General features: G+C 55.9%; 5 protein-coding genes, 1 long non-coding RNA gene and 1 pseudogene across 9 annotated transcripts; 4 read left to right on the top strand and 3 right to left on the bottom strand.

Moving 5' to 3' along the window:
- The first annotated feature begins 1,981 nt into the window (after positions 1–1,981).
- Positions 1,982–19,457, top strand: ABCA7 (ATP binding cassette subfamily A member 7). The gene is made up of 46 exons (XM_028159469.2): positions 1,982–2,047; positions 2,155–2,248; positions 2,425–2,566; positions 2,653–2,786; positions 2,906–2,985; positions 3,322–3,402; positions 3,626–3,830; positions 3,911–4,050; positions 4,257–4,373; positions 4,593–4,760; positions 4,924–5,165; positions 5,775–5,951; positions 6,297–6,519; positions 6,657–6,878; positions 6,959–7,160; positions 7,411–7,521; positions 7,735–7,906; positions 8,238–8,369; positions 8,469–8,608; positions 8,853–8,990; positions 10,184–10,368; positions 10,459–10,531; positions 10,866–11,068; positions 11,268–11,328; positions 11,493–11,597; positions 11,682–11,836; positions 12,026–12,150; positions 12,230–12,328; positions 12,465–12,752; positions 12,953–12,985; positions 13,115–13,292; positions 13,379–13,548; positions 13,830–14,007; positions 14,238–14,353; positions 14,651–14,795; positions 14,883–15,006; positions 15,387–15,516; positions 15,589–15,709; positions 15,784–15,846; positions 16,389–16,495; positions 16,684–16,825; positions 17,442–17,576; positions 17,661–17,764; positions 18,085–18,177; positions 18,831–19,071; positions 19,179–19,457. The coding sequence occupies exons 1-46, from the start codon at positions 1,982–1,984 to the stop codon at positions 19,332–19,334; spliced, it is 6,516 nt and encodes a 2,171-aa protein (XP_028015270.2). The 3' UTR covers positions 19,335–19,457.
- Positions 19,458–20,899: 1,442 nt separating this feature from the next.
- On the top strand, positions 20,900–33,316 carry ARHGAP45 (Rho GTPase activating protein 45). Its single transcript, XM_008150699.3, has 23 exons — positions 20,900–21,149; positions 21,992–22,322; positions 24,907–25,050; positions 25,271–25,355; positions 25,437–25,509; positions 25,618–25,684; positions 25,801–25,938; positions 26,039–26,103; positions 26,271–26,381; positions 26,456–26,536; positions 28,002–28,190; positions 28,399–28,536; positions 28,633–28,823; positions 28,935–29,053; positions 29,163–29,246; positions 29,388–29,492; positions 29,601–29,773; positions 29,945–30,133; positions 30,227–30,364; positions 30,622–30,848; positions 30,932–31,139; positions 32,294–32,402; positions 32,498–33,316. Exons 1-23 carry the CDS (start codon positions 21,060–21,062, stop codon positions 32,830–32,832), a joined length of 3,390 nt encoding a protein of 1,129 aa, XP_008148921.2. The 5' UTR covers positions 20,900–21,059; the 3' UTR covers positions 32,833–33,316.
- Positions 33,317–41,558: 8,242 nt separating this feature from the next.
- POLR2E (RNA polymerase II, I and III subunit E) lies at positions 41,559–47,536 on the bottom strand. Its single transcript, XM_008150698.3, has 8 exons — positions 47,303–47,536; positions 46,006–46,180; positions 44,034–44,149; positions 43,270–43,350; positions 42,890–42,948; positions 42,707–42,785; positions 42,391–42,475; positions 41,559–42,049 (listed from the first exon to the last, which is right to left on the bottom strand). Exons 1-7 carry the CDS (start codon positions 47,357–47,359, stop codon positions 42,410–42,412), a joined length of 633 nt encoding a protein of 210 aa, XP_008148920.1. The 5' UTR covers positions 47,360–47,536; the 3' UTR covers positions 41,559–42,049; positions 42,391–42,409.
- Positions 47,537–50,014: 2,478 nt separating this feature from the next.
- On the bottom strand, positions 50,015–54,957 carry LOC129149433 (uncharacterized). Its single transcript, XR_008556327.1, has 4 exons — positions 54,863–54,957; positions 54,063–54,112; positions 51,719–51,956; positions 50,015–50,401 (listed from the first exon to the last, which is right to left on the bottom strand). It is a non-coding gene; the product is annotated as an uncharacterized LOC129149433 (long non-coding RNA).
- A 595-nt stretch (positions 54,958–55,552) lies between these two features.
- On the top strand, positions 55,553–58,014 carry GPX4 (glutathione peroxidase 4). Of its 2 annotated transcripts, none has more exons than XM_008150697.3 (7): positions 55,553–55,706; positions 56,695–56,789; positions 56,864–57,008; positions 57,144–57,295; positions 57,418–57,442; positions 57,626–57,685; positions 57,760–58,014. In XM_008150697.3, the coding sequence occupies exons 1-7, from the start codon at positions 55,623–55,625 to the stop codon at positions 57,790–57,792; spliced, it is 594 nt and encodes a 197-aa protein (XP_008148919.2). In that variant the 5' UTR covers positions 55,553–55,622; the 3' UTR covers positions 57,793–58,014. The 2 variants fall into 2 exon arrangements, with proteins under 2 accessions (XP_008148919.2, XP_028015362.1); XM_028159561.2 differs by lacking the exon at positions 55,553–55,706 and adding an exon at positions 56,160–56,402.
- Positions 58,015–59,163: 1,149 nt separating this feature from the next.
- Positions 59,164–115,898, bottom strand: SBNO2 (strawberry notch homolog 2). 3 transcript variants are annotated; one of them, XM_028159471.2, is made up of 32 exons: positions 115,812–115,898; positions 102,121–102,312; positions 94,516–94,577; positions 93,805–93,901; positions 77,659–77,820; positions 72,938–73,021; positions 72,545–72,641; positions 71,979–72,133; positions 71,661–71,794; positions 71,489–71,579; positions 71,258–71,400; positions 68,837–68,955; positions 68,366–68,471; positions 67,763–67,916; positions 66,689–66,865; positions 66,075–66,172; positions 65,334–65,410; positions 64,757–64,948; positions 64,323–64,492; positions 63,823–63,954; positions 63,210–63,345; positions 62,978–63,090; positions 62,800–62,871; positions 62,612–62,720; positions 62,358–62,432; positions 62,134–62,277; positions 61,671–61,765; positions 61,502–61,594; positions 61,190–61,321; positions 60,848–60,924; positions 60,395–60,585; positions 59,164–60,300 (listed from the first exon to the last, which is right to left on the bottom strand). In XM_028159471.2, exons 2-32 carry the CDS (start codon positions 102,238–102,240, stop codon positions 59,831–59,833), a joined length of 4,077 nt encoding a protein of 1,358 aa, XP_028015272.2. In that variant the 5' UTR covers positions 102,241–102,312; positions 115,812–115,898; the 3' UTR covers positions 59,164–59,830. The 3 variants fall into 3 exon arrangements, 2 of the variants coding, with proteins under 2 accessions (XP_028015272.2, XP_028015279.2); XR_008556326.1 differs by lacking the exon at positions 60,848–60,924 and having other exon boundaries at positions 60,212–60,300; XM_028159478.2 differs by lacking the exons at positions 93,805–93,901; positions 94,516–94,577; positions 102,121–102,312; positions 115,812–115,898 and adding an exon at positions 81,661–81,802.
- LOC114227677 (small nucleolar RNA SNORA57) lies at positions 106,824–106,982 on the top strand (annotated as a pseudogene).
- Positions 115,899–117,619: the final 1,721 nt, after the last annotated feature.

Below are 117,619 nucleotides of genomic sequence, written 5' to 3'. Positions count from 1 at the left end.
ACACACACACACACACACAGTGAGAGCTGGGGCTCCACCCAGTGCTCCAGCATCCAACCTCCAGGCCTTTGCTTGTGAATTGACTCTACCTGGAGTTTTCTCCTTGACGACAAACTCCTATTCATCTGCAAAGCCCCAACAGCAAAACCACCTTCCTCCACAGAGCCTTTCCCCCCACACTGCTCACTCTTCCCAGCACCTTGTTTCATCTTGACGATCGTGTGAAACACACCCACTTTAACGGAGAAACAGTCGGGGTGACCGTTAGGACCCAGGACTCTAATCTTAGAATGTTGGGGGGCCCCCTTCCCTTTCTGCCATCACTTGTATCATTCCAGGGACCAACGATTGTGGGGTGAATGATGAATAAATAGAAGCCCATTTTTCCTGATGGACAAACACAGTCTCAGGGTAATAGGGCGAGTGTGGCGAGGGCCCGGATCCTCCAGTGGAGAGTGGGGGGAAAGGGGTCTCCTGCGCCCCGGAGCTGCGGTACTGCAGGCTGCAATGCAGCCCAGCCGGCCTGTGCGGAGGCGGCCCGGGTGAGGTGAGCCTGCAGCCGCCGCACCTCACAGTGACGCAGCAAGAGGCGAGGGGTCCTTTTTTAGAAAACCGGTCCTTTTAAGAAAACAGGCTCGGCGAGGCCCTGCGGTGACCCCACCTACTTCCTCGGAGCGCGGCGCTCCCGCTGGCCCAGGCTGTGAGTGGCGGTTCGGCAGCCAATAGCAGCGGGTGGAGACAGGGCCGGACTGCGGGGCGGGAGGTGGGGCGGGAAGGGCGCCCCAGGTGCTGGCACCAAAAGTTCAGGGCCCCGGCCCGCTAGGGGCCTTTTCTTTAAAGGGCCGTGCTTTCCTGGCTGCTGTTGGGTAGAGCAAAGGAGGCTAACGCTGGGGCCGGGACGGTGAGAGGGTCCCGGCGAGGAAAGCCCCAAGAGGTGCGGGTGTGGGGATGGTGTACGAAGGCAGGTTCCCTGGGAACTAGCGGGTGCGGGCGGAGTCCAGACTCTCACTCACCTTTGCTTCCTGCGGATGAGTATTGGGGGACGGCAGAGCTGGCCATTAATTTTTAAGGGGGAGTTTGGGCATGAGACTCACCTGAGAGGGGCTTGGCCAACGCACACCTGCAGCCCCTTTCCTCCTTAGAACCCCTCCAAGCCTGGCCCCGTTTTACCAAGGGAGAAACTGAGGCCGCTCCCCCAGATCCCACTTTATGTAAAGGAGAGTTCTAGAGTGGGGTCGGAGGTACACCTGCAGCCCCTTTGTATGTGAGCTGTGGCAACTCCCTGTCCCCCTGGCGACCTCAGTTTCCCCATCTGTACAGTAATGAAGTAGGCCAGAGCTGGACAATTCCAAGCAAGTGATGGGGTCAGGATCACTGGTTCCAGGAGCCTCCATCACTGTCCCTTACCCATTTTCTAGATCTTGGGGGTCTTCTGAGCGATAAATAACACATGATGGGTAGGTAGAGCTGGGGTCCGGCCTCCAGCTGGATGACTGCCTATCTCTGGGCTCCTGAATTGCCCCCTCTTCCAGCCAGGCGTGTAAAATGTTCACAGTAAATACTTTGCTATTATCATTGGGGAAGAGCGGGGGGGATCCTTCCCCTGGTCCAGGATAAGGTTGGAGGCCAGGATCTGGAGGCCCTCAAGTGGACTTACGGTAGACCCTGGTGATGAAAGAGTTACGATAAGGCCCCGCCCCCAATGATTAGTTGATAGCCTTTTCGACAGCAGCTACTACAGGGAGTGATAGCCCTGGCAACCAATCAGATGTAAGGATGACCTCAGGCAGGGCTCCCATTGGTTCCCTTCGGGGCGTAAACACTTTAAGTGTTTACTGTTTGCCTAGCTCTAGGCAGATGTCCAGAAATTCTGCACAATGGAATAGAGAAATGAAGTTCCGAGAGGGACAGGGAGTTGCCCGCAGCTGCACAGCACATCTTCAGTCTGACCCCTCGGTCCTGCCCCCTGTCTATTTCCACCATGGCCTTCTGGACACAGCTGATGCTGCTGCTTTGGAAGAATTTCGTGTATCGCAAGAGACAGCCGGTAACGCCCGGGCATTTAGGACAGGTTGGGCACGCCCCAAGCGCTCCCCACTGTTCCCCACTGTTCCCCACTGTTCCCCACTGTCCTGCTTGTTCTGTCTACCCCAGATCCAGCTCCTGGTGGAGTTGTTGTGGCCTCTCTTTCTCTTCTTAATCCTGGTGGCCGTCCGCTCTTCCCACCCCCCATTGGAGCAGCATGAATGTAAGCCCCCTCCAGGGTCCAGGTGCTTTGATAGTGGGGGAGGCAAGGGAGTCACCCTATGCACAGGGGCCCCAGTGAGCAAACGCCAGAGAGCACAGACCCAGCACCCAATAAATGGCTGAGTGGGATCATGGTGAGGACTCTGACAAGGCCCTTAACACCTGGCATTCCCGCAGGCCACTTCCCCAGCAAGCCGCTGCCCTCTGCAGGCGCCGTGCCCTGGCTCCAGGGTCTCATCTGCAACCTGAACAACACCTGCTTCCCGCGGCACATGCCCAGTGAGGAGCCAGGTGTCCTCAACAACTTTAATGACTCCCTGTGAGCAAGCGCTGTGGGTGCGGAGGCCACTGGTGGGTGCGGAGATGCCACTGAGCCCCTGCTTCCCGCCCTCTCTGTGTCCCCAGGGTCTCCCGGCTCCTGGCAGATGTCCGTGCTATCCTGGGGAGCCCCAGGGCCCACAGGATGCTGGCCAGCCTGGGGAAGCTGATGCCCAAGTTAAGGACTGCACTAGGAGCAAGTGGGAGGCCAGGGTCTTCTGGTAGGTGGTGCTGAGCTCGGAGCCTCCACCTGCCTGGCTATGAAATGGGCACAGGTGGAGGCGTGATGTTTCAGGCTAAACGTTGCCTAACCCTTGTGCTTCCTGTGTGCCTCCTACAGTCTGGCCTCAGTCAAGTGATCAGCTGCAGGAGACACCATCCCTGGCTACTGAGCTGCTGGGAACACTGCTGCTGCGAGGGGTGAGGTGGGGCTGGGTGCAATGTGGCCGACTCTGAGACACTGCTCTCAGGAAGTCCCGGCCCTGCCCCATTCTGGGCCAGGTGACTCCCTCCCGGGGCAGTGGATTCCAGCCTCCAGACTTTTGTCTGGGCTGTCCCTGCAGCCTGGACAGGCTGTGTCCGGCATGGCGGTGGACTCTGGGCTTTGAGACCTTGAGCAAGTCCAAGTGCCTCTTGGAGCCTCAGTTTCCCCATTTATAAAATGGGGTCTGTACCCATAGTATAAACTGCCTGGCAAAGTGCCCTCTAGTGAGACCTCAAACAAGGTCGTTGTCACCCTGTTATCTTTCTTCCCAGGAGTCCCTGAGGTCTCTGCTGGACCAAGCCCAAGAGTCCGTGGGCAGCTTTGTGGAAGCAGCAGCGGACCTGGCCCAGCAAGTAAGGGGCCCCTCATCCTCCACCCCGTGCAGGAAACTAGAGGGGCAGATGGGAGGTGACAGGGTAGTCCTGGGTACTCACCTCGGGTAAGATTTTGGGGGGAATTTGGGCAGAAAGAGGGGGAGAAGGTGCTCCTGGTGGGGTGCCCTGCCCTGGTGAAGGATTGGCAGTGGGACTGTGCAGGAGGGAGGACTGACAGCACCCTCTGGTGACCTCTCTCCAGATCCTGGTGCTGCCCAGCCTGGCAGAGCTTCAGGCACTATTGCGGAGACCTCGGCCGACAGGCGGCCCCCTGGAAGCAGCGTTAGAAGCCCTCTGTGGTGACAAGGGGCCTAGAGTCCCCAGGGAGCCCTCCCTCGACAGGTATGAGGCCGGTGATCTGAAGGAGTTGGTGATGCAGGAGCCAGCCCTACCCGACCACGGCCTGAGTGAGTGATGGACCTTGGTGTCCCAGTTTGGGAAGTGGAGGGTGGGTGTGGGAGCATGGCCTCATGGCACCTCTGACCAGGCCCTGCCTGTGCCGAGCTGATGGGGATCCTGGACATGCACCCACTGTCCCACCTGCTCTGGAGGCGCCTGAAGCCACTGGTCCTGGGGAAACTGCTGTTCGCACCTGACACACCCTTCACTCGGCAGCTCATGGCACAGGTTAGGGTGGGAGGGGTCCCTGGTCCCTCCCTCAGCTCAGGGGCGGAGGGCCAGACCTGAGAGAAGGCCCTGGGAGGCATGTGCCAGTGCTCAAAGGCACAGGATGGAGCAAAGCGGAGGAGAAAGAAGTAGGCGGGGGTCCTCTGTTAGAAGGTGGGTCGTGAGTGGGTGAGCATGGCATTGATCTGGGCTCCTGCCTCCCCCAGGTGAACCGGACCTTCCAGGAGCTGACTCTGTTGAAGGATGTCCAGGAGGTGTGGGGGGTGCTGGGACCCCAGCTCTTCAACTTCATGAATGACAGTGCAAATATAGCCATACTGCAGGTGGGCCCACAATGGAGGGTGGCAGATTTATCTACAGCCTCCCCAGTCTTATCACCCCCTGCTGAGAATTAGGGCAAAGGGCAGGTCAGGGCCTCCTGGGCAAGGGTGAGGAGGTGCAATGTGACCTCCGTGTTGAGGACAGACCCCACGGATGGGAAGAGGGATAACAAGACAAGGAGTGCCCCATGCAGACCGCCACGTTCCCCTGCCATTCCCCAGAGGCTCCTGCAAATTCAGAACAAAGGAAAGAGGCAGCCAGGACCCAGAGGCCTGCACCAGATGGAGGCTCTTCAAGCCTTTCTGGATCCCTATAGCGGTGGCTATAGCTGGCAGGAAGCTTATGCAGATGTGGATCATCTGGTGGGCATACTGGGCCGTGCTATGGAGGTGAGGGGCCATCCACTTGGGAAACTCTTTTGAGGGGAGAACTAGCCTGTCCTGTGGGGGATCTGCTGGAGGGGTGGGCCCTGCCTTGGGAGAAAGCTTGGCTCAGCCCCGAGGCCCGGACAGGACCAGGGTCCCTCTGACCCAGGCCTTGTATCCTCTCCAGTGCGTGACCCTGGACAAGCTGGAGGCAGCACCCTCGGAGGCGGCCCTGGTAGAGCGGGCTCTGGGGCTGCTTGCCGAGCACCGCTTCTGGGCAGGTGTTGTCTTCCTGGGCCCCAAGGATTCCCCGGACGTGGGCCCCAAGGATTCCCCAGACAAAGAGCAGCTCCCCGGCCCAGGCCACATACGCATCAAGATCCGCATGGACATTGACAATGTCGTCAAAACCAATAAGATCAGGGACAGGTGGGAGTGTGGCCACGTGTGAGGGTGGGACCAAGATCATGATGGATGAGGCCAGGGCATTCTTCCCATTGTCTATCCCCCATCCCCCATCCCCCATCCCCCATTAGAGACCAGGCAGGCAGAGTCTGACTGATGCCTTAGACCCGTGGTTGGCAAACTCATTAGTCAACAGAGCCAAATACCAACAGTACAACGATTGAAATTTCTTTTGAGAGCCAAATTTTTTAAACTTAAACTTCTTCTAACGCCACTTCTTCAAAATAGACTCGCCCAGGCCGTGGTCTTTTGTGGAAGAGCCACACTCAAGGGGCCAAAGAGCCGCATGTGGCTCACGAGCCACAGTTTGCCGACCACGGCCTTAGACCAATTGGGGTCCATGGTGGGCGGGGCCTAGGTTGTGTAAGGGGCCTGCTGAAGGGGTTGGTGGGGGGGCTCAATGCCTTGGCTTCTGTGGTAAATGGGAGTGGGTGTGGGACAGTTGGGTAGCAGGCCTGGCCAGGCCTGTAGCGGGGCCTGTGGGTGTGGACAGAACGGAATTTGTAAAATGGGCACGGGGTGGAGGTGTTTCCAGCCGGTCCCTGCAGCCAACTACTGTGCTCCTTGTTGCAGCTTTTGGGACCCTGGCCCGGCCGCTGACCCCCTGACAGACCTGCGCTATGTGTGGGGTGGCTTCGTGTACCTGCAGGACCTGCTGGAGCATGCAGCAGTGCGTGTGCTCAGTGGCAGTGCACCCCGTGCCAGCCTCTACCTGCAGCAGATGCCCTACCCGTGCTATGTGGACGATGGGTGAGTGCCCCCGCCCCACTCATTCCCCAGCTGCAGATACCAGGTCTCAGGTGGGAGCTGGTCTCCATTTGGAACATTCATGAAGTCAAGGCCGTGAATAGCTGGCTTAGGTGGACCACCCCCAGAGACCTGTAGAGGAAGAACAGGGACCTCTAAGGGCCTGGGGCCCCCGGCACAGAGAGGATGTGGCCTGTGCTGACAGCTCGGACCCTTAGGCTGAATGAAGGGTCCGAGGATAAGAGGACAAATGTCCATAGCTGCCTGTGCCTTAGGATCGTGGGGTGGGAACCGTAGTGTCAGATGGGGGCTGCACAGGGTCTCCAGCCTCCACCCCTGCCGCTCCAGGTTCCTGCGAGTGCTGAGCCGGTCGCTGCCACTCTTCCTGACGCTGGCCTGGATCTACTCAGTGTCACTGACAGTGAAGGCCCTGGTGCGGGAGAAGGAGACGCGGCTGCGCTATACCATGCACGCTATGGGACTCAGTGGTGCTGTGCTGTGGCTGGGCTGGTTCCTCAGCTGCCTTGGGCCCTTCCTTCTCAGCACTGCGCTGCTCGTGATGGTGCTCAAGGTGGGGGTGCCCTGTCTTCCTGGCTGCAGGGTGGGGGTGTGCGCGCAGAGGAGGGTTAACAGGCAGGAGGAGCCTTGTGCGGGTGCACACCCCTGGGCAAGTCTGGGTCTCCTCTGAGCCCCCTTTGTCTCCTGCAGCTCGGGGACATCCTCCCCTACAGCCACCCCGTCGTACTCTTCTTGTTCTTGGCGGCCTTCGCTGTGGCCACGGTGGTCCAGAGCTTCTTGCTGAGCGTCTTCTTCTCCCACGCCAACCTGGCAGCCGCCTGCGGGGGCCTCATGTACTTCGTGCTCTACCTGCCCTATGTGCTGTGCGTGGCCTGGAGGGACCAGCTGCCCGCGGGCGGCCGCGTGGCCATGGTGAGAGCTGGGCCGGGGTGAGGCGCAGGACGGTGGCTGCCTTCGCTCTCTGACCCACCTGCCTCTGCCCCCACCCGCAGAGCATTCTGTCACCCGTGGCCTTTGGCTTTGGCTGTGAGAGCCTGGCGCTGCTGGAGGAGCAAGGCGAGGGCGCACAGTGGCACAACATGGGCACTGGGCCTGCGGCTGACGTCTTCAGCCTGGCCCAGGTCTCGGGCCTTCTGCTGCTGGATGCCGTGCTCTATGGTCTCGCCACTTGGTACCTGGAGACGGTGTGCCCAGGTGGACTCTATGAGTAGGGACTCCTGACTGCACACCTGTACCAGGGAGGCTGGGCTGAGGGGCGGGTCTGCTCAGGATGGGACCTCCAAGGTGTGAGGGGGGGGCTTCCTGACACGTGCACACAGGTGGCTGCATTCGAGGACAGCCTGGGGAAGGAGGGTGGGGGTCTCCTAGTCACCTCCTTTCCTGAATGCCAGGAATGCTCCAGGGGAATGAGGCTCAAAGGATAACTGAGTACCGCTCCCCCCAGGCCAGTATGGGATCCCTGAACCATGGAACTTTCCCTTTCGGAGGAGCTACTGGTTTGGACCTAGACCCCTCAAGAGTTCTGACCTGCCCCCAACCTGGCAGAACCCACAGGGTGAGGAAACAAGCCTTAATAGCTGCTTCCCCAGCTGGACCCTAAGGCCCCTCCAAAACCCAATCAGATCCCAATCTCTGGACATCTTCAGCTCCCCACATCCCTGGGGGCTTCCCTGACTCCTATAAGCTGGAGCCTGACAGGTCCCTGACTACACAGACAGGTTCTAATGGCTGCCCAAGGCTCCCGCCGCTGACTGCCCTCTTTCCCCAGAGCTGGTAGAAGAGGCTCCGTCTGGCCTGATTCCAGGGGTCTCCATTCGGGGCCTGGAAAAGCGCTTTCCTGGCAACCCAACGCCGGCCCTCTGCGGGCTCAGCCTGGACTTCTACCAGAGCCACATCACCGCCTTCCTGGGCCACAACGGAGCTGGCAAGACAACCACGCTGTGAGTGGCCACACCCCCTTACCACCCCCCACCCCCCCCCCCCCGCCGCCGCCTGGGCCTGTTTGCATATCTGATTAATGTGAAAGGCATCTGGGGCCAGAAGGTTCCTATCTCTGCATTGGGGGTGTGACCCCCAGATCACCTTGGGTGCATGATTGGCAGGTAACAAGTATTTTCTTTGATCCTCAGTTTCCCTACGATAAAACAGAGATATAACTCCACCTTGGTCTGGGCATGCAATAGGTGCTCCATAAATGCTGGTGCCCCTTCTTTGGGGGCCTCAATTTCCACTTTGGAAGGAACAGATGCTCTGAGACCCCTGCACCCCCAGGTCCATCCTGAGTGGCCTCTTCCCACCCACTCGTGGCTCCGCCTATGTCCTGGGCCATAACGTTCAGACCAGCATGGCAGCCATCCGGCCCCACCTGGGCGTCTGCCCTCAGTACAATGTGCTGTTTGACCTGTGAGTCCTGAGAGGCCTGGGGTGTCACAGAGGGCGGGGCTGGGTGTTCGAGAAGACCCTGCCTGCTATGGCGGCCACTGTCCTTGCCCGTGGCTGCAGGCTGACTGTGGACGAGCACATCTGGTTCTACGGTCGGCTGAAGGGTCTGCGTGCGGCCGCCGTGGGCCCAGAGCAGGACCACCTGCTGCAGGACGTAGGGCTTGTCCCCAAGCGGCACGCACAGACACGCCACCTCTCGGGTGAGCCCAGCCTGGGGAGGAACCTCCAGGTCGGGTTGGTGGAGAGGAGGCTGGAGAGGGGGCTGGGACTTTATCCAAGGGTACTAGGGAGCCAGAGGAGATCTGGGGCACCCAGAATAAGCCAGGTGCTGAGGTCAAGGTGGGGGGCGGGGGAAGGGGCATGGAAAGGGGAGGCAGCCCTGTTCAAGACGGGGGCGGGGGGCGGGGGGGTCATGCTGAAATCCAGGCCCTTATCCCTGCCCAGGAGGGATGCAACGAAAGCTCTCCGTGGCCATTGCTTTTGTGGGTGGCTCCCAAGTCGTTATCCTGGACGAGCCTACAGCTGGTGTGGACCCTGCTTCCCGTCGCAGCATTTGGGAGCTGCTGCTGAAATACCGGGAAGGTAAAAGCTGGGGGCAGCACAGGGTTCCCCTGGATTCTGTTTGAGGGGCCAGAAAAAGGTTTCTGGTTTTTCCCTGTGGGTTGCTGCTTGAAGTGGTTTGTTTGTTTTGGTTTGGTTTTTTTGGTGTGTTTTTTTTTTAGTGGCATTTTTCTTCATTGTCTGCCCTAGCGACTAGTAAGGGTGCAAAGTGTTTTTGTTTGTTAATATATTTTTATTGACCCCAGAGAGGAAAGGAGAGGGAGAGAGAAACATCAATGATTAGAGAGTCACTGATCAGCTGCCTCCTGCACATCCCCCACTGGGGATTGAGCCTGCAACGTGGGCATGTGCCCTTGGCCAGAATCGAACGTAGGACCTTTCAGTCCGCAGGTCAACACTCTATCCACTGAGCCAAACCGGCCAGGGCCAGGGTGTGAAGTTTTAACCGGATCTCTTCAAAGGCTTTGCCGACTGGCAAACTAGCTTGACTGAAAAACAGGAGAGGAACATGTGAGTTCTTGTTCCCTGGCCAGCTCCCTGGCATATGTCCTCAGTTTGGCTCATATAAAGGCTTATAGAAATTCTCACAAAAGCCCTGGCTGCTTTGGCTCAGTGGATAGAACGTCGGCCTGAGGACTGAAGGGTCCCGGGTTCAATTCTAGTTAAGGGCACATGCCTGGGTTGTGGGCTTGATCCCCAGTAGGGGTGCACAGGCAGCCGATCAACGATTCTCATCATTGATGTTTCTATCTCTCTCTCCCTCTCCCTTCTTCTCTGAAATCAATAAAAATAAATATATATATTTTTAAAGGTTTCTGACAAGGAGAAAAGGCTTCTCAGGAGGAAGTGTTAGGGATGATTTTTTTTTTGTTTATTTGTTTTGTTTTTATTAATGCTTTTAAAGAGAGGAAGGGAGGGAGGGAGAGAGAGAAACATCAATGATGAGAGAGAATCGTTGATCGGCTGCCTTCTACATGCCCCACCCTGGGGATCGAGCCCACAACTCGGGCATGTACCCTGACGGGGAATTGAATTGTGATCTCCTGGTTCATAGGTCAACGCTCAACCACTGGGCCATGGTGGCGGGCAGGGATGGGGTTTTGAGAGATGAGTAGGAGTTTGCCACTTGGGGCAGGCAATTCTTGTCAGAGGCTACAACATAGGCAAAGACCGGATGACCTGATGATACATGTGTGTTGGGTTCCTACGCCCAGGTCGCACACTGATCCTTTCTACCCACCACCTGGATGAGGCGGAGCTATTGGGAGACCGGATAGCAGTGGTGGCCGGTGGCCGCTTACGCTGCTGTGGCTCCCCACTCTTCCTGCGCCGTCGCTTGGGATCTGGCTACTACCTGAGGCTGGCAAAGTGTCCCCAGCCCCTGGCCACCAGCACAAAGGTAAGGGCTGGGGCTGACCTTAGACCCCGAACCCCTGATGGCCCTATCCAGCCCCAAATGCCATGTTAGTTGGTGCCCCTCTGCCTGCAGGGTGACACTGACTTGAAGGACAGCGTGGATGCCAGGCCGGAGAGGGAACTGGGCAGCCGTGGCAGCAGGGCTGGTGAGGGCTCGGGTAGGAGAACCAGAGGGAGGGGCCAGTGGGTGGCAGTGGCTTGGTTCAGGGCAACAGGGCTTTATGACCCCGGACTGGACCCCTGACCCTGGGCTGAGCCCAGAAACCTACCTCTGACCTCTGACCTTGGGTGAACTCCAGCTCTGATCCCAGATCAAATCCTGCCCTCAGGTGCTTAACCCTGACCTCCTCTGTCCGCAGGCTCAGGCCCTTGTGAGTCACCCAAGTCCCTTCCCCAGGGAAGCTGGGATGAGAGGTGTGAGGCAGGAGCCAGGGCTGCCCACCCTGCCAGGGCCCCTGATACGCCCCCCTGCTCACCCAGGTACACCCCACCTGCTGGCAGTGGTGCAGCACCAGGTGCCCGGGGCACAGGTGGTCGAGGACCTGTCACATGAGCTGGTGTTGGTGCTGCCCTATGGGGGTGCCCTGGATGGCAGCTTCGCCAAACTCTTCCATGAGCTGGACCAGCGGCTGGGCGAGCTGGGGCTGGCTGGCTATGGGATCTCGGACACCAGCCTCGAGGAGGTGCGGTTGCTGGGGGTCGGCTGCCGGGAATGAGGAGGCGTCTGCTTATCTCCAGCAAGCACTCCAGGGAGGAGGCAGGGCGCTGGTGGATGCCTGGAGACTTGGAGTCCCTTGGAGAAACGGAGGATGGGAGGGTCTTGAGTCCCTGGCTCCCTCCCGTGGGTCTTCAGGCTTTGAGCCCCCTATTCTGTCTCCCCAGATCTTCCTGAAGGTGGTAGAAGACTGTGCTGTGGATACACACCCAGAGGGTGCGGCTGCAGGTCTCTGTCCTAGACCCCTAACACTGGTCCGGAGTTGGACCTCACTTTATACCAAGTCCCAATTCCTGGCTGAGTCTGGCCAAGGCATAACCCTGACCTCCACCCCTGACTCCTGAACCCCTTCATCTGTGCCCCCTTGACCTTGTTCCCTGGTGGTCCCACAGATGGTCGCCACAGACAACACCCCTGTGTAGGCATTACTCAGCCAAAGGTGACCCAGGGGCTCAGGATTCTGCCAGAGGAGTCAGCCCTGGAGGACAGGGACCTGGGTGAGTTGCCCCACCCTGACCCTGTGGCACCATGGCCTCTCCCAGTCCCCATGGCATGAACACTGACCCTCCCGTCCCCCACAGCTGGCTCTGCCCCAGAGACACAGGCCCTGCAGGTCTCTGGGCCAGACATCGTGGACCGGGTACAGGGCTGGACACTGACCCGCCAGCAGCTCCGAGCCCTGCTTCTCAAGCGCTTTCTGCTTTCCTACCGTAGCCGCCGTGGTCTGTTCTCACAGGTGAAGGGGGATGGACACTAGGGAGAACACTCTGCCTAATTCAACTGCCTAACCCCAGGCATATCCTCTACCCTGCACACTTTTATTGAAAGCACTGGGGAGCCACAGATGGTTGTAGAGTGGGAGCCGGAAAAGGTGTGGCGAGACTGGAGGGTAGGTGGGGAGGGCAGCTAATGGCTGGTCCTTCAGATCCTGCTGCCTGCCCTGTTTGTGGCCCTGGCTTTGATGTTCAGCCTCATCATGCCGCCTTTCCAGTACTACCCAGCTCTGCAGCTCAGTCCCAGCATGTACGGTGCCCAGGTATCCTTCTTCAGGTTGGTGCAGAGAAGAGGGTGCTGGTGGTGGGAGGACCAGGGACCCATGGACACAGCCCTGACCCCACACCCCCAACAGTGAGGATGCTCCAGGGGACTCCGCGGGTGCCCGCCTGCTGGAGGCACTGCTGGAGGAGGCAGGACTGGAGAACCCGTACTTGCATAACAGCTCCCACGGGTGAGTCCCTCGGCCTGGACCCAGCTCTCTTCTAGCCTTGGCTTCCCTCTCTGGGCTCTGGCCAGTGGGACCTGGGAGCCTGCACGTGCCGGCCCCCCCGGAAGCTGCATGCCCACAGTTCTGCCCCGTTCCGCAGGCCCCCCAAGTGTCTGCAGCCCGCCGTCTGCTGGTTCTCAGTGCCCAAGGTTCCCACAGAAGTGGCGGAGGTCTTGGCCAGTGGCAACTGGACCCCGGAGTTTCCATCCCCTGCCTGCCAGTGCAGCCAGCCTGGCACCCGCCGCCTGCTTCCCGACTGCCCGGCTGCAGCCGGTGGCCCCCCCCCACCCCAGGCGCTGACTGGCTCGGGCGAAATTGTGCAGAACCTGACGGGCCGGAACCTGTCGGACTTTCTGGTCAAGACCTACCCACGCCTAGTGCACCAGGGGTGAGCAGCAGCAGGGCTTGGTGTGCCTGGCTGTTGTGGGGGTCCTCAGGTCAAGGAGGTGCTCTGGTCCACAGGGAGGTCAGGGTGGATGCCTGGGCTTGAGTGCCCTCCATGCCCAACCCCCTTCTTGCTGTCTCGCCAGACCCTCCAGCATCTTGCACCGTCTCACTCACCTCTCTCCTTGTCTGTCTCTCTCTCAGGCTGAAGACGAAGAAGTGGGTGGATGAGGTCAGGTGAGGAGGGCCTCTGCCTTGGGTTCCCTTCCCACACCCTCTGTCGTTCCACTCGTGGGCTCTCCCGTCCCATTCTTCCTGGCCCTCAGCTGCCCCTCCCTGCCCCTCCCTGCCCCCACTGTCCCATAGGTATGGGGGCTTCTCTTTGGGGGCCCCAGATGTGGGCCTACCCTCAGGGCATGAGGTGGGGCGCTCACTGGAGGAGCTGCGTGCGCTGCTGAGCCCCCAACCTGGTGGGGCCCTCGACCGCATCCTGAACAACCTCATAGCATGGGCCCATGGCCTGGATGCTCAGGACAGCCTCAAGGTGGGAACTGGGGGTAGTGGACAGGTGGCTAGTGGGGGAAGGGCTGACTTTGTCACCCTTACCCCTTGGCCCTGACCCCATCTTAGATCTGGTTCAACAACAAGGGCTGGCATGCCATGGTGGCCTTTGTCAACCGAGCCAACAATGCAGTCCTACATGCCCGCCTGCCACCAGGCCCCACCCGCCATGCTCACAGTATCACCACACTCAACCACCCCCTGAACCTCACTAAGGAGCAGCTATCTAAGGCCACCCTGTGAGTCTGTCTGCCCTGCATATTCTCTCCCACCTCAGTTTCCCTATTATTTTGGGTGATGGGAGGGGTTCATGGGGTGGGGGGAGAGGCTCACGTCTCCCCCAGTGGCCCATGTGTACTCATCACATAAACCTTTATCTTACTGGATATTTGTAAAACCTCTCCCTGCCAAATGACCTAGCCATCCTCATCCCAAAATGGCTTGAACCAGCCCTGTGGATCTTGGTTCCATCAATGGAATGCAGCTCTGCCCTGAGCAGCTCATGTGCCCCTGCCCCCAGGATGGCCTCCTCAGTGGACGTGCTTGTCTCCATCTGCGTGGTCTTCGCCATGTCCTTCATCCCGGCCAGCTTCATCCTTGTCCTCATTGAGGAGCGTGTCACCCGAGCCAAACACCTGCAGTTCATGGGGGGCCTGTCCCCCACTCTTTACTGGCTTGGCAACTTTCTCTGGGACATGGTGCGGGGACTCCCCAGAGGGGTGGGGGCCCAGCTTTTTGCTACTCTCCATTGCCCCTCTGGCCCTTTCTGGGCAGGGACTTGTCCAGGATGGCTGGGGTGAAGTTTTGGGGATTGTGGGACCTCATGTCCTGATACCTAGAATGCAGAGAGGTTAGGGTGGGTTACAGGGCTAAGGATGGCAGCTCCCAACCTTGCACACTGATGGGGTAACTGCCATCTCCTATGCAGTGTAACTACTTGGTGCCAGCATGCATCGTGGTGCTCATATTTCTGGCCTTTCAGCGGAGGGCATATGTGGCCCCTGCCAACCTGCCTGCCCTCCTGTTGTTGCTACTACTATATGGGTGAGGCCCCCATACCCTCAGGGCCTGTTCTTACCACACCCCCTTCCCAAATACTGTTGAGGGAAATGGGACTCTGCAGTAGCTCCCAAGGAGAAGAAATAATATCGTGTTTGAGGTAACTCCAAGTGTGATCTAATTCAGTGGGGTGTCAGAGTGGCTTTAAAAGCTCATCTTGTCCCAACTCATATTAATATGGTTCTACAATGTAGACTATGGGAGGGAAGATATGTATTCCTCTCAGGGCTACTCAGCCCCCATCTGTGTGGTTACCAGGCAACTCCTGTTGCTCCCCTGCAGCTGGTCGATCACACCACTCATGTACCCAGCCTCCTTCTTCTTCTCCGTGCCCAGCACGGCCTACGTGGTGCTCACCTGCATCAACCTATTTATTGGCATCAATGGCAGCATGGCCACCTTTGTGCTTGAGCTCTTCTCTGATCAGGTGGGACTCTGCAAGGCTGGGCCTCAGGCTGGGGTGGGGCTGGGGCCTTGGCCCCTGACCTACCTCCTCCTTCCTGCCCCTGAGCAGAAACTGCAGAAAGTGAGCCGGATCCTGAAACAGGTTTTCCTTATCTTCCCCCACTTCTGCTTGGGTAGGGGGCTCATCGATATGGTGAGGAATCAGGCCATGGCTGATGCCTTTGAGCGCTTAGGTGAGAACTTTCCTCCAGGTGGGGTGTGCCAGCCAAGAATCAGTTATACAGGGTAGGGACAAACAGCAGACCCTAGGAAGAGAACCAGAGGGCTGAGGTGGCCCCAAGTTTGGCTCAAGTTAGAGATTCAGAAAAGCAGCCATAAAAGCTAATTGCATCTTGGGTTATATCACAGAAGTCTAAAGCCCTAAATAATGGAGGTGAAAAATAAATAAGTAAATAAGGGAGGTGGTGATATCATTGTTTTCTATAACAATTAGATCCCAGTTGAGTGGCCTAACCATTTTTTGATCCTTTAAGAACTTAAGGTGACTTAGATGAAAAGGGGCTCAGAAACCAAGCCCCTCCAAGGACCCAGTCTCTTCTTCCTCTTCCCACAGGAGACAGGCGATTCCAGTCACCCCTGCACTGGGAGGTGGTTGGCAAGAACCTCTTGGCCATGGTGATACAGGGGCCCCTCTTCCTCCTCTTTACACTTTTGCTGCAGCACCGCACCCGCCTCCTGCCACGGTCAGTGGGGACCAGGGAAGGGTGGCAGGGGCTGGGGTCCAGCTCTGGGCCCATCGATATCTCTGTTCCTAGACCCAAGCTGAGACCACTGCTTCCCCTGGGAAAGGAGGATGAGGATGTGGCTCATGAGCGGCAGCGGGTGGTTGAAGGGGCCACCCAGGGGGACATGTTGGTGCTGCGGGACCTAACCAAGGTGGGTGCAGAGTGCTAGGTGGGGGGGCTCCCATTGGCCCACTCACATTTCTCAGAGTCCTGCACTCCTCACAGGTGTATCCCTGGCAGAAGATACCGGCTGTCGACCGTCTATGCTTGGGGATCCCCCCTGGTGAGGTGAGTCCATAATAGAGGTCCTGGTGCAGGCACAGTGAGAGATTGCCCTACTGTGCACCCACTGCCATTTATTTATTTATTTATTTACTTATTTATTATTGATTTCAGAGAGGAAGAGAGAGAGAAACATCAGTGGTGAGAGAGAATCATTGATTGGCTGCCTCCTGCATGCCCCCTACTGAGGACAAGCATATTCATTAGTGGGTGTCCACACATGTGCCAGTAACCTTTATGAAGTAATTACTGTGTGCACCCAGCCTGAGTACTCCCCATATGGCAGGAAATATTTGGAAATCTCGGGCCCCTCTACGTATGGAGCAATTGCTGTAGGATACCTGCAGTGCGCCAGGATTGACTGAACACATCCCACGTGCCAACACCCATCGTTTGCTAAGCGAAAGCCTTCTGCCTCCCCGCACACCCAGGAGTTTCCCTTGCTCACAGCCCAACACACAGAAACTTAGAAATCCACCCGGAGTCAGAAGTGCTGGGACACAGGGAAATGAGGCCTTGTCGAACCCCCTCTGTGGGTGTCATTGCAGTGTTTTGGGCTGCTGGGCGTGAACGGAGCAGGAAAGACATCCACATTCCGCATGGTGACTGGGGACACACTGCCCAGCAGCGGCGAGGTCCTGCTGGCAGGCCACAGGTAAGGGGCTTCTGGGTAAGGGTGGGGCAGGCTGTGAGCCTCCACACCCCCAAACATGGACAGGGTGGGCCCGGAGACACCATCGTCCCTTAACAGAGTGGTCTTGGGTGGTGAATGAGACCCCTGTGTTTGCCCCAGCATGCCTGGGGCCTAGCCAGCTCCCTGAGCCCCTTGTCCTCTACCCTCAGCGTGACTCAGGAACCAGCCGCAGCGCTCTGTCGCACGGGCTACTGTCCTCAGTCGGATGCCATCTTTGAGCTGCTGACAGGCCGGGAGCACCTGGAGCTGTTTGCACGCCTGCGTGGTGTCCCCGAGGCCAAGATTGTCCAGGTGACCGCTGCCCCTTATTCTACTGGGACCTTTGGATCCCTGCTCACACTGGCTCCGCTTGGCCATCCCCTCCCCTCTAACCAACTGAGCTACCTGGCCAGGGCCCCGTCTACTCAGGCTTGTCCCCTGTTCTCTCTGCTCCCCCCACTCACTGTGATCCCTGCCACATTCACATGGGATCCCCCTGGCTCACACTGACCCACCACTCTGGCTCCCTCACCCATGTTAACGCTGGCCCCCCCTGCTCACTCTGGTCCTCTCCTTACATTGGTCCCCCACTCTCACTCTGGTTACCTTGCTCACGCTGATCCTCCTGTTAACTTTGGCCCCACCCTCATTCTGGCCCCCCTGTTCATTCTGCCCCCCCCCTCAAGTTCACTTTAGCCCTCCTGGCTCACTCTGGTCCCCCCATCTCACGTGGGTCCCCATACTTACTCTGGTCCCTCCACATTCACTCTGCCCCCCTTCTGACTCTGGTCCCCCACAATTACTCTGCCCCCGCCCCCATGCTAACTCTGGCCCTCTGTGCTAACTGCTCTTCCCTGCTTACTCTGGCCCCGCACCTTTAATTGGTCCTCCCACATTCACACCTTCCCCTCCCCCGGCCTGCCCACAGACAGTAAGCTCGAGCCTGGCAAACCTGGGGCTCCAGCATTATGCCGACCAGCCCGTGGGTACCTACAGCGGCGGCTACAAGCGGAAACTGGCAACAGCTGTGGCACTGGTGGGAGATCCGACAATGATCTTTCTGGTGTGTGTGTGCTGAGGCCTGGGTGAGGGTGGGGCCGGGCAGGGCAGAGCCAGTCTTACTGAGTCTTACCCCTGCCCCTCCCAGGATGAGCCAACCACCGGCATGGACCCCAGTGCAAGGCGCTTCCTCTGGAACAGCCTCCTGGCCATGGTGCGGAAGGGCCGCTCCGTGGTGCTCACCTCGCACAGGTGGGCCCTGCCTGAGTCAGGGCTGAGGGTCAAGGTGTCTCGTCACCCTAACCCCACCCCCCACAACTCCCCACCTTCACAACCCCCCACCCCCATCCAGGCTCTGGAGAGAGAGGCTGTCACTCAGAGCATAGGGATACACGGGATGGATGGTCCTGACCCGAGGGGAGGTTGCGAGGCCCCAGTGTGAGGACACAGGGCAAACCCGGGAACTGAGTGGTCTGGGCGCAGCCGCACATGTTGCGAGTAGAAGCGTGGTCCAGGCCTGGAGGGTAGATGGTCTGGGCCTGGCCGGAGCTCACAGCACTCGGTCCTGACAGCATGGAGGAGTGTGAGGCACTCTGTACGCGCCTGGCCATCATGGTGAATGGGCGGTTCCACTGCCTGGGGAGCCCGCAGCACCTCAAGGGCAGGTGAGCTGGGTCAGCCCTCAGGGCTGGTGTTGGGGCGGGAAGAGGCTAGGGAAGGCTGGGGCCAGAGAGAGCCTAAGCTTAGGGCTGGCCTGGCTCTAGCAGGTGAGGAGGTAAGGAGGTGAGCATCATGGACTGTCCAGGGGAGGTGTTGAGGGGGCATGGCAGGGCCTGGGTGGGCTGGAGTCTTAGGGTAAGGGTGGGCCCATGGGTGCAGGTTGAGGAGGGTGAGGTGAGGAGGGGAGTCAGGTGGAGGCGGGGCCTTGGGAGGGGAAGGGTTGGAGAAGGGATGAGCGTTTTAACCCTTTGTACACCACAAGCGTTTATAGACACAGCGGGGATGGTTTCCGTTTTGGACGCGTGGCAGTTAACTGGTTAAAGGACATGGAGGGGCAGGGGTGGGGTCACGTGTGCTGGGTAAGGGATCAAGAGGGGCCTAGCATTGAGGGTGAGGCCAGAAGAGAGGAGGAGGGTGGGATGGGTGGGTTGGGCTGTAGGTGTGTTCGTCGTCACCCTCCCCCAATCCCCACAACTCCCACCTTCACAACCCCCATCCCCCATGACCTCCCACAACCCCCCTTCACCACCAACCCCCTTAACCACCACCCCCCTCACCATACCACCCCCTTCACCACCCCCACCCCCTTCACCACCAGATTCGGTACTGGCCACATGCTGACCCTGCGCGTGCCCGTGGGGAAGTCTGAGCCGGTGGCGGCCTTCGTGGCAGCTGCGTTTCCAGGGGTTGAGCTGCGGGAGGCCCACGGAAGTCGCCTGCGCTTCCAGCTGCCACCGGGAGGGCCCTGCACCCTAGCGCGTGTCTTTGAAGAGCTGGCTGCACATGGGGCAGAGCACGGCGTGGAGGACTTCTCAGTGAGCCAGACCACCTTGGAGGAGGTGCCCGAAGTGCCCGGGGAGCGGGGGGCTGGAGGCAATGGTGGGGCCGGGGGCCGGGCTCTCACGCTGATTTCCCCTCTTGTTCCCTCCGGCTGCCCACCTGCTAGGTGTTCCTGTACTTCTCTGAGAACCAGGGGAAGGAGGAGCCCGAGGAGGATCACCAGGAAGCAGGACTGGGGGTGGAGCCTGGGTTAGGCCCCCAGGCCCCCAAACGCATCACCCAGTTCCTGGATGACCCCAGCATGACGGAGACAGTGCTATGAGCCTCCCTCCTCTGTGGGCTGGAGGGAGGCCCTGGGAGTGACAGAGGCGGGACAGAGGGCCTGGAGCTGGCTCCCAGAGGGCCTGTCCCCCCGGAGGAAATAAAAAGAAGCTATCCTGTGAAACTGTGCACGCATGTCTGTGTGCTGGGCTGCATGTGTGTCCACAGATGGCTCTGTGCACTCATCCGGATCCAGCTTGAGTGTGTGCATGCATTGGTTTGTGGACACATGCAACTCATAGGGCACAGTGAGAGCCAGCTCCAGCCGCCTGGACCCCCCGCTGGGAAGGCCTCTGGTGGGCCTGGGAAGTGGGTTTTATGTGGGCTTCATAGAACCTGGACACTAGTCCCAGGGTCCCTAGCGCCCACATGGGTCTGGCCATGAAGTGGGCATGAGGTCAGGGCGTGGGAATGTCCAGAGCAGCTTAGAGAAGTCCAGTGGGGGAGGGCGGGGGCGGGGACCTCGGGACCTCAGGCTTTCTGCCCAGGCCAGAAGCTCGCCAGCTGGCCAGTCTGCCCTTACCACCTGGGCTTGGCCCCCAGAGCAATGAGTGTTGGGCAGAAGGGACTTCTAGGCTGGGTGTGCAGATGCGCCTGGGCCTGGAGAGCTGGGTTTGGCATAAGGAGCTGCAGCCCACGTGCCCTGTGTCCGGGAGACCCACCCTTCCACCTGAGGTCAGTGAGGGTTGGTGTTGGGTAAAGGAGTAGGGGATGGGGGGGTGGGACTCTGGAAGTGTGGGGGAGAGGACCCAGGCTGGGGAGGCTCCAAGAGAACAGGTGGTCATGGGGGAGGGGAAGGAGGTCCAGGGAGGGTAGAGGGAGGGGGGCGGGGTTCTGGACACTTGGCTGACACCAGGATGTGAGGAGGTGCGGGGTGGCCTCAGGAGTGTTATCAGCCCTGCTCCCCAGCATGTCCTTGATCAGCCTCTCTGTCCCTGGAAGGAAGTGGGGCATGGGGGTAGGGAGATGAGCTGAGGCCAGTGCAGACGCCAGGCTGAGGGCGTGACCTGCTGTGCCCTGTGGAGCCGAGGCCCTGGGGTCTATGAGGGTGAGGGGTTGCCAGGGACATAGTGTGGGGCCCCCCATGAGAGGACAGGGGGACTGGAGGGAGGGTGTCTGTGTCCCAGGTCTGAGTGCAAAGCTCCAGGTCATCCATTTCGTCTGCAGAGCTTCATGGAGTCTGAGCATGCGTGTGCATTAGTGCCCCTGCATGTCATTGTGCCCGAGAGCGAGTCTTATTCCCATGTCATGTGCCCATGTGTCAGTGTCCCTGTGCCGTTCATGCCCGTGTCCGTGTACTCCTGCTTGCATCTGGGTGTGTCTGAGTAAGGGTCAGCGTCTGTACCGTCAGCCTGTGCTTCCTTGTGGCCGCCATGCCAACAGGGGGCGCCCAGTCCAATGCACATGCAGAGACTGGAGGCGGGGCCTGGGCTGGGGGCGGGGCGGGGGCGGGGCCTGGGACCCCTCCTTCAAGCCCACTCTGTGGAGGGACAGGCTGAGGCCCGGGAGGTTGGGGGGGTGGGTCTGCGTCACCACCTCCGGAGGCCTTTTCCTGTGGGGGGAGGGCCCGCCAATGAGGGCCGGGCCTGTCACGTGGGCCTGACAGCTGGGGAGGGGGTGGCTGGTGACTATGTGGTCCTGAGGGGTCAGCTCCTGGAGCTGCGGCGCTGAGACCCCCGGCCTGCTCTACCCGCGCCTGCTGCCCGGCTGCTCTGCTGGCCCCACCATGTTCTCCAGGAAGAAGCGCGAACTCATGAAAACCCCTTCTATCTCGAAAAAGAACCGGGCGGGAAGCCCCAGCCCGCAGCCCTCAGGAGTGAGTGAGCCTTTCTGGGGCGGAGGAGCGGGTGGGGACCTTGGAGCAACAGGGGGACAGGGTGCTCCCTCTACTTGGGCGGCAGGGCAGGGGCCCAGAAGTAACATGCTGGGCCTGCGATGGGGGGCTCACGCCAGCTACAGCCCCCACCAGGCAGGCCTGCAGGGGCCACGCAGGACCAGCCAGGACGCTGGCATTCGGCTCAGGGTAGGAGTCCTCTGGGTGGCCGTTGCCTCCCTCATCTGGCAGGGCTGGCTGTGGGACGCAGGGAGTGGGATGGCGGTGCCAGGTGGGGGCAACATTTGCTTGTGGGCTCTGTAGGATGGGGCTCAGAATTTGGGGGCTCTGGTGCTGTTGGATGTGAGAGCTATGGCACAGCGGAGTATCTAACAGGATCCCTGCGTGTAGGGCCTCCAGGGCCCAGGGGGTACACACGGTTTTGTAGTGTTTATGGGACTCGGGGGGTCTCCAGGAATTGACAGAGGTGTCTTTACCAGGGATTAGGTGCGTCTGCCACAGCCTGAGGTGGGCTACAGGGTCTGGAACCCTCTTCTGGCCCGCCCTCCCCCACCAGGAAGTGGGGTACCCGCACCCCCGCAGGCCCCGCCCCTGGCTGTGGTTTGGGTAGACGTTGTTTGTGAAAGCTCTGGGGAAGAGGATGTTGAGTAACAGGTGTGGGTGGGGCATAGCCCCAAATCTCAGCCCTCTGACCTCTGGCCTATGACCCTCATGGGGTCAGGTTGAAGACCCCCCAGAACCCCATTTCACTTTTGAAGAAACTGAGGTAGTACCTGGGTCAGAGCACCCGCCTTACCCCCCACACACCCACCCACCCCCTCCAGGAGCTGCCTAGGAAAGATGGGGCCGATGCTCTGTACCAGGGACCCAGCCTGGAGCCACTGAGTGTGACCTCCAACGCCAAGGCCACGGGCACACTCAAGAGGCCCACGAGCCTGAGCCGCCATGCCAGCGCTGCCGGCTTCCCTCTGCCCGGTGCCAGTTCCTGGACGCTAGGTCGGAGCCACCGAAGCCCACTGACGGCAGCCAGCCCCGCCGAACCACCCATTGAGGGGCCCTGGCCCGATGCCGTGGAGGACATCTCCCAGCTCCTGGTTGATGTGGCCCGCTTTGCCGAGGGCCTGGAGAAGCTCAAGGAGTATGTTCTACATGACGGTGAGAGCCAGCGGGGACACTGAGGCCTGGGTGGAAGACTGAGGTAGATACAGATATCCCAAACCCCGTGGGCTCCAGGCAAGGTAAAGAGAAGGACTTGGGGAGGCTCAGAAGGGGATCACAGGGAGGGCTTTATGGAAGAAACCGCTGCAGCTAAGGCTTCCAGGGATGCGTAGGAGTTTGGTGGGAACTAGGAGGGAAAGGTATTGAAGCAGAGGAGACGTCATGTGCACTGGCTCAGAAACATGACATGGAGTTGTATTTGGAGGAACATGATTTGCTGGTATGTGAAGTGTGTGAAGCGGAAGGTATTGAGGATGTCGGGGAGAAGGATCTTGGACATTATCCTGCGGGCAGTGGGGATCCACAGAAGGTGTTAGCGCAGAGGTCAGATTTGTGTGTTGGGCCGAGGTGGGCTAGAGGCATGCTGAGGGCTGATGGAGAGTCAGAAGGGACAGGGGCAGGACAGCATGTGAGCTGCAGGAGCGAGCGGCTTGTGGGATGGCAGTTCCGTTTTCTCCTCCACAAGACTGACAGCCCGGCTTCCTGCTGAGTTATTTTCATCTGTTTCCTGTTTGTCCCTGGCAGCCCTGGCAGGCACCTCAGACCAGGCAGGCACAGCACCTTGTGTGCTGCCTGCTCCTCCCGGAAACCACAGTGCCAAGACCACACCAAGTGCTCTGACCAGCTCGCGTTGCCCTAGGCACCCATTTTATAGATGGGAAAACTAAGGCCAGGAGTGGGGCACTGATCTCCGGCTCACCCAGCTAAGGAGGGGTCAGGGCCAGATCCAACCTCAGCCTGCAGTGGCCTCTGTGTCTTCAGGGCGCTAATGAGGGGCTCTGTGTAGAGGCCCAGCCCCTTGTGGGTGGGAGTGGGAACCCCTAAGGTTATCTGGTCACAGAGGCAGGGCCTGAGCTCTTTCCTGGGGAAACTCGCTAATCTCGGTTCCTTTCCTATTCTGGCACTTCCTTGGAGGCCTGGTCTGGGTGGGGCTGAGTCCTGGAGGCGGTTGGGATAGGGTTGGGGACACACTTCATTATGCCTCGGGCGTCCTGGGCCTGGGGAAGAGACTGGAGCAGAGGGGATGTGGGTTTGAATCCTGTCCTGCCCCTGCTTGCCCGGCTGTGAACTTGGACCAGCTGCCTCCCTCTCTAAGCCTCTGGTGTCTTATCTGTGAATCAGGGCAACTATATGCTCAGGGCTTATGGTTGCCCCGATTCACAGATAAGATACCCGAGGCTTAGAGAGACTGTTGCCAGGTGTTCTCAGCGTATTGTGTGTTGTCTTGGGCACCAATATGCTGCTGCATGGGACCCCGAGGTGAAGGGACAGAGCAGGGTGCGGGGTCCCCAGCCCTCTGGGAGCACGTGGCGCTTGGGGACGCAGCAGCTGCTGCACTTGGCTTGGCCATGCCAAGCTGAACATGTCCAGGCTTCGCTGGAGTCGGCTTCCCTGGCGTCAGCTTCCCGGTGGGGGTGCTGCAGGGACCCGGGTGGCTGAGGCCAGGCAGCCTGAGGGGCGAGGGGCCAGGTGTGTAGAAGGAATGTCCTGGGAAGGGGCATGGCCTGGCCTTTGCCCAGCATCTTCCCTGGGTTCCTGAAGCCCCTTTATGCCTCTGAGTTGGCGTCGGTATCAGGACCCCCTAGGTTTCAAGGCACGGGGGGGCCATCCAAAGGGGTCCCCCGTGCTGAAAAGGGTCGGGCCTCTTTTCAGGTTCCACTTATGTTCGGAGCAGGCCCACCAGGCACAGAGACAGAAGGTCATCCCAGCCAGCCCCCAGGCCTCCTGGGTCTTAGCACCTAGCTGTCCCTTCCCCTTACGTGCACTGCTACGGTTTTGATTTTATTGGTGTGTTTTGCACACACTGCTCTGCCTGCACATGCTGCTTTCCAGAATGTTTGAAGAGAGCGTTTACAACCACAGTTCTAAGATACAGAGCTAACCTTGACCCCCTTTGCTCCATCACCGTCTAGGGCTCCCCTTTGCCCTCGAGATAAAGCCAGGCAGGGTCCTTCTGTGTGGCGTTCTCACCCCTTCAAATATAGTGTAGGTGGAAGAGCTGTGTGATCCTTGAGAAATGACTTTCCCTCTCAGTGCTTCCGTTTCTTCATCTGCAGAATGGGAATGATGACAGTGCCTGTGTTAGGGGCGGCCGTTGGGAGAGTGTGAGCTAACAGGGTGCTTGAGGCCTGGTATCCAGGCAGGCAGGGAAGGGAGAGAGCTGGATAGAGCCTTGAGCAGCCCTGAAGGGTTGGGGCAGGGGAGGGGCCAGGTGGGCTGCATGGAGGAGGAGGTACAGGACTGCAACTTGAGGGACAGGCAGTTTACTTTCTGGAGGGATGAGGAAAGTGTTCTGAGCAGAAGGGACTGCCTAGGCCAAGGTCTGGCCTTTGTTGCCCTGGCCAGCAGCCAAGAGAGGGGCAGTGCCTACCTGACGTCCCATAGTAAGCCTCGGGCAGCTGCCCCCTCCCACCTCTGCCTCAGTTTTCCCACCTGGGGACAGGATCTTTGAGGAATACGTGGGCAGGTTTTCTCTGGGGCCACCCCCTCCCTCCCTGCTCATACCCGCTCTGCCCAGCAGATCTCCTGGAGGCCCGCCGGCCCCTGGCCCACGAGTGCCTGGGCGAGGCCTTACGAGTGATGCGCCAGGTCATCTGCAAGTACCCACTGCTGAACACTGTGGAAACGCTCACCGCTGCGGGCACCCTCATTGCCAAGGTCAAAGGTCAGCTGGCCAGGACAGAGCAGCAAGGGTTCTCTTCTCTGCCTGGAAGGGCTTCCTGGAAGAGGGGATGTTTGAAGGGGGTTTTGAAGGATAGCTAGGAGTCTGATGGGCACACTTGCTCCGATGATTTCCCTGGGCTCAGGGCCCCCTTCAGTTAGTTGTAGGGGTGGTCACATCCCAGAGTGAGCCAAGCCTCCTCGTCCTTGTCTCTGCCCGCCAGCCTTCCATTACGAGTGCAACAATGAGGCAGACAAGCAGGAGTTTGAGAAGGCCTTGGAGACCATTGCTGTCTCCTTCAGCAGCACGTGAGCGCGGCTCTGTGGGGCGGGAGCAGGGGTGTGTGGGGCCCTTGTACCTCTGGATACTGACAGCCCCCGACCCTGCAGTGTGTCCGAGTTCCTCATGGGTGAAGTGGACAGCAGCACCCTCCTGTCAGTGCCCCCTGGGGACCCGAGCCAGGTGAGCAGGGGTGGCCGCCTCTGTAGGGGGGCGGTGATGGTCTCGGGATGGGTGGACATCACCTGGACCCAGCACAAGGCTGGACTCACCTGGCCTCCCCCTGCACAGTCCATGGAGAACCTGTACGGACAGGGAAGTGAGGGCGCCCCCTCCAACGCCGAGGACTGTGATGCCGGTGAGTCTGAGCCACACACACTGGGCGGGCATTTGCTTGAATGGTGGATGGAGGGGCAGAGGACTGGGACTGAGGGTGCTGGAGGGTGGAGCCCGGGCTGAGAGGCCACTCTGCAGGCTGCCTGCTGCCCGAGGAGGTGGACATGCTGCTGCAACGCTGTGAGGGAGGCGTAGATGTGGCCCTGAACTACGCTAAGAACATGGCCAAGTACATGAAGGACCTCATTGGCTACCTGGAGAAGCGGACTGCACTGGGTGAGTGCTGGCCTGGGGTGAGATCTGCCAGGGGACCCCCTCCCCTCACGTGCCCCTTGCTCACTCCCCTCCCCCCTGCACTGACTCCTCTGCCCTGCAGAGATGGACTTTGCCAAAGGCCTGCAGAAGATTGTCCACAACTGCAGACAGAGCGTCATGCAGGAGGTGGGGCCACGTGCCTGGGTGTGAGTCCCTGCCACTGAGAAGGCCAAAAGGAAGGGGCTCCCTGTCTTTGCTATGGTGGTGGCTGAGGGGACCCGAGGGGACCAGGGAGGGCTTCCGGGAGGGCCTGGGTGCTGGCCCACCCCGCTAACTGCCGCCCTCTCCAAAAGCCCCACATGCCCCTCCTGTCCATCTACTCGCTGGCCCTGGAGCAGGACCTGGAGTTTGGCCACGGCATGGTGCAGGCGGTGGGCACGCTGCAGACCCAGACCTTCATGCAGGTGGGCTGCACCCCGGAGGTTGGGCTAGGAGGGGGGTTACCAAGGTCTCCTGCTCATGGCCCATCTCACCCCAGCCCCTGAACCTGCGGCGGCTTGAGCACGAGAAGCGCAGGAAGGAAATCAAGGAGTCCTGGCACCGCGCCCAGAGGAAGCTGGTACCTCGGGAGGCAGGCGGGCGGGTAGGGTGGGGCGGGCTGGCCTCTGAGCTGGTGCAGTGCCAGGCATGGGCCTACACCATACTGTGGTGCCTCTTGTACATTCTGTGACATCTTACTGAGCACCTGTTCTGGTCTCTTACACTCACCCCACACCCAGAGGTGTGCTCCACCTCAATCCACCCTCCTCCCTTTTTCCAGGCCCTTTACAGGTGCTTAGCCGCGGAGATCAGGTGACTTATTTCACTAAATCTCTATTGATGGCTATTTTAGTTGTTGCTGTTTCAAACACCACTGCTGTGATAAGCCTGTGCCCTCTTTTGAATGTGATCAAGCATTTATTTCAGATCTTTGCCTGAAAGGGCTGGTTTGGGATGTGAGTGTATGAGCTACCCCCTTGAACCAGAGCTGCACTTTCCCCCACTCTGTGAAGTTCGGTCCATATCCTTTGCTCAATTTGGATGGACTGTGGTCTGTTTCTTATTGATTTGCCAGAGCTCTTTACATATTAAAGAACTCAGCCTCTGATGGTGTGTGTTAAGATCCCTGCCTCGGCCTATTTTACAAGGTAGAAACCTGTGATTGCCAGCAGTAGTCTTTTCTTTTGTTAATCCTCACCCAAAGATATTTTTTCCATTGATTTTTACAGAGAATAGTAAGGGAGGGAGGGATGGAGAGAGAGGGTCAGGGAGAGAAACATCCATGTGAGAGAGATACACCAATTGGTTGCCTCTTGCACACGCCCCAACTGGGGACAGGTATCAAATCTGCAACTAAGATATGTGCCCTTGACTGGGAATCAAACCCAGGATCCTTTGGTGCATGGGCCGACGCTCTAAGCACTAAGCAACACCAGCCAGGGCAATAGTCTCTTCTTTTATGGTTTTTTGGGTTTTGTGTCTTGCATTAAAACTTTTTATTTAAAAAATTCCTTCATGGTTTCTCCTAGTACCTATACCAGTTCCTTACGTTTAAGCCTCTGAAGGTGCAGGCTGCAAGGTGTGGCCCCAGAAGGCCCATGGGTTTTGACTAACTGCCTTCCTGCCCACCCAGAGGGTGCTTGACTTCCTGCCTGGGCGGCTGCACTGTGCTCTGTGAGAGGGGAAGTGAAAGAGAGTGTGCGTCACCAGCCACTCTGACGGGGGCGGATAGAGGTGTCGGGGCTGATGCAGGCCGCGCCTCGTTCAGAGCTTAGCCATGCCTCCGCTTCCCGGGCTGTCAAATGGGCACACCAGATGCCAGTTCCTCCTGGAGTCCCGTTATAGGTGTCACCTCCTGTTCTTCTACTGTCAGTTCTTGGGCAGGTGCCGGTTTGCCCACTGGGCCATGGGATGGTACCATGGGGCATGGGTGGTGGTGGTGCCTGACTCGGTGTCTGGCTGCTGGGGTGGGAAGTGGGGAAAGCCAGGACACAGCTCAGTTGAAGGACAGTTTGGAAATGGTCTCTTTGCTCCCACGCCCACAGCAAGAGGCAGAGTCCAACCTTCGCAAGGCCAAACAGGGCTACGTGCAGCGCTGCGAGGACCACGACAAGGCCCGCCTGCTGGTGGCCAAGACAGAGGAGGAGCAGGCGGGCACTGGGCCTGGGGCGGGGGGCACAGTCTCCAAGGCCCTGGACAAGCGGCGGCGCCTGGAAGAGGAGGCCAAGAACAAGGTGGGTGTGAGTGGGAGGCGGCAGTGGAGGGTGAGACCCGGTGGGGCAGTTCCTGACGCACAGTGTGAAGTTTCCCACCTCCAGGCCTTTGCCTGGGCGGTGCGTCCTGCCGGGAAAGCCCTCCCACCCTGTTCCGCTGGCTGGATTTCTGTGTGGGTCTTGAATCCCAGGCTGACATCTCTCTGTGCACCCCTATGCCCCACCCCAGGCAGAGGAAGCCATGGCCACATACCGCACATGTGTGGCGGATGCCAAGACACAGAAGCAGGAGCTGGAGGACACCAAGGTGACAGCGCTTCGACAGATCCAGGAGGTCATCCGGCAGAGTGACCAGACCATCAAGTCGGTGGGTGCCAGGTGCTCCCACGCCCTGGCTGCTGGCAGGCTGCGCAGCCACCTGTGCAAACTGCTGACCTCACTGCCTGTGCCCCATCTCCGTCAGGCTACCATCTCCTACTACCAGATGATGCACATGCAGACGGCCCCGCTGCCTGTACACTTCCAGATGCTGTGTGAGAGCAGCAAGCTCTACGATCCGGGCCAGCAGTACGCCTCCCACGTGCGCCAGTTGCAGCGTGATGAGGAGCCTGATGTGCACTATGACTTTGAGCCCCATGTCCCCACCAGCAACTGGTATGGCTGTGCGTGTGCCCTGGGATCCGGCTTCGCACTGGAGATGGGGGTAAGCATGATGCCTCTCTGACCCCCATCATGGCTCCTTCTCCTGGCTTTTATTCCCACCAGGTCCCCCGTCATGCGCGGCCGGAAAGGCAGCTTCAATGTTGGTGACGCTGCGGAGGCTGCTGGCGGCCCTCCTGATGAAGGTGGAGCCAGCGATGGGCTGCTTGCCAAGGAGCGCAGGGGTGAGTGCCCAGCGGGGGTGGGTGCCTGGCAGGACTGTGGGGTGGGTGAGGCCTCCTTCCAGCCCTTCTCAGCCCCACCCAGCCCTTCACTAGATGCCCCATTCTGCAGGTGGGCGTGGACACCAGGTGCACAAGTCATGGCCAACCTCCATCCCAGACTCTGATGGCAGTCTGGACCCCAGCCCTGGCTCAGGTGAAGGACCTGCCCTGCTGGCTGGGGACTGAGCTCACCATGTGGCCAGGGTGATGGAGAGGGCCCTTGGGGGAGCAGCTGGCCAACCAGATGCCGCTCCCTCTGGGCTTGGGGTATCTGACACCCCTATTTCCTGCCCAGGGGACTTTAAGAAGTTTGAACGGATGTCGTCCAGCGGCACCATGTCATCCAGCGAGGAGCTGGTGGACCAGGAGGGCAGTGCAGGGGCGTCAGCCTTTGAGCAGGGTAAGGGGGCCTCTGACCCCGGCAGTAAGGGGAGAGGGGGTTTAGACTCTGCCTGTGGGCCTGGTCCTAACCTGCCTTGGCGACAATGACCACCTGTCCCACCCCCAGATGACCTCAACGGCATGACCCCTGAGCTTCCAGTGGCTGTGCCCAGTGGGCCCTTCCGCCACCTGGGACTTTCCAAGGCAGCCCGAACTCACAGGCTCCGAAAGCTCCGTTCACCAGCCAAGTGCCGGGAGTGCAACAGCTATGTCTACTTCCACGGCGCCGAGTGCGAGGAGGTGAGTGGGCCCCAGGGATGGCTGGAAGGTCCCGTGCAGAGCACAGGGGACTCTTGGAGTGGCCATCTGGACTGTGCTTTCAGAAACTGCCCTGGGGGGGAGTGGGTCATGAGGGCTTCCGAGAGGAGGGGAGGGGGACCCAGGCTCTCTGCTCACTGTGCACTGCCCCAGTGCTGCCTGGCCTGCCACAAGAAGTGTCTGGAGACCCTGGCCATCCAGTGTGGACACAAGAAGCTTCAGGGCCGCCTGCAGCTCTTTGGCCAGGACTTTGGCCAGGCAGCCCGTGGCACTCCCGATGGCGTGCCCTTCATCGTCAAGAAGTGTGTTTGTGAGATCGAGCGGCGGGCTCTGCGCACCAAGGTGACTACTGCGGGGACAGCAGCAGGGGCTTCATCCTAGAAGCACAGGGAGGGGAGGCAGGTGTGGGCCGAGGCTGACCGGGGACCCCCACAGGGCATATACCGGGTGAATGGGGTGAAGACGCGTGTGGAGAAGCTGTGCCAGGCCTTCGAAAACGGCAAGGAGCTGGTGGAGCTGTCGCAGGCCTCACCCCACGACATCAGCAATGTCCTTAAACTCTACCTGCGCCAGGTGAGCCCCATGGGGCAAGAGCAGATACCGGGCAGGACCCATGGCTGGCAGGACCTGTGCCTGGCAGGGGCAGGGCTTCTTGGGGTAGTGGGCTGCTAGGCCAGGGCAGGAGCAGATCTGGTTATGGGTTGGGGTGGGACCAGCACCTGGCAGGGGTCGGACTGATGCTAGGGGCATGGCCAGGGAAGGACAGGAGGGAACCGGGCCAGGATCATTGATGTCACCCGCCCCCCCTATCCCCACCTGTCGCTTGGCAGCTGCCTGAGCCACTCATCTCCTTCCGCCTCTACCACGAACTTGTGGGGCTGGCCAAGGACAGTCTGAAGGCAGAGGCTGAAGCGAAGGCAGTGTCCCGGAATTGTCCGGATATGGCCGAGAGCGAGGCCGTGGCCATGGCTATGGTGGGCCGGTTGCGGGAGCTCCTGCGTGACCTGCCATCCGAGAACAGGGCCTCACTGCAGTACCTGCTGCAGCACCTGCGCAGGTGAGGGTCAGCCAGGCAGGGGTCCAGGGTGGCTGGGTCCAGGGAGCCACTCTCACCTGCTTCTGCACCCCTCGACTCCTCAGGATTGTGGAGGTAGAACAGGACAACAAGATGACCCCCGGGAATCTAGGCATTGTGTTCGGGCCCACGCTGCTCCGGCCACGGCCCACAGAGGCCACCGTGTCCCTCTCCTCCCTGGTCGATTACCCCCACCAGGCCCGCATCGTGGAGACCCTCATCACCCACTATGAGCTGGTTTTTGAGGAGAAGCCTGAAGAGAATAGGGGACAGGTGAGGTGACAAGTGGATCAGGGGAAGGTGCAAGGGTCTGCTCATGGGGGGATGCAGATTGGGGAGGACCGGGAGGTGTCTGGTTTCCACAGGGGCAGCCTCCGGGGGGGCCTTTTAAGCAAAGTGTGGGCTCAAATCTGGGGAATACCCCACTCAGTGCAGAGGCTTTGGCTTGTCCTGTGCCTTCCAGCCAGCCCCTTGGCTGGGTCCAACTTGCTACTTTACCTGGCTGCTGGGTTTTAATTTTAAGCCAATAGTTTTTGTTTCTGCAGGTTTTGGTGTCCAAGCAGCCCCCTGCTCTAGTATATATATTTTTAAAGTCTTACCTGAGGATATGTTTATTTTTTATTTATTTCAGAGAGGAAGGGAGAGGGAGAGAGAAACATCAATAATGAGAATCATTCATCGGCTGCCTCCTGCATGCCCCCTAAGGGGAGATTGAGCCTGCGACTCTTTTCTTAGAGCAGTGGTCGGCAAACTCATTAGTCAACAGAGCCAAATATCAACAGTACAACGATTGAAATTTCTTTTGAGAGCCAAATTTTTTAAACTTAACTTCTTCTAACGCCACTTCTTCAAAATAGACTCGCCCAGGCTGTGGTATTTTGTGGAAGAGCCACACTCAAGAAGCCAAAGAGCCGCATGTGGCTCGCGAGCCGCAGTTTGCCGACCACGGTCTTAGAGAAACATCGATGTGAGAAACATCAATTGGTTGCCTCATACACACCCTGACTGGGAATTAAGTCCACAACTTTTTGATGTACAGGACAATGCTCCAACCAACCGAGTCACCTGGCCAGGGCCCTGCTCTAGTATTCATCCCCTTTGCCTTGAGTCTTTATCTGTCTTTAGGCATCTCTTGGGGTTTGGGCAGCAGGTCCCTAGTCTCTAGAGGCAAGATTGGGTGTGGCCTCAGGATCACAGCGTCCTTGCAGGCTGAGGGTGGGAGGAAGGAACCCAACCGCCAGGGCCTGCTGCCCTTGCTGGAAGAGCTGTCAATCATGACATGGGAACGGGGCCCTCATAGCCTCAGGTGCAGGGGGTGGTGACAACTGTTAGGGATTTTAAAAATGAAGCTAATTTACAAGACAGAAAATGGAGCTTGGATGGGCTGGATTCCAGGCCCCTCCCTGACCTCCCTGCCACCCCTGCAGCATGAGATGCCCACCCAGCGGGCTGAGGTGTTGCTCCAGGTACCCTACTCGGAAGCCAGTGAGGGGGCTGCCTTCCCCCTGCAGGAAGAGGCTGAGGACGGAGGCCCAGGTGAGTGGATCGGCCTAGGGAGCTCAATGGGCGATACCTCTCCCTGTCTCTCCCTCTCTCTCTCATGTCTCTACCTCTGTCTCTCCCTCTCACAGACCTACCAGAATCCCATGTTGCCTCCAATGACTCTGACTCAGAACTGGAGGAGGCCCCAGAGCTGCTGTCCCCAGCAGAGGGGGGAGCCTTGCACCACCTCAGCTTTTTGGAGAAGCAGAGCAGTGAGGCCAGCGTGGAGGAGGCTGGGGACAGCGGCAGTGAGGAGCAGCAGCTGGGACGCTCAGCTGGGGAGGATGGTGACTGGGAGGGGCTGTCCCAGTACAACACCAACCAGTGCAACAATGTAGCTGCGAGTCTGACACCCGCCATGAAGCACTGTGACAGGCATGTCATAGCAGGCACTGACCCGGAGAGCAGGCCAGAGTTTGTCTAGCTGGGACCTTGGGTGGCCTGTGCTGGGGCTGGGGGCCGAGCACCACCCCGTTCCTGGCTCCTGTCACTGTGGATGTCCCCAGGCCTGGCCACTCTGTGCCGAGGCTGCAATGGCCCACAGTGGTGAGGGCATCAACAGCCACCTTCTCCACAAGCTCCCAGGACCAAGTCCGTGGTCCATCCAGTGGCCCTTTGCATGACCTGCTTGGCTGAGCTGGGAACTCTGCTCTCAGGAGTCACCATGGAGCTTTGTGAAGAGGAACTGCCTGAGTGACCCCAAAGTTCTGCTCAGGGCTGGCCACTCCTTGGACCTGCCCTGACCTATAACTTTTGGTTGCTGGGCTGTGTAAGGCCACTCTGACAGCCAGACAAATGTCAGGGACCAGATGGCAGAATCTGGTTTGGACATCTGGGATTTAGGTACACAGATGGGGTCTCCCTTTGCACATGTATGTATTTTGCTTAAAATAAAGTTGTTGCCTGGCCGGTGTGGCTCAGTGGTTGTCGACCCATGAACCAGGAAGCCACATTTCAATTCCAGATCAGGGCACATGTCCAGATTGTGGGCTCAATTCCCAGTAGGCAGCATGCAGGAGGTAGGTGATACATGTTTACCTCTCATTGATGTTTCTATCTCTCTCTCCCTTCCTCTCTGAAATAAATAAAAATACATATTTTAGCCCTTGCTGGTTTGGCTCAATAGATAGAGCGTCGGCCTGCGGACTGAAGGGTCCCAGGTTCGATTCCGGCTAAGGGCACATGCCCAGGTTGCGGGCTCGATCTCCCAGTGGTGGTGGTGGTGGTGGGGGGGGTTTTGCAGGAGGCGGCCAATCAATGATTCTCTCTCATCATTGATGTTTCTATCTCCCTTCCTCTCTGAAATCAATAAAAAGTATATATTAAAACAAAACAAAAATACATATTTTAAAAAACATTTAAAATAAAGTTGTTAATCTGAGTGGCAACTTGGGGATGGGGACACTGGGGTTCCTTTGCTTCCTCACTGGGGAGGGTGTGAGGAAGGAAAGTCTACCCCAAATGGCCCAGTGAGGTGTGTGAGCCCAAGGAGCCTTTGAGGCAAGCTGTGCAAACATGCAGATGTTAGATAACTACCTCACATGAACGCTGCCTTGGCACTATCCAGTAGAATCTTCCAGAAGATGAAAAACACTCTTCATCTGTGCTGTTTGAGTACCAGCTGCATTTCCTTTTTTTAAAAATGTATTGAAAAAACTAAAAATGGAACTCCCATTTGACCCAGTGACCCCACTTCTAGGACTATATCCCAAGAAACTAGAAACACCAATCAGAAAGGACATATGCACCCCTGTGTTCACAGCAGCACAATTCACCATAGCTAAGACGGAGAAGCAGCCTACTAGTGAGTGCCCATCAGCAGATGAGTGGATTAAAAAACTGTGGTTACACCCACACAATGGAATACTACGCTGTGGCAAAAAAGAAGGCATTCTTACCATTTCCAACAGCATGGATGGAACTGGAGAGCATTATGCTAAGCAAAATAAGCCAGTCAGAGAAAGATAAATATCACATGATCATTTGTGGAATATAATGAACAACATAATCTGATAAACAAAAACATCCCAGAATCAGAGAAGCATCAATCAGACCGTCAAACCTCAGAGGGAAGGTAGGTGTAAGGGAGAGAGATCAACTAAACGACTTGTATGCATGCATATAAGCCTAACCAATGGACACAGACATCAGGGGGGTGAGTGTGTGTGTGGGGGGGGGCAATGAGGGGAAAAGGACATATATGTAATACCTTAATCAATAAAGAAAAAAAACAAAAAAAGTATTGATTTGAGCCCTGGCCGTTGGTGCTCAGTGGTTAGAATGACGGCCCATGGACTGAAGGGTCATGGGTTCCATTCTTAATGAGGAGCATTTACCTGGGTTAGTGGTTCACTCCCTGCCCCTGGGCACGAGCAGGAGGCAACCAATTGATCTCTCTCCCCCTCCCACTCTCTGAAAAATCAATGGAAAAAATATCCTCAGGTGAGGGTTAACAACAACCAACAAAATTTAAGAGATGGAGAGAAACATCAATTTGTTGTTCCACTTACTTATGCACTCATTGGATTCTTGTATGTGCCCTGACCAGGCATCAAACCTGCAACCTTGGCATATTGGGATGCTTTAACCAACTGAGCTACCCAGCCAGGGCTAGCTGCATTTCCCGTGGGTTCTCAGCACTTGAAATTAGGCCAGACTAACCTGAGGAACTCATTTACATTTCATTTAGTTTGTTTAGATTGAAGAGCCTCAGGAGGGTGGTGGCCACCATCTAGGACAGCACAGGGGGGACAGGTAAGGACTCCCCCAATGCATACTACCTCCCCACAGCCAGGTTTATACTGGAGGGCAGCCCAGCAGAGAAGAGCCCCAACTTGCTTTTTTTATATTAACAGATATATAAGCTTTATTTGAGTGCCTGCATAAATATGACTTGAGGTGAAACAAGAAGATTTTCCAAAGGGTTAAAATGTATTAAACAATAGAACTTGTCCTTCCCTTTAGTCTGTCTCTGATCAGTTGACTAGTCTGCCCTCTCTAACCATTTTCACCAGACACAAAATCTAAAACTCTTCGGGTGGCATTTCCCTTTTGTCTGGAAATCTCTTCAAGTGCTGCTCCCTACTCCACTGGAGGCAAAAACACATCCCTGGAATCTCCTGTTTAAATGTCAGTGGTTTGCAGTGTACAAATGAAGAACTTAATGTTAACACACAAAATGTACATGTATGCTGTTAACAGTAATTTGCTTTAAGCTTTTTTCATTAAATAATTATTTTTATTTTTATGATCTCTCCACAAAGAAGTTATGAAAATACCTGTCAATATATTGAAAAGTCACTTTAAAATCCTGGGATGAAAAATTCTAAATATGTTATATCTTCTGTGATTTACAAATAACAAAATTCTATAACTTAGAGCTTCTGAATGATTTTGACAGGCATTTACTAAGAAGAGTCAGAACATTCGATATTCAATTTCCACCCCAACCGAGTTTTTGAGAAGCTACATTTGTTGACAGTCACCACACACCGACTCCATAGCCCAATGGCCGGACATTGGTACCACTGGGCTATGGAGTCAGAGCGTGTGGAAGAGCCCCAACTTTTAATTCAGTGCAGAAGAATTAGGCAGAATCCACACCGTTGTAACAAAAGCAGCCAGGGAGCAAGGGCTTCCCCTCCTGATACGGAACAGCCCCCTAAAACCACATCACACCCCAGGCATAGCTAAGAAGTGGCCGTGACAAGTCAGTCAGCACACTGCAGCAGCAGGCCTCGTCTCTGCAGAAACTTCCTAAGAAAGCCAGAACAGGAGACCACGCGCCAGCAAACTGCAGCCCGGTACCGTTTTTGGCAAAGATAAGTTGGCACATAGCCACACACTCTTGTTGACAAACCACCCTGTGTGCCACTTGAGCCCTAGAGCTGGGTCATTGTCTAGCCCTTTACACAAAAGATGTGTATATTTTGATCTACATTTTTTAAAGGACAGAAGAATTAACAGCTAAAACTAATAGTCCAGAGTTCAGCTGGACAGCAGCTTTTCACTACTGATATTAGTCAGAAAGCAAACATCATGTAAAGCACCCCATTCTTGGATGCAAAAGCATCTCTGGAACCTGATAGGTCTGCAAACACTGGCCTCCAACTTGTTAGAGGCACCTTTACAGGGTAGGCCAATTTCATGTCCTGGTGGCGGGGAACTATGTAAGTGCCAGGTCTTGACCTCATCCCACCTGTCCCCCAGGAGTCCCACGGTGGGTGTCACAGAGCAGGGAGCCACCTTGAGCCAATCTCAGAACTTGGGACAGGCTGTGCTTGGTGGCATAGGCAGAATCAGGTCTCTAAGAAATAAAGGGGAGCCAGGTGCTGCAGGGAGGAGGGCACAGAGACCACAGTGTCCCCACAGGTGACAATAACGCCCATGCCCTCTGCAGCTGGAAACCTAACCAAGGGCGTCTGGGACCCTTCACAAAGGGACAACAGCAGGTTTTCACCAGCTTCAGAGACAGAGCAAACCAACCACAGCAAAGGACTTTCCACAGACACTCGTGAGCTGATTCTATTCATTCAAAGAGTAAATATTAAGGAATAACCAAGATGTTTTTTGTGTGGTAAAATATACATAAAATTTACCATATTAACCATTTTTAAGCACAGCTCAATGTCATTAGCACATTCACATGGTGTAGCCATCACCACCATCCATCTTAGAACTTTTTCATCTTCTCAAACTGGACCTCTGTTCACATTAAACACTAACTCTCTTTCCCTCTCCCCCAGCCCCTGGCTCCTACCATCTACTTCCTGTCTCTAAGTCTGACTCCTCTAGGGACTTCCTGTGAGTGGTATCACAGTGTTCTGTGCCTAGCTCATTTTGGAATGTGCATATTTGGAGGAAAAGAAGACTTGTTCTACCATTAGACATACTAAAAAGCACTACTTTTTAAAACCTAAATTGAGCATTGGGAGAATCTTGAAACAAACCGCCTGTGAGTCTACATGGAAGAGGCATCCAGGGAGACCATCAAAGGATCTGCCAGATGTTCCACAGTGCTGAGATCATTGTTTGGGGGGGGGGAGGGGGGCGGGGGTTGGAAATGACATCCTGGATCACAGGGTGCCCAAAAGCAAACCTCAGGATTTAAGGCCTATGCAAATATACCTAGAACTGGGAATTTAAGAAATAAACAAATTGAGGTAATTTTTGCAAATTGTGTATCTAGAATAAAGAACTCTTACACCTCAATAATAAAAACATAAACCCAACTAAACAAAAGGCAAAGACCTGAAACACATTTATCCAAAGATAATATGCAAAACGGCCATAAGCATGTGAAAGATACATCAGCCATTGGGGAAAATGACTCCTAACCACAGAAAGACTCTGCCTCACTCACCCCCACTGGGATGGACACACAGATGTGAAGATGGAATCTTTGTACGGGGCTCATGGAAATGCAAAACAGGGCAGCCAATTTGGAAAACAATCTGGCAGTTGCTGGAAAGATTATCCAGTGTTTCCATATAACCCTGCAATTCCCCTTGTAGGTGCACATCCAGGGTACTGAACACATGTCTGCACAAAACCTGTTCACAGCAGCATGGTCTAAAGGTGGACACTACCCAAGTGTCCAACAGTTAATGAACAGACAACGTGGTCAATCCACACCCTGGAATATTACTCACCCAGGAAAAGGAGAAGCACTGACACTCCCTACAACGTGAATGAACCTTGAAAACATGACGCTCAGTGAGAAGCCAGACACAAAAGGCTACACAGTGTGATTCCATTTATGTGAAATGTCCAGAGCAGGCAGATCCAGACAAAAAGTGGGTCCAACGTTGTCAGGGTCTGGGGAATGGGGGTGACTGCTGATGAGGATGGTTTTTTTGTTCCAAATCTTCTGCAATTTATCAATCAAGAATACATACGGGGCCGAAACCGGATTGGCTCAGTGGATAGAGCGTCGGCCTGCGGACTGAGGGGTCCCAGGTTCGATTCCGGTCAAGGGCATGTACCTTGGTTGTGGGCGCATCCCCAGTGGGGGGTGCGCAGGAGGCAGCTGATCGATGTTTCTCTCTCTATCCCTCTCCCTTCCTCTCTGGAAAAAGTCAATGGAATATATTTAAAAAAAAAAAAAAAAAAAGAATACATACGGGCATGTATCCTTGGCAAGTAAAATGAGTAGTGTAACTCAGCACTTACAGCAAGGTGGCAATATTAGCTCAATATTATTGAGCTATCCTACAAATTAAGAACTGACATATCAGCCCTGACCGGTTTGGCTCAGTGGATAGAGTGTCAGCCTGCGGACTGAAGGGTCCCGGGTTCGATTCCAGTCAAGGGCATGTACCTTGGTTGTGGGCACATTCCCAGTAGGGGGGTGTGCAGAAGGCAGCTGATCGATGTTTCTAACTCTCTATCCCTCTTTATTCCTCTCTGTAAAAAAAATCAATAAAATATATATATATTAAGAATTGACAAATCAAGGACATAATGAAATAGAAGGCTGCTACAAACCAACCGATTTTATTTTTTATTTTCAAATTGATTTTAGAGGGCACGGGAGAGAGAAAAAGAAACCATTAATTGTTTGCCTCCTGCAAGTGCCCCTACTGGGGATTGAACCCAAAATGTGGGTATGTACTGACTGGGATTCGAATGGGCAACCTCCTGGTGCACGGGACGACGCCCAACCAACTGAGCCACACTGGCCAGGGCCAAAATAACTGATTTTAGACATAAAGATTGAAAAAATTTAAGAGCAAAATAAATGAATAGTGCTAAGAAAAAAAATTATTCATTAAACCGCCCCCCCCAAAAAAACACACAAAAAAACCTGACAATGAAATCAAGAAAACACTAAGATTCAGTTAATAGATTCTGCACAAGATCTCAACTTGGATCCTTAAATTTAGACAAGCAAAATGCTACTTGATTAAATAAATACTCTGATATGCATTGAAACCATTTTTTAAATTGTATGATCGGTGTACAGGACAATGCTCTAATCAACTGAGCCACACCGGCCAGGGCAACACTGTACTTTCTTGTCCAAAAAACCCAAACGCAAAATAAGATGATTTGTAACATCATAGCCAATGGCTTATTGCATAGTTTCTGGCTTACTGTTATACTTCAAGTCCTAGTTTTCCAACCACTAAGAAATAAAAATTCCCAATTTGCTTCCTAGTTTTCAAAAATTACTAAAGGCCTTGGCCAGGTAGCTCAGTTGGTTAGTCATCCCAGTACCAAGGCTGTGGGTTAGATCTCTGGTCAGGGCACACACAAGAAGCAACCAATTAATGCACCAATTAGTGGAACAACAAATTGATGTTTCTCTCTCTCCCCTCCTTTCTCTAAAATCAATAAATAAAACAATTATCAATTAATTTCTTGGTATACTCAGTGCTACCATAGAGTAACTAGAAGACGAATTAAAGTGTACACACTAAGCCTGACCTCAGCTTCAATGAGCCTTTTCTTCAGAAGGAAACTGCACAAATGTATCTCAGAGCATGCTTTACTTTAAGCATAACGAGCGGTCACCAATGCAGCCAAACATGGTCCTTATGTAAAACTCAGGAACACACCTGTATTTTGCAAGAGAGCAGACTAGGCAAACAAATTGATTCAGGGAGAGCAGAGCTAAATGGCCCAATCCTATTTAATAAAATCCTAACATGCAAATCAACTGAACCCCTGGAATGACAGGGTGCTATGATGCACATTGACCACCAGGGGGCAGCTCCTGCATTGTCTGCCCCCCCCCCCCAGAGGGAGGCAACCTGCAGCAGCAATTGGGGGGGGGGGGGCAGCCAGCGGTCGTCAGCCAAGGCGGGTACCAGTGGGGTCCCCCCCATCGCCCCATCCAGTCACCCCATAGATTGCCCTGATTGCCAGCCAGGCCTAGGGACCCTACCCTATATATCGGGAACGGTCTCTTAGATTTAAAAATTAAAACCTGGCAAGGCTACTCCAACAATGAAAAAAACAGGATGATGCAGCAATGACATGCATGGACTCTGGCTTGCACATTTTATGGTCAGCTCCGATTCTGACACTTATTATGGTATGACAAAGCCAATTACTTAACTTCTCTCTGCTTCAGTTTTTCCACCCATAAAATGGAGAAAATGATATTACTGCCTCAGAAGAATCATGTTATATACTACTTTTTATAATCAGGGCAAAAAAATGTAGCTGCCCATGCCAAAGCAGGATGCCTTTCACCTGTATGAAAAGTATGGTCACTAGTACATGCAGTGTCCTGGATTGCAAGGGATGTCCAACTGCTGGTTTAGGCCCGACATCCCCAAAGGGGTCCCAGATTGAGAGGATGCAGACCAGGATGAGGGACTGCCCCAACCCCATGCACGAATTTCGTTCACCGGGCCTCTAGTCCTATATAACAAAAGCCTAATATGCAAATTGCTCGACCTGGGTTCGCCAGCTCACTATGACGTGCGCTGACCACCAGGGGGTGGTGCGGAACACGGTGGGTGTCAGCGATGTGGCACTGGCAGCGGGCAGCAGTGGAGACGCTGCTGGCCCCAATGGACTGAGTGGGACCACAGTGGGATAGTGGAGCAGGTGAGCGGGCGGCGCCAGGCCAAGGCGGGGTACCACTGTCATCCCAATAAATTCAATTAAAAAAAAAAAGGCAACCTATATAGCCAACCAAAGTGACAGCAGAAGTGAAGTGGGGAACAGGGGGTGGTTGTTGGAGTTGGGGTTGCTTTTGGGGGTGATGTAATGTTCCAGAACTGGTGGTGATGTGTGCACAGCTGGGAACACACTAAAAATCACTAAACTGGGTACTGTAAATGGGTGAATTGTATGGTGATTATGTATCAATAAAGCTATTAAAGTATATGCATGATTTCTTTTAACTTGGGGGGACTGTGTCTTCTGGAACCAGACACTCTAGTGGGGGAGAGGCTCGTTGGACCCCAAACTTCTGGGCAAGAAAAGCACAAGGGAGCATAGCTAGAAGTGAGCACTGAACATTAATCCTGCCTTTTGGGTGAAGGGAGCGGACAGATGCACCTTTGCATTGTGAACACTGGACAGACAGCCAGGTATGGCTGTGGCAGTTTGCAGGTGGGGAGCAGTGAGGGGTCATAGAGACCCTGTCTTGAAGCCACAACAAACCTGTCCTCCCATTTTTTAGACAAGTGAAACTGTTTACTCAAAATACCTTTAATTTAAAAACACCCAGCTTCAATATCAACCCAAATCCAGAGGTGTTTTAATCTCCCTGCCTGCTGTCCTCAAGAGTCCTCAATGGGTCAGGGACAGGGCCACTGTGAGAGGAGCACAGAGAAGGGAAGCTGGAAGTGGGGCTTACCCGGAGACTCGGACCCAGGACCCACTTGTGGGGAGCCAGCTTGGAGTGCCTGGGGGACAGGCAAGAACGTAGGACCATCTTGGTTGCTGGCTGGCTCACTGGCCTCCCCTCAGCATCCTGTCCTCTTGAGGAACCATTTACACAGGATCCCAGGTGGGGCTCAGTGTCCATGTGAGGCCACAAGGGCCCTCAGCCCGGGAAGGCAAGCACACAGCCTGCCTTGGGTTCCAGAGGAGCAGCAGGTAGGTTTCCAGGATTGAGCAGATCACAGCAGGACAGACCGCCTGGGTAAGGTGGTTACAGTCCATTTGTCTGTTTCCCGGGGCTGGGGGAGAGAAGAAAGGGCCATCACGTGATTAGTCTATCACATGGGTTGATACCCAGGGGCAGGTGCCACTCGCTCTGGGCCCCACAGGAGGTGGATAGTGACAGGCTGTGGTGGAACCTGGAAGGAGGTTAGGGCAACGAAGAGGAAAGCAGGTCTGGAAAGAAGGGGCTGAGCTCAGAGCTCTGGGTCAGAACATTAGTGGGGCAGGTAACAGGTGGGGCCCACTCAGGCAAAGACTTGGGTCCTTCCTGCACCACTAGTGTACACAGACCCCCCCACCCCTGCACAGACCCCCCTCCCCTGCACAGACCCCCCAGCTGGGGTGGCATCTGTCTTACCTGCTAGGTGGTAGGATGGCTACTGTACCAGCCGGTAGGTGATGTATCTGCCTGCGGTTTCACTGGGCCGGATGATCTTCACTACCTGCATCAGAATGAGAGCAGGGCTGGGCAGGGCCTCCCCAGGGACCCAGGTGTGTGGGGGGTTTGGTGGGGGCAGCAGCAGGGCAGGTGGCACCAGGACCCCGAACAGGAGAAGAGACTTGGGGATAGCCCCGATTCTTAAAAAAGCTGGGGGAGGGAGGGAGGTCCTGAGGCTCCTGCCCAGGAGGAAAAAGGCTGGGGGTAGGGCTCTCCTGCCAGGGTAGTCTCTCACCTGCCCTCTCTTTATCCCAAAGTAGCGTGCCACGGGGTCTCCAGCCTGGATCCTGGGCAGCTGGTTTTCTCGGAGTTTACTGGGAAGCTCGGTCAGGAAAAAAGCCACGCAGGGCTGCCTGGGAGGGAGGGAGGAAGGGAGGAAGCCCAGAGGATTGGGGAGGGGAGAGGATAGAAAGGATACTATCTGGCCAGCAGCTCCGTCACCTCCTCCTTGGTCATGACGACATGCTCTGGGACCAGCTGCCAAGAGAACAGAACCTGTGTCTCCAGAGGGCCAGGACCCCGCTGTGCCCCATACTCCCACACAGGGGAGGGGTACAGTGTCCTTCTCAGCTAGTCTACACCCCACCCATGACTGTCATGCAGAGGGGCCTTGGGACACAACCTGGGATCCCCATCCCCAGGTCAGCAGTGTGGGCTGGGAACCCATTCTCAGCAAGGCTCAGGTAACACTGCTGCTGCTCTGAACCCGGGGCCACACTTTTAAGAGCCTGGCTCTACTTCCTTTACCATCTCACCCCTCCCCTCCACCCAACGCCCCCCACCTTCCCTAGGCCCCACCTCGTGCTCCGTGATGTTGATGAGCAGCTCCTGCTGCAGAAACTGTTCCAGGATGTACTTGGGGGCCATGTCAACTAGGGACTGGAAAAGAGATCCTCAGACACGGCCATGCCCCAAACCCCCCAACACACACACACACACACACACACACACACACACACACACGACTGGAGACCTACACCTAGCTCTTGTTTCTTCCTCAGAGGACATGGCAAGTGGGAAAGCTGAATGTGTTCGATCTTGTACCTCAACAAGAAGCCAGGCATCATAAGCTAGGCATTCCCATTGCATGCATGGGGTTCTCCCCACTGCCCTGGCCCTTGGCACATCTTCAGACCTCAGCCTGGTGGTAGGTTAGGAAATGAGTTTCTATCAGTCAAATGAGTCCAGGAGGTTGGTCCCTGAGCTGGCATGAGGCCCCTTCCCAAGAGAGGACCAAGATGGCAAAGACTCTGGGCAAGGACCACAGGCATGGGGAAGAGGGTGCTCACTGCTTCTCCCATCCCACTTAAGCCTCTCCAACCACAGACAGGGGATGCTGGGCCTGTTCTGGGTATGCCCCATGCTGCCCACAAAGGACAGCAGCTCCTTCTCAGACCCTGAGCTCCCACATTAGAACGTAGGGCCAGAGGCAAGTGCTGCCGAGGGTGCAGTGGGTGCCCTGGATGAAGACAGCTGTGGGCCTCTTAGGTGCCATAGGAAAGTGAAGCTCGGGACAGAACAGGAAGGCAAGTGGTCAGGCTCTTTGCTGTGGGGGCACCCACCTGCTTGGCAGAGGGTGTCATGCCCTGCTGCACCACGATGAGGGCTCGGGTGATGTTTTCCTCCTGCATGCGTTGGCAGTACACCTTGATGGTTTTGATCCCCACCTTGGGCTCCTCTGTGGACAGAGTGCATGCTGGGCTACAATGCCAGGCGCCTTACCCACCCCTTCCCAGGCATGTGTGGCACCCCTCTGAGGCCTCAGTTTTCCTGTTTGTAGAACAGGGAGCTGGCTGCCTCTAGGTCACCAAGCAGCTGAAAGGTGCCTATGCCCCTGGACTTCAGAGGTCCCTGTCTGGAAGTGGGGTCTGGAATCTGGGTTTAGTTGGGTGCCTCACTGGTTCCAAGGTTTGAGAACCCCAAGCTAAGTGGCTTGTTTAGTCTGGGAGCCCACAAAGTGCATGGCTGGGTGTCCAGTCTGGGTGCCCACAAAGTGCATGGCTGAGATGAGGTTAGTTGATCTGCCATGGAGACAGACCACCCATCCCCAGGGGTAGAAGTCCTTACGTTTTCAGTAGCATTAGGGGCCTGGGGCTTTGTCACTAGAGAAACACTGGACCCTATGAGCTTAGCAGGTCAGCCACTGGGCTCTGGCCACCAGGATTCAGGTGAGACTCCTAGCTGGGCCTCTGTCTCCTGTAGTGCAAATCACTCCACCGATGAGCATATCCTGGGCTGAGCTGTGTCCTCCCAAATCCCCATGTTTGAGTCCTAATCCCCAGTACCTCAGAAGGCAACTAAAATACTGTGTTTGGAAAAGGAGCCTTCAAAGAGATAATTAAGGTAACATGAGGTCATGTGAACCCTGATCCAATCTGACTGGTGTGCTTCTAAGAGATTGAGACAGACATTAGGGACCCTGTGAGGACACAGGGAGGAGACGGCCACCATCTAACATGCTAAGGACAGAAGCATCAGGGGGAACCAACCCAGCCGACACCTTGATCTTGGACTTCCAGCCCCAAGCGCTGGAGACAACAGAAGTCAGTTGTTTTAGGACTCATCTGTAGTGTTTTGTTATGGTGGCCCCAACAAGCCAATACAGGCAGAAACTTCAGCCCTGTCCTGAAGCATGTCCCAGAGGAGCAGTGACACCTCCAGTGTCATCAAACACCAGGAAATGCAGGGAGAACTCCTACTCCAGGGAGAAGCTAATCCCTGACAGGTCTGGAGCTGGCTCTGTGGGAGGCCTGTAATTAAGCATTAAGGTCTCAAATAATTATATCTCATACACCGGGACATTTATCTTAAAAAGTGTCACCAGGTTCAGCTCTGCAAATGTTTTCTGCCCACCCCCTTCATTCTAGGCATGTAGTTGACACCAAGGTGCTGAACACAGCCTGGTCCCCCAACTTTTGCAGGCCTGAGAGCGAGGCTGCCTCAATGGGTTAGGTGCTAAAACAGAGGAATACAGGGATCCCAGGACACCCCTCAGTGGGCTCTTTGCGCAACCCAGGGCTCAGTGGGGATCCTGGAAGAGGAGGCACCTGAGTGTAGTCTTCAGGGACAATGACTGGACACTGAGGAGGCAGAGTGAGGAGGAAAGGGTGTGGTGAGGCGGGGGATAGGCAATATGAGGCAATAACTCTGCAACGGTGCAGGAAGGCGCTGCAGGGAACACAGGCGCTGAGAGTGGAAGCTGTGCTGGTGGTGGACTGAGGAGGAAACAGTGGGTCTGAGGTCAGGAGCTGGGGGATCGCCTGGAAGGCCTATGAAAATCGTGGTCAGAGAAAACAGCCAAGGAATAGAGAATGGGGAAGGGGACCGAGAAGGAAACTGGAAAAGGTATTCAGAAGGGTCAGAGATCAATGGCGTCACCCACAGCACATAAGGTGAGGGGCAACGCTCTCCTCTGGGTCAATGTTACAAGCTGGAATGTTCTAAGCAGGGGAATGTTACAAGCTGGATCCTAAGCAGGCCCTCAGATGGCTCTACCAGAACAATGACCCACTCAGGCACCAGCAAGACACTCACCTGGGAAAAAGACAAACATCTGGTCAGTGGGGTCATCATTGTGGGCCACCAGCACTGTGAGGTCCGTGCGCCGTGGCCGCCCTTCACTTGGCTTGTCCCCAAACTGGGCCTTGAACTCCTCTAGTGTCTGGTCCAGCTCATCCTGAGTCACCAGGTAGCCTCGGTCATGGCACAGCTGTGGACAGAAAGAGCCAGGTGACCCCAAGGGAGAGGAGGAATGGCAGCAAGAGCTTGGGCCGAACGAGGCCACTGTGAGGACAATACAGGGAGTTTGGGGCTCAGTGTGGCAGGTGTGTGTAGAACCCAGAAAAGAGGGATGAAGCAGGTAGAGACAAATGTGGGGCACACGCCAAGACAGCCATTGTGCCAATCCAGTTAATCAGCTGCCAAGGGTGCTGTCATTTTATCCTGAAAACTGAGGCCGTGAGAGGCTGTGATTAGGAAGCAGCTGCAGAGCTGGGACTTGGGTTGGGGCCCTGGGGTCTGGGGCAGAAAAAGACAGGCTGCCTGGACAGTTGAAAATCAGGCAAAAGCTTGAGGGCCAGGAGTTCTAGGACTCATCTCGGAAACGGGGGCTCTTTAGTGGGCTGACAGGAAGAAGATCCAAGTCTGGTTTGGCTCCGTGGATAGAGCGTCGGCCTGCGGACTAAAGGGTCCCAGGTTTGATTCCAGCCAAGGGCACATGCCCGGGTTGCTGGCTCAATCCTCCCCATAGGATACGGGAGTTGTTCAGGAGGCAGGCAATCAATGATTCCACCTCATCATTGATGTTTCTATCTCTCTCCCTTCCTCTCTGTAAAAAACAAACAAAAACAAAAAAACGTAAAGAAAGGGGAGGTGAGAGCTGCTACTCTGGCCTGCCTGAGGCCCCCCACACGCCCTTTCCTCTGTGAAGTCCCCACAGCCTGCTTTCTTCTCAGGACCCACAACACTGTCGGCCTGTAGCACAACTGTTTCAGTCCCTATCTTTGGGGGAGCTTTGCAAACGAGTGGAGAGGGAGAGAGGAAGAGCGAGCGCCGGACCGAGATCAAACCACAACCTGACCAGAACTAGAACCCGCAACCTTTTGGTGTACAGGACGACAATGCTCCATCCGGCCAGGGCTCTAATAAACTCTTTTAAAAGTCCTTTACAGGGTTCGGCATTCTTTACGTGGACAACACCGTGACACAGGAGGTAGCAAACATCCGGGGAGAGACCCCAGACTCCCGCTTCCGCCTCCCTGCGCCGCTCGGACTCACGACTGGGCCCCGAGGCCCGCGCTCACTGCGCTCGCCAAGCCCCGCGCGCTCTCACCTGCATAATGGTCTTGCGAATCTTCCACAGCCGGTAGGTCTCCTCCTCGTCATCCATGCCGACCTACCGCCGCTCGCACTCACTGCGCCGGTGCCCGCCGGGACGCACGCCGACTGTGCCTGCTGCGAAGCCCCGTTCAGGCCCCCTCAGCCGCTCCGTTTAGGGCTGTCGCCAGCGAACGCCTGAATACAACGACCTTTGGGAGAGGCAGTGCTAAGGGCAGCCCGAGCGGCTGTTGGCTGTGCCCGAGGAGTGCGAATGGCACCGCCCACTCGCGCTTTGGAAGCTCTCGCGTGGGTTTGGGAGCTCTCGCGTGGCTTTGGCTGCTTCTCTGGAGTTCCTGTTTCATCTCAACACCCGTCTCCGGGCGGCAGTTTAGAATCCCAACTAGCTGAGGCGAGGAAGCTGAGGCTGGGGGAACTGAGGCCCAGACCGAGCCAGAGGCCTGCTCTCCTCTCAGGACCCCTGGGGCTGCGTAGTAGTCACCCCATAAGTGTTTGTGCGTTCAACTGTAGGGGGTGCTTTCAGTTGGTTCTGGGCCATGTGCAACCTAATGGTCCCAGCCTCAGTTTTCCCATCTGTACAATGGATATAATAAACTGTCCCCATTTAAGAGCGTTAGCTGACCCTGGCTGGGTAGATCAGTTGGTTAGAGTGTCTTTCAGATAAGCCAAGATTGTGGGTTTGATCCTTGGTCAGGGCACATACAAGAATCAATCAATGAATACATAAATAAGTGGAACAATAAATCACTGCTTCTCTTCCTCCTTCCTCTCTAAAAAAATCATAAACTTAAAAAAAAGAGAGAGGGTTAGTTGAGAATCTAAAGGGACGAACATGTTTGGGAGGAGGTTGGCATAGGTCCTAGAGCTTATGACATTCTCCCACCTCTGTCCTCTCCCCGTCCTGTCTCCTGAGCTCCAGCCCTGTCTCTGCCTGGATCTCTCCCTGAGTTCATACAGGAGGCTCACCCAGCCCAGCCCCTGTCACTTTGGAGGCCATCGGTAACTTCTCATTCAGTAATACATTTATTCAATCAGATATTTACTGAACAACCACAGGGCAAGCACCCCCTTAGGTTCCAAGAAGAGACAGGATAGACATGGTGAACATATTAGACAATAATGTGAGAAGGTGACAATGCTTTGTAGGAAGAGCAGGCCGGCCATGGGAAATGGGAGGTTTGCAGTATCAGACAGGAGGTTAGGAAAGGGGGAGAAGTTCCAGCAAAGGCCCAGAGGAGGAGAGGGAGGGAGGTGTGGCTGTCTGGAGGAAGGCGTTATCAGGCAGAGGGTACAGTCTGTACCAAGACTCTGCAGTTGCATCTTGCCTGGTTGGCAGCAGGAGGCCTGTGGAGGCAGGGTAGGAGAGGAGGTCAGAGGGTGGAGTGGGTCAAATCTGGGAGGCCTTGTTGATTGAATTGAAACATTTGGGTTTTATATTCAGGGAGACCAGGGAAGGGGCTGGGGAGGATGTCCTAACCGGAGAGTGGGGAGCAGTGGTCCGGATCCAGGTGTCCTGAAGGAAGCACCCACAGGATTTGTAGGACAGGACGTGGAGATGAGGGCAAACAGAGCTGCCCTGACTGGGATGGAAAGACTCAGTGGGCAGATAGGGAAGGACTCTTCGATGTGCAGAGCTTAGGGGACTCTGGTGAGACCCCCAAGGGGAGACATTGATGAAATGGGGAGGATAGGAGTCTGGAATTCAAGGTGAGATTCAAGTGGAGACAGACATGTGGGCACTATGGGCACAGGGTGGAGATTGGAGCTGGGAGCCTGAATGAGTTCACTGAGCAGATCCAGACCAGAGGCCAGGAGGAGGAAAGGGAGCTGGAGAAGGCAGAAGTGTGCACAGACCCTGGACCAGCTGCATGGGCTCCAATCATGGCTATGTGACCCAAGGCACACATTATTCAACCTCTCTGTGCCTCATTGCCTCCCTCCCCCGTGCCACAAGCAGCACCACTTCCTAGGGTGACCTGGCTAATGACTGAGCACCTGACACTAATGTTATCTAAGCGCTGTTCCATAGAATAAGGGCAGTGGGAGGTTGCCAGGTGTTCTGGAACCAGGTGAAAAGGTGTCTGGAGGAGGAATAGGGAGCAGCCATCAAAGTCACCAGGCAATGAGTCTGACCAGGCCTGAGGATTGGGCAGAGGTTTAGCTAAGTGGGTGTTGTTCATGACCATGAGGAGAACAGATCCAAGGAACGGGTGAACGGAACGCCTAGATGGGGCAGGTTTGCAGGAGGAAAGGAATTGGAGATGTGGCTAGATGCAGAGAGGAACGGGGGGGGGGGGGGGGACAAAGTTGGAGAGTGAGAAGGTCAGGGTGGATTTTAATAGGAAAAAGGGCTCACAAGAGCAGGTAGGCCTCAGGACACCAGAGAGGCTGGCAGAGCCAGACCACAGTGCTGCTGACTCCAAGTCCTGCCACTGATCAAGTGGACTCAGCACCAGGACACAGAGGAGCAACCTGCTCCTTCACACCCCTCACCATGCTGTGCCACCTGGTAGAACCTGAGGCCCAGAGATCAGGCCCCCACCCACACACTCATGGGTGGGCATGTAAGATGGGGCAGCCACTGTGGAAAACAGTCTGGTAGCTGCTCAAACAGAGTTACCACGTGATCCAGCATTTTTACTGAAACCGGACATCCAATTGGTCTGAGCTGCCTGTCTCTATTTGAGCCAATTAAACAGAGGCAGGGTTGAACCATACATGAGCATTTATTCCAATAATGCCAGCAGTATGTGAGAGCAGCAGGTCAGCCACAAAAATCTGCTCGACTCCTTCCCATAAGCCAGCCACTTATATCGGGTAGGAGGACAAAGATTACATGGGAAAGTATAGGTATTACAGGCATGGAGAAGTAGGCCAGGTATAATGGTTACTAGGTTACAGGCAACGTGGGCTGGGGTCGAAAGGGCGGGCAAAGGGCAGGTGCCTCTTGGGCCAGACTGTTTCAGCAACAAGGTTGTTAATCTTCCCATGATGACAGGCAGTTCTTGGAAAAGGAGAATGGACCGACTGCATTCCTAGGTTAACTTTTATTTCCCGGGGCATATAGCTCTCAGCCAGGTCAGAATGTGCTTCTCTAATCAGAACAGAACAATCACGGTTAACAGAGCATGATTAATATTTCTTACAATTTATAATTATAGCTAGTCCCTGTTAGGTCTGATCAAATAACTGAATCGATACCCTCCCCCCTGGGAACCAACCTTTAGGCCATCTCGCTATGGACGTTCCCTTTTGCTGAGACCACACTTTACTTGCTGAGACCACATTCCATTATCTCTCCCCTCTGGACCTGCACAGAGAATTCTCCGCCTAGAAAAAGCCCGCCAAAAGTTCTTTAAAAACCGCTGATTCCTGTCACAGGGTGCTGGAGCCGTCTGGGGCTCAGCCACCTGGTGTGCGGATGATTGAATAAATTTGTAATCCCTCACCATTCTGGCCTCGTGTGTTCCTCCTTCGGCGACCTAACAGTCCCCACTATTCTATTTCTGCCCTTAACATTAGGAGAAATGAAAACATGCCCACACAAAAACTTCATAGCATTACAAAGCCAATAGATGAAAACAACTCAAATGTATATCAAGGGATGAATGGATAAAGAAAGTGGTCCATCCACACACTGCACTATTACTCAGCCATGAAAAGGAGTGAAGCACCAACACTCGCTACAACATGAATGAAATTTGAAAACATGATACTCAATGAGAGAAGCCAGATACAAGAGGCCACAGAGTGTGTGATTCCATTTATGTAAAGCTAGGGGCCCAGTGCACGAATTTGTGCACCTTGAAAGGAACTGTTGGCTGCGAGGCTGCGAGGCTGCGGTCAGCATAGGAGCGAGTCTCGGCCCATCCTCTGTGCCTCAGCCCAGCCCCTCCCGCCACAGCCACGACCAGGTCCCCTCTCTACTGGCAACTCCTGCTGTCTCCGCTCCCACGTACTATTGGGCGGTGCCAGCTCCACTTGCACCCACTGACAGCGAGGAGCCATTGGGGCCTGTGCCAGCAATGGGTATGAGTAGCGGCTGCTGCTCCAATCACCTCTCAGGAGCAGGGGGAGGTGGAGAAGCCTTCAGGGGCGATCAGGGACGGCAGCTGCTGCTCACACCCGCTGACTGGCACTGAGCGATTAGGACTGGTGCCAGGTACCGGCAGTGGGTGCGAGTGGGGCCGTCACCAGCAGCGGGTATGAGAGGCAGCTGCTGGCCCCAAATGCCCCTCAAAAGTAGGGGGAGGTGGAGAAGCCCTGAGGGGTGATTGGGACCGGCACTGGCAGCAGGTGCGAGCACAGGTGGGACCATGGAGCACGGGAGCAAAGAATTTTTAGTAACCACCAGAGGCTCGCCCCGATGACAGTGACCAGTGCCCCTCCTTGGTCTGGCGCCCCCACTCACCTGCTCCACCATCCTGCCGCAGCTGATGCTCGTCATGTGCCACGCACACCCCTTGGTGGTCATTGCACGTCATAGCAACCGGTTGTTCGGTTGTTCAGTTGTTCTGCTGTTCCGTCTATTTGCATATTAGGGTTTTATATATATAGATGTCCAGAACAGGTTGTTATGCAAAGTGTGATGTCCCAGAAAACCTCAGCATATTGTTCTTGGATTCCAAAGAAATAACCCAGAAGACTGGCTGTGAAAGACATAGGTTTATTAGGACTTCCGCACACACCAGTGGCTGCTACCGGTGAGGTTGAACCACAAAGCCCCACCCAGCCTGAGGACTGGCTGAACCTGGGTGGCCCTGGTGCTATTGTTTTGCGTGACACCCAGACTTTCCAAATACAAGGTTTTATAGAGGACAGAAAACAGAGAAAAACAGGACAGGCAGGAGGAGGGGAATGTGTAAAGGCTGTGTGAGATCAAAACAATGTTTTCTTGGCTGAGGAGCTAGCCAGGCTCACAAGTGTTACAGGGCAGTGAAAAGCTAGGAAAATTCCACGGCAAGAGGAATAGGGAAACTGAGACAAGAACGTTAAAACAAGGCCTAACAGTGTGGGCAATTTACAGCCAGCTTGTAAATAACAAGCCATTATCTTCCCTAGCCAAGGACACTAGAGAGCAAATGGTTAAAAGCCTCCCTAAGGAGAGAATGCAGGAAAGGGGGAGAGAAGGGGAAGTCTTTCTCACCCACTAAACAAAGAAATCAGCTGTTTTGAGGAAGGGAAAAGGAAAAAGGAAAAAGGGCAGTTTTTTGTTTTTGTTTTTTTACTCCCTAGGCAAAGAACACAGCAGTCTGAAGGCTTAACAAGATAAAATTGCCAGGTGCCTCTCATGATTGCTGGGAAGGCCACAACAAAGTAAAAAGGGACCTTGAGAATTAATCTGTACCAAAATACTCAGCAGGGGACTTTTTAAAAATGTTTTTGATTTTAGAGAGAGTGGAAGGGAGAGGGAGAGAGAGGAGAACATCAATGTGAGAGAAACATGAATCGGCTGCCTCCTGGATGCCCCCTACTAGGGATCAAGCCCACAACCTGGGTGACCTCCTACTGGGATTCAAACCACCTTTTGGTGCCTGGGACAGTGCTCAGCCAACTGAGCCACCCCAGCCAGGGCTCAGCAGAGGAGTTTTTAAACCTATAGGCAAGAGGGTATATAATGCCTCAAACCCCCAACCAGCTTGCTCTTCAGATTAGTTGAGAGCCCATTCGTGCGTGTTATGCCAGATGATAGATTTGCTTGCCTTGCTTCGTTAATAAATTTGATTACCTTAATAAATTGGTTTTATCACAACACAATCAGGGCCTCTCATTTAAATTCACTTATATGAGAAGACAAGAACCAGGGTGGGACAGCCCTCTCCTGTCTCAAGGTGCTGTTTGATAAGACCTCTCTGGTCTTCTGTGAGCGGTGCCTATAACACAAGGTCTCACAGTCCACTTGATAACCTTCACTTTATTTCCTACAAGGTGGGAGGGGGAGTTGGCGCTTGGGAAGGGGGCCCATGTTCTTCTTCTTCTTTTTTTTAAAATATATTTTTTATTGATTTTTTACAGAGAGGAAGGGAGAGGGATAGAGAGTCAGAAACATCGATGAGAGAAACATCGATCACCTGCCTCCTGCACACCTCCTACTGGGGATGTGCCCACAACCAAGGTACATGCCCTTGACCAGAATCGAACCTGGGACCCTTGAGTCCGCAGGCCAACGCTCTATCCACTGAGCCAAACCAGTCAGGGCCCATGTTCTCATTTACCATACTCAAGCAAATCCACAGACGGGAAGTGGGTTAATGATTGCTAATGATGATGGGGAATGACTGCTAATGGGGACAGGGTTTCTTTTTTATATAAAAAATTTTTTTTATTGATTTCAGAGAGGAAGGGAGAGGGGAGAGAGATAGAAACATCAACAATGAGAGAGAATCTTTGACTGGCTGCCTCCTGCATGCCCCACACTGGGGATCGAGTCCTTCCTGGAACTGGTTGCCAGTCTGGAAAGGCCTCTGGCCAGTGGGCAACTAACCTTCCTTACTGAGGGACTTCAGCCACCACAGGGGAGCCTCTCTGAAGCCTTGAGACTGCCCCAAGACCCCATGAATTCCATCTGTAAGATGGGGTCCCTTTGGCAAAAGCTGTGAAACCTCAAAGGCAAACCCCTCCCAGAGCCTGGGGTGCACTTTCCCCACAGGGCAGCTGGGGCCCCACAGACTTGTTGTCTCCCCCCCTGTTCTTATCTTCTATGTATCTGGGAGGAAGTCAGGCATGGGGTGAAGCCCTCACCCTCCATCTCTTACCCTTGGTGTACTTCATGGGGGGCTCACCCTGTGCTGTTTTTCTGGCAACTCTGAAATGGATAACAGCAAATAACAATGGATCACAACTTAACCCTTTGCACTCGCTTGCTTTTTTCTCGATTCCTTTATTCTAATCCTAACCGTGTCGAATCACACTCGACATCCAAGTGCAAATTAAACAAAAGTGGAAACAGCTGTTTTTTCTTCCTAAGGACCAGACTGTCTGGGATACCCAGTGCAGCCAAGGGGAGGAACTGAGGAGGAGGGTTTCCTGAGAGGTGAGGAGGCCCAGCTGAAATAATGCCCCCACCCCCAGGGGTGAGTCCCAGAACGCTGGAGGCCCCGCTGGAGGGAAGAAGCCATGATGAAGACCATTGTGCAAGAAGGGGCATGTAGCAACCGGGCAGGGGAACATTCTCCTTCTACTGCCTTTACCACCCAACTCCACCGGCAAGCTCCCTGCTCTGCCCTTTGACAGGCCTGGGTCAGGGGAAGAGGGAGGGGGCTCAATGGTTCTCCTAAATGAACCCAGCCCCAAGAGTCCTGCCCCCTGCCCTGGATTCTGCAGAAATGTTCATGGGAGGGTCCAACAAAGCGATAAGAAGTTGACAAAGCATAAAAATGCTGCAACCACTCTGCAGTTCCAGGGTCAAGCTCCAGTCATGGCTGGGGGATGGGGGCAGCCAGGCCTGCTGTGGAATTCCATGACTCAGGTCCTAAGAATGAGGTGGGTCCTTTTTCTGCCCTGGTGGCCAAGTGCCTGAGCCCAGAGGTGGGGCTCTCCCGTGCTGTGCACGCACCGACTGTAATGTAGAAGTGGAGACGTCGTTCTGGGGTTGCTTTCCTTGTAAGCACACACCTGGGCATCCCCACGTGTTCTCCCTGGGGGGCGGGATCCCACGGAGCCCATTTTAATGACTCCGCCTACGCCCCCCCCCCCCCGCCAGGGCTCAGGTGTGACATATAAGTGGCTAAAGGACCGTGACGCTCCCCCCTCGCCCCCCGCTGGCGGACACTGCAGCAGTGGGCGACTCTGGCCGGGGACACCCGCCTCTAGGTGACCCCAGGCCCTCCTGGGCGCCCGGATGGAGCCGAGGGGCCTCGCGCAGTCCCCAGTTTGGTTTTATTGACATTAAAAATAAAACCCCAGTTTTCAATGAGCTGGAGCGATTTTTCTGCAAGTTCAAGACCCCTCCCTTGGGGTTTCCAGTAGTTTCTCAAGTTGTGTGGCACCCCGCGGCGCTGTGGTCAACTACCCGGTAACTGTCAACGGGCCACCAACGAGCCGCTTGCGTGGAGGCGGCCGCCCACCCGCCAGCGAGCATGCGCAGTCACAGACAACAACAAAACCGCAGCCCGCTCAGGCACCGCCCCCACACGCCCCTCACCCCAGCCTCCCAATGGCTGTCGCTGTCACGCGTCACAGCGCCCTAGCGGCTGACCAATGAGGGCGCTGGTGGGCGTGGCTGCAGGATGGGAGGCCAGGCGCACCGGCGCGCGTCCATTGGTCGGCTCGGCGAGGGGAGGAGCCGCTGCCTCCGGGCTGCCCCCGCCGCCGTGATGAGCTTCAGCCGCCTGTGCCGCCTGCTGAAGCCAGCGCTTCTGTGTGGTGCTCTTGCCGTGCCCGGCGTGGCCAGCACCATGGTGAGTGCGGTGCCGGCGGCCGGGCCGGCGGGCCGTTGGGGCGGGCGCGCGGCCTCCACCGTGGCGCGCAGGGCCACGGTGACCTTGGGTGGGAGCTCGCTGGCCGGGCGCAAGCGGGCGGCCGTCGGGACTGTGGGTAGCGCGCGGGCTGGGGTACAGGCAGCGTCAAGGCTGGGGTCTTGGCTAGATGTGAAGGGCTGAGCGGTCGGGACCCTCGGGCCGCACAGGGGCTGCTGCGTCGGGACAGCTGGAGGCCCCTAGGCCACTGGCCCCAGGCTGGGGCCCGGAGAGTGGGGGAGCCCCTTGGGCTGGTTAATCCGGGGTCACGCGCCTCGGGGCGTCACCGCCCCTCCCCCGCCCCGGGGTACTGCGCGGTGGCGTCACAGATGGGTGGCCGGAATCCTGGCTACCGGCCCTTTGTCCCCGGATGCCGCACTTGGTGGGCACAGGAGCATCCGAAGGGTTGGCATGGGCCGCGCAGCCGCCGGCTCCCCGGGTCGCTGCAGGCAGCGGCGCCGGTTGCCGGGCAGGCGGCGGCGGCGGCGGCGCCGCGCCCTCGGGCGGCGGAAGGCTCCAGCTTACTATCGCAGGAGGACGCGCGCCCGCCCCCGGCGGAAGGAGCCTGGTTCCGTGAGCCTGGGGCAGGCACTGCCCGCGGCCTGGAAGAGTGACTGTTGTGTCGAGTATCAGGATCCGGTGCGCGCGGGGCCCCCACACACGGTGGCGGTGTTCCCCGCCCTCTGGGGCACCTGATGGGATCCCCAACCCTCCCTGGGCCTTGGTGTCTGCAGTTAAATGCGCCCCGCGCGCAGGTTGCATGCACCTTTGAGGAGGAGCTCTTGCCTTTTTCTTGCCCCAGGGTCCTGTCTGTCTCAGCAGGGATCCACCTGGGATCTCCTGCGGTGGGGACCTGGTTGGACGAGTTGGCCGGGGTCTTTGGGCCTCGAGGTCCCCCAGCCGCTCAGCTGCTCCCGTGTCTGTCTTGCAGTGCGCCTCCCGTGATGACTGGCGCTGTGCTCAGTCAATGCACGAGTTCTCAGCCAAGGACATCGACGGGCGCATGGTTAACCTGGACAAGTACCGGTGGGTACCTACCTGCCTGGTGGGGGAGGCAGAGGGAAGGTCAGCAACTCTTGACCACCCCATCCCACCTCCAGGGGCTTCGTGTGCATCGTCACCAACGTGGCCTCGCAATGAGGCAAAACAGACGTAAACTACACTCAGCTTGTCGACCTGCACGCCCGATATGCTGAGTGCGGTTTACGGATCCTGGCTTTCCCTTGCAACCAGTTCGGGAGGCAGGTGCGTGGCCCCCGTGTCCCTGTTGTGCGGGCGTGGGGAGAAGGTCTGCCCGTGGAAGGGAGGACTGAAATGGGGTACACGCTCCCCCACACACACACACACACTGACCCCAGTACCTTTCTTTGCTTGCCACAGGAGCCAGGGACTAATGCAGAGATCAAAGAGTTCGCTGCCGGCTATAATGTCAAATTCGATATGTATAGCAAGATCTGTGTGAACGGAGATGATGCCCACCCTCTGTGGAAGTGGATGAAAGTCCAGCCCAAGGGGAGGGGCATCCTGGGAAAGTAAGTGGGGGGAGGAGAGGGCAGGGCAGGATGGTTCCCTAGGGGCTGAGGCGGGGGTGGGGGTAGGGGGGGGTGGCTACAGTTGCCATGGGGTTTTCTCATGACTTCTTGCTTTTTTTTAGTGCCATCAAATGGAACTTCACCAAGGTAAGGAAGGGTTTTGGGGGACAGAATAGGCCAGGACTGTGTCCAAGGCCAGCTTACTGCCCCCATCCCAAGAGGCCCTAGGCCTGGCCCTAATGGGGCAGCAGGTGGGGGCTGCTTGCTTGCCCCCAGCCCTCTTGCAGGGGCCCCACGGGGCCTCCTCTGCTAAACCCCCATGTCTCGCAGTTCCTCATTGACAAGAATGGTTGTGTGGTGAAGCGGTATGGTCCCATGGAAGAGCCCCAGGTAGGTGCCTTTCCAGGGAGCCTGCTGGGAGTGGTGCCTTGGGAAGAGATGTTCTGACCCTGCCTCTCCCACAGGTCATAGAGAAGGACCTGCCCTGCTACCTTTAGCTCCACAAGTGTGCACCCCCCACATCTGAGCCCACCGCCTGCGCCCCTCGGAGCCTTCCACCCGGCACTCATGACAGTCTGTCTAAAAACCAGCCCGCTGGTGGGGCAGACCCGAGAACCCGGCGTGCACCTCTGCCGGAGGAAGGCCCCTGGGCCTGGCCTGGCTCGCAGCTCTGCACCCCCACCCCTGGCTGCCTTGTGGGAATAAAACATACAAATTGGCTTGCTGGGTGCTTCTGCCTCCCTGGGAGGTCATGGGGGTGGAGTTCCCTTGAGGTTCAGATGACTGCATTCATCCTGCAGCCCTGCTTCTAATCTTGACAGCCCCACCCCTTAGGCAGTGGCAGAGCTGATTATTATTCTTAACTGGTGCTATTCCTGGCCCAGAGCCATGATCTGAGGCCTCCTTTGAGGCCTGCCCAGGGCAGTGGTCCTCCCAAGTGGGCCAAGGTGGGAGGGTGAGGGAGGCAGGCACCTGGAGCGCAGCATCCGCCAAGCTGTCCTGGCTCAGAGCCATGCTGGGCAGGGCCCGCTCGACAGACTGGCCTCATTGTATGGACCCTGAACCAGGGCACCCAAGCCTGCTCATGGTCCTCATTTGGTGTAATCAGGGAGTAGTCCACAGTCCTCCCTAAGAGGATGGGGGATAATTTGAGGCCAGCTGGTGGGGAGTGGTATTGCTGAAGAGTGATTGGGCCCCCATCTTCCAATAGCCTCAGGGAAAGCCTGCAGTAGGTGGGGACCTGCCGAAGGAGGTGCTTTCTGCCCCCTTGTCAGCTTCTTGGCTGGGGGCAGTCCCTTGCCCCTGCACCAGAGGCTTGATGTGCTCCCACAGCTCCAAGGAGGGGCCTGGTGTCCATTCCTGCCTTCAAGACCAGACCCAGCTCCGGAGCCCTCCTGTCTCTGGGCTGCCCCGCCTGCTGGAAGGAAACCCTGGGGGAAAACGGATAGGCCAAAGCCTGAGGAACTGGTCTCACCACTATGAGGGTCCCAGGTGGGCTTCATATCTGTAGTGGGCAGGAGGCAGTGTCTGGTCCAAGACATCACGAGCCTGGCTCAGCTGGTCCAGAGGCAGCTGACTTGCGCTGGTGCCAGGACCACAGTAGGCAGTGGCCCTAGTGGGTGGATGTATTTCTCCTGCCTGGCTTGTTATCCACAAGGCCAGTGAGTGGGATGAGCCCTTGTGACTGAAAGCAATGCCCTAGGGAGGGGTGTCTGGGCAAAGAGTGGTCCAGTTTCACTCACACTCCTATGCCTCGCAGATGGTAGCCATCCCCTGACCTCATTGCTCAAAGTGGGACCAGGCACCCTCCACCCCCACCTTCCCTCCTTCCCACCCTTGTGGGCCAGAGGAGCAGACAGCCTAGGAAGTAGTGAAAAGGCACATATATTTTAAAAAAGATATTTTTACATATATACACTGAATTATAAATACACATAAGAAACCAGGGGCTGCCCACCCCTCCCTCCAGCTCCCCAGAGAGATTCTGAGGTCTGGAAGAGGCAGCTGGGCAATAATTTAGAGAGCAGGGAGGGGGGAATTGCATATATTAATGGGGGTCTGCCTCTCACAACCTCCCAGAGACAAGGCCCTGAGAACTGGGGGTTTCCTGAGTTTCCAGCTCTTAGGGGCCACCCAGTTTTGTGTATTTCAGGGGTTCTGGCATTTCTAGGCCTGAAAAGGTGGGCTGGGGAGGGGAGCCCCACCCAGGCCTAGAGGGCAGGATAGGAGAGGCACATAGAGGGCAGCTCCACCCCCAGGCCCTGCCTGAGCCCTGAGTGGGACATACACACCTGCTGCCGCATTGGGCAGGGTGGCAGCATCTCGGATCTGCCCAGGCACCGACCAGGAAGGCACTACAGTGGAGGCCTTGTTTAGCTGGATGAGGGGCACCCTAGCCCCCCTTCCTTTCAGTAGTTGGCAGGGGGACCCGAGCCCTGCTCACCACCCACTTTGGTACTAGACCGTATCTGTGTAGATGTGTATTACAGATAAGCTTCATCCAGGAAGAACACCTGGCTGGGGCACAGCCCAGGCCTAGGAATTGGGAAAGGGGGGGCTGAACTGGATGACGCTCTGCCGCTCGGGGCCCCCCCCACCCCCTGGCACCCCTGCACCGCCACCCAGGGGGCCAGGGGGCTCTGGGGGCGGCACAGCATTGAGGGAACGCAGCATGTCCTCTAGCACCTCCTTGAAGTTGATGTCGCAGCCCTGGTGCACGAGGGTAGCAGGGTCAGCTGGAGCATCAGGGGTACCCAGGAGCAGAGTGGGCGCAGGGTCCTGGGGCAGTGGAAAGGCGAAGGGTGAGGGTGGTGGGAAGACCTGGGCTGGTGGGCTGTATGTGAGGTCCAGGACCTCTCCAGGACCACAGGGCAGCGCCAGTGGGCACAGGGCGGGTGATGGCACAGGGAAGCCCTGGCCATGCGCTTTCTTGCGCTTCACGTCTGCGTCCATGTGTTGCAGCTCCTGTAGCACACGGGGCACACAGCCCTCAGGGATCTTGATGCCTGCAGGGTGTATGGGGATGGCAGGTCAGGGCCTCTGGTGCAGAGCCCACCAATCCCCATAATCCCCTTTCCACTGGCATGCCCACCCACTCACCAACTTGCTTCTTCTTGTCCTTGGTCTTGAGGCGAACAATCTGCAGGTAGCTGCTGCTGGTGACATCAGCCATGACAGCAGCGATGCGGCCCCACACGCGCAACAGTGCCCCGCACAGCATGTAGTGGTGCCGCAGCCTCAGGCCCTGCACACAGTCCTTGCCTTCCTGCACCAGCCGGCATTGCCGGTTCCTGTGTGGCAGGCAGGCAGGGCAGCTCAGACACTCAGTGCCCTACACACCTACCCATGACAACCTGCAGGCTCCTCCCCCATTCTAGCTCATCTCATCTCTGTGCCACCTCTTGGGGGCCCTGGGATACCCCAGATGCCCAAAGGGCCCCTTACTCTGTGTGGTGTGTGGGACCATCCCTAGTAGAGCTGCCCAGAGAAAATGGGGCAGGACTGTCTAATGCAGTGTGCCCCGTATCCACTCAGCCCAATCCCGGTCCTCACCACGAAGTGTGGCTGCAGTGCTTCAGTGACAAGGTGTAGTTACTCTCCCAGAGCTCCCTGGCCTCCTCCGCCGTCACCTAGGGGGACAGTTATGTGAGACCCTGAACGAGACCCGTCCACACTTCTAGTACACAACTGGGGAAACTGAAGCCTGGAGTGCCCCAGGCTGGCTCATCTCCAATCTGGCAGCCCCCTCCTGGTGGCCAGCTGGGCTGGGCACAGAGCGCAGGCCTGTGGCTGCAGAAGCCCCAGCAGGGAAGGGTCACGGCGGGATACATAAGCCCAGGGACATGAGCATCCTGGGGCCTCCCTGCCTGCCTCCTCCTCCGTCCCCATCCCTACCCGGTGGAACTTCCGGCACAGGCTGTCGAAGGTCTCCAGCTGACTCTGCCGGCCGATGTTGGGCTTATACACGGTGAAAAGATTGCTGCGGTTCTGCTCAGCCAGGAGGCAGCTCGGTTTGTTGCCACGAGCCTGGGCAGGGGGTCTTGTGAGATTGGGGCAGACAGGGACACGTCCCAGGTGGGGGTTCCCATGGTGGGTGTGCTGGGGAGGGGATGAGGCTGGAAGCTGCCCCCCAACCCCCCGCCGTACCCCGCTTCCAGCACTGTCCCCATTTCCCCAAGCCTGGGGTCCTGCCCCAAGTCTGCCCACCTTATAGGAGAGATAGAAGCCATCATGGGGGCCTGTCAGCTCCAGTGATCTGGTGTATGCCTCCTCCCACTTCAGGCCACGGTCCACAGTGATCTGCCATGGCACGTGGGTGTTAAGGATGGGGGTGGGGGCGCAGGGCCAGGGTCAGGGGAGGCCGGTGTCTGCTCACCTTGTAGAAGATCACCTGCCCGTCCTGCGGGTGTCCGGGGGCCAGGAACACCTGCTGGCTCTCCTCGTAGATCTCCTCGATGCCTGGAGCCAGGTCTGGGGAGAGGACACCATGTGAGACGGATGCCACCGGGAGGGCGGGTGCCTGGTGCTGCTCAGCTGGCTCTAGTTCTGGGCTTTGGGGGGCACCAACCCCAAGTTCTCAGGTGCCCCGCAGAGGGAGAGGTTCCCCAGCAGAGTCAGCCTGGCCCAAAAGACAATGAACCCCTCAGGACCCCTCCCCGCACAGCTGTCCTGGGGGCAGTTAAGTAAAGTAGGGGTCTATGCTCTCTGTAAATGTTATGAATAAAAGCTTTATTGGTACGAGGCTCCCTTGGCCCTTGGTGTTCTTGGTGAGGGCCTGGTGTGTGGGGTGCTGGCTGTCGGTTCCTTTAGGCCCTTCCCTCTCCCTTGGTGGCACTCACCCAGGATGCCCATGTCGTATTTTCCCTCCTTCTTGTCCACCTCAATGAGGTGGTCGAAGGTGTCAGAGAAGTACTGGAACAGTGCGTTCTGCTTGTGCACCTCCAGTCCCAGGATGCGGTTGAGGAACTTGGTGATGGAGCAGTCTGCGGGGGAAGGAGGGCCTCAGGCTGCGTCAACTCCACCCACTCCCTACCCAGCCCACTGGAAGGTGAGGGGGACTCACCCTTCTCCACATCTAGGCAGCCGGACCTGGACTCGCGCCCACCGATGCCAACCGATAGCAGGCCCTGCTTCATGTCTGCAGAAAGAGGGGGCTTTCACACGTGCCTCTGGCCCTAGCCCGCCCCAGGTCCCTCTGCCACTAGTGTCCCTTTGGTGTGTGTCAAAGGGATGTTTGGACACAAATTCAGTCTACCAATCCCGGTGCCCCACACTGGTCCTCAGTGAGACCCCCCATGTGCCACATCCCCAGCTCACCCCGGAAGAAGGCAGCGTCCCCTCCTGGGTAGCCCTGGGGCAGGGGCACCTTGTTCTCCATCTGGCTCAGGATGGTGCTGAGGACGCAGCTGAGAGCCCGGGCACCGTACTGAGCAGAGAGGCCAGGTCAGAGGTTGTGCTTAGGTATCCAGGAACCCCTCCTCTCCAAGCACCAACCTCCCGGGTACCTTGTTCTCAAAGTTGTACTTGCTCAGGTCTCGGGACTCAGTGGCGCGGCGGTCCCCGTGCGTCAGAGCCCCCTGCCAGGAATGGGGAGCTGTCACACCCTTTCTCACAGGGAGCTCCCCCAACAGCCCCCCTGACCAGCTCTCGCCCAGCTCACTCTGGTCCAGCCCAACCACTCACCAGGCTCTCTAGTCGCTTGGCGACAATGGAGGCGAACCTGCGCTCCCCAGCCAGCTCTGAGATGAGGAAGATGTATTCTGGTGCAGAGACCTGGTTGGATCGATGGGTTCGGCCTGGAGACAGACAGAGGGGGCTCTCAGGGGCTGCCCCAGTGGGGCAGGACCAAGGCTAGGGCAGGCCTGGGGCAGGGAAAGGGAAGAGGCCGGGCATCCTGGGGAGGGGCAGGGCTCACCAAACTGCTGGATGGCACGGTCTGCACTCCAGGGCAGCTCAAGTGTCATGTGGACCCGGCGCCGCTGGTTCTGGACCCGACGGTCAGCTTGGAGGGAGACTCCAGAACTGGAGGCCTCTGAGATGATGGCCACAAGCTGGGGGGACGCAGACGGGGCGGGTTGGCGTGATGGGTGGCGGTCTTCTCTTACTCTCCCACGTACCTATGCCCCGGGTCACCCTGATGTATTTAGGGTGACCCACACAGCAAGTTGAGGTACCTTCCATCTGGGGGGTGGGGTGGTGGCCACGTGGACTTAGAATGGAGTGTGACCATCCCTGGGTCATTCCTGGAGGAAATGGCTGCCCACCGATGCCCACTTTCCCTGTTTCCTCAGGTGGCTTCCACCAGGACCGAAGGCAGGACAGCCAGGGAGGCCTGTGTCCCCCCCCACTCAGGCACACATGCACACTCCCATGCACACAGCCATAACGGACAGGGGGTTAGTGGTCCAGAGGTAGCCCCTTAGGACTCAAGACTCCTGCGCCTCCCCTGTCCGGGGCCTCTCTTAAGCTTTTCCTCCCTGCCCATGTGCACTGGCACACAGGGGTACCCTGCCCCCATGCCCCCTCACCTTTTCCCCTTTCATGAAGCGCTCCTTTTCCCTGAGGTTCACGTGGTCGATGGAGAGGCCCTGCTCGGCCCGAGACTCGAAGGCAACAGTCCCGTCAGACCTGGACACCACACGGCCCTTCCTACCCGTCATCTGTGGCAGGGCAGGGACAAGGGCAAGGAACAGGTGTGTGTGAGGGGAGGGGCCAGAACATGGTCTCTGCCCTGAGACCAACCACCTGGGGCTACAAAGGATATGAGGTGGCACAGAGGCACAGCCCAGGAAAGAGCATAGTTTGTGTGGGTGGAAAGGGAGGACATGCAGGGAAAACTGGGGGTGGGGATCCAGCCTGGGTCCGAGGACTGCACCCAGAACCCACAGGCCCAGGGGCACACAAGGTGTCGTGGGAAATGGGCACTTTCTGCCCCCCAGTTGCCCCCCACCTCAGTGTTGGCAGGGACTTGGAGTGGCCACCAGGGGGCACCAAAACCTCAGTCTGGGTGGGGGGCCCCAGAGCTCACCTCGGCCACATGCTCAGGGCCCCCCAGTTGATCTATGAGCTCATCCAGGGTGTTGACTGGCAGTTCCCGGCCCAGCACCAGCACCTTGGCTAGCAGGTCCTGCTTCAGCTGCTCCACCTGCTCTAGGATGCTGGGGCCATGGGGGTCCCGCTGTGGGGGGTACAGAGGGCCTGTGGGGCCACAGAGTCAGGAGGGACGGCTAGGTGACCTGCCCACCACCACACTCACAGGACTCAGCCCACTCAAAGGGGGGTCCCCGCCAGACTTGGGGACAGCCAGGTGCAGGGTCGGTGTGGGGGCCCAGACATTCTCCCTAACCCCAGACTGTCTGTATGAACCCAGGTTTGCTGCTGACCAGCTGTGGGGTGCTGACTTCCCCTCTCTGAACCTATTCCCCGTATCGAAAGAAGGGAAATGTGGGTCACAGGTCTCACCACGGTCGTCAGCAGGAAGCCCAATGGCATCCACGATGACCACGTCATCGTCCACCAGGGATTCGGGGGAGGAGTGGAAGTCACTGTCCAGGCCAGCATCCGACTCGGTACTGCTGTCATCGCTGATTCGGATCACACCTGCTGCCTCATATGCTGGCCTGCACGCCTTGGCCCCACGGCCCCTCGGCCGCCCTGAAGGGGAGGAGCCAGGGGTCACCTTGGCCCAGCCCACTTCTCCATCCTGTGGGGGTCTGCCCTGGGGTCCAGCACATGACAACTCATGAGCGGGCAGTGTGGCTAGAGGCTGCCCCCACCAGTTCGCCCTGGGAACCTGCGGTCGGGGCACTCTGCTTACTGCCCTCCCTGCAGGATGTCTGTGATTTCACTCTTCCTAGTCCACCTTTGCAGGTGGATGCTGGGGAAGGGCACCCTGTGCAGCAGAGGGAGCAGCAGGAGTGACCAGCTGACCGGGGATGATGCTCAGAAAGGAGGGGCTGGAGAGAGGCAGCAGGAAAGAGGATGGAAGGGAGGCCCAGGAGGGCCACAGGCCAAAGCTGCAGACTGGGTGGGTGCTCACGTTTTCTCTTGGCCCCTCTGTCTCGCTTTCTTTTGGTTGAAGGAAAGTGCTTCTGAATTAGTGACAGGAAGACGCCCCTGAAAGGAGAAGCAGAGTTTATTCTCACTATGAAGATGAACATGCTGTCCCGTCTGCCGAGGGCGATTAGGTCCAGAGGACAGTGGGGCAGCGTCTCAAGGGGCAGTTTTGCTATGATGGACTGGGTGTGGGGCTGGTGGTCTGGGTGGAGCTGACTACCTGAGGGACAAGGGGGTGGACACACCTGGTAACTCCCAAGATTAGGGTAGGTGGGCTGGGTATGTGGGGCTGGGAGCTCCTGGAGAAAGGAGGGAATGCTGGGCCATGGGGGATAAGCCAGAATGAGGGGGGCGGCACACTGAAACCCATGCTTGCTATGGGCTGGGAAGAGAGGCTTGGGGTTTTGGGGACCCTGAAGGCCAGTCCCTAAATTTTGAGGAGTCCTTCTTTAAAACAGCACTATCCCCACGTGGGGGACAGGCTCCTGGAAGCTTCATTCTGAAATCTTGGGACCCTCCATCAGACCCTCTGATCCCCAAGTCACCACAGTTAACCTTTGTGGCTTTAAAACTAAGCTGCGCCTGAGGGCTAAGGACAGGGGTCAGCAAGTGAAGTCATGGGGCAGGGCCAGGCCACAGGTCACTGCTGGGGAGGCCCAGCGAGCCAGAGAGTAAGGGAGTCCCTGGTGTGGCCACCCTGCCCACCCCCGCTTGCATCACTCACTCGGCGGCTGAGACGAAGCAGTCAAGCTGCCCATCCCTTTCATCCAGCACCTCCCGCGTCCGTGCCTCGCCTGTGGACTGCAGCCCAATGACCACGCACTGTGGGGGATGAGGTGGGGGTGAGCCCACTTGGAATCCCCACCCATAGCTCTGGAGCATGGCCCCAGGGGGCCAGAGGGAAGCCCCTGAAGCCAGAAACCCAGCCTGCCTCAGTTCCTCCTTCCTTCCTCCCTTTGGGTCCTGTTGCCTGCCAGGGCCTCACACACCCAGACCATGAAGGAACTCTGCACTGCAGCTAACATCTGACCTCAGCTCTCCAGACCTCCTCATTACTCTGTGTCTTGTTTCTTCTGGGGACCCGCCAGTTCTGGACACGGAGAGCCCAGGGCAAGGCCACTCCGGCCCCCTGCTGCAGGGAGCTGGGGTCAGGCAGGACCAGAACTTTTCGGACCTCAGCTCACCCTTGTCTTCCTGGACTCAGTCCAGCTACATTTGGGCTTGTCCGTGATTGTGAGATGGATATTGGTGCCTGTTCCACCAACTCCCTCCCTCAGGCACCAGTGTAGGCATCTGGGGTGCAGCCATGAGGCCCAGCTACCACTGCCGCCAACTCACCTTGTCCTGGGCCAGTTCCTCCCGGGCCAGTTCCACCAGCCGGCGCACCTTGGCGGCGACGCACAGATACTTGAAGAAGCGCTGGTGAGCCGACCAGAACTGACCCCACAGGGACTTGCGGGACTCCAGGCCGATCCAGTCAGCTGCCCGCTGGAACACGTTCAGGGCCTCGGCCCACTGCAACGACACAGCACACGTGTCCCAACTCACTACTGCCCGACTGTCCCCCAGGCCCCACCCTGCTGGAATGTGGGGCCAGGGTGGGGAGGCTTGTACGTAGAGCAACACAAAGGCTCTGCCGATACCTGAACAGGCAGAAACGTTAACAAACCAAAACCTGTGGGGCCACCGGTGGGCCATGATTTCAGAAAGGAGAAGGGCACCTGCAGCGACTCCTGCGGCAGTTCCTCGACTCCTGATACTTTAGACCAGGGGCTCTCACGCTGGGTGATCCTGCTCCCAGGGGGCACTGGGCCATGTCTGGGACACCTGTAGTTGTCATGACTGGGAGCGGGGGGTTCTCCCGACATGGAGTGGGTGGGAGCCAGGGATGCTGCTCAGCACCCAGGACGGACCCCCACATAGTATGACCTGGTTCTGATGTCAGCAGTGCTGAGGGGGAGACCGTGTCTTGGTTTGAGGTAAGGATACAGCACAGGCAGAGCCAATGCTCAGGGCTTGTCTCATGGAGGTGTGCTCTGACAGTGAGGACACAGGAACCCACCACACATGGAGAAGATGGTGAAGATGAGGGCCAGGCCACAGTGTACAGAGATGTGGACACTGGAAACAGCTTAGAGTCAAAGTACTCATGACATCATGGGGAGGTTGGTGGGGCCCAGCCGTGTGCCCACATCACTGCAGTCACATAAGAATCCCCGCCTTGAACAGAACGGAGTCGATAGGCTCCAGCCAAAGACCTAGGCAAGTGGGCTGGCTGCTTCCTCCTTTCTGTAAGCTGACAAATCCCTGTAGTGTTTTTAAAGACAGATGCTGAAGGTGACAGGGATGTAATTCCAAGAGGAAATGCATGATGTGTCCATGCAGTTAGAGACCCCTGGGCACCCTGCTCACCAGTAGGGCTGCACGGTTATAGACCCGCTCGAAGGTCGGGTCCAGCGGGATCTCCTCAATTCGAAAAGTAACACCACTGAAGCTGAGCTGGCGCGCAATGTACATGCCACTGACCTTCATGTCCATGGCCACGATCTCCATGGCACCCACGCCCCTGTGGACGGAGACAAGATTGCCTGAGCATTGGCAGGGACCTGCCTGACCACATGCTGAGTCCCATCAAGTGATGGAGCTACTCTGTGGAAGGGCTGACACCTGGAGCTGAGCCCTGGAGGGCAAGGGACAGGTGCACAGGGGGAATGCAGACAGCTGTTGTAAAGGCCCTTTGCTCCCATCTGCCTGACCCTCCTGGGCTGAGGAGGGGCTGGGGGGGGGGGGGGGGCGGGGCGGTATGCAGGAAAAGCAGGGAGGAGCTCTTTCTCCTAGAATGATGGAAAGTGTAGACAGAGAAAGGACAGGATTTGTGTTTTAAGTTCACTCTGGCTGCTGGAGGAGTGTGAGCCCGGATGTGGACTGGGCACACTGATACCAGGCCTCTGCATGTGATGAGCCCCCTTGTGGGCCTCTCAGCTGCCCCTGTCACAGGCAGGGAGGGGCACTCACCTCTTCTCAATGGCATGCAGAAAGTCCTCAAAGGTCCGGAAGGGTGTGCCATCACCCCAGATGCCCAGGCGGCTCATGTAGATCATGTTTCGGGGCTCAGAGGCGCCTGGGGAATTGGAGGTGGGAGTCACCATCAGCTCCTCCAACCCAGCAAGGTTTTGGGGGGATAAGGGACATGGCACCAGAAATGACCCAAGGACCAGGTACAGGGACCTGAAGGTCCCAAGAAAGCACCCACAGCCAAGGAGCTGGAGCCAGTTGGCAGAGGGGAGTCCCTGATAGGGGTTGGCATCCACAAAGATGTGGAAGTTACCATTGGCCCAGGGAGAGTGAGCTCTACCTTTGGGCCACGTTTCGAGGTCAATGAATGGATGGCACTTGTGATACCCCCACTATGGCTACACCAGCCAGACAGCACGGAGTGTGTACGTGATCAGGCTTCCTCCTTGCCCCTGGCAGCTTCCCCCTCACCTGTGGCACTGGCATAGACCACCCTAGCCAGGGGCAGCTTGTTCTGCAGGTCCAGCACGGCCTTGCCCATTTTGGTGGAGCTGGCATTCTTGGCTTTGTGGCACTCATCAAACACGATCGTTGGTAGGTGTGAGTTAAGGGCTGTTCTGGAAGGTGATCATCCCAGCCCGCCCCTTCCTGGTTCAGGGAGCTCAGCAAGGTGCCCAGGCTATGTGTGTGTCTGACCACAGGAGGGGGCCTTGGGGTGTGTGAAGCCGCCAGAATGAGTGAGAAACAGCCTCTAGGCCCCACACAACTACTGGTGGAAATGAGTGTGACAGCCTTTTGAAGAGCTTACAGATGACACTGACACATATGGGCACCGATGCGGGGACAGGAGCTTCTGGAAGAGAGAGGTGGGCCATGACTTGCCACTGGGAGCTGGGGTCTCTGACTTCTCACAAATCGACACTAATCACATTTAAAGAATATATTGAAGAAACAAATTGTCATACGATGTCACAAGTTCTTAATATTTTAAGGGGGAAAAGTTACAGGCAGGCCCTCTCCCTCTCAGGAGCATGCCCTCACCTTCCCGCCTCCCTCTTCTCTCCCCCGCACATTACCTTTGCCTTTCCCTCTTCCAAGCTCTAAGGGCCCTTCTTTTGCTCCTGTCACCTCTTTCTTGAGCCTACGCAGCCCAGCCGGCTCACTTCCACTACCTCTGTAACTTCCTACACTTTCTCTTATAATAGGAAAAACCAAAGTTACAGACAAGTCTGCCTATACTGAGCCTATTTTAAAAACAAGGTTTGCCCTGACCGGTTTGGCTCAGTGGATAGAGCGTCAGCCTGCGGACTCAAGGGTCCCAGGTTCGATTCCGGTCAAGGGCATGTACCTTGGTTTCCGGCATATCACCAGTACGCGGTGTGCAGGAAGCAGCTGATTGATGTTTCTCTACCATCCATGTTTCTAACTCACTCTTCCTCTCCCTTCCTCTCTGTAAAAAATCAATAAAATATATTTAAAAAAACAAGGTTTACACACGTGCACATGTACACATGATGTGCATGTAAAGGGTGGACAGAGGATTTGTGAAATCCAAATGAAAAGGTGAGTCTGGGGCTGAGCATGCAGCCCCTGGGGTCAAACATATTTTTTTACGCTATCCTTCTCCCCAGGCTGTGCAAGGTGTCATCTGGGTGCCCAGGATGCACCAATAACCTTGTTTCTTCTTTGGGCACCCAGCGCTTCTGCATTACTTAACCAGTAAAGCCATACCCTTGCCCACGTGACCAGAAAGGACACATAGGGCCCAGTCCCTCTTCTTATATCTGACTGGGACCAGGAGCACCAGAGCTGGTCACCCCACTTCTGGAATGACCCAAGGCACAATGAGAAGGGGTGATGGGGCTCACACAGGGCTGTATATAACACAGAAGCTGGAAACCCCCAGAATGCCCCTGTGACAGTGAAATGGCTGAGCAAGGACAGAACAGAGCAGCATGCTGCACAGTGACAAGCAAACCTGCCCAGCTCAGGTGGGGAGAACAGCGACATGAGACGCCATACAGAGGACAACTGGGGGAGGTGGCACACAGGAGGATGAGCACCCACAGGATGCCCATAGCACCAAGCCAGCCCAGGGCTGCTCAGAGGGGACATGGGAAGCGGCCTCCATGCCAGGGGCAGACCCTGTGAGTACAGGGGAGTTGGGGCGGGGGGTGGTTTGCACAATTCTCCAGAAGCTGAGGGCCTTCCACCTGGTGCCCCACCTACCGGGTGAGCCTGGGGGACTGGGGTTTGCAAAAGTTAACAAAGACATGTTAAACTGTCTGTGCTCTTGCTGCCACTCTCCTATTCTTTGCTCTTCGAGTCGGGCAGGAGTGGAAGACAAAGTTAACCGAGTATCCAAGTTTTGAGAGCGAAGGAGGGAAAGTTAGAGACCCCCAAATCTTGGGGTGGGGACAGGAGGAGGAAAAGGTCCGCACTCCACACCTGTGCCCAGGTGGCACCTTTCCACTACCAAACGCCACCAGAGTCTGCGGTCACAGTCCTGCGGTGGAACCAGGAAGCCCTGCCAGACTGTGAGGGGCAGACAGCAGTGGTCACTGAGAGGGAGCCTCCCCTGAGGACAAGCCTCCCAAGCACAGGGTCCTCTCACAGGAATTCCTCCCCCACCAGCTTCCCGGAGCCCCTCCAGCGCCTCCTTCCACCCTGCTCCTCCTACTCACAGGCCCCTAACCTGAACCCCACCCTGCAGCCACCTTCCTCCCCTCAGCCCCACCCTCCTCGACCCTAGGCCCTGCCCCCTCCAGCCCAGTCCCACCCTCTGTACCCATTCCTCCCCATCCTTTGACCACTCCAGGCCCCTCCTCCTCCCACCCTCCGGTGCCCACTCCGCCCCTCCTTCCTTCCCACCCCTCAGTGAGCTAGGATACCACGCCATCAAAGGCTGCCCCACACCATTCCAGGATCTGCCTGATTCGAGTGCGATGTTGCCCACCAGCCTGGCTCTCCCCAATCAGGGCGGAGTAGGTAGCGAACAGGACACCCTCTGAGGTAGTGTTGTCACCATACTTGATCTGGGAAGAGGAGGGGGTACAGGCACGTTTGCAGGGTCACCAGGACCCACACCTCACCAGGACACAGCGGAGAGGGCCGCCCACCCACCTTGCTCAGCGCATGCACCGCAATGTCAGGGGCATTGATGTCACGCAGGTCACGCTCAGCATCATACTTGAGATCGTTGGAGACGCTGAACCTGGAGGGTGCAGGCTGGTGGGTGTCAGCTATCCCCCACGTCCCTTGGCCCCGTCCACCCCATGTGCAGGGGGACACTCACCACAGGGACTTCTTGCGGCCCCGCAGGTAGTTCTCAAGGATGATGCCAGCCACAGTGCGCCCTTTGCCCACGCCAGCACCGTCGCCGATGAGGAAGCCCGCACGCTGCCCACTGGGGAGCAGGACCTCGTGTTGCTGTAGGTGTGTGGTGCAATGATCAGGACTCCCCATGCAGGACGGAGTCGGGTGGGCACCGAGATACCCCTGCCATATGGGATGGGTTGGGTGGGCACCAAAAAACCCCCAGGGGGTACAGAGTCAGGTGGGGCATTGAGATCCTCCAACTAGGGATGGGGTTGGTGGGAGACTCTTGGGTCACCTGGCAGGCATAGGTGATGGCCTCCAGCTGCAAGGCAGACAGGACCCCGCTGTCCGAGGTAGGCAGGGCAAGGGTGTAGGTGATGTCTGGTGGTGGGACGCTGGACAGTGTGCTGGTCTCCACAACACGGTCTGGATGCTGCTTCCCGACCTTGGCTGGAGGGGTGTGGTCAGGGTCTCAGCTGGGCTGGACCAGGATGTGGGAGGGACCAGGATGGGGGCCAGCAGAGCCGGGTGGGGGAAGGGGGCCCATCAGAGTTTTGCACTAAGGAGAGGAAGGCAGACCCATAACACCCTGGCTGGGCAGGGAGGATGCTGGGCTGGGAGGAGGTGGGCTTACGTTCCATCGCAACCTCTGAGCCACCTCAGTTTTGGGCAAGGTTCAGATTACCACAATTATAGAACCACCCCTCCCTAACAGGCCCACCTGCGCTGCTGGAGGGACCCTGGAACCGGGCACCTCCCTGCAGGAGCCCTGAGGCCCAAGGGGTCTGTGTAGACCTGTGGTGCCTGCTGGGGGTGTCCTCCAGGTCTCCTCCCACATGCTAGGGGAGGCCGTGCACTCACACTTAGATGGCACATAGTCTGCATAGATCTCCGTGTGGCCCAGCTCCTCTGCGTCCTCCTCCTCCGGCTCCTCCTCCTCCTCTGGCTGACTCTGAGACTGAAGGCCAGTGTCGTCATAGTGGGGACGGTCCTGTCGCCCAACATGGCCAGCCTCCCCCAAGGGGCCGGGGCCTGGTCCACCAGCCAGACCAGTGACAAGGGTGGTGGGGAGAGAGCCCACCTGTCCCCTGCCCCAACATGGTACCTCCCAGGACCTCAGTTTTCCCACCTGTAAAATGGGTAGACCTTGCTTCTAAGCCAGCCCAGGGTCTGACACATAGCAGGTGCCCAAGTGTGAATGGCCCTCCCTAGTCCCAGGAGGGGTGGGCAGGGTTGGGGAAGGGCCCAGCTCACCTGGTAGCTGACGAGAAGTGGGGTGCTGGAGAGGGAGGACACAGGGTCCTCCAGGCCGGGAAATGGCGCATTGGGCAGGAAGAACTGGAGGAGAGATGAAGGGGAGAGTGGACATGAGCCTGCAGGCTGGACGTGCCAAGGAAGCACCTCGATAGGACCACTGGCCTAGACTCAGGTTTTCCATGCCATCCTCATGCCCTCTGCCTAGGACCTGCTGTCTGCCTCCTTCCTGCGCCTGCCAGCTAGTTCTGGTGGCCAAGACCTACTGAGTGGCTACAAAACATGCTTCATGGAAGTAACATGTGGCCATCCTCCTCAGCCCCACACAGACCCCCACTATCTCAAGACCAATGACTGTGAGTGCTGGATGCCCTGGACCACGAGTGTCATTTACAGTCTCAGAGGGACAAGGATCACCAGGGGATTCAGTAATGTGATAACCAACTTGATTTTATGACTCCATTTTTTTCCAAAGGCTAAGACCATGGCCAACATTTTCTCTCTCTATATAAATATATTTTGGTTTCAGAGAGGAAAGGAGAGGGAGAGAGACATGGAAACATCAATGAGAGAGAATCATTGATTGGCTGCCTCCTGCACGCCTCCTACTGAGGATTGAGCCCACAACCCAGGCATGTGCCCTTGACCAGAATTGAACCCGGGACCCTTCCGTCCTCAGGCCGACGCTCTATCCACTGAGCCAAACCAGCTAGGGCCAAAGTTTTCTTTTTAAGAAACTAAAATGCCCTGGCTCAGTTGGTGGGAGTGTGGTCCTGTGCACTGAAAGGCTATGTGCTTTGGTTGCGGGTTTGATTCCTGGCCCTGGTTGGGGGACATTTAGGAGACAGCTGGCCCATGTTTCTCCCTCACATCAATGTTTGTCTCTCTCTCTTTCTCCCACTACCTTTCCCTTCACCTCTCTAAAAATCAGTGAAAGTGTCCTCAGGGAAGTCAGAAACATATATTCAAGTCCCTCTCCATTTCTTTTTTAAACTAACAAAAACAAACAACCTCAGCCAGGTTCCCAGAAGGCTGAGTCAGGGTTCCGGGAGGGTGGGCTGGCTCGCTGCATGGTGTGAGTGTTGGGTTTCGGCTGCCCTCACACCCTCTTCCCAGGAGCTGGAAGCCACCCAAGGGCCCTGGAAGGCATGAGTAATTCCCCTGTCCTGCTGGGCCCTTTCACCCAGACACTGAGATGGGCCTGGATTGTCTACCAAAGCTGCCAAGGACAGGGACCTCCCTGGGCTGCCCTGAGCACTCCCTGTCCCCCTGCAGGCTCCATGCCTGGTCCTGGGCATATGCTGGAGTCTGGGCCTGGCATACCTGGGACCCTGCTCACCTGTGACAGCTCTGGGCTGACCTCATCTCCCAGTTCCCACCTGGCCAGGCACAGGGCCCACTACTGACCTTGGGGTCCATCAGGCTAGTTCCCATCATAGGGTCTGCTTTTTAAAAATATATATCTATAACAATATAAGTATAATATGCAAATCGACTGAACAGCCGAACAGCAGAATGACGGTCCAGACTACCATGCTATGACACACACTGGCACCAGGCCAGCCAAGGTGGGTGTGATGTGATTGGTTGGGGGTTCCGCCAATGCCCAGGCCACCGGCCAGCAGGGCAATCAACTGGGGGGCTCTGCGACTGCCCCAAAGAGGGAGGCCCAGGCCACTGGCCAGGGGGGCAATCGATCGGGGCGGGGGGGGGGGGGGAAGGCTCTGCAGAACCGGGGAACCGGGGGTGTGTGGTGGTGGACACGGGTAGCACCAGGCCAAGGTGGGTGCAGGCAGGTGATGGGGCCACGGGGCCATGAGGCAGCCGGGGCTGTGAGGGCCCCAGCAGCCAGGGCTGTGAAGGTCTACCCTTGCACGAATTTCATACATTGGGCCTCTAGTGTGTGTGTGTGTGTGTGTGTGTGTGTGTGTGTGTGTGTGTGTGTATGTGTGTGTGTGTGTGTGTGTATGTATATCCTATCTAATAAAAGAGTAATATGCAAATTAACCATCACGCCGCTACATCCACAAGCCATGCCCACTAGCCAATCAGGAGCAAGTATGCAAATTAACCCAACCAAGATGGCTGTGGCCACGGAGCGAGCAGGAAGCTTGGGTTTCGGGTTTCCCCGGTAATGGAGGAAGCCAAGCTTTCTGCACACCCTGGCCAGCCTGGGCCTCCACTCAAGGCTACAAAGTTTCTGTTATAGAAGATAAATAAATCCCAACAAAAATGGCGGCAGCCACTGAGCTGGAGAGAGCAGGAGGCTTGAGTTGCTCCCGACGATGGAGGAAGCCAAGCTTCCTGGCCTCCGCTCAAGGCTACAAAGTTTCAATTATAGAAGATAAATAAATCCCAACAAAAATGGCTGCGGCCACGCGCCCCTGGGTCCGGGTGAGGCCACGCGCCCCGGGGCCTGGGTGATGCTGGGTCCCAGGTCCGGGTGAGGCCGCGCGCCCCTGAGTCCGGATGAAGCCGCGCCCCTGGGTCCGGGCGAGACCAAACCAGAGGGAGTCGGACCTGCATTACCACCATTTGTCCACCATCCAGAGCTGAAATGTCAGTGCCGACATGTACACATAAGGAACTGGTGGACATTGAAATTGGGTCTCAAAAGAACTGTTGGTCCAGAAAGAAACTCACTACAGACTGATTCATTTGCCTGTCAGCATAACTATTATTGCTCGTCTCACATTCGGTTCTTATAAGTATATTTCTAGTAATATATGATCTCACTCATCTAGGGGAAATGATGAACAACATAGACTGATGAACAAGAACAGACCCAGAAACAAGGAGGCATCGATCGGACTGTCGGGCCTCAGAGGGAGGGGAGGGGAGGGTGGGGGTAGGGGGGAGAGATCAACCAAAGGACTTGTGTGCATGCATACGAGCCTAACCAATGGTTAAGGACAACAGGGGGGTGGGGGAAGCCGTGGGGAGAGGTGGGGGATGGGAATGGGGGGATGAGGACAAATATGACACCTTAATCAATAAAGAAATTAAAAAAAAAAAATGGCTGCGGCCACGAAGCAAGCAGGAGGCTTGGCTCCGCTCAAGGCTACAAAGTTTTAATTACAGAAGATAAATAAATCCCAGATACCAGGGCCTCCACTTGGGTCACTGGGGGCATGGCAGGCCTGCAAACCACCACAGGCCCCTCGCCCAGGCTGCCCCACACCCCAAGGGAACCCCCACCCTGATCCGGGACACCCTTCAGGGCAAACCAACTGGCCCCCACCCATGCACCAGGCCTCTATCCTATCTAATAAAAGAGTAATGTGCAAATTAACCACCACACCAACACACAAGATCCTATCTAATAAAAGTGTAATATGCAAATTAACCATCACTCCAACACACAAGATGGCTGCCCCCATGTGGTCAAAGATGGCTGCCCCCATTTGGACACAAGATGGCTGCCACAAGATGGCCAGCAGTTGGGAGGGACCAGTCTTGCAAGGGAGGGCAGTTGGGGGCAATCAAGTCTGGAGGGAAGGGCAGTTAGGGGTGACCAGGCCTGCAAGGGAGGGCAGTTGGGGGCGACCAGGCCTGCAGGGAAGGGCAGTTGGGGGGGACCAGGCCTGCAGGGGAGAGCAGTTGGGGGGGACCAGGCCTGCAGGGGAGGGCAGTTAGGGGCAAACAGGCTGACAGGGGAGCAGTTAGGCATAGATCAAGCTGGCAGGGGAGTGGTAAGGGGGTGATCAGGCTGGCAGACAGAAGCGGTTAGGGGCAATCAGGAAGGCAGGCAGGCGAGCAATTGGGAGCCAGCAGTCCTGGATTGTGAGAGAGGTCCCAGATTGGAGAGGGTGCAGGCTGGGATGAGGGACACCCTTCCTCCCCGTGCACGAATTTTGTGCACTGGGCCTCTAGCATATATATATTTGTTATTGATTTCAGGGAGAAAGGGAGAGGGGGAGAGAAATAGAAACATCAATGATGAGAATCGATTGGCTAGCTGCCTCCTGCACACCCCCTACTGGGGACCTAGCCAGAAAACTGGGCATGTGCCCTGCCTAGGAATTGAACCATGACCTCCTGGCTCATAGGTCGACACTCAACCACTGAGCAACATTGGCTGGGCATCACAGGGTCCTTGCACGAGAGAGCTGTTCCTGCCACCTCTCCTGGCCAATGACTCCTCCAGCCCTCAGCCCCAAATGGCCTCTACAGAGGGATTCCCACCACCTTTCTATCCCATCACATGACTTTATGTTTAGCAAGCCCAGGATCTTTCCCCCTCAGCACAGCTGACATTGGGGCTGAGTCATTTTCTGTAGGGGGCTGCCCCAAGTACTGTGGAGGAGAGAGCAGCATCCCTGGCCCCCACCCTCTCGGTGCCAGGAGCACCACCAGTTGTGACAACAACAGATGTCCCCAGACATGGCCCAGTATTTCCTGGGGGCAGGACCATCCTGGGTGAGAACCATGAGAAATGACATTTTGCTCATATCCTGGGGACCCCCATCTCCCTAGCAGGCCCAACACAGAGCAGGGCATGGAGACTGAGCCACTGGAGGCACAGGAGGGGTGGGGCCTGGCTATGTATGACAGCACTTACACAGAAGGAGGGGCAAGGTCCCCAACATAGTAGCTTCCTCCACAAACCCTTGCATTGTCTGGGCTGTATAGGAAACGTGAGGACCCTGGACCAACAGCCTCATCAGTGTCTGAACAGCCCTGACCCATCCACTGGCATGGAGGCCTCAGGGTGAACTGACCTTGTCTTGGGCGGAGGAACCGGTGCTTACGTCCCAGATGGTGGGCACCTGGCTGAGGCTGTCGGCGGGCAGGAAGTCAGGGGTATCCGCGATGTCCGAGAGGGAGTCCACAGATGAGGAGAAGATGGAGGCGTTGGAGAGGTCATCGAGGTACGAGGATTCCTGGAAGACAGGCTGGGTGAGGGCACAGCCAGGGCGGCCCCATGACAGGTGCAGGAGGGGTTAGCCAAGGGGCAGATGCTGCTCAGCCACGAGAGGAACAAGGCTCTGACACTGGCCACCACATGGATGAATCCTGAAAACATGACACTTATCAGAGAAGCCAGACCCCAAGAGCTGTGCACTGACACCACTGAGTGACACCAGAAGGTGACACCCGCTTCATGCCTTCCCTGGCCCATTCCTGTGTGGGTGACACTAGTGTAGGGATTTGTCAGGACTCAGGGGCCCCACACCTTTGGGAGAAGCCTGCTGCATGGAGTTTACACACAGTTTATAAACCTACATTTAAAGAAAATCAGGAGCATCAGGCATTCGTGCTGCCCCACACCCCCATCCCTCAGTCAGAGGCACCGAGTGCCTGGCTTGCACTGGACATCGGGACATGTGGAGACCAGCCCCGCAGGGGTCCTGGACAGGCGGGAGCAAGCCTCCAATCAGACTTCCCTGCAGTGAGTGTCTGTTTTGCAGACAGGGACCTGGAAGACCAGGAGCTGGGGAGGGTGCAGGCGAGCAGTCCTCAGCCAACACTACCAGGAGAAAGCCCCACAAGAACATCCCCTCCAGCCTGCTCAGCCGAAGCCACAGAGGGCCAGTCACACTGACTTCAGGCCCTAAGCATTTCAGTCAGTTTGTGGGAGCATTTCCCGAGCAGGCAGGGCCAGGGGCCTTGGCAGAGGCCACAGTGAGGGTCCAGGCAGGGCTGCCCTCCTGGAGCCCACGCCTTGTGCACCCCTTACACATTGGAGGCACTGAAGAGCCATGGCCAGGTGTGCTGGGATACATGTGTGTCCTGCCAACCAGTGGGTGAAGACAAGAAGAATGGCTGATGAGAGGGGGGGTCTCGGGGCTCAGTTTGATGGACTCCATGGAGGAAGGGGACCCTGGAACCTACCCTGATGCACCTGTAATGCCACAATGAACTGGCCTGGGTCTCAGCTAGTGCCCAGGCCTAACCCATGCCCCTGTCAGGCCCTTTTCCTGGCTCCCCTCCCAGCAATCTGAATCAGATTCCTATTCCGTGGGGTGGGGGTTTGGGGGGATCTGCAGGCAACCTCATCAGCTTCCCAGAAGTTCTGACTCTGACACTGGTGTATATACAGCCCCAGAAAGAGGCAGCTCCAAGGGGAGGAGATGGAACTGGGTTCCACCCAACAGCCTCCCCTAAGATGGCTGGATGCAAGAGCCTCAGTCTTGCCCATCTGCTGGACAAGATCAGTCCTGGTGCCAACGAGGAGTCAGGGGGCCTTGAATGAGCCTCCTGCTACCCTCCAGAGCCCTGGCCATCTGTGCACACAGGGAGCCATAGGGGCCAGCCACACACTCCCGTGGTGTGCAAAGAGAGAGCTCAGACCACCAACCAGGCCTTTCCTCACCCCTGCCTGCCCCCCAGCTGCAAGCAGCCTGGATCCACGTGGGGGTGGGGGTGGGAGCAGGAGGCAGTGCAGACCCAGCCCCCCTGCCCCACCTCCAGCTGGCAGGACTATGACCTGGACAGTCAGGGGAAGAGGCGGGGCCTTCGGCTGCCCCATAGAAGGCAGGATCTGCTCAGGCACCAGACACAGATGGTGGCGTAGGTAGATTAATAAAAGCTCCAAGTTCCAGGATAGAGGCAAGAACCGAAGGGGGCGCACTTTGAGACTCCTGGGGTGCCTAGCACACTCATTCAAGAGCCCAGCAACTCAACAGACCAGCGCAGCTATCTCAGGGGAAACTGAGACAACTATGGGTGAGCCTGGCCCTGCGACCCCCAGGCTGACCTCCCTTGGGCTCTGCCCCTCCCAGGTCAGGGGCGGTCAGAGGTGGCCCAGCCCAAGTCTGGTGGACAATGCCAAGGAAAGCCAGGCTATGTCTTGCTACCTGGTCCCTATAAGTGACAGGGCCAGAGACCCCAGCAGGCTGGGCAGGAAGGGGTCTGGGTGCAGGTGGAGGTGGCCAGATATCTTGGCTGAAATCCCTCTGGGGCCACATCTAAGCAGGTCTGTGATGGGTACTGCCTGAGGCTGGTCAGAGTGATGCTAGCTCCTGAGACCCCGAGAGGTGGCCCTGCCTTCTGGAGGCAAATGGTCCCTGAGCGATGGGCAAGGCTGGGGGCCAGAGAAGGAAGACTGGTCCTGGCAAAATGTGGGTGTGCAGAGATACCCCTCCTGAGAGGACAGTGGAAGGGGAGGGGGCTTCCCCGCGGAGAAGCCTGATTAGCGCCCCAGCCAGGAGATGAAGATCAATGTTAGCCACAAGGAGCCATGGGGACACAGGGACCCTGATGTGACAAATGAGTAGGGCACATCCCTCAGTGCAAATATGAGAAAGACACCAGAAAACCCTGACGGGGGACATCCTGTAGGACACAACAGCCCAGGGCATCCACATAGGCAAGAGGAGAAACCGACTCAGTCGGGGCAGGGGGGCGCTGAGGGGACATGATGATTGAGTATCACGGGGGATCCTGATGGGGTCCTGGGGCAGGGAGAGGCCATCAGGGGAAACTGAGGAAATCTAGTAAATACAGACTTTGGTTATTAATGATGTCTCAGTCCTGGCTCATTAGCTGTGACAAAGGTACTGCAGTGACATCAGGTGTGGGCAGGGGGACTGGGCAGGGCACACTGGAATATATACCATCCGTCATAATTCTGTAAATCTAAAACTGTTTTAAAAATATCATATTAAGTGGGTACTTTTGCCCCACTCCGTGGTCACTACCTCCAGATGCCCAGACGAACAGCTAGCAATGTGGGGGTTCCTGGATTATCGTGCAAAGTGAGGAGGGGCCTCATGCAGGTTACCACAGGTCAGGGGGAGGTAAGGCCTCCAGGGCACCCCCCCAGCTCCACCTCCTGTACAGGGTGGGCAGCTGGATGGGGGTGAGAAGGGACCTCTCCCTGGTGGGCTGCCTGCCCACCAGCTTGTGCGAGAACCTGATTCCCAGCAGCCACCAGCAGAACCCCAAGACCACTCAAACCCAGAACCGCCCTCCCTGGGTCCCCATCTGGAACACCTGCTCCCCAGACCCCAGACTGCTCTTCCTGCTGCAGCCCCTGAATGCGGAGGGAGCCGGCTGGTTACCCAAGAGAGTGTGGGGTCATTTGCTGTGGTTACCATATCTGCAGCATTTTGGGGATCCCCTGGATCAGATGAAGAGCTGCCCAGACAGTAACTCTCCTCCCAGTCCAGCTGGGTGGGACAGGACGGACCCTCCACCCTGACCGGGCTGTGGGCCTCCTCCGGGAGGGCTACAACTTCTCAGACCCCAGAAATTACCTTCAAATGGGTTCTTTCAATGCCTCCAACCACCCCCCACCCCACCCCCCGCCGCCCCGCCAGGGGCTAACCACTTGCCTGGGTCATGGGGAGAGGAGTTACAGAGAGACCCATTCCTACCTGTCCGGTCAGACCCAATCCCAAACGGTGTCCGCTGCTGCTGGCAGAGGCTCTGATGGCTGCCCCAGGGCATCCCAGAGCCCACGAAACTCTCAAGGTCCAACGCCAGGGACACCCAGATCAGAGCAGGCACATAGACACAGCCCCTCCCACCTCCCCCGCTGGCCACAAGCACTTTCATTTTGCAGAGCCTCCCAGGTCCCTCCCCTCGTCCCGTCCCCACGGTTCTCAGAAAACTCCTGCAGATTCACTGTCTGTGCCAAAAAAGCCAGTGGGAGCCAGGAGGACCAGGAGGAGGGGACGCCCCAGGTCTGGTGGGTCCAGTCAGTCCTCACAGGGGCCTGACCTGCCTGCCAGGTGGGAGGGGACCGATTGAACCCTGAGGCAAAGCGGGAGGGTTACCTTGTTGAGTGCTGCAAACTGCAGCCAGAACTGCAGCTGGGACATGGCTTGGCCACCGGTGGGTCCCCTGGAAGGAGCACTCCCTCATGACCTTGGCGCTGGGCTGGGCTGGGCCGGCAGAAGGCTCTGCTCTCAGCCCTCAGCCCAGCTGCATTTGCATGTTGGTTTAGTCACCACCAGCGCCTACTTCCCCTAAGGCCCGCTGACTTTCAGGAAATGATGCCTGCCTGGTAAGTCAGGGCGATTACTGGCAGTGCAGGGACAATTACTGTACAGGGCGGAATCTAGCCACAGACGCTGACAACAATGCACCAGCCCGCCAGGTTGCACCCTGCTGGTCCCGGGTGCCCCGTCCACGGTGGCCAGGCTCCTCTGCAGGCACTCAGGGTTCAGATGGGATGTTGGGGGGAGGGCGGGGGGGCACAGCTGTGACGCCCAGGCAGACCCTCCCCACTCTGCCTCAGTTTTCCCAGACTGGTGGTGTACTGGGTTCTGTTCTACCTGGCCTCCTCCCCTTGACAGTTGGGCCTGGTAGGGACCCTCTGCTGCTCCTGAGATGCCCACAGCAGTGGTCCTAAGGGGCATAGGCCCCCAGAACACGGGGAGAGGACAGGTCCATCCCACTCTTACATATCCTCCCACACCCTCCCAGGCCCAGCACCCAGCTCTTCAGCCTGGACCCAGGTCCATGGCCTTCACCTGCCACCCTGGAGCCATCCCCAGTGCCTCCTGGGCACCCCAAGGCCTTTGCCCATGCTAGGACTCTGCCTAGAGCTCCTCCTTTTGGGCACCCAGGCCCACCCTGCTCCTTACCCTCCAGCCTTGCCAAGGGCTCTGCCTGCCCCTGAAGCTCCATTCCTCCCCATGCCCCCTGCCCCTGCCTCCCTCAGTCCAGCACAGGAGTAGGACCAGGAAGGGCTGGTGGGCAGGGTATGCAAAACAATCATACCCCGTGGGCTCAGAGCCTAGGCACAGGTACCCACCCAGTGGGCATGAGTATTTAGATCACTCCTCACAGGCTGAGAAGAGGGACCCTGGGCCTCCCACCGAGTCAGAGAGAATGAACAGTCACAGGGTTCAACCCTGCAGTCCAATGAGGCCCCCATAGCAACCCCTATCCTGTCTCCCCATACAGCCAGAGGGCAACACAGACCCCAACAACAGAGCAAGTTGTGGGATGCCCCACCAGGCCCCGGCTGCCATGGGTGGGCGGAAAGTGTACGTATGGCAGTCAGTTCATGAAAAGATACTCAACACCACAGGGCAACAGGGAAAAGGAGGTCACAAGTAATGAGATACACGGCACATCCAAGGGACTGCGAAACTCAAACGGCAGTGACAAGTGCTGGTGAAGACGCAAAAGAGTCGGAACCTCCAACAAACTGGTAAGAATGTGCAATAAGCGTCTCTCTGTAAAACAGTGCCCAGTCCCTTCAAAGCTCCAAAGATCACAGTCACCACATGACCCTGCAATGCCACTGCTAGGTGTCCATCCAAAAGAGCATGCCAACAGAAACCTGTACACACATCCACTGAGGCCAGAGTCACAATAGCCACAAGCTGGAAACAACCCAAGTGTCTAGCAACAAATGAATGTGATCCGCTTACACACTGCAACATTACTCAGCCGTGAAAAGGAGCGAAGTGCCCTGGTTGGTGTGTCTTAGCTGGTTGGAGTGTTGTCCCATACACCAAAAGGTGGCAAGTGTGATTCCCGGTTAGGGCACATACCCATGTTGTGGGTTCAATCCCCGGTTGGGTTGTGTGCAGGAGGCAACCAATCAGTGTTTCTCTCTCACATGGATGTTCCTCTCTCCCTCACCTTTCCTCTCTCTTTAAAATCAATTAAAAGAACAAAAGAGTAAAGCACTGACACTTGCTACAACTTGGATTGGACCTTGAAAAAACGGTGCTCAGCGAGAGAAGCCAGACACAAAAGACCACACAATGTGTGATTCCATTTATGTGAAATGCCCAGGACAGGCACATCCACAGGAACAGGAAGTAGATTAGTGGTTGTCTGGAGCTGGGGGAGGGGATGGGGGTGACTGCTAAGGGGGATGAGGCTTCTTTTTCAGGTGAAGAAATGTTCTAGAACAGGAGAGGTGATGGGCCTGGCCATCGTGGCTCAGTGGTTGAGTGTCAACCTATGAACCAGGAAGTAACGGTTTGATTCCCGGTCAGGGTATATGCCTGGGTGTGCAGGAGGCAGCTAATCAATAATTCTCTCTCGTTATTGATGTTCTATCTCTCTCTCTCTCTCCCTTCCTCTCTGAAATCAATAAAAATATATTTATATTAAAAAAAGAGAGGTGATGGTTGCACAAACTTTGTAAATATATTTTAAAAGGGTGAGTTTTGAAGTATGTGAATTCTGTCTCAATTTTAAACAGAATTTCTTGGAATCTGGAATGAAAGGAAAACATAATAATAAATATTAATAAAAAACCACACCAAACTTTTTATTACTAGGTTTAATAGGCATAAAATTTGTCAAGTTGCCGAAACCGGTTTGGCTCAGTGGATAGAGCGTCGGCTTGAGGACTGAAGGGTCCTGGGTTCGATTCCGGTCAGGGGCATGTACCTTGTTTTCGGGCACATCCCCAGTGGGGGGTGTGCAGGAGGCAGCTGATCGATGTTTCTCTCTCATCGATGTTTCTAACTCTCTATCCTTCTCCCTTCCTCTGTGTAAAAAATCAATAAAATATATTTTAAATAAATAAATAAATAACTTGTCAAGTTGCTAGCCAAGTTTGTAACCTCTGTCTCTCATTATCTCGTCACCAGATGGTTTACCAACTGGCAAAGGTGACCTGAAGGAGACAGGGAAGCCCAGGGTGTGGCTGAGGTCCCAGGACAAGGAAGGGCCCCTGTCTAGGGAAGTCATCACCCACTGGGCTCCTGCCCACCTCACACACCCCAAGTCTGGCCTGCCAATGGCCCTGCCACCCTGGCCACCAAGGGCTGTGGGTCTTGGATGGGACTGGAAGGGGGCGTAAGTGGGGGGGGGGGACTGAGTCAGGTCAGAGCAGAGGTCCTGGTGAAGGTGAAACGGGTGACCTGGGTGCCAGCCATGCTCGAGGACATGGATGGCCATGGATCCAGCCCCATGAGTGTGGCTGGTTCCTGTCTGGTGTCTCTCTGAGCTGTGGGCTTGCCCAGCTAGTGGTCCCTGGGTTGACCCTCCATCACGTGGCTGAGTACAGAAGGGTAGGCGTGGCCCAACTGCCCCAGGTTTCCTGAGACTCCCCCCGCCCCCATCTGTTTTTGAGGTCTCACTCCTTACCTTCTCCACCTATCCCACAGTTTCTTTACACACACTCAAGTGCTCGGGTGACCACATAACTGGGGCGACCACATAACTGGGCCACAGATGGCCTGTCTGTCCCCGAGTTACAGTGAGTTCAGTTGAGGCTGGCGAGTGAGCAGCACACCTCACTGCTAGAATATTCCTGTTGAGGGCTCAACTGTGTCCCCCAAAATGACAGGTTTGAGTCCTAACCTGTGAACTGGTCCTTACTGGAAATAGGATCTTTGCAGATGTCATTAGCTAAGATGGGGTCACACTGGATTAAGGTGGCCCTAATGCAATGACTTACAAGAATAGGGAATTTGGACACAGACACACAGGGAGAGGCAACATGAAGACAGAGGCAGACACTACCGTGATGCAACCGCAAGCCCAGGATGCCTGCAGCCCCCAGAAGCTGAGAGAGGCAGGAAGGACCCTTCTCTGAAGCCTCAGCAGGGAAGGTAGCCCTGCAACACCTTGATCTCAGACATCTGGTCCCAGAAATGGGAGGGTGTAAGTCTCTGTGGTTTTAAGCTGCCAGGTTTGTGGCACTTTGGTGGGGTAGCCCAGGACACTCACCCCTACAACCCTCTAGAAAGCTCTGCTCTGTCAGCCCATCAAAGGGACGGCTGCCTGGTGTGGGCCCAGTGGCCTCACCAGCACACCATCCCTGACCGCTTTCCAGCAGTGCAATCAGGAGGAGCTGGAGCCTCTAAGAATCTGTGGGACAGCCCCTGGACTCCAAAACCTCCCTCACTTCCTCGTTCCCTGGTGTGTGGGTACCCGGACTTCCACACAGAGACCCTCTAGAGATACCACGCTCCTGCTCCCACAGGGTCCTGGCCCTCAGCACAGACCTCGGAGGGGTTCCTGGCCAAGGCCAAGTGTAAAACAACAGGCTCCTGTGAGAAGAAACCCACATTCTCTTTTTTTGCCAATGCTGGTAACTGCTAAGAACACGCTATAAGCCAAGACCTCTGATCCCATGAAATCCATTTGCCAATCAGTTGAGGCCACTCGCCCCTCCCCAAATAGGGAGCTGCCGAGAGTTTTCGAAGTATTTTTCTGAGCCGTGACCTCATCTTGGCTTCCCAGAAGCCCCGAGATGCAATGTTTCCTCTGTGTGTGTGTGTGTGTGTGTGTGTGTGTGTGCTGTGTGTGTGTGTGTGTGTTCAGCATGTGGGAAAGAGCCGTCTCTAGAGCCTGGCCAAGGTCCAGGTGGTCTTGGGAGGAGGTGCCAGGGCAGCACCGACTCCAGAAAATGAGCATGTGGGACGGCAGGGGGATGGAACTAGAAGTCTCTCGCCCCCAACCCATTTCTGACATGTCCCCAAATATCACCCCCAATCAGATTCAGCTACATCTGGAACACATGTCCACACAAAGGCCTGTACACGATGTTCACAGCAGCAGGATTCACAACAGCCAAAAGGTAGACACAGCTCAAATGTTCACCAATGGATGAACAGATAAACACAACGTGGTCCATTCACACAGTAAAATATTAGCCAGCCATGAAAAGGAGTGAAGTGCTGACACTCCCTACGTGGATGAACACTGAAAACATGACGCTCAGTGAGAGAAGCCAGACTCAAAAGACCACACAGTGTGATTCCATTTATGTGAAATGTCCAGAACAGGCACATCCAGGAAGTGGATTTGTGGTTGTCAGGGGCTGGGGGATGGGAATGGGGAGATGACTGCTGATGGGGTCGGGGTCTCTTTTTGTGGTGACGGAGTGTTCTGATAGAAGTCAGAGGTAATGAGTGCACAACCCAATGAGTGTACTAAAAGCCACTGAATCGTATGATATGCAAATTGTATCTCGATTTAAAAATAGCCTGGCTGGCGTGGCTCAGTGATTAAGCTTCAAACCTATGAACAAGGAGGTCAAGGTTCGATTCTGGTCAGGGCACATGCCCAGCTTGCAGGCTGGATCCCCAGTGGGGGGCGTGCAAGAGGCAGCCAACCAATGATCCTCTTTCATCATTGATGTTTCTATCTTTCTCTCCCTCTTCCTCCCTCTCTGAAATCAATATAAATATAAATAAATAAATAAATAAATAAATAAATAAGATGAAAGAAAAGCTGCATGTTCACATCCTAGAGTCCTCAGCACACCCCACTGTGAGACCTTATGTGGGACCCCTTGAGCTGTTCAGGTCACCAACCAGGGACTTGGGGCCTGCGTGGCTTCATGCCAACAGGAGTTGGAAGGACAGGAGGCCCTTCCTCTGGGAGGTGGGTGATGCAAGGGCCAAGGCAGGGAAGACACAGCATGAGCCTGGGCCAGCCTGAGTGGCTACAAGGGAGGAAGTGCTCCAATGGGGACACAGAGGGACACAGGAAATCCTGAGCAGACACTCCTGATCAGAGCCCACATTGATATAAATGAATGAATGAATAGCTAAGGGGAGGGGGCAGCTGTCCCTACAGAATGCCAGCTATCATTATAGCGGGGAAGACAACAATCTGTTAGATGGACACCTCGGTTACAATTGCTGTAGCCGACAACCCCCGACAGATGACAAGGTCATTTCCACCCCCACCACAAGGGGCCAGGATATGGGCACAGCCTTGTGTGTCTCTCACAGTAGCAGCCTGACAGTGGGCAGTGGAGGGACCTGGTGGAGGCCACCCCAGGGGTCAAGGTCAATCCCACTGGCAATGAGATACATCAATACCAGGGTCTCAGAGACAAAGTACTGAGGAGGACACGGGGTCTCGTCTGTGGGACTCCTGCCATAAGCACAGAGCCCCAGTCTCAGCAAGAGGCCCCCAGGCAAACTCTTCAGAGGCCTGTGTCCACCTGACACTCGGGTCTGTCACCAGCACTGAATCAAGCTAATTTCTGCCCTGTGACACATGGGCCAAGGTTATACAGGATGATGACATACATGCACAGAAGCTAGGTGAATAAGGATGGCCAGGAATTCTCAGTACTGTTTTTGCAACTTTTCTGTAAATATAAAATATTTTAAGATTTGTTTTGTCGTGAAAACATTCAAACATAAAAAAAAAAAAGGCGCCAGAGCTTAAATTTTCAGAGACCTGGGTCTCAGGCCCTGGGCAGAACAAGGAAGGGTGATGGGGGACCACACCCAGCACAGCTACCTCCGAGAGGCATGTGAACTGCAGCATCCCCCAGGCTGGAGGACCCCTGGTATCTGTGAAGTGGAGGCCCACAGAGGCATGGCCGACCTGCCCCCAATGTTCCTGGGCCTGGATTGGCTCCTGTTCGGAATCAAGGGAGGGACCCAATACCCCTGGGATTCCATGCCAGGAGACAAGAGAAGAGACAGCAAAGCCAGGCCGAGGCCAACCACAGGCTAGAGAACCACAGGTCTGGATGCATTCCCTGTGGAGGTGTGGGCAGAATGCTGACCCCGGGGGAATTACTCTGTGCCCTAAAGGGAAAGTGGAAGAAGCTTTCTCCTTGGAGGTAACAGGAGTCACACAGTTCATCTTGCTCATTTTGCTTTGGCTTCCAGGAAACATGGGAATCAAGTTTAGTTACTAGGAAGTATATTAAGGCCTATGGGTTTATATTCACTCTTCACCCCCAACCCCTCCTCTAGATTTTCCATTCCAATTCCTTCTGACTTATACAACAGTGGGGAACATTTCTAGAGTGTGCCATGGGCCACAGGAGGGCTTTGCATGGTGTATCAGTTTCCTTTCACTGCTGTAATAAATTACCACAAACTTCCTAGCTTAAAACAACACAAGTTTATTACCTTATGGTTCTAGAGATCAAGAGTTCTACATGGACATGCTCAAAGTCACTAATTAACCGAGAGATGCAAATCAAAACGACAATGTGGTACCATCTCACACCTGTCAGAATGGCTATCATCAACAAATCAACAAACGACAAGTGCTGGCGAGGATGCGGAGAAAAAGGAACCCTCGTGCAGGGCTGGTGGGAATGCAGACTGGTGCAGCCACTGTGGAGAACAGTATGGAGTTTCCTCAAAAAACTAAAAATGGAACTCCCATTTGACCCAGTAATCCCACTTCTAGGAATATATCCCAAGAAACTAGAAACACCAATCAGAAAGGATATATGCACCCCTATGTTCATAGCAGCACAATTCACCATAGCTAAGATTTGGAAACAGCCTGAATGCCCATCAGCAGATGAGTAGATTAGAAAACTATGGTACATCTACACAATGGAATACTACGCTGCTATAAAAAAGAAGGAATTCTTACCATTTGCAGCAACGTGGATGGACCTGGAGAGCATTATGTTAAGTGAAATAAGCCAGGCAATGAAAAAAACACACCATATGATCTCACTCATTTATGGAAAATAAAGAACATTATAACCTGATGAACAAAAAGATAGATACAGAGGCAATAAAGCACCAAACAGACTGTCAAATTACAGCAGGAAGGCTGGGGAGTGTTGGAAAGCGATCAACCCAAGAACTTGTATGCATGCATATAAGCACAACCAATGGACACAAGACACTGGGGCGGGGGTGGGGGGGATGAGGGCATGCAACAGGGGGTAGGGGAGGCTGGGGGAAGGTAAATGGGAGGGAAAAAAGGAGATATATATGTACTACTATATGTAATACTTTAAACAATAATATATATATATATTACCTGAAAAAAAAATAAAAGAGTTTGACATGGGTCTCACGGATCTAAACACAAGTGTGGGCAGAGCTGGTCCTTCTGGAGGCCCAGGAGAGAATACTTTCTGGCCTTTTCTAGCTTCTAGAGGCACCGCACCCCTGGCCCCTTCCTCCATCTTCACAGCAGCACAGCCTCTTCCATCTCTCTGACTCTGACCCTCTTGCCTCCCTCTTATGAGGAACCTATAAGGACACTGGGACCCATGGGGAATCCAGGGTTGTCTCCATCTCAGGGTCCTAGACTTAATCCCATCTGCAAAGTAATATCCACAGGTGCAGGGACCAGGATGGGGACATCTTTGGGGTTGCATTCTAATACACCCACTCAGTGCAATGCATTCTTTCTTTCTTTTGGGCTCCCCCCAGCTCCCTTGTCAGGGACTCTAAAAGAAACTGTATAAACAGGGTTTTAGAGGCTAGGTGTCTGCCCTGCCATTGTTGCTCAGTTGGTTGAGGGTCATCCCATGCACCAAAAGGCTGCCAGTTCAATTTCCTATCAGGGCACATGCCCGGTTATGGGATCAATCCTTAGTATGGGACATATAGGAGGCATCGGATCGATGTTTTGCTTTCATATCGATGTTTCTCTTTCTCTCTCCCTAAAAACCAACTCAATTTCAAAATCTTAAAAGAAAAAAGAGCTGGGTGTCAGAGGGTCCGAAGGGTCTGAGGAGCACTTGGCTTGGCCAGGGGGCAGACACAGAGAAGCTTTCCAGCACTAAGCTTCCTCCAGGGGCCCAGACAGAGGCCCAGGTACCTCAGAAGGGAGAGTCCTGGGCCCCTTGGGTAACCCAGGCTCAATCCTATGTCAGGATCCTTGACTTAATTTCATCTGCAAAGTCCCTCTGCCATATGAGGAGACATGTCCACAGTCCCAGGACCAGGATGGGGACATCTTTGGAGCTGTCTCCAAGCCAGCCACCAAGCTGATGTCACAGTCTGGATCAGGAGCAGAAGGTGCTTGTGGTGGGCTATAAAGGGCTTCGAATACTAGGCTCTGTCTGGACTTCTTCCTGGCTCGGATCACAGGCGTGGGGATCATGGGGGTCATGTGGGAGGTACAGGAGGCTGACCAACAGGGCCTCAGGACCCCTAACCCTGAGCAAACTCTGATTTCATGTTTGTCTGATCCCACACTCAGCACTGGGGTGAAATTTTTCTGGAGGAAGAGTTGGCTTTCCATATTTATTCATTTAAATCCTCACCCAAGGATCTGGTGTTTGTTATTTAAAATATATATGTATATGTATATGTATATGTATATGTATATGTATATGTATATGTATATGTATATGTATATGTATATAAAATATTTTTTTTACTGACTTCAGAGAGGAAGGGAGAGGGAGAGAGAAAGAAACATCAATGGTGAGAGAGAAACACCGATCGGTTGCTTCCTGCACGCCCCCTGCCAGGGATTGAGCCTGAAACCCTCCTGGTTCATAGGTCAACGCTAAACCACTAAGCCACCACGCTGGCTGGGTGATATGGTGTTTTTTTTGTTAGTTTGTTTTGGTGTTGTTTTTTAATTGATTTTAAAGACAGGAAGGGAGAGAGAGAGACAGAAACACTGATGTGAAAGAGAAATACTGATTGGTTACCTCCCATGATCGGTTGCCTCCTGTACGCACTCCTATCGGGGACAGAATCTGCAACCTGGGTATGTGCCCTGACCAGGAATCGAACACGCAATCTTTTGTTGCACTGGACGATGCTCCAACCAACTGAGTCATCGGGCCAGGGCAGTTCTGCTGCTTTAAAAGGGAGAACTGGGTCCAAGGTGCCCTAACAAGGAGACTGGAGTGGGAGACAGGGCGCTATGTGTTCAGCAGGCGCTCAATAAACATCTGTGGGATGGATACATGAACTCTGAGTGCTAGGAAAGGCGGCTGTGGTGTCCCAAGGGGTTCTAGGCTGAGAAACCACGCTGTTTCTTGGCAGAGCAGGGGAGGTGGTGGGAGCTGAATGCATTAGAGAGAGAGATGAGGGAGTAAGGCCCGGTGGGTGGCCACAAGGGTTGGGAGGCTTCCAAGGGCCGTGGACTCTGCACACCCCATGCCTCAGTTTCCTCCTTCACATGCCAGGTGATGCCCCAGATGGGGAAACAGCATCAGGAAATAACTAGTCTGGATATGGAATCATGTCCGCGACGAGTGGAGAGGAACTTAATCAGAGCTCTGAGAAGGTCACCAGCTCTGCAGAACAAGCCAACACTCAGAGATGCAGAAAATTGGGGAGGGTCTTGAGCTGACAGCCAGAACACCCTGAGAGGTTGAACCCACTGGACAATGACACCTCCCAAAGTTGTGCAATGGCACCTGCTAAACTGGAGGCCCAGGGTGTCCTCATGCTCCAGAGGTGAAGGAAGAAACTTCGAGCCCACCTGGAAAGATGGGAGGGCCATGTCCAGAGGGCCTCTCATCTCTGTCATCACTGCCTTTATCCTGGGACACTTGGGGGCCCAGATTTCTTCTGCAGGCCCCCGAGCGGCAGGTAAGCCCTGTGCTCCCATCTTCATGAGGCCCAGCCTCCTCTTTTCCTGGGTGGCCACAAGGGTCACCAAGGGGGGCTTAAAGAACAGACACTTGCCCTAGCCGGTTTGGCTCAGTGGACAGAGCGTCGGCCTGCGGACTGAAGGGTCCCAGTTTCGATTCCAGTCAAGGGCACATGCCTGGGTTGTGGGCTCGGTCCCCAGTAGGGGGCCTGCAGGAGGCAGCCGATCAATGATTCTCTCATCACTGATGTTTCTATCTCTCCCTCTACCTTCCTCTCTGAAATCAATAAAAATATATTTTAAAAAAAAAGAGCAGACACTTGCTCCTACAGCCGTGGAGGGCGAACATCCCAGGAGGATCCCTCCCGCCTCTCCTACTCCTGGTGTCCTTGGCTCTGGCCACATGGTCCAGTCTCTGCCTCTATGGTCACATGCTTTTGTCCTGTGTCTCCTCTTCTGTCTCTCTAAGGACTCGCCAGGTTTAGGGCCGGCTGAGATAACCAGCATCCTCTCAACTCCACTTTCAGCTAATTACTCCTACAAAGACCCTAGTTCCAAAGAAGGACCCATTTTGAGGATCCAGGTGGATGTGGATTTGAGGGGGGACACTGGTTATCACAGTACAGACCCCCCCGTTCCAGCTCTCTGCCCGGTCCTGCTGAAGCCTTGGCTCCAGTAGATGCAAGCCGGATAAATGGCCTGTCTGGATCCAAGCAAGTCCAGTGGGTTTAACTGACTGATTTACGCTGCATCCCTCCACAGCCTGTCCTCACATCCCCCACTTCACAGGGGGAGAGCGAGGCTGGGAGCTGAGCGGCTGCTGCCCCCTCCCTCCCTGATTGGCCTCAGCACCCTCACACCTGGGTGGTTCCCAAACCATATGCCGAGGCCCCTCCACCTCCCCTGCCACAAAGAACAGGCTCAGGGAGTATTTGAAGTTTCCCAGGGAAATGCAGTGCCAAGGCCTCGGCGGTCCCAGGTAATCACGTTCGAGCAAAGGTGCCAGCATTAGACTTCATGAAGGTGGGCTTCTTCCCGAGAATCATCTCCATGGGGCTGTTTTCTAGAGCTGCCATGAAGAATTGGGGTGCTATGCAAAAATCCTGATGGTGAGGCCAGGAAGGCAGGTCTGTCTGATTCCTTGGGAGCTGAGCTGCCCCCATGTCCCCCGAGAGAATAAATCCAACGTTATCTTCCTTCGACTGGTGTGTGTCATGTTTTCAAATGGCCGCTAGGTTTGAGGGCACAGACACTCACTGTGGTGTTTGCACCTGATGGGCACGGCTCTTGCCTGGGGGCACAGGGACGGAGGATCCTCCCCTAGACACTAAGGTGAACACAGGGCCTACGCTAGGAGAAGGAAGAAGGCACTAAGGTTTGGGGAAAGCAAACCAGGAGCTCTAAAGGCTGCCCCACCACCCATACACGGGATGTGAGCAAAGGAGCGATGGGGACAGCCCCCATCCTCCGTTACATGACCTCTGACCCAGCTCTCTACTGTGGTGAAGCTGCCTCTGCCAGACAGAACAGTGGGGCTGTAGTTCAGGCTGGCAGGGCCAAGGGGCATTGCTATTCCCCAAAATAAGCTATATTTCCACATGGCACGTGGCTCAGGAGAGGTAGTTGGCGCCGACCTGAGGTGTAGCAGGGATCCCATGGGTAGGCACTGGGCCACTGAGGGCTTGAGGGGCTGCTTGACTTGAGTCTCCTACCTGAGGAAAGTCACTCTTTGGCAGGAAGCTGGGGGTGGCGGCCATGGGGCTGTAGCTGGTGTCTGTGCAGGATTGGCCCACAACGTTCATATAAGGGCTGGAGAGAGACAGGAAAGAAGGTGAGCTGTCAGGTGTGGTAGGGGCACTGTCCTCCCCACTTTGAGTGCAGAACATGAGTGGGGTCACCCACCAACAGGAAGAACTCTGGTCTCTCAGAAACTCAGCTCAGAGGAGGGGCCCAAGCATCCATGTCCCAAAAAAAGAGGGTCCAGCTACATGTGCCTCAAGGCTTTGGCATCCGCCATTCCTTGGCCTGGTTCCAGGCATGCTCCCCTGCAAACTCCTATTTGCCCTACAAAACCCAGCTCCTGTTGCCCTCTGGAAGAAGATGCATGCCTGGTTCTTTCTGCCCCCAAAGTTTCTCACCCTCCCCACCTGTCGTCACCTCCCACAGTGGAGCCCTCCCTGGCTCATCCCCACTACCTCTGCCCTTTTCCCTGGTGGGTTCTCACTAAGACAAATCATAGCTGGTTGATCTCAACTGCTTCTAAGCAGCCAAGAGCAGGTCCATAGCCCACTTGGCAGGAGGTTGAAGGCCTCCAGCTACGAGTTCTAGTTTTGTTTAATAATGACTACAGAATAGGAAGGCAGAGGGAAGCCCCTGAGGGAGATGTGGTTATAGAATGTGGTGGGGCTGGCTGTGGAACTTACTGGCTTTCACTGGAGGAGACTGGATATTGGGTGTTCCACCACGGGTAGTGTAGCATGGCGCTCTGCAAAAGAACAAGTGCATTATAAGGGGACCAGAGGGGATGGGAGAAGAGGGAACCTGCCTCACTCACTGGGTAGGGTTCCAGTGGTCCAGAGTCAGGGGCTCCAAGGTCAGGGTACGAGCCCACCCTTGGCCCCTAGCTGGGTCACCTGGGACTCACTTAACCGCTGTGTCTCAGTTTCCCCACGTGCATGGGAGAACCCATTGAGACGGTTGCAGCAAAGATGAAGGTATTGATCAATACACGCACAGGACCAGGTGGGGATGGGTGGGTGTGGTCCCAGGATCCCAGAGGCCTGGCGAGCCAAGACTGCCAGCTGCCCAAGGTCTGACACCCAGGCCTGGGGCCTAGGAAACTGTATTTAACAACTTGTGTGTTGGTGATCCAACACCCTGCTTGGAGGCTCCCTACCCCCATTCTACAAAGTGAAGGATAAGACCAGACACAAAGCGAGATAGTTCAAGTCCCTGCAGGGCCAGGCCCCATGGGGAAGATGTGTGGCCTACCCAGCGAGATAGGACTTCTCAGAGGGGTGGGGGCCAAGGCCAGGGCAAGGGGCTCCCACCAGCACCATGAACTGGCCCCTGCCATAGCAAGACCCTCATGGTCAAACCTCTCCTAGTCAAGTTGGGGGGGGGGGGGCGGTCCACACTTCTCAGAGCTCCTCAGAGCTCCCATGGGCCAAGGGAGCTACCAGCATCAGCCAACTCTGTCTGGTCCAAGAGCGTATGAGTAGGGGTTCCAAGGAACCTGCTTTGGGAAACACCAGTGAGGAAGAGTGAGCCTGAGGTCAATGGGTATATAAGAGGCCTTGCACTGGGATTTGACAGGACTAGCTTGAAAGTGTGGGACCGTGAACACGCCAGCCCCTCTGTACAATGGAAGTGGCATGTCCTACGCTGACACACAGGTCAATTGGGCAGGAGTCCCCTCCCCTAAAACAATGAAGCCCACATGGGACCCCATCAGGAAGGCTGTCCCCTGGGGAGAGGCCTACTGGCTGCAGTCAGGGTTTTCAGTGGGCCCAGCTGGCCCAGCTGGATGGCAAGTCCAAGGCAGGAGCCCAGCAGACGGCAGCCTCCCACCACCTGGCCCACACAGGTCCTGGCCCTTGGTAAAGTGGCTGGATGCATCTCCCTAGGCCACCATGCCCTCCCTCTGAGACCCTGACCCAAATCTGGCCCAGAACCAGCCCAGATGTCTGAAACCACCACAGCGCTATTCTCCTGTGCCCCCTCCATGCCAAGGGGGGAGCCAGCCATGAATTCCCATCACCCCTGACCCCTGAAGGGGCCTTCCAGTGTCCAGATGCCCAGTTCCAGAGAATCAATGCAAGGAAGAAGGGGAGAGAGACACGTCGAGACATTATTGACTGGCAGAGGCCCCGATTGGCCTGCCCGTTCTCAGTTTTTGCACAGGCTGCAAAATAAAAATAAATAAAAAAATTGGGGAAAAAGAAGCACAAGGCCTGTCCCCAGCATGAATACCAGCAGTACAAACACTCTTACAATTAATCTGCTGTGGAAGCCTCCAGAAGGAAGCCATGCTGTGGCCTGGAGAGGATGGGGTCCCCCAGGAACCCCACTTCTCCCTAGGTCCTTGGTCCAGGGTCACTTAACCCCTGTGGCCCTATTTGAAGAGAAATCCAGCTCCAGAGGGACATGAACTTCCAAAGGTCACAGGCACTTCTGGAACATTCTACTCTAGACCAGGCTCAGCCTCCTTAGATGAACTAGCATAAACAGTCTCAGGGCGTGTGGACAGACAGCACCTCAGCCAGGCCAGTCCAGGGAGTGGGTGCCTATACTATGGGCTCACAAGGGGCACAGCTGGCCTGGGGGCTGTGGGTATCTGGGGTGGGGAGGACCGAGGGGGTTGTTCATTTCCCAACCTGCTCTGCCTACACCTAGATCAGGTCTGGGGAGCCTGATGGAGTTCCTGGGCCAGGGGACCCCTAGGTTCTCGAGGTACTCAAGGCCTCAGCAGGGAAGGCAGGATGGTGGGGATCACTCTGGTTTTGTCTACCCAGCAACCCCCAGTACTCCGCTCTAGTAATCAAGAACAACCCAGTTTGGCCCAGGTCGGGTGGCTCAGTTGATTGGAATGTCGTCCCATACACCAAAAGGTTGGGGGTTCAATTCCCCATCAGGGCACATACCTAGGTGGCAGGTTCAATCCCCCCAGTCAGGATGCACATGGGAGGCAACCAATCGATGTTTCTGTCTCACGTGGATGTTTCTCTCCCTCTCCCTCTAAAGAAATCATTAAAGAACATACAAAACTGCCCTGGCTGGTTTGCTCAGTGGTTGGAGTGCTGGCCCTCGGACCAAAGGGTCTCTGGTTCCATTCCCGGTCAGGGGCATGTACCTTGGCTGCAGGTTCCCCAGCCCTGGTAGGGGCCTATGCGAGAGGCAACCCATCGATGTGTCTCTCTCACAATTCTCTCTCTCTCTCTCTCTCTCTCTTCCCCTTCCTTCCTTCCTTCCTTCCTTCCTTCCTTCCTTCCTTCCTTCCTTCCACTCTCTCTAGAAATCAATGGAAAAAATATCCTCAGGTGAAGATTAAAAATAAATAAGTGAAAAAAAGGGGGGAAAACCCAGTTTCAAACCCCCACCCCAGAGGTGACACCACAAATCAGCCAATCAGAGTCATCCTTAGGATTTTCCAGTGCAGCCAGAAATGGTGGCTCTGCCTTCTGAGGGCAGGCACCTGACTCTAGCCATTCAGAGCCTGCCTGGGGATTCTCCATCTGTGGACAGAGGCTAGCCCTCTCCTGGGGAGGGGCAGGCCCTGGGTCATTAGCCCTAGCTGCCCAGGCCATCTGTAAGCTGACTAGGAAGATATAACTCCTGCCAGGGAGGCAGATAAAATACAGGACATCTAGTAAAACTGGAATTTCTGACAAGCAACAAGTAAGTGATTTTGAGTGTGAAGTATTACATGAGACACACACAATAAAAATTATGTGTTTATGTGAAACATAAATTTCACTGGACAGCTGTGTTTTTATTTGCTAAATCTGGCTACTTTAGTGACACTGAATATCCCGGGGCCAGCTCCACCTCTCACCTGGTCCACTCTGCTTCCCCTTCCTGAGCTTGGTTCCACCCAGCTAGGAGGCAGAAGTAAGAAGCATGTCGCCCACTCTGACTCTCGCAAACTCGAAGACTGCACAGGATACCGGGTGTGCCAGTAGCTCCCTGGCCAGACCTGATGTGGCCTGAGGGGCGACCCCCACAATTGGTGGCCCCAGAAGAACAGGCTGAGTGCACAGCCTGGGGAGGAGTGGCCCAGCCTTGGTCAGGCAGATCTGACTGCCCAGAGGGGAGCCCAGATCCAAAGCTAGGGCTCAACTGGTACCTTCCTTGCACCACGGTCCCTATAGCTGCCCTATATGCCAGTTTCTGAACCCCTCAGGTCCTCACAGGCTGTTCAGGCAAAGCTCACATCCTGGCCTTCTGCTGGCTTCCTGAGTCACCATAAAGGGGATGTGGCAAGAACCCACATTTCTGTCCTCGGCTACCCAGTCAGTGCACATTCTGACCCAGGAATTGTATTCCAGAAACAGGTGTGGGACAAATCGAGAAGGGGAAGGAAAACACAGGGTGCTACATATACTAACAGAAAATTGGAACCGCTTCAAAGGCCCAACACTACGGAAATAATTAAACAAATTATGAGACGCTGAGAAGGAAGAATCCTGTATGTTAGAAGACCGGCAAGTCTGTGCTCTGAGCCTAAGAAACAGGCACAATGGAACCCCAGAAACAGACACAATGCCACTCATGGGGCGGCACGAAGGGACAGTGAAGGGGATCAAAGGAGGAATGGGAAGGTTATCAGCTATGACAATGTGAGCAGAGGCTCAGGAGGGTCAGGGAGGAGAGAGGAGGCTATACCAGCTCAAGGCGCGACCTGGACCCTGGAGAGGCCCTGCTGGACCTCAGTTAGGCTTTGAGCTGCAGGTGGCAACTCACTGCCTGCCCAGGGTTCAAGGCCAACTCTGAGTAAGTTTGGATTCCATGCCCTGTCATGTTAAGACATCATGTGGGCACAGCTGAGCTTGGAGGGAATTCAGGGTCCGAGTCCTCCCAGCCCTTTCTGATGCTCCAGTTATGGGCCTGAGGCCTCCCAGTGGTTTCCCGCACTGGAACCTGAGCTCCATCTGATCTGTGGCCCATTTCCTGGCTCATCTTTTTTAAAAAAATATATATTTTATTGATTTTTTACAGAGAGGAATTGAGAGGGATAGAGAGTTAGAAACATCGATGAGAGAGAAACATCGATCAGCTGCCTCCTGCACACCTCCCACTGGGGATATGCCCGCAACCAAGGTACGTGCCCTTGACCGGAATCGAACCTGGGACCTTTCAGTCCGCAGGCCAACGCTCTATCCACTGAGCCAAACCAGTTTCGGCTCCTGGCTCCTCTTAACCTTGAGGTTGAATCTTGCTCCCTCTGCCCACCTAGCCTTTTGCCCATCCCTGCTGCTTCTCAGGCTGTTCTCTGCCACTCAGCACCACACCTGTTCTCACCAGTCTCCCCACTGAGAAATACAGCTTTGTTGTTGTTGATGTTTTTTTAAATACATTTTTATTGATTTCAGAGAGGAAGGGAGAGGGAGAGATAGGAACATCAATGTTGAGAGAGAACCATTGATCAGCTGCCTCCTGCACACCCCCCACTGGGGATCATGCCCTTGACCAGAACCGAACCTGGGATCCTTCAGTCTACAGGCTGACACTATCCACTGAGCCAAACCAGCCAGGGCGAAAAATGCAGTTTTTCTTTCTACAGTGGAAGAGGAGCTCTGCTTCCACCCAGGAAAGGAGATGCCAGGCCTGACTCGCAGGAGAATTCTGGACCCTTCTCCTGGGGCCACTTGTGTCTCTGTGACAACCAACTCTTGTGCTGGTTTTCTTACTTAGGCTGGCACCTGTAGTGGTTTTGTTACTTAAGTTACTTACTAGAGGCCTAGTGCATGAATTCATGCACGGGTGGGATCTTCCTCAGGGTGGCCTGCAGAGATCGTGCCCCAGCTCGTGCCCTCAGCCTCGCAGCCCTGCCTGGCACCCAGTTGTGGCCTGGCACCGCCCCCTCACCTGCTCCATCATCCCACCTGCAAGGCAGTTGATCAGGGGCCGGGCCCCCCGCCTGGCTCCTTCACCACCTGGGAGCTGGGCGGTGGCACCGGCCCGCTGGTTGCCATCTGTGCAGCAATCGGCAGGGCGATCGAGCCCCTGCTTGCACCCGCCTTGGCCTGGCACCACCCACTCACCTGCTCTACCATCCCACCACAGTCCCGTTCTTGTCGGGCCCATCGACTGGCAGCGCCTCCACTGCCGCCCACCGCCAGCACCTCATCGCCCGTCATGTTCCACACCGCCCCATGGTGGTCAGCGCACGTCACAGCGAGCAGTTGAATTCCCAATCAAACTCCCGGTCAAACAATTTGCTTATTAGGCTTTTATATATATAGATTGCCTTTGTTTTTTTTTTAAATATATTTTATTGATTTTTTACAGAGAGGAAGAGAGAGGGATAGAGAGTTAGAAACATCGATCAGCTGCCTCTTGCACACCCCCTACTGGGGATGTGCCCGCAACCAAGGTACATGCCCTTGACCGGAATCGAACCTGGGACCCTTGAGTCCGCAGGCCGACGCTCTATCCACTGAGCCAAACCGGTTTCAGCTAGATTGCCTTTGTTAAAAGCTGGGAGCAACCAAGATACCCTTCAGGAGGTGATGGATAAAACTGTGGTCCATCCAGACTATGGGACATTGCTCAGCACTAAAAAGAATGAGCTATGGAGCCATGAAAACACATGGAAGATCCTCAAATGCATATTACTGAGTGAAGGAATCCAATCTGAAAAGCCTGCATACTATATGATCCCAACTCTAGGACATTCTGAAAAAACAAACAAAAAAAAACCACTCAGGCTCAGAGCATAGACTTGTGGTTCTTCTAAGAAGGATGCCAGGGTTGGGGAGGGATACTCAAGCAGAGCACAGAGGGTTTTAGGACAGTGACACTACCCTGTATGATGCTGTAATGGTGGTTCACTGTACATGTGAACAAACATATAGAGTCCAAGAGAGAACCATGATGTCCACTGTGAACTTCAGTGGATAACAACATGGTCAATATTGTCTTCTTTGGCCCTAGTCGGTTTGACTCAGTGGATAAAGCGTCGGCCTGTGGACTGAAGGGTCCTGGGTTTGATTCAGGTCAAGGGCATATGCCTGGGTTGCGGGCTCAATCCCCAGTAGGGGGCATGCAGGAGGCAGCCAATCAATGATTCCCTCTCATCATTGATATTTCTCTCTCTCTCTCCCTCTCCCTACATCTCTGAAATTAATAAAAAAATATATTAAAAATATACAGTGAGTGGCCAGATTAATATGATCTCTGAACACATAATAATCTGGCCACTCAGTGTATGTTTGTGTGTGTGTGTGTGTGTGTGTGTGTGTGTGTGTCTATATATATAATTCAGGCCTGGAGCATAAATGCGTGCATGGGTGGGGTCCAGCCAGCCTGGCCAGTGGGAGGGGACATGGGCGGTTGGCCGGCCTGCCTGCTGGTCGAACTCCTGGTCAAGGGGACAATTTGCATATTAGCCTTTTATTATATAGGATATACACTGAGTGGTCAGATTATTATGCATTCAGAGATCATAATAATCTAGCCACTCAGTGTATATACATTGGCTTCTTTGTTGCAAAAAAGTAACTCACTCGTTAACCAAGACATTGACAACAGGGGATGTGGTGGAGGGGTATATGGAAACTTTCTGTGCAATTTTCCTATAAATCTAAAGCCACTTAAAAAATAAAATCTAGCCCAGCCGGCGTGGCTCAGTGGTTGAGCGTGGACCTCGGAACCAGGAGGTCACAGGTTCGATTCCCGGTCAAGGTGCACATGCCCGGGTTGTGGGCTCGATCCCCAGTGTGGGGCGTGCAGGAGGCAGCCAATCCATGATTCTCTCTCATCATGGATGTTTCTCTCTCTCTCCTCTCCCTTTCTCTCTGACATCAATAAAAACATATTTTTAAAAAAATAAATAAATAAATAATAAAGTCTAGCCCTGGCCAGTTTAACTCAGTGGATAGAGCATTGGCCTGCAGACTGAAGGGTCCTGGGTTCGATTCTGGTCAAGGACACATGCCCAGGTCGCGGGCTCAATCCCCAGTAGGGGGCGTGCAGGAGGCAGCCGATCAATGATTCTCTCTCATCATTGATGTTTCTCTCTCTCCCCTCTCTTCCTCTCTGAAATCAATAAAAATATATTTTTAAAAATAATGTCTATTGAATTACAAAGAACAAATATTGAAGAAAAATAAACAACCATGACCCACTGCAGTGGTCCCAGTCCCACAAGTGAAGGTAGCCGCTAGGCCCAGGTGGCTCCCCGAGGGCCAGTCATGATCTTTGCAGAAGAAACCTAGTGGCTCACAGTGAGGAACTTGGTGGCAGACAGGATTCCCCACTGAAGGCAGTGTCCCACCCCAGGGCCAATCCTGGGGGTACGGGCTCACCTGGACGTTGGGCCCACACCGTGGGCTCTGCAGAGGTGACAGGCTGCACATCATGTTGCCAGCTGGCTGGGCTTCATGCTGTGGGAACTCCCTGTCCATGGTGGACCCCACTGCCAGCATCAGGCAGCTCCTCGACCTGGGCCACGGGGGCGTCTATCTGGGCTTCTTGCTCCAAGGTGGAGGCATCATGACCTGGGGAGAGACACGACATGTCCTGAGGTCAGCCTCTAAGTGGGCAAAGACACCTTCCCTAGGGACAAGGGACAGTGGGTGAGGGACAGCTAGGCAGGGCTTACACAGAGGGATCAGCGCCCCCCGCCCCCCCAGGCTCTGCCTCAGCTGCAGAGCCCCATGGGCCATGCACCATACCCTCACCCAACCTGACTACCTCACCTCAATGGGGAAGATGTGAGCGGAGGCTCCCCAAACACCACAGTGCTGCCGGGGATGCCCCTCAGTTCCCAGCCTCTCCCCGGCAACTATTCTGGGGAGGGGGCCCCTTAGAAGCCAGGGCAGAACCCCCACTTGGCCTCCATGCTCAAAACCCACAGGGGGCCCCACCCTGGGGACACTGGGATGAGGGCAGCCTCTTCAGCATGGCCAGCTGACCCGCTTCATTCCCTCCCTGCTGGTCACAGCACCATCTCAGGCAGCCTGGCCCACCGAATAACAAATATGTGGGCCCTAAAGAGCACTCTTGATACCCACATAGAGAGCCATGAGCTCTGAGACCCCTGATATGAGGGGTGACCCCTGAGCACTTGGCTTTGTGACCGGCATGTATGGCTGAGAGGCAGAGTCCAACCAGCTGGCACCTCTGTGTTGGGGGTGCCCACCAGGCCCAGGGGCCAGCCCTGCCCCTCTGTAGCCAGGAGAGGCTTCCCAGAGGATCTCTGGGGAGTCAGGGCCGAGCTGAGCCAGGAAGAGTTCCCCAGACCTGGTTCGGAATAAGGACACACAGTGTTCCCACTAAGAATGTCCCCATTCTTTAGGGTAGGCATACCGGCCAGGAAAAGGCATAGGGGTGACCCTAGCTCCCCATGACTTCCCCCTGCCCTGTGACTGAGCACCCCCACCCTGGGCCCCACCCCTCACTATGAGCAGGGACCCTAAGCGGGCCAGCACGCTCCTCAGGAAAGAGGCCACCTCAGGACATTAATCACCCAGGGAGGCAGGCAGGAAGGGGAGGCAGCCACCACTCCCAGCCAAGCCCTGAGTGAAGAAATCCTAAGGACTTCCAGTAATCACAGTCGAAAGAGCAGCTTGTGCAATCCTGGGGGGGGGGAGGGGGGCTGTTGTTCTGCACCCTGCTGGCCGTGCACCCCTCATCCTTCGGCCCTGCTCCAGCCTCCGCCCTCAGGCTCAGGCTCATGTCTGCTGGCAGGATAACCTTTCCCATGCCCCCCAGAGGCCTGGACCCTGGAAGATGCCAGTCACCTCCTGAATGCACCCTCTAGGCTCCCGCAGACCAGATCTGGTGGGACACAGGCTTGGACGCTGCAAGTGGGAAGCCCTGGGATTGCCTGCGATGAACACATACCTACTCTGCCTGTGGTCTTGGCTGGTATTTATAAAAGTTCTGGGGTCAGGCAGACAAGTTGAAGACTTGAATGGTTGGATAACTGGGCGCCTTAGGGCACCCCGGCTCCTGAAGCCTCCACCTGATTATCTGGAGAATGGGTTGGTTGGCCAGGGCCCTCAGCAGAGCCAGAGGCCCCTGCAACCCAGTGGCCCCAGGAATTGCCTTGCTTCGGGAGACATACCTTCAGGAAAGTGTGCTCCCAGCACCTGGGACAGCAGGCAGGTGGAAACCACCTCTACTCAACAGAGAAAGCTCACAAAGCTGACCACAGGCACTGGCTGGCTCACTCTTGGCCCTTCTCTGCAGCCAAGACTCAGGACAGGACATGTCCCTGGCTCAAGACCCTCCCCTCCACGGCTCCCCCTTACAGCAGCCACATCCCCGAACAAGGCAGACCCCAATCTATACAGGGAGCTTCTGGGCTCTGTGACCACAGGGCTCGGCTGCTTCCTTGGAAAGCACTGTCCAAAGCCTGCAGCCAACGCGCATGTGGGGTGGGGTGTCACCATGGACGGCCTTCAGGTTGCACTGTGCCCAAGGGACTCCCACCCGCAGCCTATCCCCCCCCCCCCACGCTCACCCCTCACCCATGTCCTACTGGCCTGCATGGCCCCTCCTGCCCCCTCCAGAGCCCCAGAAGCCCCTGTCCCAGGAACCAGAATCAGTCGTGTCCAGAAACCCCCCATGGAACCTGTTTGGCAGCCCTAGAAGGCTCAAGCGCTATGTCCTCCTTCGCCCATGGTCCAGCCATCACTTTCCTTCAGAGAAAGAGGTGTGTCACCTGTGCGGAGGGCTCCAGGCTCCACTGGGAGCTAGGACCCAAAGGGCGGAGACCCAGGGAGCTAAGACCCTGGGGAGCATGTGCATCCTCTCCTTTCGCAGACAGAGTTAGGGTCCCATGGAACACACAGCAGGCGGGTATGCCTGCTTAGACATCAGCAGTTCCTCAAACAGTTAAACCTAGTCGCCACAGATTAAGCAATTGTGTTCCCAGGTGTCCACCCAGGAGAAAGGAAGACTCATGTCCACATAAAACCTGTACCCAGATGTCCAGAGTGACATGATTCACAACAGCCAAAAAGCCCATCAGCTAATAAATAGACAAACACACTAGAACACTGATTTTCAACTGGTATGCCACAAGATTTTTTTAAAACATGCAATACCTAACTGTTTAGTCAGGGGCACCGACCTCTCTTCCCTTAGAACCGTGGTCGGCAAACTGCGGCTCGCGAGCCACATGCGGCTCTTTGGCCCCCTGAGTGTGGCTCTTCCACAAAATACCACAACCTGGGCGAGTCTATTTTGAAGAAGTGGCGTTAGAAGAAGTTTAAGTTTTAAAAATTTGGCTCTCAAAAGAAATTTCAATCATTGTACTGTTGATATTTGGCTCTGTTGACTAATGAGTTTGCCGACCACTGCCTTAGAATGTCAAATAAAGCCCTGACCAGTTTGGCTCAGTGGATAGAGCATCGGCCTGGGGACTCAAGGGTCCCAAGTTCAATTCCGGTCAAGGGCATGTACCTTGGTTGCGGGCACATCCCCAGTAGGGGGTGTGCAGGAGGCAGCTGATCGATGTTTCTCTCATCGATGTTTCTAACTCTCTATCCCTCTCAATTCCTCTCTGTAAAAAATCAATAAAATATATATATATTAAAAAATCGCTGCACTAGGATATTACTCAGCCACAGAAAGGAGTGAAGCACTGACACTCACTCTAACGCGGATGAACCTGGAATATGAGTTGGTGAGAGAAGCCAGACACAAAAGGCTAGAGTGTGTGATTCCATTTATGAAAAAAATGTCCAGAACAGGGAGACGCACAGAGACAGGAAGTGGGTGAATGGGTGCCAAGTACGGGAGAGGAGGCTGGGAAGGAAGGAAGGACACTGCCCACTACCATCCACAAGCCCCCAGAAGCCATCCGTATGGTGCCCCTTCGTCCAGCGCCCAGTCCCAACATCCCTTCTCAGTGCCCTGGTGCCTCCACAGCTTTAGGCTTCCTGCTCCCCTGTCCCCCCAAACACAGGCTGTACCATCCCCTCACTTTCTGGCCTCTGCTGACTGCCACCGCCCCACTCCTTAGTCATGAGCTCTGGACCCTGCCCCCAGCCCCTGAGTGTGAACATGTCACGTCTCAGAGGGCACCCACCCCAGGGGGCACAGTGTGGGATCTTGGGGCACGAAGATCAGAGCCAGTGTGCAGTGGGCCTGGTGAGTATTTTTAGATGCAAGTCTCATTACAGAAGCGTCAGTGCTCTCAGCAGGTAGAGGCCTGCAGTCGCCATCAAGATTTATGTTCACAGGATTTCCTTTTGAGATCAGGTTTTCATGAGTCATCACAGAAGACAAAGATCAAGGAATCAGTGGCCTGGACAGGACCATTGGCGGTGGAAGGTTTGGGAAAGCCTGAGCCCCAGGACAGGCCAAGGATCTCACCCCATACTGAGCTGTTGGTTCAGCCCCCAAACACACTCCATCTGCCCAGACTCTCCACCTGGTGCCTGGACCCTGCTGGCCACTCGTTACCTAGTCTGTGTCCTCCCAGGCCAGGACGAGACTGTCCCCCTGGAACAACATCTGTAGCTGGCAGGGACATGCTGGATACAGGACAGTAGCCATTCCGGCCATCCCTCCCTCAGGCTCCAAGTGAGGGCCCTGAGATCCAGACAGGCCGGAGCAGGGGCAGCCAGGGCTCCATGAGGCTCAGCTATTAGGACAGAGGCCCCAGTGGTTCCTGAGGCCTGGCTAGGCCAGGACTGTCTAGGGGAAAGGCCGTCAATGAAGTTGACAGAGCTGGGTGTAGGGAGCCCTCTCTTTGCCTCACTGTTCAGGCCCAGTCTGAGGTCAGTCCCTAATGAGAGACCCAGAAAGGAAAAAGAGTGGGGGCATCCTGAAGAGGTTGTTCTGCTCCTAGATGGAGGTACTGGGCTGACGAGATAGGACATGCTGGAGTCAGGGGCAGAAATGGGCAGCTGCAGGCAGAGGGGCCAAGCCAGAAGAGATCAGCATGGGGTGAGACCCAGCAGCCAGACTTGGGGGCACCAGCTCTGTATTAAGAGCCTGGGCTCAGCTCAGCTCTTCCAGGACCCCCAATGGGGCACTCCCACCTGGACAGCCACCTCCATGGATGGGCTAGACCCAAGGACAAAAGGAGATTGTGTCCCGGTCCCCGTAATGTATGGAGGCAGAGGGAGAGGGCTCCGGCCCCCTCGGCGTCATGTCTTCGGTGCCGGCGGTTTCCAGTCTGCCGGTTCTATCCTCAAGCGCCGGGACAGGGGTAATAAATAAATACATAAATAAATAAATAAATAAAAAATAAATAAATAAATAAAAGGAGATTGTGGGGGAGGGTCCTGAAGGATGTGACAGCTGTGGCTCTTTCCTTACCAAAAGCCTCGGGATCCCATTCCTTAGCTACTGACCACTGAGGAATACTTGGGTCGGATGCATGGGGACAAGGCAGCAACGGGAGGACACAAGACCAGGGTGAGACCCCAGGGCTCAAGGGCCAACAGAGGGATGGACGCCAGCTGGGAACAATGGGGGACTGGGGATTTGGGAAGAGAAGTGGTTCAGGAGGAAGTGGGGGGGAGGGGCAGAGGAGGTGTACTGGGGCAATCAGTGTCCACCAAACTCACATCCACTGGGAACCTGTGAATGGATCCTTATTAGGAAATTGCGTCTTTGTAGATGAAATTAGTTAAGATGGGGTCATGCTGGATCAGAGTGAGCCTAATACAAACTGGTATCTTGCCCCTCCCTCCCCAGATTTGGACACAGACACACGGAAGTAAAGCCATGTCAAGATGGAGCAACAAGCTAAGTGACACCTGGAGCACCCAGAAGCTGGAAGAGGCAGGAAAGACTTTCTCATAAGGCCCTCAGAGTGAGCATGGCTCTGTGGCACCTAGGTCTTAGGCTTCTGGCCTCTAGAACTGGGAGAGCACAAATCTCTGTGGTTTCAGCCACCCAATGTGTGGTCAGTAAAGCTGTACCAGGACACTTGGACAGGAACAGGAGGCAAACCCCAGCTGGAGCCACCCTGACCCTCGGCCCAAATCCCTGTGATGCCTGGGGACCAGGAGCTCCACTGACTGGGGCCAGGTTGGCACCAAGCGTATGACCTCAAATTTCTACAAAGCCCCCAAGAGACGTCTGGAACATGGCAGCCCTGGAATGCCAAAGATGGCAGGGGCCCCAGCCCCATGCACATTCTGGGCGGGCGGGAATGGGGAGCCCATCCATCTGGGACAAGGAGAACAAGGTGGGCCACAAGGAAGGCCCATCTGAGAGTGCAGGAGGACAGGTTGAACTTCCAGTTCTGCACTCAATGCAGAGAAAGGTAGCCTGCATGACCCCAGGCCTCCCCTCGGGCCCCCACCTGGATGGAACTCACACCCTTGACCCCCAGAGGGTGTCTGAACTAATGCAGCCATCTTTTGCAAAACCTCCCAACCTGTTAGACATGAAGCCCCTGTCCCCCATGCTCCAGTCTAAGGCACCAGGTGGCCACCCACAGCTCCTCTCCAGGCTGAGCAGGGAGATTGTTCAACTGATACCCTGGCCCTGAACACCTGGCTGAACAGAGGACCAGTAAGCAGACAATGAATGGAGGAGACTCAGGTCGGGGGCCGGGGGGGGGGGGGGGGGGCGGCGACCACATAGCCTGTTACCCCAGCCTTCACTCCCAAGAGTGAAAGCTGCAGAGCTGGACCATGTGGGACAAGCAAGGGGGAACATTCACAGTGACTCCACACGCCACCCTCCCCGCCCCCCCCCCCACACACACACACCCCTCTGACAGGCAAACAGCCAGGAGGGAAAGAAGGCCCTTTAGGAGAAACTGCACCTGGGGAAGCAGAACCCAGCCACTGATATTTGGTGAAACAAACACTTATGCAGAAAAGGAGGCCCTCAGGCTAGGTCCCAGGGGCACCTATTAGGGGTAACCTTGCTGGCTGTCTCCAGCCAATGCATCTGCCAATTGTGAGCCCACAGACTCATCCACTTGTCCAGGACAGACCAGCTGGCCACTGTGATGGTCCCAGGCAGGGCAAGGCGGAATGATGATGTTCTGACAGCTGTTTGGTGAGGTGGGTGCTTTATAAAGCAACTTAGATTCCAGGGAAGCTTCTGAGGTTATAAGGACACAGCAGAGTTGTGCAGCCTTCAGGAGGCCTAGCATCTTCGTGCGGGCATCCTCTTCTGGTAAATGCCTACTCAGGTCTTGTGCTTACTTGTGGTCTTTAGAAAGTTTTAGACACGCTGAGCTTGTGGTCTCCTCTAACCCCAGGTCTTCTTCCCCTGAATGAAGGTTAAGCCAAATCCCCCTGGTTCTGACTTCCTGGTCCTTTGACACCTACTTGAGCAGTCTTCTGGAGTCTATGCAGAGAGTGCACTGTCCCTTCTGGAACTTGCTGCTGTCCCTATTTGATGTTGGGCATCCCTCGGGCTGGCCTGCATGACAGGTCTTTCTACCCAATTCCTCAGAGAGCCCCGAGCAGCTACCAGTCACACTCATCCTAGGTGAGTGGTCTGAGCAGTCAGCACTCTCCTTGGGCTCCTTCTGTCCAGCTTGGTACCAGGAACGTCATAAGGGGCCTTTGTCCCAGCCTGAAGGGCATCGGTGTCCTAAAGGAGAAGGAGGTCCTTCCTGGCTTTGGGCTGGGCTAGACCCTGTGCCCTCTCTGGGGAAAAGGCAGAGGCCTCCAAATCACAGTAGCAAGAATCCCAAGACCTATCAACAGAACCTGGACCCATTTCTCTCTCTCTCTTTTTTTTATCCTTACCCGAGGATATTTTTCCATTGATTTTGTTTGTTTGTTTATTTGTTTATCCTCACCTGAGGATATCTTTCCATTAATTTTTAAGGAGAGGAAAAGACAGAGAGAAACATTGATGTGAGAGAAACACATCGATTGGTTGCCTCCTGCACGAGGCCGACCAGGGCCCAGGCCAGGGAGGAGCCTGCAACCAAGTTACGTGCCCTTAACCGGAATCAAACGCGGGACCCTTTGGTACGCAGGCCGACACTCTATCCACTGAGCCAAACTGGCTAGGGCTGGATCCGTTACTCTTGCCATGACGAGTGACCACAAACTTGGCAGCTTAAAATGGCATAGTGGGCCCTCCCACGGTTCTGTGGGCTGAAAGTCCAGGCCAGACCGCCACCTCAGCCCTGGGGCTCCCAGGCCAGGCTCTATGCTGCGTCCTCTGGGGAAAAGCTGTTTCTGAGCTCACGTAGCTGCCAGCAGGGCTAGGTCTTGGCTTTGGAAGGCCGCCTGCCCATGCCCTCTCCCCCCCGACGTTCTGCCCCCATTTTCACAGCCAGCAGCAGCACTCATGTCCCCTCAAGCTTCAAGTCTCTCACTTCTCTTCAGCCTCCAGTGGAGAAAGTTCTCTGCTTATGAGGACCCTGTGATGACACTGGGCCTCCCGGGAATCCACAATCACCCCCATCTCAGGATCTTCAACTTAACTCCATCTGCAAAACCCCTCTGCCACATGTCCACAGGTCCCAGGACCAGGATGGGGACAGCTGTGGGGTGTTACTGAGATAGGACACAGCTCAAGAGTAGACCAGCAGGCAGCAAGCACCACCCCTCCACACACACACACACACACACACACACAGTGACAGGCTCTGGGGATGAAGGTCTTACTCCCCATAGATGCAAAGCCCACGTGGCCCCTTCTCCCAGAAGCCTCCCCAGGGCCCTTGGAGGGGCTGGGCAGTGGGGGGCTGGCTGGCGCAGGAATGTGGTTCAGGCTTCCAGAAGGGCTGGTTTTTCAAGAGAAGCGGCAAGTCTGGATTTGGAGGTGGCAGCCCCTGATTTCTCAAAACTGGAAGTCCAGCCATCATGCCCAACCCTCCCTGTGGGGCACCTTCCTCCAAGTTCCCACGGTGCTGACAGTGGAGCTTCCCAGACCCTCTGTTACTACCCAGTACTCCTCCAGGGCTGTCCCTTACAGCCCCCATATCTACTTGGGGTCTCATTCACCCTGAGTCCCCCAAAATTAGTGGGTCGAGTTCCTGGAGGGCCAGAATCTAATGAACACCCCCTCCTCCCCGCCCCCCGGCCAGCTCACATATACGCTGGGACACCAGGAGAGGCTCCCATGCCCTGGGTCACCAGCACCCACTCTGGACCGGGTGGGGGCAGGAAGGGGCCCTACACCCCCACTTCACAGCCTCCAGGGCACCTCCCAAAACACCAAGACCATCCCAGACCCTGGAGCAGCCTGCTGAGCTCTGGCCACACAGACTTGGCCACAGGAGGAGCCAAGGGCATGAGGGAGCCTGAGCGCAACTTCCCCACCGAAGCCTGTGCTGGCCCAGTGCCCGGGAGTGAGCCTTTCCTCGGTTTACCTCATGTGGGGAGGAAGATGCCTTCTCACTGTGGCCAGACTCAGAGCCCTGGGCTGCAGTGACAGCAGACACTCCCAGTGCCTGTGGGCCATCTCTGCTGCAGATGAGTCAGGGCCATAAAAGTTTACTGCCCGCTAGGACCCCAGCCGGACCCCTCCTCCTTCCCACCATGGAAGCTTCCTGTGTCAGCGACCTTTCACCCGCAGGGTGGACTCCCAGGAAATGGGGGACAGACAGCTTTCCTGGTGGGCGTGGACACATTGCTTCCAAGGCCTTGGAGCAAAAGGACTGAGGCCTCTTTCAGTTTCACTTGGTATTTATCCTAAGAGGACTGAGGCCGATCTGACGGGAAACTGGGGGGTCTGCTCTATACGCCCACTGAGAAAGGCACAATGTGGCTAGAGGTTAGCCCTGAGCATGTTCTGGAAGTTAAGGGAACTCTGCCTGAAGAGGTTTCCTGCTGCAGGTGTCATGCTCAGAGGAGGTGCCAGAACATCAGAGACCATGAGCGAACCTTTCCTTTACAACCTCGCTGGCCTCCCTGGGCTGTGTCCCTGCCATCGACACTTCGGACACTCCTTCGGCCTGTGTGTAGCAGAGGAAGGGACCCTCTCCCCCACAACTGACCCAGGAAGAGCTACATGTAAATGGGTGACTTGGGGAGGGAGGGGCGCTCAGCATTGACTCTCTGGGACCATTCTCCTCCCAGCTGTCACCTGGCCTCAGTGGCAGGCGGGGGGGGGGGGGGGGGGGGGGGGCAGAGGGGGGTTCCAGCCAGCAAATCAGGGAAACCTACTGGAGGCCCACAGAAGTGCCAGCCCTCAACCCACCACCTCCCACTGAGTAGCCTTCAGGGAGGAGCTGCTCTCTGGGCCCCCCACCCCCACCCATTCGCATCCCATCCGACACCCCTGTACCAGGAATCCAGATCCCCTAGGACCACCTCTTGCAGGATGCACTGGTTCGGGATAGAGTAGGGGCTTAGTGAGGGGCCCCTGGGGAGCCTCGTTCCCCTTCCATAAAACAGACAGCACCTCCTCTGCCATCCCCGTGTGGGGCAAACCATCTAGTACCCATGTATGAGCTGGCAGCGGAAGGCATGCTCAGCCCACTCATGTATACATGCACCCACCCCCAGGCCACAGCATGTGGGCACTGGAGGGGGAAGGACAGACCGGGCTTTCTTTCTTTTCCTTTTTTAACACTTTGTTTTGTAAAGACACAATTCACATGCCACATACTTCATCCATTAAAATGCACATTTCAGTGGTTTCTAGTACATTCGCAGGGTTGTGCAACCAGTATCACTATGTAGTTCCAGAACATTCCATCACCCTAAAAGAAGCCCCATTCCCCATCAACAGTCACCTCCATCCCCTTCCCAGTCCCTGAATACAAGCTCACTTCCTAAATCTGTGGATTTGCCTGTTCTCGACATTTTACATAAACGGGATCACACACTGTGTGGCCTTTTGTGTCTGGCTTATCAATGAACATAATTTTGAAGGTTTATCTACGTTTTAGAATACAAACAACAGGTCTTGTCTCTGTCACCCCCGTCAAGCCCAGGGCAGCAGGTGATGGAGCCCCAGCATCAGAAACCACACTTCAGGCCCTCAGTTGAGTCACCCGCCTGCTGGAGAGAGGCAGGGCAGCCAAACCTCCCAGTGAGAGAAGCAGAAGACCTCAGGGCAGTTGTCACCATCGGCAGGACGATAATGGAAGTTTGCTTTCTGTCTTAGCCCTGCTCAGGCCACTCATGTGGGACTGACCTGCCAGTGGCAGGAGACGGGAGAGGGTAGTTCCCGAGGAGAAGGACTGGGGGTTCCACTCAGGGGAGAAGTGACCTACACTTGCCAGGCACTCAGGGACACCAGCACTGGAGGCCAAAGCTGGGTGAGTGGTATCCAGGCCAGGCCTAGACTGGGTCTGGGTGACCGCACTCTCTGGCTACACCCAGCAGCCTTCTATGCCCAGCCTCCCTGCAGTCTGACCACGCGGCCCTATGCTGGGGAAAAAGTGGTGGAGATGCGTCAAACCTGTCCACAACGAACCGCACACACACACACACACACACACACACACACAAACGCATACATATGTGCACACTCATGTATGACACATGTGCTTGCGTTCAATCTCAAGTGTACACATGCAACACCCAAACCTGCACACTCATACGCGAGAGCCCACTCATGCTACATGCACACAACAGGCATGGATGCAAACATGCATGTACTCAGCACAAAACATACAAATGCCCACATACAACATGCACAGTGTGGCACACCTTTTCATATGAAACCTGCACTTGCATACACATTCAGACCCTGAGACTGTACTGGCGCCATGGGAAGCTGCCGTCCTAATTCAACCATGTCAGCCTCATGCTGTGTTTACACTCTGAGATTACGTTAAACCCCCCCCCACCATGCTGGCAGTAAAGGCAGAGGCCATCCTGGGGGGTGGCCGCCTCTGGGGACCTGGACACAGTTGCCTCTTTATTCCCGACCAAGCTCGCTCATGCGGCCAGAGTCCTGAGCTGGGTCAGCAGTTCTAGCCAGCCCTGGCTGGAGGGGCATCTGAGACTAATAAAACAGAGCTGGGCCTGCCCGGATTGGTCAAACCCCTGGGGTGGGACAGGGGTATGAGCTGCAGGGGCCTGGCTGTGGTTTTGCCCAGGTGGGGGCAGTGACTGGCCCAAGATCACACAGCCTGGAGAGCACTAATCCTGGGCTGCACACCTGCAGCCTGCTTTGCCAGCCCCAACTTGAAAACCAATGGCCTTCCCTGGAAACCCAGACCCTTGTCTGACTCCAGGACTTCGCACCCCTCTGTGAGAACATAGATGTCTCTCCCCACACATACACTCACACACATACTGGGCGGGTCCTCACTCCAGACAGGTGTGAGCAGATGTCTGCTAAGACACTCAGTTAAACAAAAGCACCTCATGTCTTCTGGAATTCCGGAGCATCTTCCCCCAGGTACCAGCACTGGTTTTCCCCTGTGGACAGCACTCACAGGGCTCCTCGGGGTCTGGTGGGCACCTGCATGTGTCTCCCCCACCATGGAGAGCCCTGGGCCCCCCTCCCCATCCTGCCCTTCCCTGGTCTCACCCACCCATCAGCCCAGATTTCACAGTGTTCTCCACAAGGACTCAGGGCAAATGGCACTACGAAGCCAGTAGCCCCAACCAGACAGCAACCACCACCCACTTCTGGGGCCTCCCCTGGGAAAATCCAGGGTGCTGGGAAGAAAGGACACAAATTGGCTGACCAATAGGGTCCCAGGTCTCAGCCTCAAAGAAAGCGCCACTTCTCTGCTCACAGGGTCCGAAAGGGCACGTTGCCCCCCAGCAGGGAAAAGCCACTGCAGGGTACTGCCTGGCCTGGAGAAAGGGCCAGCCTCACATCTACTGACTGAGGCCAGCCTCCGATCCGGCTCTGGGATTTCAATGCCGGTGACAGGCAGCCTTTCTTCCCTCCAGGGTCTGTGGTGCCTGGCCCCACAGCCCTCAGGTCCCAGCCCCATTTGCCTTGAACCTTTCTGAAGGGTCTACCGGGACAGACTCACCATGCCCTGCAGCAGATAAGCAGGTTCCCAGCTAAACTCAGTCCAACACCAGCTCCCTTGTTACACCCTGAAACATTCACCACCACCCCCAAACTGCCAGCAAACTTCATCACCGTCAGCTTCCAACCAGGCACTCTCCTGTCCTCAGTGCAAATAGATGGCACTAACCCCAGCCTGGGAGGCGAATGGACAGGTAGAAAGGACATCAGGGCAGGTGGGTCCAAGGCAAATTCAGGGAAGCAGAAGCCGGGTTTGCCCTAGACACACCTTTTACTCAGTTCTTTTTCCCTTTGTAGAATCTTAATAATGTTATGCAGGGAGACACCCCACCGCCTCCCTGGCTCCTGCCTGACTGGCTGTCCACGCCCAGTCCCTCCAGGCCCCATCAGCCTCCAGCTCTGGGGTTCTGAGTTGCAGGGAAGCTCTGGTGGGCAGGACCTGCCTGGCAGCCTTGCCTTCCCCATCCACCCACACAGGCTGCTCCTCCGCTCACCTGTGGGGTGGGGGCCATCTTTGCATACCCCACCCCACCCCCTGGCCTGTCCTTGTCTGCCGGGTTTCATTACTAACTCTGGTGACACTCCCACCCCAACATGCTCTGCCAGGTCAGCTGATACAAGCAAGGCCCCATCCCAAAGCTGAGGGTGTCTGCCCTTCTTGGGGCGCTGGAGGGGTCCAGGGAAACTCCAAGGAGTCTGGGGTCAGGAGTCACCAAGATGGGAGAGATCGGGGCCTCACAGAAAGGGAGGGGCTGGGGTCACGGAGGTTGAGGGTCACAAGAAGGGAGGGGTCAGGGAATCGCGGAGGATCACAAGGTTCTGGGATGTCACCGAGATGTATGGGCTTAGGAGTCACCAAAGAAGTAAAGTTCGGGGTCAGCAAAAAGCACGGGATAGGGGGTCACCAAGAAGGAAGGCATCAGGGAATCACCGCTAAGCTGGGTAGGGGCTCGCCGCTCAGGCGCGTCGGACTGGGGTCATAGAGCAGCGCAGGGTCGGGGGTCGCGGGAAAGGGCGGGGACAAGCCGCCGCGCTCCCCCCGCCCGCGACTCCCGGAATCCCGGAAACCCCGGCCCGGGGAGCCCGGGCCAACGCGGGCCGAGGAGCGAGACTCGGGCCAAGGAGGGGCGGCGGGGTAGGGCCGGGGGTCGGCTGGACTCACCTCACCTCATAGCCGGGTCCGGCCGCCTCCGATTCTAAGCTTCGCCGCGGCCGCGCTCACTTCCTGGTTCCGGGCGCCATCTTGGGGACCCGCGCACTTCCGGTCATGCCGAGGGGCGGGCCCTATGGTGGGCGGGGCGCGGGCGTGGTGCGGACCGTGGCTCCTGAGCCTGTTGAGGGGCTGGAACTCTCCATAGGCTCTGAATTTGGATTCCGACCCCGCCACCTACTGTTGAGACCCTGGCACGTAGCTTACCCTTGCGAACCTCGGTTTCCTCCTCTAACAGGGGTATAGAACCAACCACTCCGACTTCCAGGCCATTTGTGCGGACTGTGCCCTCCCCTCGTGCACTCTCACCCTTGACCTTAAGCCACTGGGGTGCTTGTACAACCCAGATCTTGCCTCGAAAGCCCCCTCCTCAGAGACTTTCTTGCAACCATCTGAAATGGCCCCTGACCACCCAGTCATGCTCCCTCCCTTGATTGCCTCCCCAACAATTGTAGTTGGCTCATTAATCTGTTTCCCCATCCGAATAGGAGTTCTAGGACCCTGCTTCCCCACCCCCAACACGGAGCCTGTCACTTGGGTATCTGTGATGGGGGAGGGGGTGTCTGGTAAGTCTCAGGGGTCCCCGGAGAGAGAGCAGAATCCTCTCGCGCAGGTTGCAGGGCCAGAGGGTTCTGAGTGGCTCTCATCCCATTAGGGCTTCCAGGGGCCTGATACATGAGATTTGGGGCACTGCCAAGAAGGGGATGGGGCCAGACTTTGGCACAGAAAGCAGTTTTCCTGTGACTTGAGCCCACTGGACTCACTATGGGGTGGGATGGCTGGTTCAGGCATATCCAGTGCAGGAGGCACAACTCCCTCCCCAGTTAGGTTATCAGCAATGAAGGTGCTACAACTCTTTCCCAGGACCCACCTTACCACCAGCCAGTGCCTCTTGAACCCATTCCAACCCCCTGAAATTACAGGTCACCTCTTCATATATTTGTTTATTCATTCAGTGAACTCTAATGGATGCTACTTTGTGCCCCCAGAGAGAACTCAGTTCTCAGCCCTGGCCTCAGGAAGCCTCCAGTCTAGGGGAGACAGAGCCAGACACTCTCATCTGCAAGATCAGGCCTTGGGCCCAGGGAGGTGTGATGTCTCTGCCTAAGGCATCATGGAGGGCTGCAGGGAGGAGGGAATATTGGTGCTAGGGCTTTGAAGTTTAAGTAGGAGTTTGTTAGACACACAAGAATAGGAAGGGTAGTCCAGGCAAAGTGTAAAAGCTCTTCAAATGACTGGTCTGGTAAGGGAGAAGAGTATGTTTAAAACCTGTTGGCCCTACAAAATTCAGGCCAAAGACCCCCTGTGTCCAAGCCCACAAGCACAAGAGAGCAGAGGGGGAAACTGAGACCCAGATAGGAGGGATTTATCCAGAGTGAGTATTGCTTTGGCAATCTGGGTTCTAACCCTGACTTTGGAACTATTTTTCAGAACTAATAAAAATAAATCCAATTGAGCAACAGACACTGAAGATTCAAAAGGGTGAACAAGCTGATTTGGGGGATGGAGGGTGCCCAGTTGCATTTTCCCAGTTCCTCCTACACAACACCAACCACACAACTTTCAGGGACCAATGAAGAATGACAATGTGGGGCCCCTTGTTCCAAAAGGGTTCAGAATTTTAAGGCGGTGGCAGCAGAGATTAAACTGAACCAAGGCTCCTGACCCCTGAGTGCAGGGCCTGGGTGAAATTCAAGTCCCTCAGAGGCAGGGACTGGTGTTACCTACATATTGCTAGTGGGGAAACTGGAGTGCAGAAC

This window comes from Eptesicus fuscus, chromosome 6, assembly GCF_027574615.1.
Source record: "Eptesicus fuscus isolate TK198812 chromosome 6, DD_ASM_mEF_20220401, whole genome shotgun sequence".
Taxonomy (NCBI): Eukaryota; Metazoa; Chordata; class Mammalia; order Chiroptera; family Vespertilionidae; genus Eptesicus; species Eptesicus fuscus.
Note: the sequence above shows the minus strand (reverse complement) of the source record. Positions and strands in the feature narration are given on the sequence as shown.

Coding starts and splice junctions, on each gene's coding strand:
- ABCA7 (XM_028159469.2), top strand. CDS start 1,982: ATGGCCTTCTGGACACAGCTGATGCTGCTGCTTTGGAAGAATTTCGTG. Junction 3,831..3,910: donor CCTACCCGACCACGGCCTGA/GTGAGTGATGGA, acceptor ACCTCTGACCAG/GCCCTGCCTGTGCCGAGCTG. Junction 10,369..10,458: donor CCCTGGCCACCAGCACAAAG/GTAAGGGCTGGG, acceptor CTCTGCCTGCAG/GGTGACACTGACTTGAAGGA.
- ARHGAP45 (XM_008150699.3), top strand. CDS start 21,060: ATGTTCTCCAGGAAGAAGCGCGAACTCATGAAAACCCCTTCTATCTCG. Junction 28,191..28,398: donor AAGAGGAGGCCAAGAACAAG/GTGGGTGTGAGT, acceptor GCCCCACCCCAG/GCAGAGGAAGCCATGGCCAC. Junction 29,054..29,162: donor GCTTGCCAAGGAGCGCAGGG/GTGAGTGCCCAG, acceptor CCCATTCTGCAG/GTGGGCGTGGACACCAGGTG.
- POLR2E (XM_008150698.3), bottom strand. CDS start 47,359: ATGGATGACGAGGAGGAGACCTACCGGCTGTGGAAGATTCGCAAGACC. Junction 42,949..43,269: donor TCAACATCACGGAGCACGAG/GTGGGGCCTAGG, acceptor TTCTCTTGGCAG/CTGGTCCCAGAGCATGTCGT. Junction 42,786..42,889: donor ACGGAGCTGCTGGCCAGATA/GTATCCTTTCTA, acceptor CGAGCTTCCCAG/TAAACTCCGAGAAAACCAGC.
- SBNO2 (XM_028159471.2), bottom strand. CDS start 102,240: ATGCTGGCAGTGGGGTCCACCATGGACAGGGAGTTCCCACAGCATGAA. Junction 73,022..77,658: donor GTTCCTCCGCCCAAGACAAG/GTCAGTTCACCC, acceptor TCTCTCCTCCAG/TTCTTCCTGCCCAATGCGCC. Junction 71,580..71,660: donor GGCCGCAAGAAGTCCCTGTG/GTGAGTGTCCCC, acceptor TGCACCCTCCAG/GTTCAGCGTCTCCAACGATC.